Source organism: Mytilus trossulus, chromosome 12 (genome assembly GCF_036588685.1).
Source record: "Mytilus trossulus isolate FHL-02 chromosome 12, PNRI_Mtr1.1.1.hap1, whole genome shotgun sequence".
Classification (NCBI taxonomy): domain Eukaryota; kingdom Metazoa; phylum Mollusca; class Bivalvia; order Mytilida; family Mytilidae; genus Mytilus; species Mytilus trossulus.
In genome coordinates this window covers 33,975,559-34,119,737 of record NC_086384.1, presented here as the reverse complement: position 1 = coordinate 34,119,737, position 144,179 = coordinate 33,975,559, and the positions used below count along the sequence as shown (strand labels likewise).

At 32.2% G+C, this 144,179-nt stretch overlaps 8 protein-coding genes across 10 annotated transcripts in view; 3 read left to right on the top strand and 5 right to left on the bottom strand.

Annotated features, from left to right (window-relative positions):
* LOC134693216 (uncharacterized) overlaps positions 1-5,420 on the bottom strand; it is a 19,719-nt gene extending 14,299 nt beyond the window's left edge. Inside the window, exon 1 of the mRNA XM_063553955.1 lies at positions 5,312-5,420. Coding sequence (XP_063410025.1) covers positions 5,312-5,315 — 4 coding nt within the window. The 5' untranslated portion in view covers positions 5,316-5,420. The remainder of the gene's footprint in view (positions 1-5,311) is intronic.
* Positions 5,421-24,851: 19,431 nt separating this feature from the next.
* On the bottom strand, positions 24,852-29,922 carry LOC134693781 (zinc finger CCCH-type antiviral protein 1-like). The gene is made up of 3 exons (XM_063554690.1): positions 29,698-29,922; positions 27,444-27,634; positions 24,852-25,220 (listed from the first exon to the last, which is right to left on the bottom strand). The coding sequence occupies exons 1-3, from the start codon at positions 29,878-29,880 to the stop codon at positions 25,070-25,072; spliced, it is 525 nt and encodes a 174-aa protein (XP_063410760.1). The 5' UTR covers positions 29,881-29,922; the 3' UTR covers positions 24,852-25,069.
* Positions 29,923-30,626: 704 nt separating this feature from the next.
* LOC134692388 (TPR-containing protein DDB_G0280363-like) lies at positions 30,627-37,824 on the bottom strand. The gene is made up of 4 exons (XM_063552837.1): positions 37,573-37,824; positions 35,434-36,127; positions 34,391-34,495; positions 30,627-32,361 (listed from the first exon to the last, which is right to left on the bottom strand). Exons 1-4 carry the CDS (start codon positions 37,822-37,824, stop codon positions 31,778-31,780), a joined length of 1,635 nt encoding a protein of 544 aa, XP_063408907.1. The 3' UTR covers positions 30,627-31,777.
* Positions 37,825-46,504: 8,680 nt separating this feature from the next.
* Positions 46,505-51,855, bottom strand: LOC134693215 (uncharacterized). Of its 2 annotated transcripts, none has more exons than XM_063553953.1 (3): positions 51,677-51,855; positions 48,744-48,902; positions 46,505-47,728 (listed from the first exon to the last, which is right to left on the bottom strand). In XM_063553953.1, exons 1-3 carry the CDS (start codon positions 51,678-51,680, stop codon positions 46,848-46,850), a joined length of 1,044 nt encoding a protein of 347 aa, XP_063410023.1. In that variant the 5' UTR covers positions 51,681-51,855; the 3' UTR covers positions 46,505-46,847. The 2 variants fall into 2 exon arrangements, with proteins under 2 accessions (XP_063410023.1, XP_063410024.1); XM_063553954.1 differs by having other exon boundaries at positions 48,759-48,902.
* A 2,081-nt stretch (positions 51,856-53,936) lies between these two features.
* On the top strand, positions 53,937-66,466 carry LOC134693214 (BTB/POZ domain-containing protein 3-like). The gene is made up of 3 exons (XM_063553952.1): positions 53,937-54,090; positions 56,388-56,641; positions 65,057-66,466. The coding sequence occupies exons 2-3, from the start codon at positions 56,388-56,390 to the stop codon at positions 66,078-66,080; spliced, it is 1,278 nt and encodes a 425-aa protein (XP_063410022.1). The 5' UTR covers positions 53,937-54,090; the 3' UTR covers positions 66,081-66,466.
* Positions 66,467-68,330: 1,864 nt separating this feature from the next.
* LOC134693869 (uncharacterized) lies at positions 68,331-97,681 on the bottom strand. 2 transcript variants are annotated; one of them, XM_063554807.1, is made up of 17 exons: positions 97,631-97,681; positions 93,128-93,243; positions 90,654-90,706; positions 90,189-90,285; positions 89,349-89,497; positions 87,527-87,577; positions 86,373-86,466; positions 85,574-85,666; positions 83,749-83,913; positions 82,612-82,690; positions 82,105-82,193; positions 81,525-81,608; positions 77,764-80,646; positions 74,739-74,969; positions 73,945-74,141; positions 72,562-72,795; positions 68,331-71,950 (listed from the first exon to the last, which is right to left on the bottom strand). In XM_063554807.1, exons 2-17 carry the CDS (start codon positions 93,182-93,184, stop codon positions 71,176-71,178), a joined length of 5,331 nt encoding a protein of 1,776 aa, XP_063410877.1. In that variant the 5' UTR covers positions 93,185-93,243; positions 97,631-97,681; the 3' UTR covers positions 68,331-71,175. The 2 variants fall into 2 exon arrangements, with proteins under 2 accessions (XP_063410877.1, XP_063410878.1); XM_063554808.1 differs by having other exon boundaries at positions 97,588-97,661.
* A 6,396-nt stretch (positions 97,682-104,077) lies between these two features.
* LOC134692387 (heterogeneous nuclear ribonucleoprotein R-like) lies at positions 104,078-108,583 on the top strand. The gene is made up of 3 exons (XM_063552836.1): positions 104,078-104,177; positions 107,970-108,229; positions 108,542-108,583. The coding sequence occupies exons 1-3, from the start codon at positions 104,102-104,104 to the stop codon at positions 108,581-108,583; spliced, it is 378 nt and encodes a 125-aa protein (XP_063408906.1). The 5' UTR covers positions 104,078-104,101.
* A 2,800-nt stretch (positions 108,584-111,383) lies between these two features.
* Positions 111,384-137,788, top strand: LOC134693867 (uncharacterized). Its single transcript, XM_063554805.1, has 9 exons — positions 111,384-111,468; positions 113,659-113,831; positions 119,243-119,606; positions 120,556-120,648; positions 121,873-124,061; positions 126,512-126,742; positions 132,205-132,401; positions 133,322-133,543; positions 134,017-137,788. Exons 1-9 carry the CDS (start codon positions 111,459-111,461, stop codon positions 134,675-134,677), a joined length of 4,140 nt encoding a protein of 1,379 aa, XP_063410875.1. The 5' UTR covers positions 111,384-111,458; the 3' UTR covers positions 134,678-137,788.
* Positions 137,789-144,179: the final 6,391 nt, after the last annotated feature.

The following is a 144,179-nucleotide window of genomic DNA, read 5'->3' as shown; positions in this document are numbered from 1 at the left end:
AGTTCCGACGCAAAGACCTTATCAGTGACTCAATATTAACGCCAAAATATGCAATCTTTAATGACTTGACAACAGTATCGTAATTATATCCCTTCTTAATCAGTCTATTTAAAGGTTTTGTAAGTTTCTGAGGTGAATACTGACACCGTTGTGCTTTATAAAGAATATTTCCATAAAAAATTGGATGTGAAATACCTGAACGTATAAAAAGTCTGCATGTTGAGCTATATTTACGAATGATGTCTTTATACCGATGATAAAATTTAGTAAAAGTTTTGACTAGTTTGTGATATCGAAAACCCTGGTGTAATAATTTTTCAGTAATACATAAATTTCTCTCGTTAAAATCTTTAACATTGTTACAAACACGAGCGAATAGTACAAGTTGAGATATATAAACACCGTAAGATGGTGACAAGGGAACGTCACCATCTAAAAACGGATAATTAACGATAGGAAATGAAAAATCATCCCTTTTATCATAAATTTTAGTATTCAGCTTTCCGTTAGTGATATAGATATCAAGATCGAGGAAAGGGCAGTGGTCATTATTAGTATTAGCTTTATTTAAAGTAAGTTCAGCAGGATAAATTTCATTAATATACATACTGAAGTCGTCATTATTGAGAGCCAAAATATCATCCAAATATCTAAAAGTATTATTAAATTTGTTTATCAAATGTTGTTTTGATGGGTCTTTGCTTATTTTTGTCATAAATTGTAACTCATAACAATACAAAAAGAGGTCCGCAATAAGTGGTGCACAGTTAGTTCCCATTGGAATTCCGATAATCTGACGATATACGGAATCCCCAAAGCGAACAAAAATGTTATCTAAGAAAAATTCAAGGGCATATATAGTAAAAAAGCATGTCCAATTAACATAGTTTTTTTGTTTATTGCTACTAAAAAATGACCTAAAAGAGTTTGAACATATATATTCACATTCTGATTTTTTGAATGCCCATTTAATTAGGTGTGTGAATTTTTTCTTAATGAGAATGTGAGGCAATGTGGTATACAGGGTAGAAAATCAAAACTTTGAACAGATTCAAAATCACCAATATGAGCATGCAATTTATCAAGTACTTCCAACGAGTTCTTCACACTCCAAAAGTAATTTATTCCACTATTTTCGAAGGCCTTATTTGAACAATTTATTATAAGGTTTTTAATTGTACCAAGTGTGCTGGTAAGAAGAATAGACAATTTAGTAGTTGAACAATGGCTTGAAGACGAAATAAATCTATATTTGTAAGGGGTTTTGTGTAGCTTTGGAAACCAATACATAGTTGGGACTTTCATTGTATTTGGCTCTGCTTGTAAAGCGGTGGCTAAAAGTTTATGTTTGTTACAGATTTCGTTTTCTGAAAATGGAGTCAGTTGGAATGTTGGTGAATTGGTGATTTCCTTTTTCAGAACCTCAATGTAAAATTTACGTCAAACAATAATAATATTATTAGCAGCTTTATCGGCCGGGACAAAAACAAATTCCTTGGCTAGTTCTTTTAGTTTATGTTTGATACGAGAAATAGGTTTATTGTGGTTATTGTTAATAGTAAAATGTTCTTTAAAATGTTGAATACGTAAATCAACTATCTTCATTACTGAATTAAAAAAAGAGTCCAAAGATTGTTTGTCAGCTTTTTCCCGTTTTATCCATTTCATACAGTAAGTATGGAGTGAGTCGTGGATGATATTACGACACTCATTCCAATTAATAATTGACGGGGGACGATATTTAGGTCCTTTACTGAGGAATGATTTAAACTCTCGGTCTTGAACGATGTTAAGATCTCCTGTTATAACATGGGAAATGGGTCCATACATATATGCGGAATTACTGCAATTACATGAAGTAGGTGTATTTTCACTGATATTAACATCTTTACACAATTGACTATAATTAAACAAATTTCCGGGTAGATTTCTTGTAAATATAACAAATAAGAGGTAGCTCAGTATTGTCAAAATAACCAGGAATTTGTTCTTTAACAGAATAATCGTTAAATATACCGGCAATATTTACAAAATCAAAGCCTTTATTGACATACTTAATTTTAATAAAATGTTTTTTATGATCTTCAGGGCGATCAATTTGGGGAAATAATTTAGAATATCAATATGCCATAATAATTTGAACAATTTCATATTTAGGACTGCTATATGAAATTGTGTTGCAATCCTCCAAAATTTTATTTAACTTATTAATCGGTAACGAACAGAGTTTTGTTCACAGATAATGTCTGCCGTTGTTTTTTGAAATAGAAATTAGGTCCGAAATATTGGTATGATTGGCCCGAAATTTTCTTTGATTGCGATTTGTTCTACGACCGTGAGAACGGTTTTTACGAACAGTTTTAGAAACTATATCCAAAATGTTAACGGAATTGGTTCTAGATATATTTACAATTCCCATGATATTATCATTTAGACCGAGAGGGTAAACTGTCTGTATGTTTTAAAAGGGAGACGTGGAGTTTACGTCAACGACACAGCAACAGGACGACAAATACCAAAAGCCTTCTTGAGAACAGTAGAATTGTGCCTGTATAATATGTCATACCTATGATTATCCCACAAATAGAGGGTTGTAACTAATGTTATTGTTAGTACACATAATCCTTAATTGACAAAAAACAAAACAAAAAGAAAGTACAATAAAAAATAGTACCGATCGAATTTTGCAGTGACATAATTCAAGAACATAATTGACTAATGATCAAATCAATGACTTCAGGCGAACCTTGACCTAGGAAAGTAACACTAGACGTGTTCCTCCATTCGCGTCACAAAGCATTGATATTTCGGCAGATCATATGTATTTGAAGTCGTAGAGAGATAAAAATCTCAACGGCCTATCAATTCAATGTATTGTATTATAGAGTGTTGCAAAATTGTTCTTAGCCTACTAATTCGACTATTTTCTTTATTCTGACGAAGAGATTTAATAAGACAGAATACCAAAAATAATTAACTTTTTTTTATGACATTCTTTCATTAAAATTTAAACATTTAAAATCTCGGTTAAAGATCTGGTGGCTTCAATTATCTCACCAATAACGTTTTTTTAACTACACGAAATAAAAAATAATACTTTTTTGTTTATTTATTTGACATACTATTTCCGATCTAATTACAGAAATAGCTTAAGCCAGCCATTACCGGTTATTTATTTAAAAACGACGAATTGAAGTTACAGCATATCCAGAATATATGTTTTATCATAATATGGGTTTAAAGCTCATCTTAGAGATTATTTAGATTAAGAAAAGTTGTTTAGATAATAAAAACGCAATTAAAGTGACCGTTTTTGTTTGTATGAAATGTATGAATTCAGATGTTTAGAAATAAATAATATGATTGTGCATGCTGATATTACAAACTTATAAATTAGGAAGATTTATTACTTTTGTATGTCATTCTAAACTCCAATATTATGACAACTTCATCCATTATATTTTTTTTTATAAAAACAACTCCCCTATGAAAAAGAGGCAATGTCATTTAACCGATGTACAAGTTTCTGTAATCTATTTAACATATACAAATCAAGACTAAACAAAAAAAAATGGTGGAATCGCACACAGCCTTAATGAAGCAATACCGGGTACCTCGACAGAATAATAGAAATAGAGAGATACTGTTATTTGATATTGGAAGATTAAAATTTCATGGCTTTTTTCGACTTATTGTTTTGAATGTTCCTTTAGTATCCTTCGCCCTTCTGTTATGATGAGCATCTGTTCTATTGCATTGCGACCTTACTTTAAAAAGAGTAAAAAAAAATATTTTTTATTCAATACACTTTTATAGCAGGAGAAGAAGATACTCGGATATATGCGTTCACTAAATTATAATTAAAAATAACCTGGTCTAGTATTTTGCTGTTGCTTTTCTTGTAATTTTTTGTTATTCTTATTTTTTTTTGGATAAATTTATATATTTGTATCCTGTTTAATTGTTGAAAAATGTTCGTGTTTTAATTGGTATTTTCGTTATTTACTTTTTTATGTTTTTATTTTATGGTTACATAACAAAAGAAGTGTTTCGTTATTACGACTTCCATGCATTTCAGTGAAAGATTATTTGTAAAGCATTTGTAAAAAAATATTAAATATAAGCCATATCATATGCGATGTTGAATGAATAAGAATTAGTTCATGAATATTGTTTCTGGGCAAATTTTGATTGTTCTTACTTTGATGTAACTTTTGCTTTTCCACTGATCAAGTGGGTTGGATATTAAAAAATTATAGTTGAACCACGCTCCATGTTCATTTGACTGTCCCAAATCAGAGACTCGGTAGCTGTCTTTTGTTTGGCTTTATAAATATTTTGAGCGTCACTGATGAGTCTTAAGTACACGAAACGCGCGTCTGGCGTACTAAATTATAATCCTGGTACCTTCGATAACTATTTACACCACTGGGTCGATGCCACTGCTGGTGGACGTTTCGTCCCTGGGGGTATCACCAGACCAGTAGTCAACACTTCGGTGTTGACATGAATATCAATGATGTGGTCATTTCTATAAATTTCCTGTTTACAAAACTTTGAATTTTTCGAAAAATTAAGAATTTTCTTATCCCAGGCAAAGATGACCTTTACCGTATTTGGCACAACTTTTTTGTAATTTTGGATCCCCATTGCTCTTCAACTTTGTACTTGTAGATGTTATAAAATAATTATTGATAATCTAGACGACAACAAATAGAAGAGAAACGCAGTGTATGCAGTTGAAAAATCAGATTCTCGATTGTGAATTTGTACCAATTGAATAAACTACACCTCCATTTTTAGGAACAACCTAATAGAACTAATATCAATGACTGGTAACTTGTACAGGACAGGGTGAAAATGAATGGTCTGCAACACAAATTTCAGGAAAGATATATGTATACAATTGAATGAAAATTTACTTTCGTGCGGCAAAATAAATATGCGTAGCAAGATATGCTTATAAATGATCAATCAGGAAAAGTTCTTCTGACCCTTCCAGAATATCAAATAGCCGTGTACTTCACATTTTATATCTATACATTTTGATTCAAATGCATTAATTGCTTCGAAGCTCACACTTATAACAAAAATATTGAACTCCGTGGAAAATAAAAAAAACGGAGAGTTTGTAAACAAATTGCGGAATCAAAACCTCAAACACACAACAGAAAAGGATATCAACTGTCATATTCTTGATTTGGCACAGTCGTATTCTTAAGTAGACAATTGCGGATCAAATCGGATTTCATAGCTTAACCTCTCTAATGCATATATTATTCGATATAGTCTCAAGTGTATAACATCTTACCCATTTAAAAGTGAGTCCTATAACAGCAATGAATTAAGAACGTCAATTTTAAACTATGTAAACCTAGCAACAAGGATTTAAAGAAGTATCGTATTACATCAATTTTCCGAAAACCTTTATTTTCGGAAAACTGACGTAACACGATACTTCTATTTATACTTTTATGCTCTGCATAAATATGTTTAAAGGGATATAATTACAGTCATGTAAAGTGTTTTTTAACTCTATTGATGAAACACAATGGACACAGTGTGATTAGTATTATCTAATACGTGTAGTCATTAACGTCCAATGGTGTAGACATCTAAGTGTGGTAATCACGATGAGTGTATTTCAACTCGACTACAAGAGGTGGCATTAAAGATTTGAAAATAGTCAATGATGAAACATACCGATAAAAGGTCAGGTTTTAAACATGACATAAGTTTATTATTACTCAATGCTCGGTTTGTAATGCATACACATTCAGAATATCATTAATGTGAAATAATGGACATTTTGTAAAGGTATAAGTTTTTTCAACATGACATAAGGCTTCAGCATGATAAGTTTATTATTACTCATTGCTCGGTTTGTAATGCATTCACATTAATGTGAAATAGAGGACATTTTGTAAAGGTATAATTTTTTCAACATGACATACCTTCAACTCATTTATTATCATGAACCAAATATATAGTGAAAGAAATATTGTACAAGTAGTTAAACAATGTCAAATTCAACAGTTTAAGTAGACAAACAAAGATAACAAAACACAAAAACAAAAACAAATGAAATGATTGCACTCAATCCAAAATGTCCAGATGCGTTGACAGGTCAATCACGTCATGCTCAAGTCACAGTTTGTAAAAGTAAACCAATATAGGTCAAAGTACTGTCTTCAACACGAAACCTTGGCTCGCAACGAACAACAAGCTATACGGGGCCCAAAATATAACTAGCTGTGTAAAAACCTTTCAATGGAAAAACTAAAGGTCTTCTTCATATAAAAAAAAAATAGAAACGAGAAACACTTATGAAGAAACAAACGACAACTTCCATACATTATATTCCTGACTAAGGACAGATGCAAACAATTGAGCGGGTTTAAACATTTTAATGGTACCAACCCTTTACCCTTATCTCTGAAACAATAATGTTATATCATTACATAGAACAAAATGCCCATATGTTACAAATATGTCAATTCCTAAGTTGTATTAACAATTGGAACGCATATAAAGTTGAACTATACATTCTTTCATCTTCTTTTCGTTTATAAATGAACATTGTCTTCTTACAATTGTTCCTTTTTAAATTGTTATACGATGATGACTGATGTACCCATATTTTGACTATTATATTTATGGTGTCTGTTTATTTAACGCATCAATGTAAATATAATGGAATTTGACGAAAGATTAAAAATTAATCTCAAGATACAAGAAGAGATTGATCTTAATTTAATCGCATATAGAGAAACATCTTTCAAGTTGAATTTTCAGTTTGAATAACTTTTCGATCTAATCCTTTTCAATCTGGAGGATTTAATTATCCTTATTTTGTAAAATTTCAAGCATTATTCCTTTGAATTACACAGCGTATATTCATGTATTTGTAAATATCTACGACGGTAATTATTTTTTATAACCACGTAAGTTTTAGATCCAAGACTGAAAATACTGGATTATCTGCGAATGTAACATGATTTGTTTTTCTCTAATTTTTGTACTTTTTATACATTTCCTGAGCGGTGTGAGAAAAATAATTCTCCTCACTAGTGAAAAATCTGTTCTCGGCAAATGATTAGTCGAAATTTGATTATGACGTCTAATTGTTTTGTTTTCTTCTGAATTTAAATATTGTGACGTCATGAAAAAAGGCGACAATGCCTGATGACGTCGCATATAAAGAACACAAGTTTCTGAAAATCTTTGAACAAGAACGATAAAAAGCATTAGAGAAACAGGTTCCGACACTATAACTCGTGTATTATGATATTTCTCCACTCTCGACAGTTAAATTTAAATATTTAAAGAGTAACATTTAACTGTCTCGAGTGGAGAAATATCGTAATACACTTGTTGCAGTGTAAGAATCTATATTTTTACTTTTTAAAGAAGTTAATAAAAATAACCCTTATCATAGTTGTTGAGTAATATGACTTGTACTACTAATACATTTGTACATCATCAACTACTCGCTCCTACAGTGTATTCTTCTTTATTATAGATTTCAATGGGATTCGTCATATTAATCTTAAAATTATAAATACTCTGTACTGTTTATATTTTGTCTTATTAATTTTGGTTTCCTGGTTAGTCTATGACTCTGATCCTTGAATAGTAAGTTTTCGATACATAATGAGCTTTTGCATTTTTAAGGTAGTTTATGTTATGTATGACGGTAAACTAGACAGCTATTTATAACTAGACTGGTGCTTTTGATAGATCAAGTTTATAAAGCATTATTTACATTAGTCTTTTAACCCTCTTGGAAATTTTTAGGTGTTTTCAAATACTAACGTGTACCAATCGAATAGCCGCAATTAATGTTAAGCGACTTATGTCATAGCGGTATATAAGCTAGGATGTGTCAATTATATAAAAAAAAATCCAAAAGCGGTGACTCTTGTAAACATTTGCAATTTGACCTGTAAGATGTTAAACTAGAGGCTCTCAAGAGCCTCTGTCGCTCACCTTTGGTCTATGTACATATCAAACAATAGTCACATATAAATTCTTGACAAAATTGTGTTTTGCTGATGATGATGTGTTTGTAGATCTTACTTTATTGCACATCATTGCGGCCTACAATTATCTCAATCTATAATGAACTTGGCCCAGTAGTTTCAGTGGAAAATGTTAGTAAAAATTTGCAAAGTTTATGAAAATGGTAACATATTGAATATAAAGGGCAATAACTCCTAAAGGGATCAAAAAGTAAAATCACAAAAATACTGAACTCAGAGGAAAATCAATACGGAAAGTCCATAATCACATGGCAAAATCGAATAACAAAACGCATCAAAAACGAATAGACAATAACTGTCACATTCCTGACTTGGTACAGGCATTTTCAAATGTAGAAAATGGTGGATTAAACCTGGTTCTATAGCGCTAACCCTCTCTCTTTGATAACAGTCTCATCAAATTCCGTTATATTTACATGATGCGTTAAATAAACAGTCACAATAAATAAAATAGTCAAAATATGGGTACATCAGTCATCATCGCATAACAATTATAAAAGGGACAATTTAACAGAACACAAAAACATCTATCTACGAACACAAGGATTGACTTGAGTGTCTGACGTCATAAAATTTGTATACGTCACATAAATTTGTCGTTCAATGTGCATACAAACATTTTTTTTAAATTTACATAGGCAATGTAAGCATACAGAGTTAAAAAATCAAAAGTATGTAAGAACAAATTACAGAAATAGACCGAGATTTAAACTAGTCCAAAAGTTATAGGTAGAATTTATGAGAATCCTAAAATAGTTAATTCCACTACGCGATTGAATGATTTTGACGTTTGTGGTTGAACGTATATAGTAATTCATAATAGAAATATATCATAATGACATATAATAGACCGAAATAATACTGACGGGATCTTTTAAAGTACAGAGTCACGTAATAAGAAATACAAGAAGTCGCATATACAAAACAAACCACCACAAAATGAAAGCCAATACACACACATTGACGAGATGTATAAGTACCGAGCCACGTCAAACGGATATCACATAAAACCATTCAACAGCAAAAGTAATATTAATAATAGAACAAAGACAAATGAAAGAACAGTAAAACAGGTTGTTAAGATGTTAAACAACATCAGTACGCAGAATCTATACATCAAGACCATCGTGTATTATTTGAGAAGTTGATACGGAATATTTATCAACATTTCAAGATCTTGGTACCTTCCGATGATCTATTTTAGAAAAAGGACGAGACGTTCTTTGACATACCCCTGGTTCATCAACTTTCTACTCAGACACAAAGTCTGAGTAGTAGCTGCAAGCTCTTGAATATCGAATAAGTTGGGAAATATATATCCCATATGCAGGTGAAGTTGGTATGTTGCTTCTAAGGTGGGGGAAATTTATAATTTCAAAATTAAAATCGTCTCGTTTTTCATAGATTCTGGTACTGAGATGACTGTGTAAGTCAAATTCGAGATATAAGTCTAAAAATGAGGCGGAGGAAGCGGTGTCTGTTGTTTCTTTAATCTCTACTTCTGGGGGATGTATCAATGGAACCCAATCAGAAAAGTTCGGATTGTTTATGGATAGAACATCATCAATATATCTGAAAGTGAAATTAAATAATCTGGCTTCTTTGATCCTCTTGTTTTTGACAAGTGTCTTGAGGAACTCCGATTCATATGAAAATAAGTCATGTTGACTTATTTGTAAATCTTATTTTGCTGAACATTATTGCAGTTTACAGTTTATCTCTATCTATAATAATATTTGAGATAATAACCAAAAATAGTAAAATTTCCTTAAAATTACCAATTCAAGGGCACCAACTCAACAACGGGTTGTCCGATTCATCTGAAAATTTCAGGGCAAATAGATCTTGACCTAATGAACAATTTCAGTTTTGCTCTAAATGCTTTGGTTTTTTGAGTTATAAGCCAAAAACTTCATTTTACCCCTATGTTCTATTTTTAGCCATGGCTTCAAGGGTCACCGGACACATTATAATACTAGATACCCCAATGATGATTGTGGCCAATTGTGGGTTTAATTTAGCCCAGTAGTTTCAGATGAGAAGATTTTTGTAAAAGTTAACGACAACGGACGACGGACGACGGACGACGGACGCAAAGTGATGGGTAATGCTTACTTGGTCCTTCGGGGCAGGTGAGCTAACAAAATAATTGATAAACTACATGTGTAGATGCCAGTAAATCGAAGAGTATGTGTATGCAATTGAAGCATCAGGTTCTCGTTTCAGAAATTGTTCAATTGAAAAATTGCCGTTACTACACTTACTTTTTTATGGGCAACCTTTTTAATTTTTTGTAGAAAAGATAACAGCAGAAATAAGAAAACGAATATCAATGATTGGTTACTTTATCAGGACAGGGTGAAAATGAATAGTCTGCAACACACATTTCAAGAAAGAAATTCGAAGGAAAATTAACTGTCATGCGACAAAAATAAATATGCGTAGCAAGATATGCATATAAATGACCAAGCAGGAAAAGTTCGTCTGACCCTTCCAGAATATCAAATGGCCGTGCACTTCACATTTTATATATATGTAGGACTCTAAAGTGCGATGGTCTACGCTAAAGTATGATGGTGTCTCACGCTATAGTGTGATGGTTGGTTGTTCGCTAAAGTACGATGGTGTATCACACTAAAGTGTGATGGTTGTTTGTTCGTTAAAGTACGATGGTGTATCACGCTAAATTGTGATGGTTGTTTGTTTGTTAAAGTACGATTGTCTATCACGCTAAAGTGTGATGGTTATTTGTTCCCTAAAGTACGATGGTGTATCACGCTAAAGTATGATGGTTGTTTGTTCGCTAAAGTACGATGGAGTCTCACGCTAAAGTGTGATGGTTGTTTGTTCGTAAAGTACGATGGAGTATCACGCTAAAGTGCGACGGTTGTTTGTTCGTTAAAGTACGATGGAGTATCACGCTAAAGTGCGATGGTTGTTTGTTCGTTAAAGTACGATGGAGTCTCACGCTAAAGTGTGATGGTTGTTTGTTCGCTAAAGTACGATGGAGTCTCACGCTAAAGTGTGATGGTTGTTTGTTCGTTAAAGTACGATGGAGTATCACGCAAAAGTGTGATGGTTGTTTGTTCGTTGAAGTCCGATGGTATATCACGCTAAAGTGTGATGGTTGTTTGTTCGTTAAAGTACGATGGTGTATCACGCGAAAGTGTGATGGTTGTTTGTTCTCTAAAGTACGATGGTGGATCACGCTAAAGTGTGATGGTTGTTTGTTCGCTAAAGTACGATGGAGTCTCACGCTAAAGTGTGATGGTTGTTTGTTCGTTACAATATGATAGTGTATCACGCTAAAGTGCAATAGTTGTTTGTTCGTTAAAGTATGATGGTATATTACCTAAAGTGTGATGGTTGTTTGTTCGTTAAAGTACGATGGTGTATCACGCGAAAGTGTGATGGTTGTTTGTTCGTTACAATATGATAGTGTATCACGCTAAAGTGCAATAGTTGTTTGTTCGTTAAAGCTTAAGTACGATGGTGTATCACGCTAAAGTGTGATGGTTGTTTGTTCTCTAAAGTACGATGCTGTATCACGCTTAAGTGCGATGGTCAAAAGGGTAAGATTTGATGGATTAAAACATCGAGGTTAAAAACGATTTTGGCTAAAGCTATTATGCTAAGGTATAACATATGCGATAGGCTTTACAATTTATCGGTAGGCTGAAGTGATCAGTTCGGACAGTATTGAATATTTAGATAATTGGTGTAGATTTCCGTTTACCCTTATATTACAACCTTCCTTACAGTTGTTATTGAAAATAGAAAAATAAAAAATTCGTTCATAGTCGAACATGCAGTATTTATTTGTACAAGCTTTAATGGAAATGCGAGAGAAATGCAATATTGGCCGAGCTTTCTCTATTTTTCGTAGCGAGTACAAATTCATGTTTTATTTTCCTACAATCTACAGTACAAACTAATGTTTTAGCAGACAATTTATAATTTACGTATGAAAACATGTATCTCTATTTTACCGACGGCATTTTAACGGAGATCACAAAGTAAACTGCCACATAAACAATGATTCAAATGTATCCGTTCGCATCAAAAAGAAGTAGGATAAATATGCGTATTCTGTTTTGTATTTATATAGTAAAATTGTCGACTGTAGGATAAAGTCCTTCTTCCGGCACTCGAAAAAAAACACTAACAAAAACCATTGTGTTTCAGCCGACAAAGAATGGTTAAGTTTAAATCAATTACTAGTAAGTCATGGACATTTGTTATAAAAATTGTTAATCAAATATTCCTAATCTATCTGCCGGTATGTTTATTTTTCGTTTGTATAAACGACTGTTAACGTCATTATCAAACTACGTTTCAAGCGTCTAGATTTTCGCGGACCATCGGACTTTAGCGTATGGAATCATCGCACTTTAGAGTAGACCATCGCACTTTAGCGTGGCCATCGTACTTCAGCGTCCCAATCGCACTTTAGAGTACTATTATATATATATATTTTTTATTTTATTTTATTTTATTTTATATATATATATTCAAATGCATTAATTAGAACCTCACACCTCAAACACATTTAACAGTTAAAGTTTATTTTTCTCTGCTGAAAAAAAGTATATTTCGAGACCCATGAGTTGCATATCGACAAGTTACAACGGTCAGGCAATCCGTATAAGTTCTTTAATGATAGACAATGCCATATTCGTTTATGTAGTGTCGAAAATAAAAACGTTTTTGTTTACACATCAAATTTTATAATCCAATAAAAAACAAAACAACGAAACAAAACAACGAAGAATGTCTTAATTAGGCCTTTCCACTTTTCTGTGGAAAGACCTATTGTTTGTCTTCTGATTTTTTTTTTCTTCCGCCTAATTTTGTTCTCGCGATAAATATTTGTTTCGCAATATGTCGCTTAGATATTTGGTAAATGATATCGAACAGTTTATGCGCTTTTGAAATTGACCCTGAGTAACCGAATACTTTTCTGTGTAGGAGTTATCTCCCCAAACACTGAATTTCTTGTGTCCACTACTCCTTCGCAACCGTAAAAGATTACGACAAATTTATTTTATAAAATTGCTCGTTATATTCCTCGCATGATTTTTCCTATTTTGCCGAAGCGAAACGCACGCTCCATATGAGAGTTATTTCCCCTTATGCATATGATATAAGTGATATGCATTCCTATCTTGTAAACCAGTGATAGAGACCTAGGACCTTTTGATTTGAGGTACTTGGTCGCAAAAAAAATAAATTAGATCAAGGTCAAAAGTCAAGGTCATATTCGAATTTTTGAATTTTGCTTATTTCCACTCATTTCTTGAAACCGTATAAGATATCGACAAATATTTTTTTTCTAAATTGTTAGTTGCGACATGTCTTAACACATAAATGTTTATTACAAGGGCATGTTGAAAATTAAAGGGAGTTTTCTCCCCTCTTGTATTTTAAAATACGTGTATTGTGATATAACTTATTAACCAAATATAATTAAGACCTATGGTCTTTTAATTTTAGGTCCTTGGTTGATGACCTTGAAATTGATCTCAAGGTCATAGCTTAATCTGACATTTTAGATTTTTACCTTTGCTTTTACCTCATATGTATACATAATATAGCCATGAGACTCTTGGCAAAAGGTATCAAACCAATAAACCTTGAAAAAACAACCTGAAGTGACCTTGTGTAAACCGGAAGTAGCTATTTTTTGTACTTTATTAATTTGAAAGTATATAGAACCAGATATTTTTGGAATAAGTGTCAATTTAATAAGCAAATTATATCGCCCTTATCTAAAAAATATTGTATAGAATCCATATATTTTTGGAATCAGCTTACAATAAGCTATCACTTGACGTTTGAAATGACATTTTAAACATAATTTTAAAACTTTTATATTAAAATACATTGTTTTTGGTGGAAAGACCTTCAATTGTTTTCTGAACAATTGGTTTTTAATTATTCTTTATTATACCTCATGTCAAAATGCAAGATTTTGATTGGCTAATACGAGGGTGTCAATTTACTCTATTATCCTTCATGAAGACGCTTGCTCAAGTGTGCGCTTTATTAAATACGACTCTATCCTATGACAAATACTCTATTACCCTTCACGGAGACATTTGATCAAGTGTTCGTTTTATTAAATACGGATGGTTATGTACAAGATGTCATAGTTTATTACTTTGAATTTAAAATTTAATCGACAGTAATAACAGAACATTCAATATAATAAATTAAATAACACATAGCTGAGAGGTTGACAGAGCAGATTGGAACCCCTCGAAAAGGCATTGTCAACCTTGGCTTCGCCGCGGTTAACAATGTTTTCTCGGGGTACCAATCTGCTCTATCACCCTCTCAGCTAAGTGTTATTTATATATCATAGCTTTTCGCAATCGGGGTAATACTAACAATATCTTACCCATTTTGAAGTTATTATCACTTTTCCTGAAATCCAAGAAAAAGTATTTTCCTCGGATATGATCGTATTGTTTTTTACCTTAATGACATCTATTTAAAGGTAGCTTTATTCGACATCGATTTTTCGGAAATTGAAACGCGGTAGTTTTGTGAAATTATTTACATTATGTTCAAATATCGCTTGCATTTGAATAAAATTGTACTAAATCAATATTTTAATCATAGAAAACCGCTTGTGCAAGGCTAATATTATTCAAATTGGACACAGTTTACTAGGCCTGACGAGATATGACACGATACAAGCAAAATGCAATTATTGATTTAATTGACAAGTATGTGCACCATTGGTAGTAATGGATGCACAAGCCGCTCAAAGTTAATTAAAGTCATAAGAAACGAGTGACCGGTGAAAAATAATGTTCTTCCAATTCATAAACCAATGCATACAAGCATCATAAACTTAGTCTTCTGTGCTCGAATTTATCATTTTTTTCGTGTAAACTTCGTATAATGGTCAATTTTTTTTCAATCGGTCAGTGTTGTTGTGAAAATATGGCAGGTAATTAAAGTTCGTGTTTTGAAGCCGAAGTTTAACGATTGTCACCTGTTTGTCAACAGTTGACGAAAAATAAAGAAAAATGCATGGAAATTGAGCACGTGTTGAACATGTAAATTCAGATAATAGTTTATTTTAAGGACATCCATGCGTATTGTGGTCACCGGATTTTTACGAGATGTGTCACACTGAGGTCACCTTGCATACGGAAAATATATCGGGGGAATTGCTTGCTGGAAGGAAGCAATTCAAATAAAGTAAACTTCTTCTAAATATGAATAAATTAAAGAATTTTCTTCAGAAAAAAAGTATATGTACATAAGTTTTACAATGAAAACTATCGATTGAGTTATAAAAAACATATGCATTATTTTTTTTTTATTTGAGATTTCTTATGACTTTAAAGCAAATAAGAATTACAAAAAAGCAATCATCAAAGAGATGATGCACATAAACAATTTGACATTAATTTGATTAGCAATAGATAGTACGTAACAACGCGTAGGATAATATACTTGTTGGTTTGTGATTAGTTCATATACATGAATTGGTGAAAATTAATGGTGATAGTAAATTGGTCAAAGAAAAAAAAACATATTTTATTTAACCAAAATACTATGGCCTTAAGCTATACATTACCTAGATTATTCGCAATTTATGTAATTTAACCAAATATATTAAAATGTATCATAAAGATGAAAGCATTGCAGTTTTTTTATATGATATTTCTTTTCTTACTATTATAAGGCGTTTTCACAGAAAAATTACATGTGAATATGAACAGATTGGCTATTCGAATCACACATCTGCTTACTTATTGGGAATTTTTGAAACAATTGTCCAAATATTTATTTGACAACCTTTGCAGTCATAAAAAAAGAATACAATAAATAAAAAGAATGAAAATAAAAAAAATGAAAAAAAAAGAATACAATAAACAGAATTTAAAAAAAAAACAAGCAGAAAGTGTATTTAAAAAAAAAAAAAGCAGAAAGTGTATTTAAAAAAAAGAAAAATCAGAAGCGAATTCAAATAAAAATCTTATAGTACGTGCTTTTGATAATTGATTTGATTTGAAGCTTTATTTTTATAACAAAGTATTCTAGCTTACTGTTTAACTGGTTAAACTTTTCTATGAACTTTTACAATAAAAATAGAAAATGATACCGTGGATATGCTATCTTCAACTAAATAATTTTTACAGATCTATTCATTTGATTTGATTAATGTCATTTTGTGCTGCTTTGTTAAAGTTATGTTTGTGTGTTTTGCTTTTTAGATTAAAAACAATGTTGAATGCTGTTCTCAACTTTTTGACATTTTAACCTATTATATAAAAAGCAAAATCACAAAAATACTGTTAGAGGAAAATCAATTCGGAAAGTCCATAATCACATGGCAAAATTAAATAACAAAACGCATCAAAAACGAATGGATAAGAACTGTCATATTCTTGACTTGGAACAGGCATTTTCAAATGTCGAAAATGGTGATTTAAACCTGGTTCTATAGCGCTAACCCTCTCACTTACAATAGTCTCATCAAATTCCGTTATATTTCCAATGATGCGTTAAATAAACATAAAATAGTCAAAATATTGGCACATCATTTGGTTTGTTTTGTTCACACATCGTTGTCAATATTATGGAATTTGATGTGACTGTCATACAAGTGAGAGGTTTTATTAGCTAGCTATAAAGCCAGGTTTAATCCACCATTTTCTTCATTGGAAAATGTCTGTACCAAGTCAGGAATATGACAGTTTTTATCCATTAGTTTGATGTGTTTGAGCTGTTGATTTTGCCATTTTATTAGGGACTCTCCTGATTTTGAATTTTAGTATATTTACAGTACGTGTATGTGAGTTTACTCTTTTTTTTTCAGAAACAAGAGGTTATAAAATTAATGTTGTTTTATGTAAATCACAAAAGATACCAGGCTGGTTATTTTGTTCACTGGAAGCGCATTTCGTCTACAAGAGTCTCATGAGTGATGCCCTGATTATAACAGTTAAAAAAAAACTGACTCACATGAAGATGTCGTTTAATTATCAGTGTTAACTGTAATATGGTAAGACACTTTAATCACTAATTTGTATTAAAAGTGGCAATATCTTATCAGCATGTCAACAAAAATTACTCAATAAGGGACAAAATGATAAGACATTGGTGTGATTTTTTTCTGAAACAAGAGAAATTTCTTAAAAATGTTATATTCACCATTTGCTTGCTTCGTTATTCATCTTTGTTATTTATGAAAAAAATAATGTTGCCTTAAAAAGAACGTTATTCTTTTTATTTCATACATTACATATAAGTTTTATTATAATATCTAGATATAATCTTCAATAAAACAATATTTGTTTCTGTATTCATCGGTTGTATAACAGTTATTTCTGCACTTTTGCTCTTGAATCTACTTTTGTATTTCATGAACGTTCTTATTTACATTTTGTACATTTTTTTGTATGGAACATTGGCTATGTTGTGTCAATGTTAATCGCTTTTATACTGCCGATATAAGTCCGTAAAGGGTATTTTTATGATTTCTTAGTGTTTCATTAACTATTTCAAAAACAAATCACGAATTCACGAATGTATACTAAGAAATTTATCCTGGAAAACTTACTTTAAATAAAGCTAATACTAACAATGACCACTGCATTTTCCTCGATCTTGATATCTATATTATTAACGGGAAGCTTAATACAAAAATTTATGATAAAAGAGATGATTTCTCATTTCCTATTGTTAATTATCCAATTTTAGATGGTGACGTTCCCTTGTCACCATCTTATGGTGTTTATATATCTCAACTTGTGCGATTCGCTCGTGTTTGTAAAAGCGTATTAGATTTTAGCGAGAGACATTTATGTATTACTGGAAAATTATTAGACCAGGGTTTTCGATATAACAAACTAGTCAAAACTTTTACTAAATTTTAACATCGGTATAAGAAAATAATTCGTAAATATATCTCAACATGCAGACATCTTAAACGTTAAGGTATTTCCCATCCAATCTTTTATGGTAATATTCTTTACAAATCACAAAAATGTCAGTGTTCACCTTAAAAGCTTACAAAACCTTTAAACAGACTAATTAAGAAGGGATATAGTTACGATACTGTTGTCAGGTCATTAAAGATTGCATATTTTGGCTTTAAAATTGATTCACTTATAGGGTCTTGGCATGACACGGGTTATGTTCTTCTCATATATTTTATGATAGTATGATACTAAACCCAAAACGGGAGTGATTGTACCTGATATTCATATGATAGATACATAATCTTTCAGTTTATTTGAGGTCTGGAGCTGGCATATCAGTTAACTGCTAGTAGTCTGTCCCAAGTCAGGAGCCTATGTCGTTTGTTAGTCTTGTATGATTTTTAATTTTAGTTTCTTGTGTATAATTCGGAGTCTAGTATGACGTCTATTATCACTGTACTAGTAAACATATAAGGGGCAAGCTGTAGGACACCTTCGGATGCGGGAGTTTCTCGCTACATTGAAGACCCATTGGTGGCCTTCTACTACTGTATGCTCTTATATGATCGGGTTGTTGCCGCTTTGGCACATTCCTTATTTCCTTTTTCAATTTTCTTCTTCTTATTTCTGCTTATATCCACGTCTTTCATGTGTTTATGTTCATTCGATTTTGCTGTGGTTGTAGGATCGTATGAATAGGAGAAAGAACACACAAACTAATTAACCAGAAACGTCTTATAAGAAACATTTAAGAAACTTTTATAATGTTATAAAATCAAATTTAAACACGAATAGAAATTAAAAAGAATAGAAAAGAAAGAGAATTCAATGTCCAGTGCTCTTGCGAGTTGAGCAATTGTCTTATTGTTTAACCATTCACTAAGTTATTTCTAGAAGTCATTGTTTAAAGTCGACGTATCCGTTTGATAACGACAAAGCGATAATGACCATGGGAAACATATACCGTACTATAATTTTAATTTATAAGTCATATTCATTTACTAAATTAATATATAGGATTCATTATCTTCTGATAAACCAAGTCAAAATCAAATGATCAAAACTGTATTTGTGTAATACCTTTTCAGTTCAGATGGTCATACACTTAATCCATTGGATGTTGGATGTGTACGGATTGATAGTTTAGTCTTAGATGCATGATTTATTTATTAGTTGTTAGTGGCTTTGAACTAGCTGTCAGATAATTGCGAATACTCTCAGGTGATGTATAAGTACCAGGCCACGTCCACTTGTATATTTGTCCATCTGATGAGTTAAGCCTTTTTCAACTGATTTGTATAGATCGTTCTTATGATGTACTGTTATACCACTGTCGCAGGGATTCCGCTAACATGTTTAACCCCGCCACTTTATTTATGTATGTGCCTGTCCCAAGTCAGGAGACTGTCAATTCAGTGGTTGTCGTTTGTTTATGTGTTACATATTTGTTTTTCGTTCAGTTTAGTTTACATAAATAAGGCCGTTAGGTTTCTCGTTTGAAGAGTTTTACGTTGTCTTATCGGGGCCTTTTATAGCTGACTATGCGGTATGGGCTTTGCTCATTGTTGAAGGCCGGACGGTGACCTATAGTTGTTAATGTCTGTGTGATTTTGGTCTTTTGTGGATAGTTGTCTCATTGGCAATCATACTAAATCTATTTTATATGACATTACGTGGTTAGTTCCTATACTTGTATGGTCCAGAACAGCTACACACTTAAATTATAATCATGTATTGTTATATATTATTGGTATTATACTCTTGTTTGTTTTAGCCTAGACAAAGTAGTCTGATGCTAATAACACCATACAAATGTACACAGAAAGGGTTTTTATAAACTCTTGTATACAATCTTACTTAAATCAAAATGTATAAATGTTAACAATTAACTATACGAAATATGATTTTGTTTGCAAAATCAACAAATGAATGCTTTTTGTAATGTCGCATCTATGAACTTTTATAAGGGAAAGATACCAGAGGGAAAGTTAAACTCATAAAGTGAAAATAAACTGTCAACTCAACGGCTAAAAAGGAAAAAGACAAACAGATTTTTTTTTACATAAGCCACAGCATAGAAAACTTACACTGAGCAACACGAACCCCATCATAAACTTTGGTGATCTAAGGTGCTCCGGAAGGGTAAGCAAACCCTGATCTATATGTTACACCCGTCGTGTTGCTCAGGTTATTACAAACCTTGTAAATACTAGTAGTCTAATTCGGAAGGCCATATTCGTGAAAGGGAAACGGGATTGTAGTTACGACATAAGCAACATATCCAATATCATCTTAACGATATTCCAGTCAACTCGTTATGGCATCCGTAAAACTATAAACAATTTAGAGACACATGTTTTTATTGTGCTGCAGGTTATCAAATAGAGCTATAAAAGTAAATCGCAGTTTTAAACCTTTATTGTAAAATATTATATTTTGAAATATAAAGGTAGAAATCAAGAAATTCCAAATTTATATTCTAAAGACAGTTAAATTCATTAAATTACGACATGAGCAACATATCCAATATCATAAAATAGGTCAACACTTCGTAGTATGGAAAGCAAGATATTTTGCCTATCCAGTCTTTACATGTTATTCATTAATGCAAAAAAAAAAACCCAAAAAAACTGCAAGGGAATGTTTTTTTTTTCTTTCAAATAGATATACAAAGATGTGGTATGAGTGTCAATGAGACAACTTTCCATTCAAGTCACAATTTGAAAGTAAACCATTTTAGGTCAAAGTACGGTCTTCAAATGAGAGCCGTTGCTCACATCACACACCAAACTAAAAAGGACCACAAAATTACTTGCATGAAACCTTTCAAACGGGGAAACCAACAGTCTTATTTATATGAAAAAAGAATAACGAGAAACACTTATGAGTTGCATCAATAAACGACAACTACTGAACAACATATTCCTGACTTAGGACTTAACAAATGCAGCGGTTTCAAACGTTCACACAGGAACCAACTTTTATCCTATATGAAACAATAGTGTAATATCACAACATAAAACTACTTCTAGAAAATTATTTTGGCCTGCATAAACATTTTGAGTGTCAATGTGTGGTATATGCCAGTCCAAAAACAACCAAACAAAACACACTGAAACAACAAATGTTAATCATTTCAATTTTGTATCTATTTACTGATCTAAACCGGCAATTTTCAATAACTTGAAATTTAGTTTTAATCAAAATCATTCAATAGTATTGTGATACTCTAAAATTTGAATGACCAGGTATTTCTAAAACAAAACATTCCTAATATCATTAATAATATACGACAAAATATCATTCTGTTACCATATTAACAAGAAATTCAGTTGTTAACAATCAAATTTTCCATGAGTAATCTCATTTACTCCTGTCAAATAACATACTAAAATATCATGTTTTACTAGACAAGATAAATATGATTTCATGAATGATTCAAGCCAAAATGACGATTTTACTATTTTAAAAAAAAAATTAACAATAAAAAGTATGGGTCACCGTCCTATTTTCTAAGCTACGAGTTGTTGAAAAATGTATAAATTTGGTTAGATCCTCCATGAAAAGACAAATTTGAGTGCATAAAATAAAATATATAAAATAGAATTTGGAAATAAACTGTGAGAAGATAGGTTTTATAAGATGTTTTAAAAAAATGAAAAGACAAAAATGTAACCGAACTTGTTTTCTTACTTCAAGTAGAAATTAAATCTCTATGGGCCTAGGATATGTTTTTTACTAAAAGAGCTAACTCCCCTTAAAAAGCTTACTTGAAAAAAATGATCTAAAAACACAAAAATTAATATGTGTTTAAATATTTTAAGTTATGCAATAAATCACCGAGATTTCTTTATATAACTAAACTGTATAACCAATAAATTGCAATTCTGTCTCTAAAATTGCAGATTTGGGAAAACAACTGAACCAATTTTGTACTGGGATTGTACGATCCCAGATGGCGGTTTACCATGAATCTACCATAACTTCCAATGGGTGTTTTATTTTCAATTTTGTTCACTGTTTAACACACGTATCAGTATTTATACGGGCTTTCAAAGTCTGTTCTACATCAGACGAGTTAAGGAAACTTTGCATTGTGGGAGTAAGTTTCGGAGCATAAAAGGTTTGATCCAAAGAAGGCATATTTTTTCATACATAATCGTGCTCTTTATCCAAACAGGAATAATACAACTTATGTACCTGTTCAGGGATTTCTGGAAGCCCACGAAGAGAAGGATTATCTTTTGTATACTGCCAAACCATGCAACACTTTGGCTCTAAACATGAATTGCGTGTCTGTAGGTGAATCTACTTTTGTATAATTATGACTTAATGTGGCACGCACAGCAATGTAGGAACCTTTTACATAAGCAGCAGCATTGCGACTTCTGGTTCTGAAGTCTAAGTTATTAGTACAAATACCACAACATGTATCCAGCGAATCACTAATATGGAATAAATCTCCCTCGATAATGTTTTGACCCTGAACATCATTATCAGCATCGGTTAAAATGAGCTTCTTTTTCTTATGAATGAAAAGATAACCGTTATTTAGTTTTTATTTAAATGTTTTGTAATGTTTTTTATAATGTTATAGTATTGATTAATTTTTACATGATGTTGGTCGTTTCTGTTTCAAAGTTGCTTGAATGTCTTTGTAGTGTTCTTTTTCGCGTGTTAATGAACAGTTATGTATTTGTAAAGGGTAAGTTACGTGTTTAAATGATAACAGTAACAAAAGAAAACACAAGACAAACACTAAGATCAAATTAAATATTTATTATATATCATCTTACCTCCTATACATTTCTAGGAATATGGGTGTATAAATCGTAAGCTAATAATTGAAAAATTGCAAAGAAAATGACAATTGTCTCTCCTTTAAACCATTGATGTATCTTCATTCAAAAGAAACGATTTTTCATATATAGAAAGTGTTTGATGTTAGACAATTAAAATTCATTGAATAAGGAGAAAGGATTAGACGGGAGTGTGGAATTTGGAAGGCATTTCTTTTCCAAAGAAATGTCGATTCATAGCCCTATGTATTATTACTGAAATCGCATACATTTTACTTATCAACAGCATTATATTTTAAAATAAATATTGAAATATCTGACTGTTCTAAGCATTGTGTAATGTCTATCTTGCAGGTTCCATATGATCATGACGCCATTTTCAATGTATATTGGTCAATGTTTGGTTTTTCGTGTTTTGGTTGATTTAATTGTATGGTGAATAAGTTGTTTGTCTGTCAGGTATCTTCTGACCTTGACCCATTTTTCAAGGTTTATACATTAATGTTAATTTTTTGTGTTTTTGTCTGTTTTTGCCATACCCATAAGCAAATATGTCAACTAAAAACAGTTCGCTTATCGTAAGATGTTTTGTATAAATTCGTCTTATGAAAACTTGTATTATACTGAACGACTATCTGTATATTGTGTAACTTATTATAAAGAGAAAGATCAATATTTATCATATATCATCTTCCCTCCTATACATTTCTAGGAAAATGAGTGGTTAAAAGCAACCGCGTGGATACCGTGTATATTCCGTAAAAGGTTAATAGGGAGGTGGGACTTATTTCAATACGCAGTTTGTATTCGTTTTACGTCCCTATATAAAAACAACACGGTCTTGAGGAAAAATCTTTGAAGGTTTCAACAGATAATGCAATTATGATGATGAAAGATTGAAAATATTTATAAAACACATTCATAGCTTCGTTCCATAAATATCGGGTTATGTCACTTGCACACTATGTAACTAATAATATTCACATAACACTATTAACTAATAAGACAACCTAATAATTATACGACTGCTGTTGTAATAAAACTGTCTATTTTTACATTACGCGTTTACTTTTCTACATTGGCTAGATGAATAGGGGGAGGGTTGAGGTTTCACAAACATGTTTAACACCGCCGCATTTTTGCGCCTGTCTTAAGTCAGGAGTTCTGGCCTTTTTTAGTCTTGTATTATTTTCATTTCAGTTATTTGTGTACAATTTGGAAATTAGTATGGCATTCATCATCACAGAACTAGTATATATTTGTTTAGGGGCAAGCTGAAGGACGCCTCCGGGTGCAGGAATTTCTCGCTACATTGAAGACCTGTTGGTGACCTTCTGTTGTTGTTTTTTCTATGGTCGCGTTGTTGTCTCTTTGACATATTTCCCATTTCCATTCTCAATTTTATCATGTGATAAAAGCATTAAGTTCAGAAACTAAACCAAAAAAATACAATGTTAATGAAAAGATGCAACTAGATAAACACATATGGATGCACGAAGTTACATTTGTTATTAACGTTAACAAAAACCGTGATACAACACATATGGAAAAATAAAAACACTTTATAAAATTGAAAAAGGAAATGGTGAATATGTCAAAGCGACAACCACCCGACCATAGAGCAAACAACAGCCGAAGGCAACCAATTATATGCATAATAGTACAGTGATAATTGACGAAATATCCATATCTTGTATCAGCCTTCATTGGTACTAAACTCTCATATACATGTAAATACTACGAAGCACTTTTTGGATTTATCTTCAACAGGAACACCTAAAACCAAATATTTGAAAGCGAATGATGTATACGCACCACAACAAGTGACCATCTACATGAGCAATACAAAAGAAAAATCAATTATTCGAGTGGTTAAATAGATAATAGATAATAAATCCATGGACAAAAAACAAAATCGGGGTAACAAACTAAAACCGAGGGAAATAGTGTTCTTTGCATTTTGTGCTGTTATGGAACAACTTTTTGATTTTAGATTTATATAGAATATAAAATCAAAAAGTGGTTCCATAACAGCACAACATGCAAAGAACACTGTTTCCCTCGGTTTTAGTTTGTTACCCCGATTTTGTTTTTGTCCATGGATTTATAAGTTTTGAACAGCGGTATACTATTGTTGTCTTTATATTTCACAATATCATCAACACAAATATTATCTTCATCCAAATATCCATATCTTGTATCAGCCTTCATTGGTACAAAACTCTCATATGCATTTAATTCAATAAAACTAGACTCGTCTTTATCCTAGTGTCCATCACTACTATCAGCCTTCAATGGTGCCAATAAAATCGCTTCCTTTGTTTAAATCGTCATCATCGTCGACAATGTGTTTGTAATGGTCTGAGTCACCTTCAGCCTTCGGACAACTGGGCACTCTTTTAGGTGGAACGTAGATATTTTCCAAGATTTTGTCACTATTAAAACAAACACATAAATCAAAAATGAATGCCATAAATGGAGAAGCAGCAAATGATAAATACAATAAAGCCAATGACTTCATACTTGTTCTATTAACAAGCTTTGAATTGCTTACAAAATATTTTTTAATGTAACTATGAACTACTTAAAACTAACTACTAAGTATGTTGAACAAGATGGAATAACTCTTTAACGTACTGAAAATTGGTACTTTGGGTTTCTTGAAATTACTTAGATTTTCATATGCTTTCACAGAATACACAAACTGTCATTTGTTAATTCATGCCATGGTTCTGTTTTAAATAAGCATCGGCTATGTCTTACTAAAATATACAATAATAAGCTTTTTAACAATAAAAAGAATTATTAATCCCAGTTTTTAAGAACTTGTTTTTTTTTGTGTTAGAAAAATTTTGCTAATCAAAATGAAAAATTTCATTCTAATTTTCTAAGCGGGGAAAAAAGGGCATGAAAGTGATTTTAATTAAAAATGTTTGCAATTGTAAACTTCACGAAAGATTTGCACGATGTCGAATTGACATACATACCAAGTATACAGTGCATAAATTCACCAAGAGGACATTGGGAGATGATGGTCACTGTTTGTGTACTATTTGAAACGAATAAAACACATAGCAACAAAATGTAGCTTGGTAGGTAGCCTATGTGGAACATAACATTAAAGAACCCAACAAAAGTAGATATTGAATACTCAATCTTGAAAATTAAGTTTTAGCGTTTGAAAGATATTGTTTTGTTATAAACATATGCAGTATTTTCATAGTGGTCAATACATGATTGATATCCCATAAAAAAATATTTATTTGGACTGCAACTTCAGGCAATATACTTACATCGGATCAACAACACATGTATTGACCGATCTAAAAAGGCTTAATTATATATAACTGTTTTACACACCATGGTGATTTTTTGAAATACTCGCAGTTACGTTTGTTATTTCTTTGAATTACGTTGACTTTTTTCAAATATTTTAGATTGCTTATTTTAATTATTGAATTCAAATGAAATAAAAATTAATTATAAGTATCAAGCAAACATATTTTGCATTTACTTTACCAAACGAATTTTCTTGAAAATATAACTTATAAATAGATGTAGGAAGATGTGGTATGAGTGCCAATTAGACAACTCTCCATCCAAATAAAAATTTATAAAAGTAAACCATCATAGTTCAATGTACGGCATTCAACACGATGCCTTGACTCACACCGAACAACAAGCTATAAAGGGCACCCAAATTACTAGCGTAAAACCATTGAAATGAGAAAAAAATACTGTGATATTATGATAACTCAATATTACTGAAATGAATAACTTAGAATGAACAAGAATTATAAGCACTAAAAATACATTAATACATGTGCTAGTTATAGTTAATAATCACATGAGTTTTTTTCTTGATTTAATAAACTACTTTATTATAGTAATTCAAAGTAATGTGTATCTGAAAGTTTTACTGGAGTTTAAAGTAAACTATTGATAAATTGAAATAAATATTGTCAAAAGTTTGCTGTGGATAACGACTTTTGATCATGATAAAGAAGTATTTCGAATTTACATAAAAAATCCGAATTCGTGGATGCTTTTTAAAAAAGTACATCACATACTTTAACACGAATTTTGACGTGAATCCGACGATAAATTGATATGTCTCACTTCTAAGTGACTCATATCATAGGCCCGACAAAGTTATCTTATATGTTGCATATTTTTAATCTGATATCAATTTTAAACAATGAAAACATATTCAGTATTTTCAATTCATATTCATTAACACATGTCTAATATTTACTCTTTTAACACATACCATTTGTTTTGATATTACAAGTTAATACTAACAAGAGGCTGTCACATAGACAGCAAACCGGATTTATTAACATTTATTTGTGTCCTGGCAAAATCACAAAAACCATTACTAATGAACGGTGAAAGTGAAAATCGTGAATATTAAATTTGACTTCCATTTTGTCATCAGTATAAACATATTAAAATTTGAAAGGCTTAGATTGATTGGTTCATAAGTAATTGCACGAACATGAATAGAAATGCCATTTTTAGATCTTTCAAGAACCATAACTTGTATGCTCTGATATCAGAGTCCATTAAACAAGTTTTAATTGATGCAGAATTAACATGATTAAGTTTGATCCCTGTACGCCAAAACAAAAGTGAAAATAATTCAACTCTCAACTTACATTTTTTTCTCATCAACATCATCTTTCGACACAAACAGTGGACGTCTGATAATATCTTGTTTTCTATCTGTTTCGACGTTAACTTGGATCATCTTCTGGAAATCTATTCTGTACATACTAAGGTTGTTCTCCATGGTATACAAATGAGTCTTCTGTTTAGTCTGATACTTCCTCTCAAGGGTGAAATCATCCTATAAGAATAACAAAATTATATGAAAAGTGATTAAAAACAGGTATATGTCAAAATGTTATTTCACCTCTAGGAACCCAAAGCTAACACCCGAGACACTAAAAAAAATGAAAGTTTTTTTTTCTAAAGGTGCAATGTATTACACACGTATTACAAGTGAATAAGGAACGAATAAGAAACAGGGTACCAATCGAGCCCTTAAACATATACATATACGCCCTTATAGGGTAATGTCACCTCTAAGAATCTACAGCTAACACCAGGGATACGCGAATCAAAAAGATTTTTTTAACAGGTGCCATGTATAACACATGTATTACATACGAATAATGAACGAATATCAGGGAATCAGTTAAGCACTGAAATTGGTACATTCGAGCTACTATGATTATTTCTCTTTTAAGAGCCCATAGCTACCACAAGAGAAAAGACAATAAAAAAGTGTTTTTTATAGGTGCAACGTATTACACACGTATTACAAGTGAATAAGGAACGAATAATAAGAAAACTGGTATTACTCGAACGCTGAAACGGACACATTTAGCGCGTAAAGTGTAATTTTACCTCTACAAACCAAGAACTATTTTAGAGATAAGAAAGTAAAGCAACAAAAGGGGGAGACATACTAAAATCGAATAAGTAACGAGTAAGGAATAGGTAACGAATAATAAAAAAGGAATAAGTAACAAAAAAACCACATAAGGAATAAGGAATGCATAACGAATAGGTAACGAATGAGGAATGGTTATCAAAGGTACCAGGCTTATAATTTAGTACGCCAGACGCGCGTTTCGTCTACACAAGACTTATCAGTGACACACATTTCAAAATATTTATAAAGCCAAACAAGAATAAGTTACGAATAAGGAATAAGGGATAAGTTACCAATTTGACGACCCTTGCTATTTCTATTTTTATATGAATTACATCAACACAAATTAGCAGGGAGTCCTTGCGAGACATTAAAAATCAAGGATTAAAAATATTTCGATACCCCTAGCTAGTCAACCCTGATAGTAACCCCTTGTGCTGTCGGTTTTTTCTTTATATTTTATTTGTATAAAATGTGACGGCAATGATGACAAATCAGTGTTAAAAAAAACTTTAAAAACTAGTGGTTATATTACATACATAAATCAGGTCTAAAACGTTTTTATTTGCTAACCGTTTTGACATTATAAAACACGTGAGATCACTCCTAGCTTTTGATGAGGTTCATGATGCTCATTCTTTAGTTGTCGATGTCGTGTTTAGTGTACTGTTTTGGGGGGTATTTTCCTTGTTCAACTTAGGCGTTGTCAGTATATTTTGACTTATGAGTTTGAATGTCCTTTTAGTATCGTTTGTCTCTTTTTCATGTGATATGAAATTCAATTCTGGTTCGTCATGCTGTGCAGAACTTTTAACATCTTTTTTTAACATGCTTGTTCACAAGGTAACGGTTCACACAAAGACCTTTCATCATAAAGGTCTCCAATATGACCAGTCTTTGCTGTAACTCTTACACGTTAGGTTAAGAATCGCTTTCATAGCTTCTTGCACTAAGACGACCAAGCTACTTTAAAACCACTTCCGCAGTAAACATAGACTTGAAGTGTGACAAAAATATAAGTTGGACACCCTAGTATCAAGCTTTATGCAAACTAAAAACATAATGAATGCATTTTAAAGTACATGTGACTTATTTAGTGTTCCAAATATCAATTATAACGTATCTCTACCATCTGAATATGTTATATATGTGTCAAAGCTGGATTGTTTTTTTAACATTGCAATGACTATGTGAATTTCAACATATCTTACAATTTGTTTGTTAAAGGATGAAAAGCACATTTTTATCAATCAATAAGATACAAATGTGTATAAACATCTGCAATTATGTATAAAAAAAATTCTCCAAATGTGTATTAAGCATCTACAAATGTGTATAAAACATCTCCAAATGTGTATAAAACATCTCCAAATGTGTATAAAACATCTACAAATGTGTATAAAATATCTACAAATGTGTATAAAACATCTCCAAATGTGTATAAAACATCTAAACATGTATACCGTTCTCACCTTATTGTGCATGTTCCATTTGTTACTGTCATCTTTCCAGTACCATCTCCACTGTGTTGGATAACTAGCACCCCTCATTTCCCTCTCAGTGAGAGAGGGGGTACTCAGACGCCTGACTTTACAGCACTGGGCATGCTGATTGTCGCCAACGGCTGGTTGACCATCATAAATTATGGCCTGCATCTTTGAGAACCGAATATTATAACTGTATTTGATACCATTGTATTTCACCTAGAATTCATTTAGAATGTTTGTTAAAAGAAATTGACATTTATGTAGTTACTAGAGTATGTCGTTACATTTTGTAAGTTTTTTCTTCTTTGAAATACAGTTGTCATAAACAGTATGTTCACAAAACCATCACATGAACAACTTTTGACTCACAAACCATAATGCATACTGTTTTTGACTAATTATGAATACTATATTTCAAATATATAATAACTTACATGTATATATCCTAAGACTTGTATTATAACGTATTTAGATATGATATACCATGCAATTGATAGATTAATAATACTATTGAATTTATACAACTATTTCTCTCTCGGGCCACAATTAAGAGATATGTTGACCTTTGTTTCTACTACTATACCACACAACAACGTAGTAATGTTTTCTCAATGGTTAAACCATGCATGATCTTATTAGTTCCGGTATCATACCTTTATAACGAAGGATCAATTGCTGACCAAAAAATAACACAATATTAGTTTATGACTAAAATTACATGAAATCATTTAAGAATATTACTAACGGTTAAAAATGTCGGAATATTTTTTTGTAATTCTTCTGTCTTCAAAAAACAATATATTACCTAAGTAACCTTTGTAACTTTTAAATACTTACTTCAGTCCTCCAAAAAAATATAATACCAAATTAACCATTGTAACTTCTATATACTTACTTCAGTTGATTCATCATCTAGTAAATAGCAGTAAACTTTCTCTATTTTCTCGTTCTCTACTAATGTTAGAGAAACCCATTTGCCAATTATTTTTATCTGCCACAAGTAAGGAACACCACTGGGCAGATGCAGATTTTCACATGATGTGAAAGGACATTTTTCCTTGGACACAAAAAAGCAGATTTTGAAATTTTCTGTTTCATCCTTTAACAAATTAGGGTTTCTTTCCTGATAATCTGGATCAGATGGAGTCAGTTTTGAAGGCTTTGGTGGGGGTTTTGGCTTTACAACTTTTCCAGAAGTGGCTCCCTGTTTTTCCTGTTTGTTCTTTTTTATCATTATCCTATCTTTTGTGATGTTATCATCAGCATTGTATTTTTGTTGTAGTAAAACTACCCTAGGAAGACACTGGTCGTCTTTTCCTACAATTCCACAAATGCTATCTTCTGATGATTTGAATCTTTCACTGCGTACAGGTTTCAACTTTCTCCTATCATTTACATCTTCTATACTACGATTTTCACCAGAAGTGATCAGCTTTCTGAATTTTGGATCACATGATGCAATACTTGAAAGACCTTCACTACTGGTACTGACATTACTATAACATGGAACACTGGTATCTACTGCATCGTCTGAGTGTTGTTTGAGGTCAGTACCGTCAGATTTATCAGCAATTTCTTTTCTTTGTCTCGGTGGTACACTTATATACTTGAATATTCGTGTCTCTGGCCATCTACTCATATTCCATGCTCCCAAAACCCATTTGTTGTGAAACTGAGTGAGAGAGTGAGTTTTCTTGAATTTGCATTGGCCTTCGCAAGTTCCAAATACTTTTTGCTCACATAAATGTAAGTGTGGGCATCTTTTTTCTCCATTTTCCACCTTACAACCATTGTTGTAAACATAATCTGCACAAACTGAAAGAGAATTACAATTCAGGATAACTCTGATATCAACATCACTATAATCACTGAAGCCAAATTTATTCTTTATATGCTGATTATGTGGATTTCTTAAACTATGCGACAATAGACAACTGCTTTCTTTACAATTACCTCTAATGAAACGCCTACAGATATGGAAAAAATCACACTGAGTATTCTGACATTGACCAGGATTTTGTTTATCGTTCCATTGGATGCAGATTTTGGCCTCTTGATAAAATGGTTAAATATAAACAATATCATTTTCGTCCCAGAAAATATGAAATCTTCTACTATGCTTTTTGAACCACGAACATATATTAGAGCCCTTAGGAAAAAGATCACAACGCCTTAAAAAGTCTTCGAAAGTACATCCTCCATCAAAAGATTTGATCAAGAATTTAAATACATCAATGTCATCTACATCATTTATTTCTCCATCTTCCTGTTCATCTGTTCTCTCCAGTTGACGTTTACCACCTTTTCCACGACCCATATCTCTACCATTACCCCTCCTTTTTTGATTCTCAAGAACATTCTCGTCTTCCGTTTTTTCATGTTTATTTTCATTATAGCCATGTCCACCTCTCCCTTTTTTATGACATCTACCCCTTTCTCTATCTTCTTGGTGTTTAATTTGTGTTTCTTCTTCAGACATTAATAATTCAGATAGTTTCGTCTGTTCTGATCTTTGAGGATTCTGTTTTTTATTCTCCCCTGGTTTATTTTTGTCTTTTTTGCCTTTTTTCTTTTTAAGTTGTTTTTCTCTGTCTGGAGTTTGTTGGTCTCTCTGTGGACTATCTTGATGTTCAATTATATTCAAATTTCCTGCCAAGATATTAAATATGTTGTGTTATGTTCATTTGAATTATTGATCTAATGGAGACATATGTGCATGCTTGTGTTAAGCTTTATTTATTGTAATACTTTTGATGATTTTAACACACAACTTTTAGTGTTGAAAGTTCAAATTTTCGAAACATAATAACATAGTTATTTTTTATTTACCCGTATATATGTTGAAAGTTAAGTGTTTATTGTCGAAGGGTTATATATTTCGCAGTGGTGTCTTGCCATGGCTTTATTTGAACATGTTTGTTTGCTTTGTGGCCTTGAATTTGTGTCCCTTATATTTTATTAACTATGCATTTGTATTCAGGTATCGCAGATCAAATTTATTCGTTCTTAGTGTGTTAATTTACATTTTTGGATTGAGTTAAGACTTTCTATTGATATTTTATCGTGTGTTTTTCTATGTTGTGATATTATGCTATTGTTTCAGAAAAAGGGAGAAGGTTTGGTACCTTTAAAACGTTTAATCCCGCTTTAAATTTTTGCACCTGTCCAAAGTTAGTAATCTAATGTACAATTCATGTGTAGTTGTCGTTTGTTTATGTAATTTATATGTGCTTTTCGTTTCTCGTTTTTTATATAGATTAGACCGTTGGTTTTCCCGTGTGAACAGTTTTACACTAGTAATGTTGAGCCCCTTTATAGCTTGATGTTCGGTGTGAGCAAATGCTCCGTGTTGAAGGCCGTACATTAACTTATAATGGTTTACTCACACCACATCTTCGTATATCTATCTATGAAGTTGTCCTAAGTGAAATCTGCTATTTAACACTAGAAACCTTATTCATAGGTTATCGTACAACCTTCAACAATGATTAAATTCCAAACCGCATAGTCTGCTATAAAAAAGCGCGAAATGACAATGTAAAACCGTTGAAATGAAAACACTAACGGTCTATTTTTTGTACAAAATATTGAACGAAAAAAAGTAATTGAAATACAGCAACACACGACAACATTACCTCAGTATTCACCTCAGAAACTAAAAAAAACCTTTGAATAGACTTATTAAGAAGGGATATAGTTATGCCTTATGTTATTAAAGATTGCATATTTTGGCGTTAATATTGATTCACTATCGGAACTAAACCCATTTATTCAAAAACCAGTTGTTTGCATGACACGGGTTAGGTTCTTCTCATATATGTTATGATGGTATTCCATTGTATACTAAACCCCTAACGAGAAGGATTCTGCCTGATGTTCAAATGATGAAATCGCAATCTTTCAGTCAGTTTACTTGAAGTCTTGAGCTGGCATGTCAGTTAACTGCTAGTAGTCTGTAGGTATTTATGTGTTATTGTCATTTTGTTTATTTTCTTTGATTACATCTTCTGACATCAAACTCGGACTTCTCTTGAACTGAATTTTAATGTGCGTATTGTTATGCGTTTACTTTTCTACATTGGCTAGAGGTATAGGGGGAGGGTTGAGATCTCAAAAACATGTTTAACCCCGCCGCATTTTTGCGCCTGTCCCAAGTCAGGAGCCTCTGGCCTTTGTTAGTCTTGTATTATTTTGATTTTAATTTCTTGTGTACAATTTGGAAATTAGTATCGCGTTCATTATTACTGAACTAGTATATATTTGATTAGGGGCCAGCTGAAGAATGCCTCCGGGTGCGGGAATTTCTCGCTACATTGAAGACCTGTTGGTGACCTTCTGCTGTTTTTTATTCTATGGTCGGGTTATTGTCTCTTTGAAACATTCCCCATTTTCATTCTCAATTATATTGAAAAAAAGCTCTAGGCTGACTAGGGAGAGGCACATACAGAATATGCCGGAGTTAATCCAAGACCTATATTTGCAAGTATATGCCTGCACGCTGCGTTAACGTCTAGTTGCATGTTTATTTCAGTCCAAGATTGCTCTGATATATAACATCATTTTAGGTCTGATTGAGATAATTATGCAATATTGTGTTATTCGAAACCAGTGTTTTGGTGAATAAAAATAATTGAATAAATAAAATGAAAATGTGTTTTGAAAATATAGATGTATTTACCTTGAGGCGAAATTGTCGGAGTGTATGGTGACATCATTAGAGGCTTAGGTGGCAGTCCTTGACCTGACGGTGATCCAGAGGGAACATGAATCGGTAGCACGAAAACTGCATAAAAAACACCTTATTAAGAATTAATGTTTATCATAAAAGTTATTCATAGATGGACAATTATAAATAGAATTGTATACTGTTTCATTTAATTTATTTTGTGTAATACTTTTATCCTGGTATTTATGATGTTTATTAGAACCACTGGGTCGATGCCACTGCTGGTGGATATTTATCTCCCCGAGGGTATCACAAGCCCAGCAGACAGCACTTCTTGTGCTGACATTAATTATCATTGATATGGTTATATTTATAAATTAACTGTTTAGAAAATTTTGAACTTTTTGAAATACTAAGGCTTTTCAATCTTGGTCCTCAATGCTCTTCTACTTCGTACTTTTTTGGATTCGAGTGTCACTGATGAGTCTTTTGTAGACGAAACGCGCGTCTGACGTATATACAAAATTTAGTCCTGGTATTTATGATGAGTTTATTTATTATCAAATAAAGTCATTGTAAGACATAAACTTAATTTAATATAGCAGAGTGGTTACCAGAATGTTATTTAAGTCTGTACGGAACATGTCGGGCCATGTTGCATACTAGTCATTTTGGGGCCTTTTTAGCTTGCTTTTTAGTTTGAACCAAGGCTCCGTATTGAAGACCAAAATTTTACCTAACATGGTTTACTTTTACAAATTGAAACTTGACTTGAAAGTTGTCTCATTGGCACATACCGCATCTTTTTATATCTATATGTTGATAGGCAGACACAATTTTCAAACATGTTTTTAAAACTAAGAACTTTAGGTGTTTTTGTTTTATTTCGTTGTTGCCTTATTGACATATACTCTATAATCACTTCTTTTCGTTATTATTTTTTCTTTCATATTATTATTATTATTTTCATTATCAGGTTATTCTTCACTGATTCTTTAACAGTCATTAATAAAAACGCGATAACATATTAATCGTCTTTAAATCATTTAACTTACCAGTGACACTCTGTTGAGGCGGGTTTATATGCTGTGCCGGTAATAATGGTGGTGGCATCAGTCCTTCTAAATCCTGACTATATAGTTGTGGTTGATGTGGTTGGTTGTATCCATCAAACTGGTTTTTGGGTTGGTTGTAACCTTGATGCTGGTTTCGTTGTGGGTTATATCCTTGATGCTGATTTGGTTGTTGGTTATATCCTTGATGCTGGTTTGGTTGTTGATTATATCCTTGATGCTGGTTTGGTTGTTGGTTATACCCACGATTGGCACACATTCCTTTGGGTCTTCCTTGATACTGGTTTGGTTGTTGGTTATATCCTTGAAACTGATGTTGTTGCTGGTTATACCCTGGATCGGTATACATTCCTTGAATTCTTCCTGGATACTGGTTCGGTGGTCGGGTAAATCCTTGATCTGCATGCATTCCTTGAGGTCTTCCTGGATATTGGTTTGGGGTTTGGTTAAATCCTTGCTCTGGTTGTTGGTTATACCCTTGATTGGCATGCATTCCTTGAGATCTTCCTTGATATTGGTTTTGAAGTGGGTTTAATTCTTGATACTGGTTTGATTGTTGGTTATCTCCTACATTTTTGTACATTTCTGTTGATCGTTCTTGATGCTGATTGGTATACGACTGCCACCCTTTTCCTTTTGGATGATTATCAAGTGGTCTCTCTGGAGAACATTCTTTCTACTCAAAAGAGACAATTTAACCATGTAAGCCTATATAAAACAAGAATGTGTCCCAAGTACACGAATGCCCCATTAGCACTATCATTTTCTATGTTCAGTGGCCCGTGAATTTGGATAAAATCTCCAATTTGGCATTAAAATTAGAGAGGTCATATCATCGGGAACATGTATACTAAGTTTTCAACTTCATAAAAAACTACCTCGACCAAAAACTTTAACCTCAAACGGGACAGACAAATGAACGAAATAACGGACAAACGAACGGACGAACGGACTGACGGACGCACAGACTAGAAAACATACTGTCGATATATGCATAAATAGGGCATAGAAATAATCGGAAAAATGCAATTTCTTAGCTGCACGTTTCTTTATTAAAACCATGAAAATATCATATATGTATTTTGTCTGTCATAGAATCAATTTTTGTAAGCATCTTGTATCTTCTTTTATAGTTATTTGTATGAATGTTATATACTATCAATGCAGTGATTAACAGTTTTCCAGGTCCTGCGCGTACATGGTGGGGCATCAGATATAGAAAAATGTTATACTACTATGACTAGGAAAGTCATTTCTGAAGATGAACTCACAATTTGATAAATTGTTTAAATAGAATGGATTTGTAAAAGCAATTGTCAAATCTGAAATAAAAGTAAAATTGTTGTAGACTGTATTATATTTTCTTAGCAAGGACAACACACATATCTGTTTTTTTGTTGTTTAACATTTAAACAACTCCAGCTACGTATGTCCTCTTCACACTTACCCCGTTGGAGGTGTACTGCTTGAATTTTAAGTCTGGTTTATTTATGAGTTGGCATTTAACTTTAAACTAGTACTCAATAACTGCTAGTAATGAGATATTTGCACTTTGTATATTCTTATTTCTGATGTTTTGTTGTACTTAATACTGACAATCCCTATCCAGATGGTTTCACAGTGTGTTCCTTATTTTGGGAGGTGGCTCATTGTTGAATGCTGTATGGTTACAGTTACTGTTTACACCTGTACTTGGTCGTTAACCTTTATGGAAATTCATCTCATTGGCAATCGTACGTCATCTCCCTATACTTTTGTTTATTAAGTTTGACAGGAAAACTATTCTGTGGAATGAGATATTAAGTTGCTAAATATAATGTGCAATTGAAATGACTGAACAATATAATGTTTGACACCGGATAAGATTTGACAAAAATAGTTACACGTCTAGATAGGATTTCATGAACAAGGTACAGTGGAATAGATACTGGTTAAAGTCTGACAACCAAAGAATCGCCATCTGTGATGAATAATATATTACACATCATTACTGCCGATGAAGAGATTAAATACTTCAGATCGGTCTCGTCTGCACTGCATGAAAAGAGTGTAGGAAACATTAAATTTAAAAACTTAAATTAAACATAGTTTACTAAAACAATGGCAGTAACTAACTTGTACCTGATTTCTAGATATTACTGGATCTTGATAATCTTGTTTTGGTCTATCTTCATTACCATCTAAGTTACCATTTTCGTTTTTGACGTTAGTTCTCTCTGAATTCAAAATCTTTTTTATCACTCCTATTGGTTCATTCAAGTTACATTCTTTCCGGGCATTTAATTCTCTTCTATCTGATTCTTTAGGAGATACTATTGCTGCAGTAGAGAATACTATAAACAATATATATTTCCGTAAAGAATGACCAGACATTTTACTTTCACCTGCAACTGAACTTGGAAATTCATATGATATTAACACAGTGAAACACATTGTATTCATTATCATGATTGATATAATAATGCTTGTCCAGAAGAAGACCACTCTTCTCAGAATATATATTGTATGATAATTCCATACAACGGACTATTGATATTTGTAAATCACATTAACCTGACCTAAACCTTTTATGCAATTTCATGAATTTATCCTATTCTCACAATTTTAAGTCACCCTACAAGGACTGTAGAGGCTATAAAACGACCGTATCCCTCAATTAGGTATGTGTGCACCCTAAACTGTTGAGACTCTTAAAAATTGAAGACTAAAAATATCCTTTGTTAGACTTGTGTTGTTGATATTTCTCTCTTTGCAGTTTCTCTCGATATTCTCTGTTTTCTGTCCAACACAAACATTGACAAAGAGCAAAACCGTGTTCATTTAATGATACCAACTCTTATACAAATATAACTCCCAATTTCATCTATGCTAACATATTTACCATGTTTACAGATCTTGTTTTGCTGTTTTAAGTTTTTATCTATCTCTCATATGTATTCAAGATTATTGTTCAAGGAAAAATAGAGGGTAACATTAATCGTTTAAGAACAAGAACTGATCTGGCAGTTTGATAGACAGTAGGTAAATACCATCATTCAATTCATCCTTTATCTGTAAGATTATCTCTATGAATATCTGTATTCAAGATTTGAGGCAAAACTTCATTGCGTACTAAATTCTGTATTTTACATGTTTTAAGTCTTTTCTATTTTTCATCATTTCGTCCATGTTGAATGGCAGTCTAGGACAGATTTTAAAAAAAACTAAATACACAAATAAATGTAGTAAACGGACGACGATGGACAACGACGGCGCTCAATGTTTTATGGGCTAGATTAGATAATAACATATCAAAGCATTTTATACACGGATTCCAACACTAGTTCTGAAGTTGCATATATGCATAAATCTATATTTTTATGTATGAATAATGTTGACACATTTTTACACAACCTATATAGAAAACTAAAAAATAAGCAATACCGATCGTGTATTATATAAAAAAAGAAGATGTGGTATGATTGCCAATGAGACAACTCTCCACGAGAGACCAAAATGTCACAGAAATAAACAGTTATAGGTCACCGTACGGTTTTCAACAATGAGCAAAGTCGATACCGCATAGTCAGCTATAAATTAAAAGGCCCCGAAATGACAATGTAAAACAATTCAAACGAGAAAACTAACGGTCTTTTGCATGTACAAGAAATGAAAGAAAAACAAATATGTAACACATAAACGAACTACAACCACTGAAAAACAGGCTCCTGACTTGGGACAGAAACGTACATACATAATGTGGCGGAGTTAAACATGTTAGCGGGATCCTTACCCTATGTTTACATTTATACATAGTTGATGTTTTCGATTAAAAAAATACAATTATGATATGAATTTTGGTATGTTTCCAATCGAATAAGAGATTTTTGATAATTAATTATGGTAGATATGATACTAGCATATTAGGCTCTGTACAATCAAATTTGATAATGATGCATGCACATTTGAGTTATTGTGTAGTTAACATACATTGTACATTGTATCACGTATTTCGTATAATGCATACCACAAAAAAACTACATGCCATGTTTAGTTTCAAAGTATTACTCTTGTTAATTTTTTCAGGTACGGGTACTTCTAAGATAAGACACAAGGATGCATTGTTTGACAACGAAGGAAGACATCACAAAGATAGTGTACATGTAACAGAACAATTCATGAAAGATCGTGATAATCACTCCGGGGAACTATCTTCGCCTATTAATAAGACGCCAGGTAAGATTGTCATCAATGGATCGATGATCTACTGTCTTTCGTGCTTTCGTGCTTTAATCAGACGAACGTGTATATTGATGATTTCAATTTAACTCAAATGTCGAATAAATGTTGGTGGTTTGTGTTGTTGCTTTTTTATTTTAATTTTGCTTCAGTTTGTCATTAGTTGTTGTTTTCTTTTTCTTTTTTCTAATTTTTCTTCTGTAATCACATGGCGAATGGAATTTAGTATCGCATATCCTATTATATATACTAATTATATAAAAGCCTAAGAAATATTACTAAATATAGCAAAGTGTACATTGAGAACGATTTACCCCAAGAAACACGCAACTTTCAAGCAAGCGTCCGGACTGTACTGAAAGAAATTGGAAGTGAGAAAAGTTACAGATTTTCGGGTAACCGACTTATAAAAAAGCACTAGAATGTATTGCGGCTTGGGGTCTGGAACTGCAGGGGATGGTCAGTAAAGAACAACGATAACTCGCAATTCAGAAATGGTGTATTGGATTATTCTCAGTGCGATGTTCTTGCGCTAACAGAAACATTTTTGCGTGGCGACGAAAGATTAAACATCCCCGGATACACATTCTTCGGTCATAACAGGAAAGTTTTACATAGAAATGCTACCAGAGGGTTTGCAGGAGTAGGTTTTCTCGTGAACAATGAAATTTTTAACTTTTACGATGTTGACATACTAGATATTGAAATAGAAGGAATACAATGGATTAAATTTAAAACAAAATCTACCGATATCTCGGTTATCATAGCAGTGTGTTATTTGCCTCCAGCTGATTCAAGCAGAGCCATGGACTCAGATTTATATTTTCAAAATTTGCTTCAACAAGTTTATAGTTACCAGAACTATCCACAAAAAAACAAAAATGAAACAAACATTAACAACTATAGGTCACCGTACGGCCTTCAACAATGAGCACAGCCCATACCGCATAGTCAGCTATAAAAGGCCCTGATAAGAAAATGTAAAAAAATTCAAAAGAGAAAACTAACGGCCTTATTAATGTAAAGAATTAACCTATAAAACTGAGAACGGAAATGTGGAATGTTTCAAAGAGACAACAACCCGACCGTAAAAAAAAAACAACAGCAGAAGGTCACCAACATGTCTTTAATGTAGCGTGAAATTCCCACACCCGGAGGCGTCCTATATATGTTTTTTTACTCTTTTTTTTATGGAACTATTACCTCACATATGCTGTTATTCTTTTTGATTTTTAACTTACAATGCGGAATGTATCTTTTTTCACCTAACCTCGTCGGTCGACTATTGTTTTTGCAAATCTCAAAAGTTTTTCTATCAACCTTAATATATTTACCTTCCAAAACGTAATAAAATTAGAAAAAAGGGGAGAAAAGATACCAGAGGGACAGTCAAACTCATTGATCGAAAATAAACTGACAACGCAATATCTAATCTGGCCCATAAAACATTTAGCGCCGTCGTTGTCCATCGTCGTCCGTTTACTACATTTATTTGTGTATTTAGTTTTTTTGAAATGTGTCTGGATGACCCAGACTGCCATTCAACATGGACGAAATGACTTAAAATAGTACAGACTTAAAACATGTAAAATACAGAATTTAGTACGCAATGAAGTTTTACCTCAAATCTTGAATACAGATATTGGCTAGAAAGATAAAAGACAAACAGCCAATCATAATACACCAGGCACAACATAGAAAACTAAGAACTAAGCAACACGAACCCAACCAAAATAAGGGGGATCACAGGTCAACATGTGACACACGTCTAGTTGCCCATGTTATTACAAACACGGTTAATAATCTAGTTCGGTATTAAGGTATTTTATCACTTAAACATTTTTAATATCATACCCTTTGCGCATCTTGACTGTGGTCGTGCTGTATCGCATTTTGAACAACTGTCATTCTCCACACTGTTTTCCATATAACATTTTGAGCATAACCACATTTTACTACTTTTTTCCCTATGAGTGTTAAAATTATTTAATCATTTAACAACTGTCATGAAAAAAAATGCGATTAACAAATGATTATGTATGAAAAATTAAAAAAAACACATACCATTGCTCTATCAATTCAAATATGTTGTTTGCGTTTTTTCAGTGGTCATCCGTTTTGTATATATGCATGCGCTGGTTCAATATATTCTTAACGTTATAAAAACCAGAAACTCGTTTCATAGGAATTGAAAAAGAGGTAAGCGAACACATTTTGGTCAATGACCTTTATAAGTTATAAAAGTCTTATATGGAACAATGGCGCCAATTATCTATAGATTAGTTTTTTTTATTTGTGGTTAACATTACAAAAAGTATTCACCATTTTTATAAAGACGTCAATTCGTAAATATAACGGAATTGGATGAGACTGTCAACAAAGTGAGAGGTTTCGCGTTATAAAACCCGGTTTAGTCTGTCCATTTATTACATTTGAAAATACCTGTACCATGTCAGGAATATAACTGTTCTTGTCTATTAGTTTTTGATGTGTTTTGTCATTTGATTTTGACATGTGAATATGGACTTTCTGGTTAGATTGCTCTCTGAGTTAAGTATTTTTGTGATTTCACTTTTTTTCGCTCATTTACTAATAAAAAATAATTTAAAAAAAATCGACATCAATTTTTTTCTGTTTAAAAAATGTCCTTCAAATTCACAAATTTGGACACACTGTCATAATTACTGAAATGTATTGTTTGCACTGTTTAGATGATTCGCAGATTTATTTAACCATAATACACAATAACCTGTCAAGCAAAGAGATTCAATAATGATAAAGTATAGGGAGAGTTTGTTTAAAAAACCACAGATGAATATCAATGTATATGCAAAGTTGTATAACAAAACATAAAAGTGACATGACCCATATACTTGTTTACCGTAACAATGAACCTAACTAATGACGTCAGTTTTGATCTTTTGAGAATATTTATTTTGTCAGAACACTATCTTACAATCAATGTTTTTCAACTTCGAACTTTATCCGGCCTTTTTAACTTTTTTATTTAGAGCCTCACTGATGAGTTTTAAATTTACAAAACGCACGTTTGACGTCCAAATCTTTGCTTGTTATGGTTTGACTTCTCCTGATATAATTGCATTATTGTTAAGATATACTAAATGGACTTGCACGTCAACACATTAACTTTTTTGAACCAGTATTTATGGGATATCAATTGTATCCCCTTAGCTAGAGATGACGTATGCCTGTACGAGGCGTATTCAGCTATCAAAAGGCAAAACAAAATGTCAACATTGAAAGTGAAACGAGGCTGAACTATTTGGTTCGGGGATACGTTGTCTATGCATTCAAAATTGTGTTAGTTAAGAATGTTTTTGAAATTTGAAAATACTTTCACTATATCATAAATCATATTTGATAATTTAAGTAAAATGGGTGAATTGCTAATGCCTCACTAAGAACCAGTTGTAATTAACAAAAGCTGTTTTCTGGACACGATTTGAATTGAGCTCACTGTGATGTAGGGAAAATTCAGTGATTCAATTAAATATAAGAAAAGAAAAACAAAATTTGTTCTTTAAATGCCATATTATCAACATTTTTCACAAGTTTAAAAGGTAAATTATAAATTAAAGTTACAAGGAGTTTCATATAATGAACTGATTCAAATTTACACAAACTAACTTGATAAAAAGTCTGCCTTACCTGCGAAAGGTGTGTGTTAAAAGCTTTATAAAACACACAGATGTAATTCGAGATACCAAAATTAAAACTATAAAAAACTTATTTTTGTACACAAAAGTATACGTGATAAAATCCAAACACTACATGAGAAAATGATGTGTTTTGGAGATGTTTAAAAATGAACGAAAGAGATTGAATAGTACCTCTCTCACAAAAAAAAACCTTGAGTTAATTAATGGTTCAGCAAAAGTATGTTTTAAGAAAAAATGAAGTGCATTAACTGTTGTTCATTCAATATAACGGAATAGACCACTCTTGCCAAAACATTATTTTTTTGAAAATCTCAATCACTTGATTTATAGACATGACTTAGCTTTCTTTTATTTATACTGCTTGTTAGTCTGTTATTGGATGGTCATACATATAGAGTCTAAATTGAGAAGTACATTCAAACCTATGATTGCGTTGGATAAAAACCGCAATTTTTATACGTAAGCATGTAAAAACCTTTCGTTGTAGAAGCGTCTAAAAACAGCGCAAACAACATTTTCCAAAGGACCAAAAAAGTGGAAAAGTATATTTAAACAAAACGCATTTGACTAACAGGTCGAACAATCCTCTTTAACCCTGCTGACTGCCATTTGCGATTGCCAAATAAAATTGATCACAAGATGTAACAAAATGGATCTTAATATGAATTTAATACTAAACAGATAAAAATTAACTTGTGGCCATGATGTTATGCCACAAACATACGGTGTCAATATGTTTTTAGTACACCAGATCCGGATTTCGACAATAAATGTCTGTTCAGTGATGTTAGGGATCAAAACGGTATGTGGAAGGCCATAATAAAAAGTACCCTCATGTTTAGAAAAAAGAACCCTCATTTTTTTTAGATAGACTCTTGAATTTTAAGAGTCAATATAGGATGAACCGGAGGGAAAATATGATACAAGCCCAAACGAAAAAATATAAACGAGTCTTAATTGAAAACTACGTTCAAACCTATGAATGCGTTGGATAAAAACCGCAATTTTTATACGTGTGCATGTAAAACAAATGTCGTTGTAGAAGGGTCTAAAACAGCACAAGCCACATTTTCCAAAGGACCAAAAAAGTGAAAAAGTATATTTAAACAAAACGCATTTGACTAACAAGTCGAACAATGTTCTTTAACCCTTTATATATATAACAAATATGTCTAAGACCATTAGATTATATTCACAGACTATAGCATTTTATATTTTCACAATAAATAGTGCTTGAAATAGAACTTTTGTAGACTTGCTACGATGTTTGCCTGACTTCTCTCCTATTTGGATTCTTTCAGAAAATTGAAAACTTGATGTGTTTGTGCTTAAATGTTCATAGATATGTAATGACAATGACTTTTTACCCAACTAATTAATTACCAGTTCTATCCCGAGTTCATGTGTTTGGTTTTGATGTTATGCTTGTTATTCGCATCGGATTTTGTCTAATGCGTATTTCGTTTCTGTGTGTGTAACATTTTAATGTCGTCATTTCCTTGTATTTAATGCGTTTCCCCCAGTTTTGGTTTATGACCCGGATTTGTTGTTGTCTACCGATTTATGAGTTTTGAACATCGGTATACTACTGTTGCCTTTATTTTCACTCAGAAAAACTGTATAAATATATTTTAATCGGCATTACGCTTTCCTGTGTAAAATTTCACTCTAATAGATGTAATCAAATTATTAATATTGTTTTATTGTTTTTATGTATATATTAATGTATTTTTATCTAATTTGCTTTCAATAATCTTAAATTCAGGCATGTTAACATGCTTATAATTAACTGAAATGTTTTGTTGACATAAAACGAAACCATTAGTGACTATAAGCAGTCAACCATAATAATAAATCAATCTAATATCGGGTCAATGAAATCTTAACTGATCGATCAGTTTCCAGTATCAATCATGGCATAGCTGCAGGATGAATGGATAATTATTTTCTGTTTCAGTTTAAGTGGAACATATCATAAATTTTAAAAATACTTGTTCATGCAAAATTTGAAACAAGAATAACCCATTGACCGGTCGTGAGTGTTTAGTGTATCATTTTTTCTTTTGTTGTTGGCAGCATACATTAAAGTGTGTTTTAGAACTCAAATTTAAAATCATAGTTTTGACCCTTCTTGAAAGATTGCTTTATTTTACCTGTTGCATATATATCAACAACAATCTGGTTAATTCTATTTCAATCAGTAAAGGACACGTTAAAACTGTATAGATTGACATAGATATTTAACGTTAAACATTTCGTGATGATTTTCAGAAAATCATGACAGACTTTGTTTCACTATGGAAAGCACTTTATTTGCTTTTTAAAAAATGATATCCGTGAAGTAGGTTACAAGGTTACAAGGTCACTAGAAGTGGAAGTTTAAATATAAATGCAAGAGTTACTAACTATAAATAAACAGCTGCATGATTGAAGCTTAACAAATATTAGTGACTCGACAATTCAACCATTCAAAAAATGTAAATACTGAGAACTATTTAAATTTAAAAAAACCCCATTCATTTACTGATAGTTTTTATCATCTGAAAATAGCTGAATTTGTAAAGAAAGAAAAAAAAAACAAGGTGTTTTGCGAAATCAATATCGTTTTATTCCTTCATTTTTAATCCTGATATGCTTTTCCTTTTTAAATTGTGTTTCAGTTATTGTAAAAAAAAATATTTATAGGACTAAGCACTACACGCTATGACAGTAGAACATTGCACTTTTTCAATTGGCTTAGTATGGATACTTTATACATTTTGAGTAAAGAGTTTAGAAAATAGACATTGATTATACCCTTTTAATTATCAAATTCATTACCATATACTAATGATGATTTGCACGTTGATATTCGTGTTTCTATACTTTTGATTTAGGTCCATTTTTTTTTATGCGACTGTCATACAATCGAGAGAGGTTTATCTAGCTATAAACCAGGTTTAACCCACCGTTTTCTACATAAGAAAATGTTTGTTCCAAGTCAGAAATATTAAGGTTGTTATGTATTCGTTTGATGTGTTCAGCTTTTGATTTTGTCATTTGAATAGGGGCGATCTTTTTTTTAATTTCAACAGTGCGTTATATCAATACTACAAGCTTCCGGTATGTACCTAGCTAGAATTAATAACAAGCAGTAATGTTGAATTATTTCACACACTTCTTCTTTATTGTCTAAACACATTACTGTGGATTCGTTTATTTTCGTGGGTACCAATTTTCGTGGATTGAGGAAAACTTGCATTTATAACTATATATAATAATATTTGATTTCGTGGTTTTCCAAAAGTCTGCATTTAATCATGCAGAAAATTTGAAATTCATTGAACATTAAAATCAAATACGGTATTTAAAGAAATATAATGAATTCACAGTATTTCGTTTACTTTTTATAAAATAAATGTTGGTATTGTCTTTGTCTCTTACAGATCTATCTTCAATGTAAGTGCCATTTTTTTTTTAAATTTTGGGAATCCGATTTACCATTAAAATGTCAATAATTTATTCTACAAAATCACTTCCATTTTGAAGGTCATCGTCATCTGAATCTAAGGTATCGATTACACCAACATCTCTTCCATTGCGAGGCTTTGTAGTGGAACTGTTGCTATCAAAATCTTGACTTGTCTTTGGTGGTACATACACTTTTTTCATTATAGCTTCCTCTGGCCAGTTACGCATTTCGAATGCGTCAAGCACCCATCCATTATGTTCAGTTTTCAGATTATGACTCAAGTTGAGTGTACAAGGTTCTTTACATTTTCCAAATTTGTGTAATCCACATAAATGCAAGTAAGGACATTTCAAACTTAACTTGCAATGCCCTTGTCCAGAATAATATTTCTGGCAAATAGCAGGATAACGACCATTTAAAACCTTTTTTATTTGTTTATTTTGTAAACTATCCACTCCAAGTTGCTTTTTAAGTTGTAAATTGTGTTCATTTGTAAAATCATGGGCTAATGTACACTTTTTATATGTACAAGCGTTATTTTTAACAGACCGTTGGCAGATGTGAAAATGCGAACAATTTGCTTCTTTACAGCCCCCTGGTTCATGAACATCATTATAATGGAAGCAAACACTAGTGTTCCCAAGATACGGAAAAATATAAAGGATCTTGCCCATATCTTTATAAAGACGAAATTTTGAAGTATGCTTTTCAAACCACAGAGAAATATTGGCTTTTTCAGGAAATATCTTGCACCGCATACAAAACTTTTCAAAGTTGCAGCCTCCACCAAATGTAGTGACGATATATTTAAAAATATCATTTGCATTGATTCCCTTTATTTCGTATTGACAAATGACAGCAACTTGGCTCTGCATGTTATCTGTGCTATCTTGAGATTGCTGTTGCGTTTCTTTTTGGATGTTAACATCTGAAAAGTACCAAATGAATTGTTTATCAAAGGTTTCAGTAAAATCATACATATACATATCTTATAAAAATATACGTGCAATGTTTATACCAAAATACAATATATCATAACTAGAATACGATAAATAGATTACACTACATAAGATGTCTTAATTCGCAAACTATTAAAATATACACCTTATTGCATTTATAAGATATAACAACACATTTATCATGAATCTTTTGAACCTTATCATGCTTATGATAAATCGTCAAAATGGAATTAGCGTAAAAACGTTATACCCTTTACAATATAAAAGGGCTATCTGACAACTCTTTATATCATCTAGGGATTTTTCAACTAATAAAGTAAAGATTTCTAGGGATTTTGAGTATAATAAATTACTAAGTAGCAACATTCCAGCAGCACCTGCATACGGGGTATATATCTCCCAATTGATACGATATTCCCGTGCTTGCATTTCCTATCATGATTTTCTTGATAGAGGGTTACTGCTTACAAGGAAGCTTTTAAACCAAGAGTTCCAAATGGTGAAGTTGAAATCATCCCTTCGTAAATTTCACGGACGCCATCACGAGTTGGTTGACCGTTATGGAATAACCGTTTCACAAATGATATCGGATATGTTCCTTACGTCCCCTTCCCTTTCATGAATTTGACCTACCGAATTAGACTATTTACCGGATGTGTAATCACATAAGCAACACGACGGGTGCAGCATGTGGAGCAGGATCTGCTTACCCTTCCGGAGCACCTGAGATCACCCCTAGTTTTTGGTGGGGTTCGTGTTGTTTATTCTTTAGTTTTCTATATTGTGTCATGTGTACTATTGTTTTTCTGTTTGTCTTTTTCATTTTCAGTCATGGCGTTTGTTTTAGGTTTACGAGTTTGACTGTCCCTTTGGTATCTTTCGTCCCTCTTTTACACCAAGTAAAAGTATGATAATGTTCACTAGAGATGATCCAGGGGTACATAGTTATTGTTTGGATTGAAACACTTTAAGGTACTCTATTACCGTTATGTGAATTACTTTGTGTCTTTTGAGTAGGAAACATATCCACTTTGGTACAATGATCAGGAGCTGATGAAACGTCATCTGTGTCATTATCGTAAACCATCGGTGTTTGTGTTCCTTGGCTTTGAGAAGTCTTTTTCATTTTAGAGTTACCCGAACCTGTAATACAGTTATAGTTTATATAATAAGAACGCCTCAACAATTAACAACAGATCAAAGATCAGATCGTTTTATTGGATCACCAGCTGTGAAGGTGACACACGGCTGAAAACACTTATGTTTTTAATTACTTTAAATATCAGCTCAACAATGTTAAATCTGCATATTTGCAATCTGATTCATAACATCAATTATAAATACGATATAGATCTATTCTAAAATTATAAAAATATATATAAATCAGATTTTTATGTAATTTATGTTCGTACAGTGTCAATGTAACACCTCTCAATATATATTTTGTCCTGTGTTCTGATTACCTTGAAATCAGTAAAGCATATTTTATTAGAACGTTTATAATGATTTTAACGAAAAAACACGGTTTCTATAATTATCATTATTCTTTATGAAACATTTTTTTCTACAAACTAAATTTAATCGGCGAACATGAAAGGCATGTTTATACTGTAACCACACCTAGGTTGAACGTTAAATTTTTATTCAGTGTTATTTAAATGTTGTAACGTATTAATAAAATCAACGGTACCAATTTTGTTGCACCAGATGCGCATTTCGACAATACATGTCTCTTCAGTGATGCTCGTGGCCAAAATAATTGAAATCCAAACCATATATAAAAGATGAGGAGCTATAATCCAAAAGGTCCAAAAAGTATAGCCAAATTCGTGAAAGGAATCAGAGCTTTGCATGAGGGAGATACATTCCTTAATTTATAATAATTTCTAATATTTTGTAACAGCAAATTTTAATAACACAAAAAATCCGTATTTTCATGCCAGTACCGAAGTACTGGCTACTGGGCTGGTGATACCCTCGGGGACTAATAGTCCACCAGCAGAGGCATCGACCCAGTGGTAGTAATAAAATCAACGGTACCAATTTTGTTGCACCAGATGCGCATTTCGACAATACATGTCTCTTCAGTGATGCTCGTGGCCAAAATAATTGAAATCCAAACCATATATAAAAGATGAGGAGCTATAATCCAAAAGGTCCAAAAAGTATAGCCAAATTCGTGAAAGGAATCAGAGCTTTGCATGAGGGAGATACATTCCTTAATTTATAATAATTTCTAATATTTTGTAACAGCAAATTTTAATAACACAAAAAATCCGTATTTTCATGCCAGTACCGAAGTACTGGCAACTGGGCTGGTGATACCCTCGGGGACTAATAGTCCACCAGCAGAGGCATCGACCCAGTGGTAGTAATAAAATCAACGGTACCAATTTTGTTGCACCAGATGCGCATTTCGACAATACATGTCTCTTCAGTGATGCTCGTGGCCAAAATAATTGAAATCCAAACCATATATAAAAGATGAGGAGCTATAATCATCATAGTTTAGCACACATAAATGCTAAACAATTATAGGTAACATACTTAAAAAAATAGTTGTGAGGATATAACTTAATAAGTTCATGTATTTAAAACTATTGATAAACTTTAGCAGGTTTTTTTTTTATATGAACTGGATTTTTAATAAAAAAAAAAACATATTCACCTGCGGAAAAAGTATTCTCACCGCATAAAACGGCGCGTGCTTTTAAGTGTATATATATATTAAATGTTGGTGAAAAATACGTATTTACAATTTACAATTGGTTTTGGTAAATAATTTTCATTACATACATTTTTCTCGGAAGATGACATTCTTGTGAAAAAAAAACAACGTTTAATGACATGCGGAGAAATAACTTGATGTTGAGATTGATAAGAATAAGAGAATTCAATTTGTGAATTGTTATCTTAAATTTATGTTGCCGCTGGGTATTTTTATAATATTTTCAAATTAGTTTTTAAGGGTATTTTCAGTACAATATAAAAAAAAATACAAGCAATCTATCAAATCCCAGAGTAAAAAAAATGTATAGAAGTTTTGTTATAAAAATCCATTTTATTAGCAAAAAAAGAACAAGCTTTAAATTATATTCAGACCTTTTCCTGTTGTACATGGCAACAGGAATGACAAATATTGCACCACCTATCAATTAGATGTTTCATTATAGTCTTATGTGAGATTGTTTTTATTCTGCATTATTATAATATGTATTATCAAATTATTCATTGATATGAATTGCTTATCAAGAGGCGATTTAATCTAGAGGTGTGTTCCAGATGAAATATGCATACAATATGGAAACAGGAATATATAATATATATTCTATTCTAGTAGACATTGTAAAATTTGGTATATTTTTTGTTATCTATATTATATTTATTATGAGATATGCATGCATCCAAACATAATTTTTACATTTTTAACGTTTCATTGAATGATTTGTCTTACATATCAAAGTAAGATACGAGAAAAATGTATTAGTACAAATACGATATTTAGATAAAAATAATCTGTGTGCCCCGTTCCAGAACATTAAATGGTCGTCTATTTGTCATGAGGTTTTAAGAGTACTTCAATATTTTAGGAGGAGTTGCTTCTATGCTCCAACTCCTAACAAACATTTATTTTCCATACTGCAAGTGATTTCATCTATATTCCAAACGCATGTGTTATATATCAGAATCAACTTCAAACTAAAAAAATCAATGGTTTTCGTCATCATGGGCATGGAATCACAAACATGAAAACCGTCTATTTTTTGTGATGCAGTGCATAAAACAGTAAAATATTGCTTTTTGATATAAAAAATCTGTGTTATACACGACAATTTTGATTATTTAAAAAAGAAAAAAATATGTCTTCATTATTCTTTGCACCTTTTACATTCATTGCAATGCTAAAAATATCTTACCCATTTTATGTTATTATCTATGTTCCGGTAATGCAGAATGAAATATGAATACAATTTTGAACGTAAAAAAGAATTTCGATATTTCCATCGGTTATACAGCTAGCCGTTTTGCATAATGATGCAGGTTATGTTTGTTGTTTCCTAGGATATGATCGTTATTTTTAACGTCATAACGTGTATGTAAAGGTACTACATTTGACATTGATTTTTCGGAAATTGACGTAATGCGACACTTGTTTAATTATCTATGCTCTGTTCATTGATCGATTGCATTTGAAAAAGATATTTCTAATAGATTGTAAGGTGTTTAAAGGGTTGAAATAAAATTAATAGTTTTGTTCTACAATGAATGTACTGGATGCATGTCAAGACATAAGAGTCTTTTTGTCGAGCCTACGACTTTTGTTGCAAAAGCGAGAAACAGCGACCTTACATTCCGTCGTCGTCGTCGGCGGCTGCGGCGACCACAAATAATAACTATGTGGTGAAGTTTTTGAAATCTAAATAACTTTCTTAAACTATATTGGATTTCTATCAAACTTGGACAGAAGCTGGTAATGATTACAAAACAGTCTTAAAAAGTAACTTTTGGAAAATATCCAGTGTATCTTCTGGTTTTTTTAAATTTAAAAATGAACTAAGTTGTTTGTTTACAACTTACATCTCTAGCATCATTAGACATAAGTACACGATTCAATAGAATTTCCCCACCTACATATGACAAAACAAAGAGGTTGTGAATTTATTAAACACTGTTAAAGATCTCTTTTCAAGTTCCTTAATGACACTCTGACATTTAAGACAAGAACTACTGACTTAGAATAAGCTATTGAGAAAAAAAAATAATTTAGTCGTGAATGTTGAATTAATTAATTTCTGATGAAACTTATTTTCTGCTTAAAAATGGACAGTAAAATATGAAGTTGTGCATAGTAACATAAAGTATGATGTCGGGTAGACCTACTAAAAGGCTAGATCAAAATAAAATGAAAAACGAAGAAAAAAATATTATTTAAAAACAAGTTTGTATTTATCGTTGATACTTGTAAATAAAAGCTGACCCGAAGTTAAGATGTATTATGTGTATCTACAAAATCGAAATACATTACATATAATAATGATATACAGAGTATACATTAAGGAACTAGGTACATTGGTGATTTTTCGGGCAAATAAGATCAGTCAACATCATTTGAAATTGACCTAAGACTGGTTTCTAATTTACATAATAATATAAAGATCTTGACAGTTTTAACTGTAGGTTTATTCGATGACTAACACAGATGAGATTGAATGATGATGGAAAGCTTATATTTAAGTTCTGAAGGGAGAGAATTGTTTCAAAATATATATAGACAATTGCAGAGAAGGCATGGATTTAGTGAAAAAGAAAAAAGAAAATCTTTTTGTGTGTTATGTACTTAAGCACATCAATCACATTCGTTTGATGTGATTAAGCTTTTGATTTTGCCATTTAATTAGGGACTTTCTGTTTTGAATTTTCCCGGGAGTTCAGAATAAATTGGGATTTTACTTTCCATTGACAAAATTCTTGCATACGACTCGTCTCTGTTTTTTTGTTAATCTTTTTTTAGAAGTTATTATGTATTATGTCATACATGTATTACATCTATGATCATGTGTATGTTACTTTAAGATTGATATGTGTTTTGTGTATACTGAAACTTATGAAAATCTCATGATTTTACTTTTTATAGACAAAGGTTAGAAAATATATATATATTAAATTCTATTGGAAGTATTGAAATTTCACAACTTTAAATGCAAGACATATAATTTAGATTTCAAATTTGAAATGATTGATTGATTTGTTTGATCTTATTTAATATACTTTCGATGATCATCAGAAAATATTTCATCATTGTATATACTAAAGCTAATCTATATATTTAATGAAAGACGAAATTACTTATTACTGTATATTACATCCCATTGTCTGTCTCAAATAACTCCTATTCTAAAATAAACGTAATTGTTTACACTTATGCGCGTTCGGCATTATTAAGTGGGACAAGAAACGTGCAATTTATATTGTGGGAATAGCCAGAAAATGAGTGTACAGAAGAAATAAGTATTATCAAAACACGAAACAAATACGAACGGTACTGGGAAATGTAAGTCCTTCAGAAAAACTATTTGCAATAAAACATGTAAAACGCAATATTTAAATTTCGTTATTTTTATATTTATTTATTTCATTTGACTTTATTTAACTTTCATTATCTAGCATACATTTTTCCAAAACATGACAGTGATCGACAGTGCAAGAGTTGACGAGCACTATCGGGGGCCTCCAGTTTATTAAAGTTGATCACATGATATTCAGATTTCAGTTGTTGATCACGTGGCACTGTTAGGATATATAAGGATTTGAAATTGAAAGTAGAAAAAAGGTAAAAACTAGTAATTCAGTTTCAACTTTTAAAGAATGCTATTGTGTATGGTTTTTATGAAGCTGTTACGTTTTTGTTTATAAACAATGATAATTTGATGTTTTTCTATCAAATTATTATTGTAATTTTCACCAATGTAGAAAATAACTCCAGTTACTCCCCTTAAATTGTTTTACAAGTAAGAGCTTTCTAAAAAGCTGTAAACTGCTTCACTATATATCTTAACTAAAGGTTATGTTGTTGAATTAGGGACTTTTCATTTTTTATCTGGGAGGGGGACTGGTCAAAGTACAGGAGGGATCGAGTATTTTTCTGTATGTGGAGAAGGGGGGGTTCAAATCTTTTTTATTAATTCAAAGTGGGGGGATCAAGTTTTTATACACATGAAAATAAGTATTTTACATACTTCAAGAGACAAAATGTGTAGAACATTACAACAGTCAAATCAAAATATATTTTTAACACCATTTACATACAATGATTAAAGTAAGACATCACAAGACTTTGGTGATGTGGGAAGCTGCAGCTTCATTATCCAAATAATTCAGTCGTTATACATGTATTTCACTCACTTTATCACTAAATATAAAAGCCTCACAACCAAACTTTATTTTAATTATCTTATTAGTTTGAGAGAAATTAAGTATAAATCAAAACGAAATCTACAGCAATTTGTGCCAAATTTTGTCCAACATACAAACCACGCAACATTATGAAAAAACATATGATAGAGCAATAAACTCTGGCAATAAATGCTCCTATAAATGATTAAATATTTATCTACTCTGCATTTGAATATTGATTTACATTGATAATGATTCTGAGACGAAGACGACCACAATGTATTGTTTTGTTTTCATAACAAGATCCCAATGTGTCCATTTATACCTCTAACTCCCTCAAAATGTGTACAATTAAAGGTTACTTACCGTTACTATCACACATTTGTGAATGAAATGTGACAATAAATGAGTTATTGAATTGTTCAAGCTGAAAGCATGAACTATCCAGATAAAAGGTTAGTGACTCAAATGATGTTTCAATAAGGCCTTACGTAAAGTTTAAGTTTAAGCAGCGTTCATATACTAGATTCATCTTAATAAATAATGTGTTGTTAATGTTGTTTCTGTTTCAAAAAGTTATTTTTTGAGATACTTAGGATAAAGTTTTCTTTTAAAGCACAATATAGGAAATTGGAAAAAATAATTAGAAAACAATCCTAAAAGCACTGGCTTGCTCTACCTACTTATATTCATGAAAAAGGCCTTATGGAAGAGCACTATTTCAAGACAATTTTCCCTCAAATATGTTTTCATTATCAGTTTTCGTGAAATTACATGTGTTTTTTATGTTAACATTTTCGTATGTAAATAGATGGGGGATCAAATTTTTTAAATGTTTTTTCTGGGGGGATCAAATAAAAAAAGCGAAATATTATGGGGGGATCAAGAAATTTTATATTTTTGATTTCGAAATGACTAGCTCCCCCTCCCAGGTAAATAAAGATAAGTCCCTAAATAATGAAATAGATTTATTTTTAGACGTAGATTAATTGACAATGGATGTTTTAGACTTGAAATAACAATTTTTGTGTGTATCTAAAGATGATTTTCCAAACAAAAACCAGGCTTTTGTTAAAATAATGAGAAAATACAAAATATTGGAAAACAAGTAACCAAATTAAAAGAATGGGAACACAGAAAGATCATACCATATGCAACACAACAATACCCACACTCTAATGTGTTCGTTGCTTATGCACCAGAATCAGCTGTATATCTATTATGAAAATAAGCTTGGCTGATTCATTTGGACAAATACTATGATTATAAAAATGCAGGAATCACCCAGGACAGGTGTTTAAAGAACACTGAAGCTATTATATATGTATATTTTTCTAGTTTATCAAATCGTCCAGAAAGTTTTCCCCGAGAATAATACACTGTCAATATTTTTTTTCAAGGAATCCTAATCGAAATAAATATTTATATACATTGTATATACTTTTTAATCCGAGATTACTCTAACGTCCAATGCCTGTTTTACCAGGCAGTTTTAAAAAGTAATGTAATAATGTTATTTTGATGCAATGATTTTTATATGGTTAAACAATGTTTTTCTTAAAAGCTGGAGACGAATTGAACAAAATCGAGGATCGAAATAATCACATATATAAAAATCTCTAATTCCAGTTTATTTTTTACATTAGTGTACTGCATGAATGTATCATAATTGTATTATATTAGTTATGCCAATAAACTGCATTATGAAATTACACCCACAATGTCTTTTCATAGATGGCTGTTCAAAAGACAGATCTTTCCGAATGGATGGAAAATAAAACATTACCCGAATGTATGATGTATATGTTGAAGAATGAAATTTTATGTGATGTGACGTTTCTTGTTGGTGAAGATTGCAAACCCATCAAAGCACATAGATACATGTTGTGTAGCCGCAGCCAGGTTTTCCATACAATGTTCCAGGGGTCAATGCCGGACGATATAAATGTTCCTGATCTTGATGAGAATACATTCGATTTGGTATTGAAGTAAGTCATTCAAAACTTTTTAATGCTGATGAACAAAAACGACTGAGATAGATGTGATATATACTATAAACTTCAGAATTTGTTTTTGTTTGAAATTGTATGTTTTATTTTTGCGATAATTGTAAAAGATGAAGAAAACTTTACATAGAAATAATAATCAACATAACCAAAATCTTAGTCAATTCTTTCTAGAGGTTTTAACTTTATGTGACGCTTTTACATGTTCGGTCAGTATTTGAATTTGAGATCTTGCACATGTGAGTTCAAACGAAATGTATGTTTAACTTAGCAATTATATGAAAGCGTATGGCCTTTGACAATGTCAACAATAGTACGGAAAACACAGCAAAGAAATCTTACTACTAAGAAACATGAAACCAAACACAAAATTGGAAGTATTCTCAGGTTCACATGAAGGGTAAGCAGATCCCGCTCCACATATGGCACCCGTCATGATGCCAATGTTAGTAAATATAACTTATTGGTGCAAAACCGTTTAGTTATTAAGTCTGAAAGACTCCATAACCTTGTAGACCTTGTATATACAAACCAATAAGGTTTTGAAAATGTGGAGGTCCAAAGGGTATGATAATCGACTTGTTGCAAGGACCGGCATAGTTTTGATTTTGCAACAGAAATAATAACTAAGACCAGCAGATTTTCTCCAAAGGCTGTAAAGATACCCCCTCCCCAAATATTAGGAAAACAATGTTGGAAAAGGAAATGATGGGACTTACCGAAACAAACAAAATTAAGGAACAAACTATGGCTACAAATGATAAACAAATCGTATGATTTCTTTGTGATTAGAAAGTGATAAAATTTAACATGCATATGAGCTTACAAATCATAATAACAAATCACGAACGCATTGCTTACAATTCACAAGAAAATCATTAACAAATTGTCAAGAAATTGTTTTGAAATCATTAACAAATCAGAAGTAATTGCTTTCCTTCTTCAAGCAAATCACAAACAAATTGTTTTCAAATCGTAAAGAAATTGTAAAGAAATTTTAATCAAATTTTTAACAAATTAGAATTAAATCATATATTCATACCCCAAGCTGTCACAACCAAATCGTTATTCAATTGGCATTCTTCATCAATTCACATATATAATAATAATTTACATCCAAATCAAAAATAAACACCCAAACTCTGAAGCGAAATTGTCTTCATTTTACCTTTAATAGCTTCTCCTCTAATTGTAAAAAGGAATACTATATTTTGTAACAATGAGGGACGAACTTTGAATATGGTGAAGGTTTCTCTTGCTTTTCTCCCGAATTTGAATATAACGAAATTTGAAGAAAAAAAACATAGGCAGCCACGTGTACCTAGTAGAATAATGTCAAATAGGTCCACATCTGCTACATTGTAATAAAGCTTTATCCATTTTGCCCGGAACCTGGTCAGTAAAAAACAATTAAAACTGTAAACTTGCCGATGATTTTTGTCCGCTGGATCGGTGAGCTATTCTTGAAATGAATGTTTTGATCTGTTTACACATTTTTCACACATTTCCATTTTGAAACCTAATCCTTACAGCACAAAATTATCCTGATTATATCGAGATACTGAAATGCACAGTTTCTGGATTATCTAAAGGTTAACGTTTGAATAGTATTAGATGAATATGTGAAATTATAAATAAATAACTGAGATTCCTTACGACCGTCAGATACTGAATAAAACTCTTCATCTTGCTACCTTCTTTGTTCAGTTAATATAGAACAGTATTCGAAATATGAATTTGGGTTCGCACTGAAACCCGGACCGGACCGGACTCCGGACCCGGACTTGGGTATGAAACGCGGACCCGGACCCGGACTGGTCGCCGGACCCGGACTGAATGCCGGACCCGGACTGTGTTTTTTTTTACCACTTTCAGAAATATTTTTTTAAGATTTATACTGTCATATAATAAATAATAGTATAGTTTAAAAAAATCCACATTCCGAGCGCAAAATTGACCAAAAAGATTAAAGTAAAGTAAGGAAGAGATAAAATAATTCCCTTGTCGTTATTGTTTTATGGAAATTAATAAAATCTTTTTATTATCAATGAAAGCAAATTAAATTTTTATTCAAAGGAAGAGTGAAGCGCAACAGTTTGAAACATTCGAGGATTATATTTCTTTGTTTGTTTTTTTCTTCTAGACATAAAGGGAAAAATAGAATTCCTGCTTTTCTAAATAATGCGCCCGTGTGTTTATATTTCTCTAAGAAACTGTATAAATAAATTTTGAGTTATTACGACTTTTTTGTCTTATGACTCAATGTTTTACTTCTATAAATGATATATGACGGTTATTTTCTCCCTCTTCATAAACATTTATCGAAATTTACGAATTTAGCCTTAACTTGTGCTTTACATGCAATTGGACAAGAAATTAGATCTTTCTTGTTTTGGCAGTCTTAATTAATCACTTTTAATATTAGTTCACTTTCATGAGAACATTAATATTAAGCGTTGTTATGTCACTGTGTAATGAAAGTCTCGTGTTTTATTGGGTGTTTGACATTTACGCCGATTTTTAAAAGTTTCGATCTTTCATTTGCGCCGATTGTGCACAGGTAAATTGCAGGTGAATATCACTTTCTATTCATCAATATAAACCTCTTTCGTTAGCGAGTTGTACATATCAGAATTGTCAACTAGTATCATAAGAATTCCTATGATCTCTTATTGTTCCTCCGAATGTTTATGATATCTTATTGTTCTTCCAAATTCTTATAATATCTTATTGTTCCTCATAATTCTTATGACTTTTTATTGTTCGCCGAATTCTTATGACTTGATTTTTCCTCCGAATTCTTATGACCTCTTGCTGTTCCTCAGAAGCCTTGTGACTTTTTATTGTTCATCCGAGTTATTATAATCTCTAAGACTTATAGTTCCTACGAATTTGTATGCCTTTTAATTGTTCCTCTTAATTCTTATGATCTTTTACTGTTCCTCATATTGTATTATTGACAAAGTTTTACACAGACTCGCTTTAGGATATTGAGTTAATTGAAAGAAAACGAAAAAAGAAGACACAACCAGGAATTACTTACAAGATAAGTTAAGGCTGTTGGTAATTCAGTGTTTTTAAAAATAACCAAAATATAAACCATGATGGATTGCTTTATACCTTTAGTTGTTGGCCATGTACTAGCTGTGATCAGTAACTGCGAGCATTCTCATATTTGTAGTTGGTGTCGTTATGTTGTGTGGCTGTATAAGTTGTATAAGTACCCATCCAAGTATTAGTACCAACCCAAGTATACTCTGTTTTTGTAAATCTATTTGTATCCATCTGATGAGTTAATATTTTTTTCAACTGATTTTAATAGTTTGTTCTTATTTTACAGCACTGCCCCAAGTTAAGGGGGGGCTGTCGCCTTCAAACGAGTTAAAACTGGCAACATTAAGTATGTGCCTGTCCCAAGTCAGGAGCCTGCAATTTAGTGGTTGTCGTTTGTTGATGTGTAATACATTTGTATATATCTTTCATTATAGCGATTTCTTTTCCTTTTGTCATTATTAGGGCCTTCTATAGCTGATTTTCTTGTATGTAATTTGCTCAGTTTTGAAGGTCGTACTGTGACCTATAGTTGTATATGTCTGTGTCATTTGGTCTTCTTTGTCAGCTCTCATTTGCAATCACATCACATCACATCATTCTTATTCTTATATCAACATCTCAAATAACGCTTCACTGGTCAATAACTATAGTATTTTAATTACTCCATTTTTTTCTACAGTAAAATAAAAAAAAAAAGATATACTTGCTTATTTCGGATTGTCATCACAAAGTCTATAAAAATAATTGAACAATCAGATGTGAAAAGGTGTCAAAGACTACACTATCAATCATAATCAAGCATGTATAGAAGTTAGATTTAAAGGGGCATAAGCTACGAGATATAATGAAATAATAAATAATGTTCAATATAGTGAAATAATTTTATTTGACAATCCATTGTCAAAATGAACTGAGATACCTCGCTTAAGAATTATTCACTCTTAATCTCCGTATCAGTAGTATTCCTTTGGTAAGAAATACAGAAATAATCTTGTGTTATATACAATGAGTGGCATATTACAAAGGCCGTATCCATTAACCGGGATATTTTTTACCCCAAGATGGTACTCTGAATAAAATATTATGCAGCTCCTGATTGGATGATACAAAGTTTAAATTGCTCCAATAAAATTTAAGCAACGATCGATCATCCATGTAATACACAATGTTGAACAGGTGAGTCCGGACTGTGACCTGACATAACCCCGGACTAGTTTGAAGTTTACTATACCTGCGTGTATTGCATTTCGACGACTAACTGTATGTACACTGTTTATTGTCGTAAAGTATATTGACGGGACCTTTGATCAAGCATGTAATACAGAAAACAATTATAAGTTATTTATCCGACATTTAACGAAACAATTACATGTACTAGCCGAGTCCGGATGGTGACCTGAAGTAACCCCGGACTAGGTGTATTCGCAAACTATAGACATCGATAGAGATATAAAACTTCACAAATTATTTGATGAAACGAACTTTATCATTTTTATTCATTCATTTTCTTGCTTACTGGATTATCGTCTGAAACATTAATAAAAGACGTTTACCCGAGAATCAACAAAATAATACTAGGCGAGTCCGGACCGTGACCTTAAATAACCCCGGACTGGGAGTATACAGATTGTATATAAATATACCAAATTATTAGTTAAATTGAAAGATTTTTTTCCCCGTTTTTCTTTTGGCTTTTCCTTTATTCATTTTTCTATTTCTTAAATTATTCGATAGTCATCGGAAAAATCAATAAACGACATTTAAGCAGCGATCACCCATGTAATACACAATGTTGAACAGGTGAGTCCGGACTGTGACCTGACATAACCCCGGACTAGTTTGAAGTTTACTATACCTGCGTGTATTGCATTTCGACGACTAACTGTATGTACACTGTTTATTGTCGTAAAGTATATTGACGGGACCTTTGATCAAGCATGTAATACAGAAAACAATTATAAGTTATTTATCCGACATTTAACGAAACAATTACATGTACTAGCCGAGTCCGGATGGTGACCTGAAGTAACCCCGGACTAGGTGTATTCGCAAACTATAGACATCGATAGAGATATAAAACTTCACAAATTATTTGATGAAACGAACTTTATCATTTTTATTCATTCATTTTCTTGCTTACTGGATTATCGTCTGAAACATTAATAAAAGACGTTTACCCGAGAATCAACAAAATAATACTAGGCGAGTCCGGACCGTGACCTTAAATAACCCCGGACTGGGAGTATAACACATATTTTGTTGTATTGTTCAAATACGTAAATATATATTTTTTTTTGAATTAATGGAAAATAATAAATTAAGTAAACTTCACTATGCTTATCCTTCAAGAGCATACAGCCACCTTTCGGTTTATATAAATTTTTTTTTTTATTTTGTACGAGGATTATTTACATTTTAGTAATTTCTTTACATTTGCACTGTACCTTTATTTTGTCTTGTATACTTGTTGTACGTTCTGTTCCCACACTGTGTATACACAAATCTTAATAATATTACCACAAAACACAGACAAGTTTAATTTTTTTAAGTGTCATTTAAACCACTCTAAAGTAAAATTCCTTTACAAATGGAAAAAAATGCTGAGATTTTCGTTTCCGTTCTCTAACATACACGAAGGTTTGACTTTACCAAATGTTAGGAAACTTCTACACAACAAAGAGATCAAGTTCGAATGTTGGTAATGTCAATGAAACCTTTCTGGAGTTGTTATACTACGTAAAAAATAAAAGAAATAAATGATATATGATATGCAAGCGGGTACATTGTCTGTGTCCCATGGACACATTCCCCATTTACTCTGAAACATGTTATGTTCATACTGCTGCTGAGTTTCACAATTTTTAATATATGTAGTAGTTTGTCGCTTGCCTATTTTGTAAACGGAACCTACAAATATTGAAGGATGGGATCCATAAACAGTTCAACGTTTTTATTGAAAATACCTCTACTCCATTTATAGTTGTACATCTTGCGGTAAGGATACCATTGAAAAACATTAACTGGCACAAAAGGACGTCTGCCAACTATAGTCGTTTTTAAAATATTTTTTCCTACGTTTATGAAACAAATAAATGTCTGAGAATATAAATAAGATTATTGCTTAAATCATTACATAGTTCAAAGTCAAACTAGCGGTGTTCCGTGTAAAAACAGTTTTCAAAATATCATTTTGGTCATAACACTTTTTACATTTGTTTATAATTCGGTCCTTCCCTAATTTATCAGCATGACTAATGGTATTATTGCCAGAGTTATTGTGAGGTGACATGACTAGGTATTCTTGCCATTTCCTATCGGACTTTTATACACTCATTACACAATTACGTAATGCAGGTTCATGCATCGCGTCACTAATGCCCATATAAACTACTGTCACGGTATGTATCAGGTCTGGTTATACAGGTCTGATTCATTTTCATAATTATTATAGATGTAATGCATCTTGTATATTTCTGCCAAAATAAACTTCCTTCTGGATAGTTTCAGAAACATAATAATTGTATTATATGTCTCTGATAGATGAACAAAAAAAGGAAAAAATAATTTTAAGAAAATCAACTTTCTCCCTATAATTTATAAAAAAAATATTTCTATGGCTTTTTTTTAAAGTCATTTGTAAACCTTGATACACATATATATATATATATATTTAAACTCATTTGTAAACATTGATACATATATATATATATATTTAAAGTAGTTGCACAACTGTAAATTGAAGATTCAGAATCATTGCAAGTCTAACTTGCATGCTAGACTATACAAGAGTAAGAGCAAAATTTGATGATCTCATAATTAATATAATGTGTTACGGTTCTCCAAAAATTATCTTCCTTCCACTTAATTAAAAAAGAAAAGGTATTTATAAGAAAATTCATAATTTTTGACAGTCCGGGTCCGGCATTCAGTCCGGGTCCGGCGTTCAGTCCGGGTCCGGGTCCGGGTTTCATACCCAAGTCCGGGTCCGGAGTCCGGTCCGGTCCGGGTTTCAGTGCGTACCATGAATTTGACCTCAACCGGAAGTCAGAGAAATAGAAAAAGAAAGAAAATTTAAATGAATTAACTTTTTATTCATTGTAGCAAATCATCAATAAATCACACCAAGATAGCTTATAAATTTAACAAATCATTTTCAAATCATTTTTTTTTATATTCAAAGTTAACAAATCATAACAAAATCACACCATTCTAGCTTATAAAGATAACAAATCTCTTTCAAATCATTTCATATGATATTCTAGGTAAACCAATCTTAAAGAAATCACAAAAAAACAGAAAACAAATTACTTTATACAAATCATGCAATAGAAAGAAATCAGTTTTAATGAATTTTGATAATTTTGTTTGTTTATGATTTGTTTAATGAATCGCAAGCAAATGGTACTAACAAATCGCAAACTCTCGATTTGAAAGAAATTTTGTTCATTTATTTTTTTAGTAAGTGTTTTTTTTTGTATAAAAACGGTACAAATATGTTTTTACATTCTTAATATGCTTAAGTCAACTATCATTAAAATTGGGAACATGGACCAGTGTTTATGGTATTAATAACAAGAATGTGTTCAAAGTACACGGATGCCATACTGAATCATTTCCAATGTTCCATGGACCGTGAAATAGGGTAAAAATCTAATTTGGCATTAAAATCAGACAGATTATACGATAGGGAACATGGGTATTAAGTTTCAAGTTGATTTGACTTCAATTTCATCAATAACTACCTTGACCAAAAACTTTAACCTGAAACTCACACTTTCATTTTCTATGTTCAATAAACCGTGAAATAGGGGACAAAAGTCTAATTTGGCTTTAAAATTAGAAAGATCATATCATAAGCAACAAGTGTACTAAGTTTCATGTTGATTGGACTTCAGTTTCATCAACAACTACCTTGACCAAAAACTTAAACCTGAAACTACCACTTTCATTTTCTATGTTCAATGGTCCGTGAAATTGGGGTCAAAAGTCTTATTTGCCTGTAAAATTTGAAAGATCATGTCATAAGCAACAATTGTATAAAGTTTAAAGTTGATTGGAGTTCAGCTTCATCAAAAACTACCTTGAACAAAAACTTTAAGCTGAAGCGGGACGAACGAACGGAGCCACAGACCAGAAAACATAATGCCCCTCTACTATCGTAGGTCAAAATCAGTCAAAAAGGTGAGATTGACCTCTCCTATTAATGTGAATAAGAGCTATAAGTTATGAGGGGAATATGAGGTTATATATTAACTCTTCGAACTCACAACACAATTGTGTGTATTTTCTTTTTTATTTACTACATGTATATATATTGACATAATGTTCTTTATTATTGTACAGATACATTTACAGTGACGAAATTGAGATAACATGGGAAAATTTAAGTGATGTATTGTATGCAGCCGACAAGTACATGCTTTCAAGAGTTAAACAGAAGTGTTCAGATCTTTTAAAAACGACTGCACATTCGTCTGATGCAGTTGTTGCCCTTTCAATTGCTGCACAATTCCATCTTGAAGGGCTTCAACGAGAAAGTTTGCAGTTTATCGAAAATAACACGAGCGCATGTCTAGCATCTGTCCATGCAAACAACCTCTCGAAAGAATGTGTAGAAATTATAATACAGTCCGACTATTTAACGTGTACGGAGACGGATATCTGTAAGTTTTTCTTAACTTGGACTGACAAATGCATTGAAACAGCACACTTAGAAAGAAATCCCGAAAATCTAAGAAGCGTCGTAGGTAATCTCTTATATCTAGTTCGGTTTCCATTAGTGGACAAAAAATATTTTTCTCAGTTTGTGTCTCATACTGGTATCTTAACTCTTCCAGAAATTGTGAATGTTTTTCGATCGCACTATGGAGAAAAAAGTGATTTGTTTGTAGAAAAAACAAGGGTGCCACTGTCAAAAAGGGTGACACATACTTTTACTCGACATGCAACTCGCCGTCACGGTTGGACTGCACGAGGTGTAGATGCTCTTAGTATTGAGTCGGATAAAAACATACGGATAAATGAAGTCACTATTTTTGGACCAACAGCAGAAATATTATCCAATCTTCGGTCATTTGAGTTTGAGATTTTAAACGAGAAGAACATACGTATTTATTCTTCGAGCCTCAACCTACCATTAGAAGCTACAACAAGCAAGAAATATACTTTTGGACCAGTACTAATAGAGGCAAACAAATCACACACTCTGCTGTTAAAGGACATCAAAGTAAAAACATATTATGGAGTCAAATGCAAGACTTCCTTTACAGCAAACAGTACAACAGTTACAGTGAAAAATTCAACAATGTGTACCACTGGAACAAACACAGAACAAGGACAATTTGCAGGAATTTTCTTCATTTCCTAATTTACAATCATGACATTTAAGGTGGTACCTAACACTACAGGGAGATAACTCTGTAAAATCAGCTAAACGTTTTAATTACGTTGTGTTGTATAGGGAATATTAAGCTACTCAATGATCAAAATTGGTGTTTGTCAAAACTGCTATATAACCAGTGTATTTTTTCTGACAAAACGGTTGGTTCAAATTTTTTGATTCTTTTTATATTTTTGTCAAAGGGTCAAAGTAAATACTTTGTCAAAATTTTAAGAAAATTAAACGAGCCAAATTAATTTTAGTTAAAGTGTTAGGTACTACCTTAATTTACAATCATGACATTTAAATTTAGATACCAAAATATATCACGATTTCCTACAAGAGAAAGTAGTTATAAGGAGGAATTCGAAATGGCAAATAAATTGCAATGCCATACGATATACAATTATAATTATCTATTAGTACAATGCAGTTTATATTTGTTTTACCTAGTTTGTATCGCAGTCAATCACCTATTGCATCAGTTTTTGTAACTCAGTCAATTTTATCAATATGACAAAAAATATTTGTCTTACATTTGGAAGGTTAAGCTAGCTATATGGTCAGGTTTAACCAACTTTTGTCTCCAGAAAATGCCTGTAACAATTCAGGAATATGACATTTGTTTTTAACTCCTTCTGTTGATTGATTGCGGTGGATTTTGTCAGTTGTTATGCAGTTTCCCTATTTGAATTAAATGCCTTGGAGTTCAGTATTTCTATTATACTTTTGTATTGTTTAACACCTTGAAACAAAAATATATTTTGACGGATCTCAATATATGATATTTAACGTATAAAGACGTCTTTCATATCTTAAACATTTTGAGGAAATGTTTTTCAACAATCAATGTCATCACTCGACATTCCTCTTTAAACCAACTGTGCACTATATGTTGCGACTTCTTGTTAACTTGTATGAGGCTGACATAAACAAAAGCTCTGTATTAAGTACAGGTATCAGAGCATTATCCTTGAACATCACATTTATGATATAATGATGACAAACATATAATACATATATATATATATAATACATATAATACATATATATATAATACATATAATACATATATATATATAATTGTATTATATGTCTCTGATGCATATGTCCTCTCACTCATTAATTCAACATTTCTATCCTACCGAAATGGGAATAAATGTCACAAAAGATACAGTTAAGTCTGCCTCATATCATACATTTATAATCTGACAAAGAGCGTCAGTTGAGGCGACCGTTTTCGCAAAAGCTTCCAAATAGAGAACTTTTTTTTAAGCCGCAATATTCTAGCAGCACCTGAAAATGGAGTATATATCTTTCAGTTGATACATTATTCCAGAGCTTGGCTGCGTTACCTTTTATGATTTCCTTTTGCAAGTGATTTCGATTAGCCCAATGAGACTTATCACCGGATGTTTAAATTCATGAGCAACAAAACAAATGTAACATATGAAAAAGGAGCTGCTCACCCTTCCTGAGCACAACCCCGGTTTTTGGTGGGATATGTGTTAGTCAGTTTTTAGTTGGTTTTTTTTCCGTTTTGGGAGGTGTTTCGTAATTTTCGTCCCTTAATTGTCATTGTCAGTTTGTTTTCGACGTACCAGTTTGAATGAGCCTTTTATCTACTTGTATTTCTAAATTCCAAATACATATACATTTGTGTGTTTACAGTTTCTGTTTTCGCCATTCAGATATATACCCTTAAAGATTATATTTAAATAAATATGGTGCAAATTAAGTGAGGCTAACTTAATTATTCGCAATTTGACATTTTGCAAACATTATAAAAAGTTTGAAGGAATATGGTTGAAAACTGTAAAAGAGTGATGCAAGATACCAGAGGGACAGTTAGACTTATAGATAAAAAAAATATAAACTGACAACGTAATGTCTAAAAAAAGAAAGAAAAAAGACAAACAAACAAATAAAAATACACAAGACACAACTTAGAAAACTACAGACTAAGCAACATGAACCCCACCTATAAGTTAAACATGTATAACTTTGGGTCATCTGAGATGCTACAGAAGGGTAAGCAGATGATTATAAAACAGTACCTTCTTTCCTCTGCCTGGCCTATAGACTTTTTGAATACTCATTAGTGCAAGCCAAATGCATTATACTATCAATTGGATATGCATGTCATGCTAACTGTCTATAAAACGGAATAAAAAAGCAGATGAATAGTTTCAGTTTTAATAATTGTTTAACAAAAATGACAACTGCTTTATCCTTTAAAATTTTAATTATATGATAAAAGTAACAATTATACTTGTAATCTTATTTCTCCATCAATTTCAATATAAAATGAAAGACATATAAACAAATATTTGGACTTTGTAACAATACAGAGATCTAAATACAGGTCAAACTATAGTATCAATACGAAATACTTGATAACTGATGAATAGAATATCTTAACAAACTTTTAAAAAGACTATTGTCCCATCCCCAATAGAAAAAAAATGATCACAAAAAAGCCCTGAACAAACTAACTGCATTTCTGGCTCAGTTTTCAAAGCTATTGTTAATTGTTTTGTGTTTCTTACAAACAAAAATAACTGAGATTTGTTTCTGCAGCTAGTTGAAGTTTAAAGGTCCTCCTGACATTGATTAAGGTAAATAACAAAAGGGGGGACTCCTTTATTAAAATCCATAATTATTTTTAAATAATTGTCATATTGTTAATAAAACACGCTTTTTCCTATATATCAGATGTGGGCTACCCAACTTTTTAGGCCTAACGAAATTGTTAGATTTTGAATAGTTTCTTCATGGAAAATCAAATTTTGTGTGGAAAAAAAACACTACAACCAATGATACAGTATTCGAAAAAGAAAACAATTATTCTACAGCACCCATGTTAAACAAATTATACAATCATAAAAATAAAGACAAACTTGTAGTTTTAAAGTAAACCAGTTGCACCAAACTAAGCCAAACGATAAACAAAAAATTAAACAAAACAACATGAGCAAACATAAATATGAAAAAATTAATGTCACTGTTTGGGATAAGAATGGATTACCTCTATTGAAAAGAGTAGGACTTTAATCAAACTTAAACAGTGTTAAATGCTTCCAAATTTTCATTTGATACTGCACTGAATTGAGTCAGAAATTATGATTTAATGCATTTTAAGGGTCTTTTTTCTTCTTGGAACCATATCATCCTTAATAATAATGAATAATTTTAATTGAAATATGCATTTTGGATAACATAAATAAAAAAAAACATGTCGCTCTATATATGTCATCAATGTGTTCCGACAAACTTGAGGCGGGCTTAATTACAATGTTTTAATGCAAATTGTGCAATCACTTATTACATATATAAAAGTTTAATTGGATTTGAATTTGCAAACTACTTTTATGTATATTTTCAACAAATGTTCATTAGGATTACTATACTAAACTTTTCAGTATTTCAGCATTTGAAGGCAAATATATCGCCTTTGCAAACAGTCTCTGAACTGATTATAAAAATACTGATTGCTCAGAAGAAACATCTTCTTCAATAATACTAGATCTATCCGAGTTTCAATGAAGTACTTTCTTATAAATTTAAAATTAGCTTTTGTATATATTCAGAAATTTGTGCCAGAATTAATAGTTGCATATATTTTAAACAAGTTACAACAATAAAATTGAGAATGGAAATGGAAATAATGCTTGTTTAATTATCAAAATTATAAGAAAGATAATTTAGATGAATTTTAATTGCTATAATAATTTGAAATTACTAGGTTTTTACTTGTGTACAACCTTTATCCTATCACAATTTTTGAAAATATGAAAAATTATGATTCTTTCCATCTTTTTCTTTAATTTGAATAGAACAGCATCCCTTCAATCATTTGTGTAAAAAAAGACATAAAAAGGGTAACCAAATATGAAACAATGGATATATTGGAAGAAAAATGATACATATATCAAATGTAATGTATGTATTGTCCAGTCGTTTTTTGATGTGTTTCGTCATTAGATTTTGCCATGTGATTATGGACTTTCTGATTGGATTTTCTTCTGAGTTTAGTATTTTTGTGATTTTACTTTTTGTTTTATTTAATGATGCAAGAAATGCTTGTGTGTTATATCTTATATCATGGTAACAATGTCATAAAATATATATCTGAGATCATTACACTTTCTGTATTCACTGTTAAAAAAACATTTATTTATCCAACAAATACAATTATTATTGATTAGCAAATACCTTAATGCTTTAGAAAAACATGTTTTAAAAATGTGCATACAAGATAACCTTTAACATGTAATCTACATAATAAAACAAAAATTACAGAAATTATGGCACAACCTTTTATCATTTAAAAAATCACATAACAGTAAAGCTTTCATGACTTATTATATATAACCAATAAACAAAATCTTAACATAGAAATCAAAATAATATAAATGGAAAATGTAAAAATCTGAAATAAAAAAATAATAAAATTGAGAATGGAAATGGGGAATGTGTCAAAGAGACAATGAACCGATCATAGAAAAAAACCAGCAGAAGGTCACCAACAGGTATTAATTAAAGAATACTTAATGCAACACATCAACAAGGACAAATAAATCAGCTCAACTAATGTCTAGTCTAGTACATCTTCACACAAGTACGCTGATGGCTACCAGAAATATATATTTTCTATATATAGTACTCAACTAGTTATATCTTTCATGTTTATAAAAAAATATTGGCAACTTTCCAGTATTCCAATTATTGCAAGTTAGGTGTAAACTTGAGCATTATACTTGTGGTCTTTCTTTAAAAATGATAGTCCATGTAAACATGTCATCATGGTAATAAGCAGAAAATATGTAGGTATAAAAAAATGTTCTACACCATGTAAAACAGAAAAAAACAATTTCCATTTTATAACTTGTTACCTTACAATTGATTAATACCATTTTCATTCATGATTTTAAATTCCTTTACAAATGAACATAAATTAAATTCCTTCTCTTAAGGGATCAAATCATTACTTAGAGTTCTATTGAGCTAATTGAAGCATGTATCTTTTATTTTTTCACAGAAAATTAGTGTTTTCATACAGTATGTACTGTGTATAAAATCATTACAAGATAACACAATCTTTATCATGTTTTCTACTATTGTTTGTGTAGTTCTGTGATAAGGATGGTTGGTTACCAGATGAACTTGAGCTATTCCTCATACTTGATGCTGAATTAGAAACAGGATTATATATTGATGAAGTCCTTGTACTGCTTCCACTTGGTGCGTTTGATGCCGAATTAGAGTTAGAATTGAATCTAGTTGCAGTCCCAAAACTGTTTCCTCCTGAAGAGTAGGCAGAACTTACTGGAGGCACTCTTTGATGTAATGGTTGGTGAGAAGTTGGATAGGACGGTACTGAACTATGTGTTGTCCCCAAGGAAACTCTCTGACCATAATCGTTTTCTCTGTAGTTGATAAGGTATTCTGGGTAACTTTGACTCCTGTCAAAAATGACAAAAATGTTTGGATCTACTGGATGGTCAACACAGGAATCATACAGTTTATGACTCTGCCCTGGAATTTCTGGTGGTCTTCGATACGTTGAGCTACCTTGTGTAAATTTCCCAACTAAAACTTTGGCCCTAAACATGTATCTATCACCAAAATCAGAGGAAGCTTTTGTATAATTATGACTATACTTTGCATCCCTGGCAAAATATGATCCCTCCCCAAAAACTGTTGCGTTTTTACCACTTTTTCGAAAATCAAAATTGTTTATGCATATGCCTCTGCAAACATCTAGAGAATCTGTGCCATGAAAAAGAGTTCTCTCATCTATTGATGAAAATGTGGGATTATCTTTCTCTGCATCAGCATGCATGTGTTTCTTCTTGCTGTAAAAAATGAAAAGCGAAAAAGCAAACATTTTCCTGGTAAGACATGCATCAATAAGATAGATGTTTTTGATTATATCCTGAACATATTCTCTTGATGAAATTGCCTTATTATAAAAAACAATCAAAATTACAATTCCTTTAGCACTACTACATTTGTGGTGGGATGCCTAATACTTAAAGAGTCATACATGTAGCTGAATATAATATATGCATTCTATAAAGGTTTTTTTCAGATGATTAAATATTGTGATTAAGAATAAAGTTCTATATGTCTAGTGAATTAATAAAATAGAACCCAAAACAGTCATTTTCCTTTTTAAAGAAACTTTATAAATATCAAAATTAGACACACAGAAATATAGTTGTACTGTGGATTCATTATTATTCGTTGGATACCAATTTTCGTGGGTACAGGAGAACCACGAATTCAAATGTTCAACGAAATACAAATTTTGTAAAGAAATGAGTGTAGACTTTGCAAAAACCACGAAATAAAATATCCACGAATATGTAAGTTTTCCTCAAATCACGAAAATAAATGAATCCACAGTATATAAAATATTTAAAACCCAGATATAACTACAACTTATATTTTTATAAGGACTTACGTCTCAAACTCTGACCACAGTTTCCTGCTCTGGACTCTATAAATAGATCTGACTTCATGTTTTCCCCTAGTCATAGTTTTCTGGAATGAACTCAGGACATCGTTATATTCACCAGTAAATGAAGAGACTATTTCAACCAATTCAAACTCATTAGCAAGATCCCATGGATAAAAATGTGCTGGCTTAGAATCTTCCCCATAGAGTTCAATTGCTTTACTCACAATTTTCTTTGGACTGTAAAAGAAAATGATCAGAATTTTAAATTACTGGCACAGCAACCTTTTAACCTGACTGTGCTCCCTCAAGTAAAAATTTTCAAAGTCTTCATTTCAAACATTTTCCACTCTTAAACTCTAAATTGTCTTGTGCCTTTACCAAGTCATGAACATTATCAATAGTTGTTAGCATTTCATTTCAATAAGTGGTAAGGATTTTGGTTTCCATGGCATATCTTTGAAAGTCATGTTTTTATTATTACTTTTGAATGTATTTTGTTTTTGTTTATTTGTAGTGCTGAGGCATGGTTGCCATCTCAATGACATATACACGGATGCCCCATCCGCACTATCATGTTATATGTTCAGTGGACATTGAAAATAATGTATAATCTCTTATTTAGCATAGAGAAAGATCATGTCATAAAGAACACGTGTACTAAGTTTGATTAAACTTCATCAAAAACTTCATCCACCAAAAACCTTAACCTGAAGTGGGACAGACAGACAAATGGACTAACAGAAGAATGAAACTAACAGAAGTACGGATGAAGTACAGTCCAGAAAACATAATGCCCATAAATGGGCCATAATAATTAGAGTGTTTACCAAATGGAAACCATTTTCAAATTGATTTGAAACTCTTTTGTTATGATTGTGAAATTAACAAATTGCTACTGGAAGCAGATAAAGGGTTTGAAAGTAGACACCTAATGTGATTTAGATGTTTAGATTAAAAGTCTGCAATAACTATAAGTTTAAAACCCCTGAGGTTTAAATTTCAATCTCTCAATGAACTCAACACTCAGATGGAATTTCTACACCTCTCTTTTATTTTGAAAATATTTTGGCCTATGTATACATTAGGAATTTGAAAATAAGTTTGTAACCAAGACATTTCATGCAATGAAGGTGGATGTTTCACATTTATTCTCTGAATAGCTAAAAAGGCATGTTCTTTTGTAATTTTTTTACAGTCAAGTACAGCTTTAAGCCATTTCAGACTTTTTCAGGTTTGTAGTGGGTCTAAGGAATGATTCATTTAGTTTTTTAAAAGAAATTTGTTCAAAAATTGATAGCAATGGGTTTGTCTTCTTCAGAAATTCCCTTTCACCTTGAAGTTTTTGATTACTTTTGCTAATTGTTATTTTGCGCAGATGACACTTACTAATTTTTCTGTTGAAGATCTTCTTTTGAAACAAATAATGGACGTCTAATGAGCACTCTAGTTGTTCCATATTCCAAGTTGACCTGTTCCATTGAGGTGAAGGATAAACGATACTTTTGTTTATAGTTTTCTCTTGAAAATAAATATGTCTTCTGTTGTTTTAGAAATTTCACCTCTAATGTGTAAGTCTGTAAATCCTACAATAAAGAAATAAGTATACTTGAATTATTTTAGATATATAACAAAAGAAAGAATACAATTTAAATCATCATCCAGATACTTAGTGTATATAAAATATGGATTAAAAAAAAATTGTATCTCTGAAGGTTTTTGTCTCATTTGCATGACCTTGACTTCTGACCTCTTATCTTTATATTCTTTATGTCCAAACAAGGCAACAATTACCACACAGAGACTGAGAAGGGTTTTTCCAAATAACTCTTTATAATGAAGCTTCACATCTGACTTAATAGAATGAAAAGAGCAATAATTTCACAAACAGGGCTATGTTTACTGGTAGATTGATGAATACAGACTTAATAAAAGTTGACTGAATTCATTTTTTAAAGGACTGAAAATTATTTGAGATTCAGCTCACTGTTTGAGAACCGAAGCAACAGCCAAGGAAAGAAAGAGAAAACAATGTATTTCACATTTTTCAGTTTTCTCCTTTACAGAAACTTAACTGTATTTAAACGATAAACCTGATTGCCTATAGCTAATCAAAGAGGGAAAATAAAACAGATTATTTTCTAGAAATCAGGTCTACTTTGTGGTAGGGTTTAAATACTTACTGTATCATAACACAACCATACACCATGGTCATTTTTCCAATACCATCTCCATTGTGTCAGATAACAATCTACGGGCAGATATCTCTCACCAAATGATGGAGTACTAAGACGTCTAACAATAACCCTATTAGAACTACTACCACTAGCATCAAATACAATCCCATACATATTTTCATCTACAATCTCAAAGCTTATATGAACTGTACATATGTTTCCAGAATAGACAATATCCTGTGAAGAAAAAACAATTGAATTACAAACTAATAAATTAAGTTGCAAACTACAATAATTTAATTTAGGATGTAACATGTCTTCTGATTGGCTGACGTCATTTTGATATGAGCCCATAGACATAATTTAGTCATGTGACCGTGACGTCATCAACGAAGTATCGAAATAACATAAAAAATTTGGTGCACACTGTTAAATAACCCGCTACGCACATTATTCAGTGTGCACCAAGTTTTTTATGTTATTTCTACATAGACAGAAAAAAATATTACAGTCATTCCTTAAATCGATAAAAAAATTATCTGATAGCAATGAAAGAGCTGCAACACTGAAAGCCAATCACAGGCAAACCCTGATAATATTGTAAAGACTGATTTTTTATTTTATGAAAAAGAATAACAAGAGGCTCTCAAGAGCCTGAATTGCTCACCTTAATTTTTTGGGTTAAATCTCTCATCAATGATTATTTTGGCTTTTCTATTTATTTAAATGTTCTTTGAATCGTCCTATTTTCTTCAAAAGCAAAAAAAAAATCATTTTCTCCTATGTTCTATTTTAGCCATAGGAGCTATGTTTCTGACATACAAGGAAATAAAATTTATACTAGATACTCTGAAACTCATTTAGCCTAAGTTTGGCTGAAATTGATACAGCAGTTTCAAAGGAGAAGATTTTTTAAAGTAAGTCAACATGATGAACAAATTGTGAAAAAAGTCTTTAAAGGGCAATAACTCCTTAAGGGGTCAATTGACAATTTTGGTCAAATTGACTTATTTGTAGATCTTACTTTGCTTGACATTTTTGCTATGAACAGTTTATCTGTATCTATAATAATATTCAAGATAATAACCAAAAACTGCAAAATTTCTTTAAAATCATCAATTCAGGGGCATTATACCTGAAAAATCAGTTACCCAATTCGGCTGAAAATTTCAGGACAGGTAGACCTTGACCTAATAAATACTTTAACTTCTTGTCTTATTTGCTCTAAATACTGAAGTTTTTGAGATATAAGCCAAAAACTGCATTTTACCCTGTGTTCTATTTTTAGCCATGACGGCCATGTTTTTTGTCGAAATAAAAAAAAAAAGCACAAACTTTATTTTATACACCCTACTGATCATTCAGTTGAAGTTTAGTTGAATTTGGTTGAGTAGTTTTAGAGGAGAAGATTTTTTAAAGTTAGCAAATATGATGAGCAAATTGTGAAAAATTGTCATTAAAGGACAATAACCCCTTAAGGGGTCAATTGACAATTTTGGTCATATTAACTTATTTGTAGATCTTACTTTGGTGATCATTTTTGCTGTTTACAGTTTATCTTTATCTATAATAATATTCAAGATAATGACCAAAAACTGCAAAATTTCCTTAAAATTACCAATTAAGTGGCAGCAACCCAACAATTGGTTGTTTGATTCATCTGAAAATTTCAGGGCTGATAGATATTGACCTAATTAACATTTTTACCCATCACAGATTTGCTCTAAATGCTTTTGTTTTTGAGATATAAGCCAAAAACTGCATTTAACCCCTATGTTCTATTTTAAGTAACGGCGGGCATGTTTTTTGATGGATCAAAAATCAAAGCGCACACTTTGTGCAGGATAATCTAAGGAACAATCATGCTAAGTTTCATCCAAATCCATTCAGTAGTTTCAGAGGAGAAGATTTTTTAAAGTTAGCAAATATGATGAACAAATTGTGAAAAATTGTCATTAAAGGACAATAACCCCTTAAGGGGTCAATTGACAATTTTGGTCATATTAACTTATTTGTAGATCTTACTTTGCTGATCATTTTTGCTGTTTATAGTTGATCTTTATCTATAATAATATTCAAGATAATGACCAAAAACTGCAAAATTTCCTTAAAATTACCAATTAAGTGGCAGCAACCCAACAATGGGTTGTTTGATTCATCTGAAAATTTCAGGGCTGATAGATATTGACCTAATGAACAATGTTCCCCATCTCAGATTTGCTCTAAATGCTTTCGTTTTTGAGATATAAGCCAAAAACTGCATTTGACCCCTATGTTCTATTTTAAGTAACGGCGGCCATGTTTTTTGACGGATCAAAAATCAAAGCGCACACTTTGTGCAGGATAATCTAAGGAACAATCATGCCAAGTTTCATCCAAATCCATTCAGTAGTTTCAGAGGAGAAGATGTTTGAAAAACTGTTAACGACGACAGACGACGCCGACGACAATGCCGACGGAGGCCAAGTGATGAGAAAAGCTCACATGGCCTTTTAGGCCAGGTGAGCTAAAAAAGGTACATATATAAAAATCAAAAGCTCAGCGAATCCATAACACTGTGGATTTATTAATATTCATTGGATACAATTTTTTTGTGGTTACAGGGGAACCACAAATTTAAATGTTTAATGAAACACAAAAAATTCAAAAGGAATGTATGCAGTCTTTTCCAAAACCTTAACATCACATATCCACAAATATACAAGTTTTCCTTCAATCCATGAAAATCGGTACCCTAAAAATAAATGCATCCACAGTACTGTGCATGTTTTCAAGATAAGTATGGCAGAATGATTAAACATGTACAAATAAAAATGTCTACTGTATGATAAATGTCATGTCAGAATGTCAAAGGTTCCATGTTGCCGACTTACGTACTTTGACCAGTAATAGTTTAGTTTTTTCAAATTAAGATTTTGATAGAGAGTTGTCTCATTGACACTCATACCACATCATCTTATATAGGTCTATAAAGTAATTAATATAACTGCATAAGTATGATAAAAGTATGTACAGCATATCAAGGACTAACCTTAATCTGTACATTCTGTTCAAGTGAGCAATAGGCATTTTCAATTTTAAAGTTGTCCTTTGGTAGACATGACACCCAGTCTCCATCTATCTTTACCTGCCATAAGTATGGGACACCATTCTGTAAGTGTAAATCTGAACATACAGAGCTTGGACAATCTTTCTTCGTCAATGCTAAACAGATGTGTTTTTTCCCAGCAGCCTCTGCCAGCAGACTATCATCTGATTCTGGAGTATCTTCAGTGACTGTATTTTCACTGGACAATGCATATCTTATCCCTATTTTTTCTTGTATTGTTGTTTGAGTTACACTAAACTTGAACGTTGAAGGATGTTTAAATCTTCTTCTTCCATCTGTCTGTTGTTCATTGGCTGTAGATTTAATGCTTCCTTCCCTTGAAATGTCATCCAATGAAAATTCTTCTGTATCTTCCTGTTCCTTGGGGTTCTCTAAATTAGGAGGCACATAAATCATTTTTTTTAAATTATCTTCATTCTGATTGGCTAGATGACAAGATATTAACACCCATTTATTATGAGAGTCTGAAAATGAGTGGTTATACCTACAACCATCACCCCTGTCACATTTCCCAAAGAAATAATTTTTACAGTAATGCAGATAAGGACATTCTTCCTCTTTTTTATCAGTTTCCTTACAACCACCATGTTTATATATATAATGAGGGCATAATCTTGGAAATTTCCAGTTCAGTAGGACAATTATGTCAGAGTCTGTAAAATCTTTAAGTCCATATTTTTCTTTCATTTTAACATTCTGAGTCAAATCAAAGTCATGAGGAAAGCAGCAATGTTGTCTTCTACAATTTCCTCTTACAAAATTCCTACATACATGGAAAAAAATACAGTTCTGATTGTCACAAAATGTTGGCTTGGAAGGGTTGAAAAAGTGCTTGCAAATATTCAGTTCTTTGAAATAAGGACCAATATAAACAATTTCTGGGCCATCTCTATAAATATGAAACTTTCTTGATCTTGTATTAAACCATTCCTTCATTCCATCACTGCCTGGAAATAATGCATAAGCTATACAACCAAAACTACCAAAGCTACAACCACCTACAAATCTTTGAACTAGGCGTTTGAGAATCTCCATTTCATTTATTTTATCTAGCGCTTCTTCTTTAAGTCTTTTCTCTTTCATTGCCTTACTTTCTATCTGAATTTTAGGTTTTGGTTTATCTTCTAGTAAGGCATTAAATTTTGCTAATGATTTTGTAACATCTTCATCTGTTGAAAACTTGTCATTACAACCACTGGATAAGCTGATGTACTCGTATTCAAGTATTTCTACGTCTGAATTTGTATTCTCATCTGAATCATCTTTCATTAGATGTTTCTGTTGATGATGAGTTCTCTGTTCCAATCCTTCTCTAGGCCTACTTACTTTCCTTTCTCTTACACCAATTCCTCTGATTGAAGAACCTGAATCTCTTCTTGTTCTGTCGGTATAAGTTTTCTCAGATTGTATATTAGAATTTTCACAAGAGTGAGAAAGAATATCCCCATTAACCTGTATCCATTTATCACTATCCTCAAAACATCCCCATTGACCTTGGTGCTGTTTATTATTTCTAACTTCACTATATTTTGGAATAGATGCTTCCTCTGACTTCATTCCAGTATCTTTGGATCTAGGTTTATTCCTTGTATCTTTATGTCTCACTCCAGCACTATTTTGTTCATAAGAAGTATTTCCAACATTATCATCTAACTCTAATTGTTTAGACTGAGAAGTTTCAGGGATTAAATCATCTTGTTTTCCCCACCCACCCTCTTTTTCTTGATTTCCTCTATCTAGCTGGTGACTTTGAGAATCATTTGGCTGATTATCTACACTATTCCGCCCTCGTCTAATTCTTCTTCCATTCCCAACTAAACCTCTTCTGGATGGTTTATAATCAATCCTTCTTCTAGGTCTTTCTGGTGACTCAATGTCAACTGGATTGTGTTGTTCACTATTGACAGAAGCACATGATTTTGTGTCATCTAATGAATTTTCATGATCTGCAATTATCTCTTGAGTTTCAAAATCATTATTTCTCACATTAGTTCTGACATCAGGCTGAATGACATCCAATATCTTATCTGTTTGAGTTTGTGTGTTTTCCACTTGTTGACTTATTCTTCCCCTAAAAAATCTTCTTCCTCTCCCTCCCCTGCTACCTCTTTCTGTTCTATCACCATCTAATCTACGTCTATATGGTGGTCGATCTTCATCTGAAGACTGCTCAGAATCTGATGGCAATTCTTTGGATAAAGACTCACTTATATAGTCATCATTTGTTTTAAAAGGTTGAGCATCTTCATGAATGACATTTGATCTATTGTGATTTTGTGTGTTTACCACATGTTGGTTATTATTTCTCCCCCTGTTACCCCCATTAAACCTACTTTCTCTTCCTCTCCTGCCTCTTCTTCCTGCTCTGTTACCATTCCATCTACCTCTATTTGGTTGTCCACAAATTGGATTGTGCTTTTCACTATTGATGGAAAAAGATGAAGACTCGTCAGAATCTGATTCTTGAGATAATGAATCACCATTTGCAACATATGTATCATTTCTTTCAGTAGTAATTATGTTAGCATCTTCCTGAATGACATTGGGTCTCATATCATTTTGATTTACTGTGTTTTCTGCTTGTTGGTGATTATTTCTTCCCCTTTGACCTCCCCTCAATCTACTCCCTCTCCCTCCCCTGCCCCCTCTTCCTGCTCTGTTTCCTCTCCCTCTATTTGATGAGTCCAGTTGATTACAAATTTTCTCTTTTTGTTCAAGGCTGATAAAATCAGAAGAATTTTCATCATCTGATAAAACTTCACTCCTTTCAGTATCTTTAACATCTGTTTTGCTACTGAAAGTGTTCTAAAAAAAAAAGAAAACTATATAGTATTACATTTCTTTGGAATTCTATAGTCAGATTTTGTAATGGTGAATAAATCATTTGGGTAAAGACTAAGACAACAAATGGCAATATTTCTGTTAAAGTTAAGTACATCTACATGTGCTTTGCTTAAACTAGTTTTGAAAGTTCTCAACCAAGCTCACATGAATTACATAGTATTCCTGATTCAATCAAAACATTACACTTTACATAGAAAATAAGTTTATAACTTTTATGTTTTCCTGAGATAGGTTGCACTGGCTATCTTAGGCTTCACTCGGTGGCTGATTGTTTTAATCAGTTACTATTGAATCACTAGTCGGTCAACACTGAGTGTGATTTTGAACACTGCTTGTGCGTGTGCACTCGACTCCAATCTTAATTGACTAGGTCCATGATTTCTCCAGGCTTCCTCCACCAATAAATAGTTATTAAAAGTACCAGGATTATAATTTGAAACGCCAGACGTGCGTTTGGTCTACATAAGACTCATCAGTGATGCTCATGTCAAAATATTTATAAAGCCAAAGAAGTACAAAGTTGAAGAGCAATGCGGATCCAAAATTCTAAAAAGTTGTGCCAAAAAATTAAAACAGGCCATCTCAAAATAGCCCAAATGCGGTGCTTAAGAGGCATTAAAACATCAAAATTCAAATTTCAAATTATCATAGGCCTCATCATGACTTTGAAGTGAAGAACAGTAATAAGAGCACTGTTTGTTCCTTTGATTTTTATTGTTTTATGTGCAACTAGTGATTCTGTGTCATGAATTCATAGACCATATCCTTTATTCACTTTACCACATTTTTGCATATTATAAGGCACAGTGAAGAAGACAGTTTCTACATGATTTATTTACCTTCAGAGCATCCAACTTGAAATTCAGTAAAATTTTGGCCTTTTCTACAGATTCTGGTGTACCTATTATATTGAAAACAACACCCTAAAAGAAATAAAAGATTTTTTTTTAATATGTAATTCAATGATCTATTAGGGATATGTCTTAAAATGAAAGAATTATTTCAGCCTTCAACTTCATTCAGCTGATTGTTATATAGGTTATAGTAAAAATTTAACATCATTTTGGTTTTTATATTGACAATTGAATTATTACGTATACATGGTAATTTATGCAGTCTTGATTTTTTTGGCTTATTTTCTTACCAGCATAACTATGAAATGAAAGCATAATTTAAGCCTTCAATTCTCAGTTTTGAATTTTAAGGATATATTTACTATTTGTTTTATCATCAGTGTAATAAGTTCAATCACCAAAAACTTACAATCCATGTATTTGTGACCATCATGTTCAAGTTACTGCTTGGCTTACACTTAAGCTGTTGGTTTTATCTTTTGCCATAAAAAAAACACCAAAAGACAAAAAACGGCCTTTAATCCTCATAACAAATAAATAAAATGATAATACTTGTTCAACTTACATCAGATCTATTTCTTCTATTAATTTTGATAACCATAGATTTATTTATGATCTCATCTATTGCTTTCCCAGCCTTGCCAATTATACGTCCTAAAATTTTAAACACTACTTTCAAATGGGGATATTTTATAAAGTGTCTTGAAACAACTTAAATAAGTGTACCAGTGAAACAGCAAACTTATTGTAATACAGTAAACAAAAAGATTATATATAAAAGTAAAATTTCCATTGTACTGGCTAATACTGTGGTAGATATCTCCTTTTGAACAGGTTTGTACTAACATGAGCAACATAATGGGTGCCACATGTAGAGCAAGATTTTTTTTTCTATGTTATATTTTATGTACTGATATTTGTCTTTTAGTCTATTTCTTTTTGCCATGGCATTGGCATTTGTGTTTTTGTATCATATGCTTCTGTTTTGAAGTTTGAAGGTTATCATTTTTACAATCATTTTCAACTGCAAAACATTGGTGTCTATGAATTCTTTTTTTTTAAAACAACTTACCTGCAAAATGGTGTGGTACTGTAAGCTGCTCTTTTTTAAACTCCAACAACTCTCTTGCTTGTTTAACTGCTTCTGGAGACTAAAATCAAAGCAATAGACAATTGAAATTTCTGTATTGATTTTGTAGTTTGTAACACAGATTTTTCAGTTTGTAACCCAGATTCCTTTCCCCTCAATTGATCTATGACTTTCATACCAACTTTCACTATTTGTGGGGAATTTCCCCCATGAAGGCTCCAAAACAATAATTTTGAAATATCAATTTTGTTCATAATTTTTAACAAAACAATTGATTTTAAAATGGCCATAGGCTTGTTAATTATAAAGTAAGGAGAAGAAAAAAACAACTTTAAAATGTATTTGAAGGCTCCATTGAAGGTTTTGTAGGACTACAATAGCTATCTTACATGTAAAACCCCCATGGGCATTTTGAAAAGTTAGCAGGTACTTTTGAACAAGGATATACTACTGTTCGAATTCCCTTTCTTTATATCACACACTGCTAGACTTACAAAGATCTATCTACATACAAAATTTTAAATCTGTAATTAATCTTTTTCTTAGATCTGACTTAATATGGCTTATCATGATCAGGCAGAAAACAACGATGAGATCACAAGAAAACATGCAGAGGGTACATCAATAGTCCCACTTTACTTTGTACAGAAATACTAGTATGTTCTATGGGAATGAAAGTGCAGGTTAACCGCTCCTCTTGTTAATAATATTAAAAAGATGGAATTCAAAGGTATAAATTTTAACTTTGTGTTTTGCAATCAATCTGCATTTGATTTTTTAATGCCATTCAAAATCTCTGTACAGGAATACTAGAATAATTTCAGTGTTGTAACTTACTTTCAATCATTACTGTATAGCGGGTTATTTTTGCGGATGTGAAATTTCATGATTTTCACTGATTAAGGTATATGAAATATTTTGGCAGAGATTTTTTGACAAATTTGTTCTCACCACGAACATAATCAAAATTTTACACCCTGCAAAATTAACCTGTTATACCGTATTTGTACCAGAAAGTGATTTTAGGGGCACTATCTTACTGACTGGGTAAAAAAAAGTATAATTTAGCAAATATCCCCAAATGAGATAAAAATAAACGCCAAAAACAATAAACTTTACCTCACCACTAATTTTAAACAGACATTCATCATCACCTTCCACTTTATTTACAGACTCAATGCCTTTTATGCCTGCAGCTTTCTTGATGTTAGAACCTTTGGTACCAATGGAAAATCTCATTAAATCTGATGTGACCATGAAAGTTTCTGTATGCTTTTTCTTTTCCTGCAAAAACAATTAAATAAACTGTTATTACAAAGATATGTCTCGCTTTTTTATAACTTCGATAATGCAAATATTGAAAATTAAAATAGCAACACTTTAACATGCAACTTTTGCAAAAATATTCAAAGTCAATGAACCATGACTGAAGGTACATGGCTTAACAATTTCCTAACCCGAATAATTCAGTCTTTATATTCCGCTGATCTATGAAGGCTTCATTAACGCCTGAACGTCTTCCTCGATAAAGACTGTCAACTGGAAAATTCACACCGCTATGCAATATGGGAATTTTGATTTAAGTTGGCAGCTTAAAAAGGAGGAGTTCCAGATGTTAATTGATGTTAAATGATGTAAACTGATGTTAATTGATGTTAATTAATTATCATCGAATTTGTGTTAATTGAACACACATGTTTGGAAAGACAATTACAAGACAGTTGCGCAGACTCATTATCCTGATCGCTGCTAATTGGCTCTCTCTCTCAGAGAGCAGGCGAGGCGGCCAATGATCATAAGGAGTTCAAGCCTTCCTGTTGGAGAAAATCTGACACAGAAAGGGCTTGAGTTATTCGAGTTAACAATCTCCATGGAAATGAAATGTGCAAATACCATTGACTAATCATAAGTAGTTTCCTTTAAACAAATATTAACACAAACTAATACATGTAAACTAAGCAATTTCAAAGTCAATAAACCATAACTTAGGGGGAGGGGCGGGGTAAAATTATCTCCATGGTAATGAGATGTTTAGTTATTTATAGTGGATTGGGAAACAAATTTTGCAATTTATATAGATTCCTTTCCACTTTGCGGGTGCGAGTGCTGCCTTGTAGCGGCATTAGCCTACTCTTTTTTTCGAAATCTACAAGGGTGTCTTTAACATGCAAGAGATATGGCTCTCTCTTAACACGGGTCAGACAATTATCGTCCCTTCCAACGGACTATCATCTTTTCCTCAAGACCATACTCGCGAATGGTGTCAAGGGAGAGCCAAAAATTGAGTTCCTGAAATTTTCATCCCGAATGGGAATCGAACCAGGAACCTTTGTGTTAGTAGTCTGATGCACTAACCACTACACCACGGCTATCTGAGATGTGCCAATGCTAATACAACTGCATACCAAATATCATTGACCTTCCATTTACGGTTCCCCATAAACTAACCGAATCACAAACAAATACATGAAAACTTTCAAAGTCAAAAGACCATGATTGAGTGGCTGGACCAAATAATCTCTATGGTAATGAGATGTGCCAATACTTATACAACTGCAAACAAAATATCTTTGACATACAACTAGTGTTTCACCATACACTAGACCTAATCACAAAATAATACATTGTTACTGCCGCCACCTCTGTCGGTAACAGCTTACCTATGTCTTGCTTTTTGACTCAAGTCAAGCGAGACAAAAATTGTGCATTTCCAATTTTACTGCAAAAGTCACCCTAAATGCTTTGAACAAGAATTGAAGATTGCAATTGTCGACATTGTAAAATGCAGGAAAATATCCTTAGTGGTAATAATTTGTTTAAATCAATGATGATTGAATTAAAACAGGTATAAAAATGTTATGAATTGAAATCACAAATTTGACAACCTGCAACAATATCCCTGTTTACTGTTCATCTTATGTTAATCTATTTGTATATAACTTACCCGATATTGTCTCTGTTGTAACTTTTCTTTTAGTGCCTTTACATGTAAATCTGTTAGAAGTTCAGCTTTCTTGTTTAAATCTTCACTTGTAGACTGTTCATGATATTAAATGTATATATGATAATATAAGATGTAGAATGTCAATTGAGACAACTCTTTACCAATGAACAAATGAAGTAAAGATTAACCATTCATATATAACGGTATATAATATAAACACATGTTGAAGATTGATACTCAAGATTCATAGTGCCTTAGAAAAATGTCAGAAATTAATAACTTCAAAAATGGTGTGAGCCAAGGCTCCGTGTTGAAGGCCGTACTTTAACCTATAATGGTTTAATTTTCAAATTGTTATTTGGATGGAGAGTTGTCTCATTGGCACTCACACCACATCTTCCTATATCTATAAAGTATATGTAAATATCAAGAAATGGAAAGTAATGCATCTGACATATACGAAAACACAATGAAATAGTATAGCATGCTCATGCACATGAAACTTTCGTGCTTTCAACAAGCTTTCGTATGTAATTACTGAGAAAAATTTAACTGTATTGAAGATAGTAAACACCTAATCACTATTTTGATATTTGTCTCGCTTGACCATAGAATCTGTTCCACCTGAACTTTTGAAGTTAAACAACAATCACTTTTGCATTGTGGCACATCAGATATTATCTAGTTTCTTGTCAAAATTTTACGTAAATTTTGTACTGTCCAGTAATGGCGGACAAATAGCGATAAGGTGTATTGAAAAAAAGCGTATCTAGTATAGACATGTTTTGATTAAACTTACTACAAAAATCAAGGATGATGATGCTCTACTGTATATTACTGCCAGTACACCTGAATGTTTGATGAATTCTGAATGTATTCCAGCTTCTTCACAACTAAAAAATCATCAATTAAGTGTTAAAAACATTCCTTTGAAAGTGACTGCATTCTTCAAAGTTTCAAGAGCCATTGTGTTTAATTTTATTTAGTTATACATGCAGAAGTATTTATGGTTTTGGTATTTAGTGGAGTTTTTTCTCAGGATAAACATAGCCTCCGATGTCAAACAACAATCACCATGCATATAATTATGATGTCAAATATTTCAAATAATTATTGTCATGCAATATTTTGCAGAAACTTGTGTAATTTTATTTTTTAATTAAATGGCAGAAAAAATGCATGAAAGTGTAAATACTTCTATTAAAGATAAATTTATTATTCAAGTTGAATATTTCATTTGTACAATATGGTGTGTATTTATAACTTGATATTTACAAGGCAAAAGTGTTTTTTTTAAATATATACAGCAGATGTGTTCAGGAAGTTGAAAATACAAGTTTATAAAAAAATAATTTATTGATAAATAATTAATGTCATCTTGCAAATATTAACATGCATAATAAAGACAACATATAAGAGAAATTATCACAATAAACCTTGTTTTCTATCAAATAGACATTCAGAGGCTTTATTTAACAAGAATGTGTCAAAAGTACACGAATGCCCCACTCGCACTATCATTTTCCATGTTCAATGGACCATGAAATTGGATAAAAAATATAATAAGGCATTAAAATTAGAAAGATAATATCATAAGGAACATGTGTACTAAATTTCAAGTTGTCGGATTGGACTTCAACTTCATCAAAAACTACCTTGACCAAACACTTTAACCTGAAGCGGGACAGACGGACGAACGAACGGACAGACAGACAGATGGACGGACAAACAGACAGACAGACGAACGGACACACAGACCAGAAAACATAATGCCCCTCTACAATCGTAGGTGGGGCATAAAAAATAGTTCAAAAGTTTAAAGATTATAGGAATTAAGGGATGTCATCATACCAAAACACATTTTTTAACTTCAAGTTAACTGATCTTTGCTATTACACATACTTGTAATAACAATTTTGTGAATTAATGAATCAAATCTTCAAATAAACTTACATGGCTTTGAGATTTTTTGGTACTTTCACTACAAGCTTTTTAAAACATTCACTAAAAAAAAGAAATATTTTTAGTCATTAAATGTTTTTTTAGTTAAAACAAAACCTAAAAACTGACTTACAAAATTGTGATACACTTCCTTTGACATGTATTTCAACTTACGAAAATGATAATGAAACAGAAATTCCTATAAAAAATAAAATGAATTTCCTCCTGATTTCGACATTGATTAAGAAAGGACTTGGTTACCCAATGAGTTCTTCTCACATAGAAATCTTCTTGCAATTGTTGTCTGTCCTTATGCTTATGACAGTGTTCTCCCAAACTGGCATAATAACGTTATAATGCCATGGTGATTAATCCAATGCTATAGTCCTAGCAAAACAGTGCTGTTTGAAATTTCATGATGCTATTAGGAAATGCTAGGAATATCACTGAATGATTCTTCTTAGTTCTTACTCAAGTGAGCCAAAACAAATACAATCTTTTACTCAATCAGAAAGGCAAAAATAAATTCTAGAATTTTTTTTTTTACCATGATAGTTTTCTTTTTAAAAATTGACTATAAAGGGCAATAACTCCTGAAGGGGTCAACTGACCATTTTAGACATGCAGACTTATTTGTAAATCTTACTTTGCTGAACATTATTGCTGTTTACAGTTTATCTCTATCTTTAATAATATTCAAGATAATAACCAAAAACATAAAAATTTCCTTAAAATTACAAATTCAGGGGCAGCAAACCAACAACAGGTTTTTCGATTCGTCTGAAAATTTCAGGGCAGATAGATCTTGACCTTATAAACAATTTTACTCCATGTCAGATTTGCTCTAAATGCTTTGGTTTTTGAGTTATAAGCCAAAAACTGCATTTTACCCCTATGTTCTATTTTTAGCCATGGCGGCCATCTTAAATGGTTGACCGGGTCACGCCACACATTTTTTAAACAAGATACCCCAATGATGATTGTGGCCAAGTTTGGTTTAATTTGGCCCAGTAGTTTCAGAGGAGAAGATTTTTGTAAAAGATAACTAAGATTTACCACAAATAGATAAAAAATGACTATAAAGGGCAATAACTCCTGAAGGGGTCAATTGACCATTTTGGACATGTTGACTTATTTGTAAATCTTACTTTGCTGAACATTATTGCTGTTTACAGTTTATTTCTATCTATAATAATATTCAAGATAATAACCAAAAACATCAAAATTTCCTTAAAATTACAAATTCAGGGGCAGCAACCCAACAACAGGTTGTTCGATTTGTCTGAAAATTTCAGGGCAGATAGATCTTGACTTATAAACAATTTTACCCCATGTCAGATTTGCTCTAAATGCTTTGGATTTTGAGTTATAAGCCAAAAACTGCATTTTACCCCTATGTTCTATTTTTAGCAGTGGCAGCTATCTTGGATGGTTGACCGGGTCAAGCCACACATTTTTTAAACTAGATACCCAAATGCTGATTGTGGCCAAGTTTGGTTTAATTTGGCCCAGTAATTTCAGAGGAGAAGATTTTTCTAAAAGCTAACGACGACGGACGACGATGACGGACGACGGCGGACGCCAAGTGATGGGAAAAGCTCACTTGGCCGTTTGGGCCAGGTTAGCTAAAAATGGTATAAATTATGACAGGTGTTATAGATCCATTTATTAGATGTGTTTGAGCTTTTGATTTTCGCATTTGATAAGGGACATTCCGCTTTGAATTATCCTCAGAATTTAGTATTTTTGTGATTCTACTTTTTTCTTAATATTTTTCGATCTACCGTAATTCTTTAATAATTTTTTTCTTTCAATACTGTGCTCTAGAACAAACCCCTGATTTACTGGTCGAATGTTGTCTCTCTTCACTAAATCCATGCTGTCCCTGTCTATATATTCTATATAACAGTTATCTCCCTTTAAAACTTGAATCTTAGCTTTCCACCATCCTTCAATCTGATCTGCATCAGCTTTTGAATTAACCTATGATTAATACAATAAATAAAATTGAGAAAAGAAATTGAAAATATATCAAATAGACAACAACCTGATTAAAGAGGGGAAAAATCTGTCTGAATCTTACACTAGGAAAACCATGTAGAGACCTGCCTTTAAAACATTACCAGACTTTAATCAGGTAAAACATTGCACACTACTGTGGTTTCATTTATTTTCGTGAGTACCAATTAATTTATGTTGATTGAGGAAATTTATTATCTTGCATTTTCATGGATATCTAATTTTATACAACGAATTTCATTGAATCCACAGTATTCTTTAGTCATTGAACTAGTGGTGATAAACTCTTGCATTTCCTTTGTGAAAATATGTTCTGTGCAGCAGTTAAGTTTGTTTAGGAATTGGATAAGTTACTTTTAAATGAGTTGGTCATCTTTTGGTGTGGACATCTGTCATTGTGTTTCCTACCATCTTTTGAAGAATCAGATGTTTATCATTAATTTTCTTCTTTCTTTCATACAGCATGATTACATAACCGTAAACACAGGTGAATATTGTGAAAAAAAATACTTTCAAAGTAAAATGTAATTCAATTCTAAAATCATGGAAATGTCTAACAAAATGTCTACCTTAATTCTATCTAAGTGGAAACTATGAAGATTTACCCTCATTTACCGGTATGTCTTTTTCTCTTTTTGACACCATTTAAACAAACCTGAATAATGTCCCCTTGTTTAAAATCAAAGCTCTCTTCATCTTGATGTGGAAGTAGTTTTACTTTTTCAAATTTTGCACGGGTTTCTGGCTTCAAGCTGAAAAAAAGAATGAATGATCAATGAATGATTAATGAAAACAAGGTGATCGTATCTTAGAACTCTTGCTTGTCTTAATAACTGGTGAAGCCTGCCTCTGGGTGTTGGATTTGGGGATTTTCTTGTTTGGTGACTGTTATCTGCTTATTACTCTGTGTCTCAAACATATTCAAGATTGAATGTGTAGAACATCTTAATGAATTATAGATGCATGCATATGCATGGAGAAATTGTTCTGGATAAAAAAAAAATCCTTCTGTCCCAATTCAACTGTTCCTTACAATGATTAATATACCAGATAAAGTTTTGTTCTCCTTTCATTTATTTCCATGCAAATCTCTTCAAAATTACAGTATTCATGTACTTACTCATCTTTGAAAACAACCAGAACTCCAGATTCTGTTATATCTTTTATTGAAGCCTAAAATATCAATGTTTGCCTTAAATAAGTACATTTTGTAGAATAACTATAAATGCAATGACAATGATTTAAAAACTTAAACTAGAGGCTCTAAAGAGCCTGTGTCGCTCACCTTGGTCTATGTGAATATTAAACAAAGGAAGCAGATGGATTCATGACAAAAATGTGTTTTGGTGATGGTGATGTGTTTGTACATCTCACTTTACTGATCATTCTTGCTGCTTACAATTATCACTATCTATAATGAACTTTGCACAGTAGTTTCTGTGGAAAATGTTACTGGTAGTAAAAATTTACAAATTTTATGAAAATTGTTTAAAATTGGCAATAAAGGACAATAACTCCGTAGGGGGGCAATTGACCATTTTGGTCATGTTGACTTATTTGTAAATCTTACTTTGCTGAACATTATTGCTGTTTACAGTTTATCTCTTTCTATAATAATATTCAAGATAATAACCAAAATCAGAAAAATTTCCTTAAAATGACCAATTCAGGGGCAGCAACCAAACAACGGGTTCTCTCATTCATCTGAAAATTTCAGGGAAGATAGAGCTTGACCTGATTCACAATTTTACTCCCTGTCAGATTTGCTCTAAATGCTTTGGTTTTTGAGTTTTAAACCAAAAGCTGCATTTCACCCTGATGTTCTATTTTTAACCATGGCGGCCATCTTGGTTGGTTTGGCGGATCACGTCACATAATTTTCAAACTAGATACCCCAGAGATGATTGTGGCCAAGTTTGGATTAATTTGGCCCAGCAGTTTCAGAGGAGAAGATTTTTGTAAAAGATATATAAAATTTACGAAAAATGGTTAAAAATTTACTTTAAAGGGCAATAACTACTAAAGGGGTCAAATGACCATTTTGGTCATGTTGACTTATTTGTAAATCTTACTTTGCTGAACATTATTGCTGTTTACATTTTATCTCTATCTATAATAATATTCAAGATAATAACCAAAAACAGCAAAATTTCCCTAAAATTACCAATTCAGGGGCAGCAACCCAACAACGGGTTGTCCAATTCATCTGAAAATTTCAGGGCAGATAGATCTTGACCTGATAAACAATTTTACCCCCATGTCAGATTTGCTTTAAATGCTTTGGTTTTTTAGTTATAAGCCAAAAACTGCATTTTACCCCTATGTTCTATTTTTAGCCATGGTGGCCATCTTGGTTGGTTTGGCAGATCACGCCACACATTTTTTAAACTAGATACCCCAATGATACTTGTGGCCAAGTTTGGATTAATTTGGCCCAGTAGTTTCAGAGGAGAAGATTTTTGTAAAAGTTAACGACGCCGACGCCGGACGCCATTAAGTAATGAGAAAAGCTCAATTGGCCCTTCGGGCCAGGTGAGCTAAAAATGAATTATCTCCCCTTAGGCAATACCTCATTATTTTCTTTGTGCTTTTTTTAAGTCGATCATTGTAATATATATTCTATGGATAATAATATTGGGTCATCTTTTGTCTATTTCTTGCTGATTAAGAATTCTTACCTTTAATATGCAAGATTTAAAGATATATTAATACTGGCATGACTGTTAATTTAACAAACATATTTTTTCAGACAATTTATTCAATTTTTTGCCCTTTAGCATGTTAAGGTAGACTCTAAAGCTTGGCTGCCTCTGCAGTAATTAAATAAAATTTTATCTTTGTGCATGATTATAATAAGCTCCTTCATTATTTATGTTACAATATTAAAGCATAACATGTGAAGATTCACGTTTTGTATGCTTGCTTTGAAAATAGATTTATAGTTAATGGGACACAATACTCTTCTATGTGTAAAAGTTGTGAAAGTGAATTGCCTGCCATTAACAATTGTTGCTCAAATTACAGTAGTCTGAAAGTATTTGTAACTAATCCTTCTTCTGGTGTTAAACTCAAAGAAAGCGGATCAGGGGGCTACATCATGTAAATGTAAAGAAGAACATTTAAAGGTCAGTTTAAAGGTAGATATAATAGTTTGATCTATTGCAAAGAATAAAAAGTCTACTTTCTTTAGGAGGATGGACGATTCTGGCTAAAGAGAAATAACCCCTATAATCAGTAATATATTATGTTTGATATATAATGTCATCTTTGTCAATGCTTTTTCCATAAAAATGTTAGAGTTCACATCAAACGGTTTTATAGAAATTATCTTGTTTATTAATTGTACTTATAGAGGCTATGCATATACTGGGTCCGCTACGTAAGGTTTGCATCATCAACCATTGCTAGATATATATATTTAAGAGACTGTGATTGATCCTTGATCAGATAATATACTACAGTGGCGGATCCAGCCATTTTTAAAAGGGAGTTCCCAATCCAGGATAAAAGGGGGAGGGTTGTAACAACCATATGTTCCCTTTCAAATGCATTGATCGTTCAAAAAAAAGGACGCCAATGTATATTATGACTCACCTGATAACATGCACCATTTGGCATATCGACTTCTACTTCTGTATTTCTCCATTCCATGCTTGTAATTTAAGTACTTTTCATCTGAACTTAAAGCTTCCATGTCATGCCATCCTCAACTTGAATATTAAAATTACTTAATATATTTGTGATCTATTTAACTTATAGTCAAATAAATGATCGAGGCATAATAATTCTGCTTAAGTATTTTCAGTTTATTTTGTTCCTCAACTAATGCTCTTCCTACTGAAGATATCAATATTATATTCTAGGTTTAATCATTTAATCATTTTTAAAATTCTATCAAAGTCATTGTAAGGACATCCTTCAAGTGGGTCTCATTTGGGGTCTAAACATGATGTGGGATTGCCGCTTTTTTCTAGCCTGACAAGTGGAAGTCAAATTATTGTGCCGTGAAAACGGGAAATGAAGTCTAGCATGCAGATCACAGGAATTTACCAAAAAATAGAATTACATACATAGTGTAAGCAGGATAAGGGAATCTGACAAAACACTAAGTGGGATCCCGGATTTAGAACCCCCCAATGAGATCCCCCTTAAACCAGATTTGTAGATTATATGCATCAACCATCTTAACTTAATTTTAACTTACAACTCAACTTTTTTTACTTGTAATTTGACTTTTGAAACTTATGTTGCAACTCAACTTTTATAACTCACATCTTGATTTTATAAACTCATAATTAAGACTTCACTCACCAATCAAATTTTGTAACGTACATACTTTATGCAAATTTAAAAAAATTTATATCTAACTCACTTTACTCAACTTTTGTAACATGATCCACAGCCTTACCGCTTTTTGTAAGACAAAACTCTATTTTTATAACATTATAAACACATGGCCAGTGTGATGATTTTGTATTAACTATTTCATGTTAGATCGTTTATACTAGTTACTGACTTCGACAGAAGCCTTATTTTATGCATTTATACAAAGTTGAATAAACATAGAAAAGAATAAGATGTTTCGCAGGTAAATATAGGGTCAGGTCAAATGTGAAGGGGTGTTCTACATATTACAATTTCCTTTGAAACACCCCTTCACATTTGACATGACCCAATACTTACCTGCGAAACATCTTATTCTTTTTTATGTTTATTCAAGACACTTCAGTAGAACACCCCTCATTCAAGAATAGTATCATATGTAGTATTTACATTAAGGATTAACGAACGATTGATAGTGGTACAGGCAATACTTTTACATTCATTATATTGTGATGCATGGTTAGATCGCAAATTAAGGTACAAACATGTCTTTTGATGATACACTCGCAGTGGCGTAGCTGGGTTATTTTAACGTGTACGCCCGAATCTTGGCGAGGGACATGAGAGGTGCCAACCGCTCAATGATAAAGCACCTGCTGGTAGTGTGTTCGAATAGGACGAAGCCCCCGAAAGCTATCGAGAATGAGATATACCGTAATGATTCCTGTTAGTAAAAAATCATTGATAGCCACATGCTTTTGAATCTAAATGGTTTATTGGTTTTGGTTAAATTTTGTAATATGTTAACTTTATATTCGTCGTATTAACCTGGGAGGTAGCCTAATGGTCATTGGTTTTAGAGAAAACGTTCAAACCAATATCACTTTTAAATAAGTTTAAAGGGTGCCGTGAGTGAGCATACACTCGACAAAAGCACCTTTTAATGAACACGAAAACTGAAATATCCGAGAGGGGAAATATAAAAAAAAATATTCTGAAACACCTAGGATTTCTTGACACAAAAAGTGAATCAATTTATCGTTCCTTTCAAGGAATTTTAAAAAAATCTAAAATTTTCGTTTGTCTTTTTTTTTCTTCTTGATTTGGAATATCAAGTTCACGACAATCTATGAAGGTTTATAAATTGAGCATGTAAAACAATTAATTGCGTAAAGAAATTAACTGTAATTGAGAAAATAACAAAATGTAAGCCAAAACAGCGACCATGCACTTATTAATTGCAGAAAGAAATACATTTTGTCCTGAAAATGCGGAAAAAATAAAGATATAATTGCATAATTATATTGCTCTGAATATTCTTTTGAGCACAAACAGTTTCTGTCCATCTTTCGTAAAATTTCACGGAGAGTCATTCAAAAGACTTTATCCACATTCGGAACCTAAATATTGACACCGCTTTGTCTCTTTTTTGGGACATAAATCACAGGCTCGACAAAAATACAAACAGCATATAGAATCTGAGCAGATAGTGAATTGCTTTTTAAAAATACAAGAAAAGTACGTAGAATTCATAGTAGATTCAGACTTTTACAAAAGATTCGAACAAATATATTAAATGATCTATTTGAGTAAATTTAGTCCCTTTTTATTCAAAATTACAATTCATTGAAAAAAGAAGCACAAGGCTGGTGTGCTTTTGACCAGTTTTTCTTATTCTATGTCGATTATTTGTTTTATTTTCAAAATTCAAGTGTACGCCCGGGCGTTTTGACGTAAACGTAGCTACGCGCATGACTCGACGAGTACACAAAGCAAATATATGATATTATGGAAGAAAAAGCAAATATATGATATATGGCATGTATGGAAGAAGGGACAATGTATAGAAATAGTTTTGTTTCATCAACACCAAATTTAAAGATCAAGGTGTTCGTCAAAAAGATGATTTTGTAACAGGAAATGGTTTGGGTCTGGAATCAAGAGCGGGTCCTCATTGTCATGAAAGGGTGATTATAACAAAGGTTACTTACCGGCCAACATTTACCGATACAATTTTTTGTAGTACAGTCAAACTTATTAAACGTTTTAACCTCAAACAAATTGCAACAGAAAATGTTTCAGTTCTTATCTATGGCATTAAGCCTTAATATTATACACAGAAAAAAGTCCCATAAAATCTAACTTGTGGAAAAAAATCAGCATTTTTTATTAACATTGAAAGGGGAGATAACTGCACAGAAATGAATTTTTTTTGGTCAGTTTTTGGTTGACTTTCCTAAAATTCATGTTAAGTATGATACTTTGATGGGATTATAAGTTCATATTTGACTATATTATCTTCTGCTCATGAAATGTACAAAACTGAAGATAAAAAATAGAATGTGAAAATTTGGTATTGTTTACATCAGTATATATATCATAAAATTGAGAATGGAAATGGGGAATGTGTCAAAGAGACAACAACCAGACCATAGAAAAAACAACAACTGAAGGTCACCAAGAAGATCGAGGTCTTCAATTTAGCGAGAAATTCCTGCACCCTCACTAATTTCCAAATTGTACACAAGAAACTAAAATTAAAATAATACAAGACTATAAAAAAGGCTGTGCAGAGGCTCCTGCCTTGGGACAGGCGCAAAAATGCGTCGGGGTTAAACATATGTTTATGAGATCTCAACCCTCCCCCTATCAGTCAGGGGTACTACTTGTACAAGTTAATCTTAAAGGAAACAATATATTATGATTTTCTCGATAGAAATAACTTTGGAGTTATTCCCGTATCCTCATGATCCTGCTAATTACTGTTTGTAGTCTTCACATTTTCACGGCACAATAAATTGACTTTTAGGTGTCAAGCTTACAAAACATCAGTAATCCTGCATCACGCTTAAACCCCAAATGAGACCCGAATGCAGTCATGCTTCACTGAATCAGTAGACCACTTTCGAGTTCATCCGTCACCGGCAAAAACTCGTCAATTATGCACGCCTTTATGACATCATTTACCAGATAGAGGGGGTCGCCTGTATCCCTGCACTATTTACGTTCATCAAGCGTCTTAGTGATCGTCTTTGTGCAGGATAAACTAGAAATAATGGTTGCTCTGTAGGTACTTACTGACAATTCCCTAATGACAGCAGTGATGATTGTCAATTTTGAGAATTCAATTCGCTGAATAATTCGTATAATATAGAATTATAGTTTTCCAACCACTCGCTCAACATTGGAAGGGAAGTGACGACGCCCCTAAACGCACAAATGACGGTGATAAAAGCGCGTATAATTGAAGAGTTTTTTCCGGTGACGGATGAACTCAAAAGTGGTCTATTCACCTAATCGCTATTTGTCCGCCATTGCTGGAAATTACACAGGTTCTCGTAAAATTTTGACGTCATAGAATAAAATATCTGACGCCACAATGGAAAAGTGATTGTTGTTGACGTCAAATGTTCAAGCGGCCGGGTCACCCGGATTAGTGATAAGGTGTAAAATCAACCAAATTTTTCCCACAAAAAGGGGGGCAGCCCCCTGGATATTCATATGCTTACCGAATAAATGGTAATGGGTATTTGTTACACAAGGAACAGGCCTTATAACATGTTAATAAAAGTTTCCAGGGAAGTTCTATTAGAAGTCAAACAAACGTATGACAACATTAAAAACAATCCCCCCTTTTTGTGAGCCAACCTCAACTACTATCAGTATCTGTAAGTATTTGATGTCGTTTTTAAAAAGTCGAATTATTGCAAAGAAGGTCATTGTTATCTTACTCTCAAATGTTTATCAAAGTGTTGTTTATCTATAAATATCAACCTTTGCGATTCTACTTTCACTTCTGTTTCCAATGGGATTGTTTGTTTGTCAACTGAAATCCAGAGTGAACCATAAGATAATAAATACTCGTTAAAACAGTAAGATAATGATCGTAAAATGGTTCAATATTTCATAGATATACTTTTATAGCTTATTGATATTTTCAAATATTTAAACTAGTACAATAAACAAACAATTATATAATTTTGAAACAATATTCAAATGGAAACCAGCGTACTTTTATCATTCAGTTAAGTTCTGCAATCATTTTCTGGAAATCAGATGTCAGAAAATCTCCTCGAAAGTTTTATGAACAGATTACACCATTTAATATTTATGTCACATGGCATTCAGTGAATAAGATTTGACAAGAAATGTTGTTGTTATAATTCTCAACCTGGTAAGTTAAAATGTGAGGCTAAGCACATTGTCTAAACAGTCAAATTAATAAGTGCTAGCCTAAGAATGAAAGTCATGAAAGTTAGGCGAAATATGTCACTGAGAATTCTAAATAGTAATAGCACCTATTGACTTTTTATTTCTTGATTCAATGATTGGATAATCAGGTGTGGATCGAACCATTTTCAAAAGGGGGTGTTTCCCAACCCAGGATAAAAAAGGGAATCCATTTTTACTATTTATCCCCTTTCAAATGCATTGATCATCCAAAAATTGGGTACACGACAACTCGTACTTTCGGCAAGTCGTACTCAACCAACTCGTACCCTATTTTTACCAACTCGTAACCATGTTTTATTTGCCTGTACGAACTGTGACGCCCGTATATGACACGGAAACCAGGCGTAAAAATCACACTTTATCCTGGCGGCATTGCAGTGTTTACAAAATGCATGTCCAGGCGTCAACCAGGCGTCAACCAGGCGTAAATTAGGCGTAACTAAGGCGTAAACCAAGCGTAAAATTAGGCGTAATATTTAAATGAGCACGCCTGGTTCAGAAAAAAATAGGCATAATATGCAAATGAGTACGCCTGGTCAATAAATAAACCAGGCGTAATATCCTTACGTAATACTACACTTATTTTAGTTCAGTGTATTAACCTAGCTGTGTACTTTTGTGTATTTGATACAAACTTCTTTACTGTTGCTTTTATTTCTTATTGTTTGACAAAAAACTTGAAATATTAACCTTTGAAGAAGCTAATATAGAAATAAATACATTTTATGCAGACAGTGGCTCAAATAAGTTTAAGTTTAAATAAAAATTATGACAATCATTTTTTCTTGAAATAAAAGTAGCATTTTAACTAAGCTGTTTTTGAAAATAATTGTCTTTAGAACAATATAAATGATAATACTGCAATTTAACTTAAAGTAAAAGGTTTTAATGTAGTTGTCCAAGGATAAAGGTTTTGGGATTTCAAAAATTCTGATAAAACATAATACTTTATAACTAAGTTATACTCACATTATTATTATCTACCATGTATTACTACTTTCCTTTTATTTCACAACTTTCATTAATTTATTTGATTCAGTATTTCCAATTTCAGATTCTTCCAAAAAGAACAAAACAAGCAAATTATCCCTGAATTTATGAAGCTGCCATGTGTCCAAATCTTGCAAACTAAAAGCAAAGAGCCAAATTTTGAAAAAAAATCCCATGATCCTTTAAACAAAGCATTATGGGTATTTCTATTTACGCCCGTAAGAAAATTTACGCCTTGCTTATTTCAATTTACGCCCGTAAGAAAACTAACGCCTTACTTATTTCAATTTACGCCAGGTTTACTGCTATTTTTTACGCCCGTAAGTACTACAAATTTACGTTTCCTGCTCCCTTACGCTTGGATCTAGACACGTAACTACCACTTACGCCTGGTTTACGCCTTATTTCCAGGCGTAATACGCCTTATAATTTCGTACGGGAGATATTATTTATCAAGTTTATATGCATAGTTATTGTAACTTTCTTTCGTATATCATTATATAGCAAAATACAAATAAAAAACCAACTTTCATTGTTAATAAAATTCAATCATAATAATGTTTTAAATAAGCTTATATTAAAAATGCTAATTGTTATGATCATTAGTATTCCTTAGAATTGATTGTTTGAAATTGTTTGGACGGCAATTTATTTGATATGCACATTAAAATAATTATGAGTACACACTATGCTAATCAGTGGTCATTAGTGGATAACATACCTACAAAAATAGAATGGATTTGTTAAAAGTAGAATAAACGGTGTCTTCTCATTTATCCAACTTTTTAAAATAAGGCATTCTCATTTAGCCAACTTTTTATTTTTGTTAATTATTGGGTTAAAATTGTTTGTTTAGTAATAATAAGGTGTTTTTCTAAAATTTAACAGTGAATTTGTTCCTGTATGTTTTTATATTATCTGCAAAATATTATATAAAAATAGGCGATAGTAAACTTGTTACATTTTATTTTTTAATAAAACTTCGTATACATTAAATAATGCCAATAATGAATAAATGTTTCATCAATTATACTAACTCGAATAATTCAAGCCCTTTCCGTGTCCGATTTTCTCCCACATGAGGGCTTGAACTCCTTGTGATCATTGGCCGCGTCGCCTGCTCTCTGTTAGAGAGAGTCAATCGGCGGCGATCAGGATAATGAGTCTGCGCAACTGTCTTGTAATTGTCTTACGAAACACGTGTGTTCAATTAACACAAATCCGATAATAATTAATTAACATCAATTAACATTAGTTTACATCAGCCAGGGTATGTGTTTTGAGATTCATACTTATATTGGAGAAGTAAAATGTCATATGATGATGATTGCTTCCCTTGAATAGTAGATACATTTACTTTGGGGACGACCGTTTGATATTCTGGGGGGGGGGGGTGCAGGAGGATTTTGAAAATAAATAACTCAGCCTTGATAATCACAAAAATAAATGGTTTGTTCTGTGGTAGTTTGAAAATAAATTACCTGACTTGCAATGTATTGAAAATAAATAACTCAGCAGGATATAGCTTATTGGGCCTTCAGCGGTTCCAAAACCGGCTTCAAAAAAATTTTGCATCGCTACGCTCTGCAAAATATGTTTGACAATACTTTGCATTTTAAGAGGCTAGGTAAAACAAAACTAAATTAACTTTAATAATATGTATGTATGCAATATGTGTATATTGCTTGGGAATATAAATGGTTCAGTTCGTTTAGAAAATTATAAAATACTTAATCTAATTATACTAATTGTCTTTTATAATATACTTATTACTATGTATTTGTGTTTCGTTTGTCCTTTCTCGCTATGTATTATCTTAAAATGTTTGTATATATTGTCCTTTTGTACACAAGTATGTGTCTGAGGTTATGAATGAAATCTTGAATCTTAAAATTTCTGAAGGGGATAATGATCTACTAGTATTCTGATTAGATGGTACACAATGACTTGACTATACATGTATTAAAGGTTTACCTTTTTTTAAATGCATGTTATTTGGATGCAAAGTTGTCTGACATTGGCACTCACACCACATCTTCCTATATCTTATTATTCATAATTAACAAATATTTAAAAAATTGTATGTTTTCGAATATCGCAAATCAGGGACGTATATATCTATATAAGTCCTTGCTTAAATATAGTGGTAAAAAATTAATAATCAGTCCCTTGTTTTAATGAAAATGAAAAATCTTGCTTAAATAGTGCAGAAAATGAATAATCTGTCCTCTCAGTTTACAAAAATAATTAAATAACCGATCAAAAACAAATCCTCCTGGCCTCCCCCAGAATATCAAATGGTCGTCCCCTTAGCCATAAAACATGTAAAAAGATTGTTCTAAGAAATTACTTCTTGTGCTCAGTTAGTGTGCTCCCTAATAGCACAGACTACAAGTGTTTTGAGTCCCTCTTAACAGAAAGTGATTTTGTATACCTGCAGAATCCATTGTGGCCAAACGAGCCAATGGGAGCAATGGGAGGTAACTCTCATTGTTCCTTATTGATTGCTTACAACTTATAACATGTATAATCATCATTGTGAAATATCTAGAAATTGAAAATTTTGTAGTGTGAAATGGATGGTCTCCTTTGAAAATAATTAAAACCTCAAATCAAGTAATAATTAAGTCAATTGTTAAAATATTTAATTTAATTCTAAAAACGGGTACATACCCAAAATCATGGAAGGACTCATATATAATTGCACTTCATAAGAAGGGAGACAAATCTGATCACAATAATTACAGAGGTATATCTTTAATCAGAAATCTTCCTAAAATATTCAATGCTGTACTCAATAATAGATTAATCACAGTTGTGGATAAACAGTTGAATAACTGTCAATTTGGCTTCAGAGAAAACCACAGAACTGCTGACAGTATTTTCATATTAAAATCTTTAATTAATAAATATATACACAAAAATAACAAAAAAATATATGCATGCTTGATTGACTTAAGAAAGGCATTTGACTCTGTATGGAGGACAGCCCTTCTGTATAAATTATGCAAAATGGGAGTAGGAAAGTCTTTTTACAGAGTAACAAAACAACAATATTTAAATACAAAATCCTCTTTAAAACATAAAGATCACATTTCTGACTATTTTGACATTACTAGAGGTGTGAAACAAGGGGATTCATTAAGTCCTACTTTGTTCAATATTTTTATAAATGATATCACTAAAGGTTTGGAAGATGACAACTCAAGTCCACTGGAGCTTATAAATAGTAAACTAGGCTCCCTCCTGTTTGCTGATGATCTGCTTTTACTATCAGAATCTAAGGAGGGTCTCCAAAATAGTCTAAATAAAGTTTCCATGTTTTGTGAAAATTGGCAGCTTTCTCTAAACATAAATAAAACAAAAAGTATGGTCTTTTCAACAACAAAGCAAAAGCCTGAAACATCTATACTTGTATATAAAAACAAAAAAATAGAGAATGTTTCAGAATATCCTTACTTGGGTCTGCTGATTAAATCAAATGGTAATCTTAGTAATAGTACAGCTGAATTAACAAAAAAGGCAAAAAAGGTTTTGTTCTCTATTAAAACATATACTAATTCTCTTGGCAGCCTTCCTATCAGAGTGTCAAATAACTTATTTGACACCTTAGTGAGACCTATATTGACTTATAATTCTGAAATAACATATTTGGACTCATATATATAACATATTTCAAAGCTAAAAAAAGAGCTTTGGTTTCTGGAAAAATTGTGGACCCATTTAATTTTATTGACAAGACTCCAATAGAAAACTTGCATCTTGGGTATTGCAAGTTTACCCTTGGCACTAACAAGAGTGCCTCAAATTTTGGTACAAGGAATGAATTGGGAAGACTGCCTATTGAATGTCATATAAAAACCCAAACTATTATGTATTTAGCAAGGCTTTTCACCTCAAATTTGAATCCCTTATTACATGAATCTTTTCAATTAACTAAAACTTTGGATTCTAGTGGCACCTATTCATGGTTCACTTTTGCAAAAGATATTCTTTCTGAATCTAACATTGATATAGATAGACTAAAAACCTGTGATAATTTAAAACAATTAAAAAATATTAAAAGCTATATTAAACCCCAAATAAACTCATACTACAACAACCTGTTGATAAATAAGTTAACATCTATTGATGATTAAAGTAAATTAAATTTTTATAAAGCACTTGAGCCAAATCTATTGATCAAACCTTACCTCTCTAACCCAAACTTTGAATTTAGAAAATTAATTACAAAACTTAGAATCAGTGACCATTCATTATTAATTGAAAAAGGGAGGCATTTTAAAATTCCTCGCGAAGAGAGACTTTGCAAAAAATGTAAAGTACTAGATGATGAGAAACATTTCCTAATAAATTGTTCTCATAATTCAAATATTAGATTAACATATTTTGAGTGCATTAATAGAGAAAGTAATTTATTTGCTAATCTCACTGACAATGACAAAGTTATATATATACTTAACCCATCAACACCAACACAAGTGAATAAACTAGGATCCTTTATAAAAAAGTCAATGGAACTGAGGACAGGGGACCCTTTAATATTTACCTGAATTTGTGTATATATATTGAGTTACTTAGTTATTGTCTTTATTTGTTTTTGTTGTTGTTATATGTCACAAACTGTAAAGTTTATATGGCAATAAAACTTTGAATTGAAAAATTGAATTGATAATGCTACTGAAAATATACTAAGTTTTACTATCATTGAATAGTTGGTTTGTGATGTTGAACCTACATACCTATACTTTCAACTATTTCATCATGTTCATTGCACCCATATTTTATTGATAGAGTAAACCAGGGTGCCTAGAGAGAACCACAGAACCATGATTCTTGAAACTTAAATTATTACAAATTTTCTAGACATTGAATAAAAGTCATCCATCAAGTCAAAGAACTGAAATCATTTATTATCATTATTATGCAATTAGTTTTGATGTTCATGATGTTTATTGTTTTGTGATGTTAAATAAGATATTTCTACTTTTTTCTAGATTGCACATTAAATAGATTGCTGCAATGGAGAATAGAAAATTAGTTGATTATGGATTAAATCCTAAAGTGGCAAAAGAACTTTGTGTGCTGTTTGAATCAGGTTTGTGTTCATGTGTATTTATTTCCTGTCTGACTAGTTGAAGTTTAATCGTGTTTATATTTCATAACTTAAAAATATTTACACTTGGAAAAGTCACTACCACATGCTACATTTCTTATGTCACAATTTATATTGTATGTACAGTGTAGGACAGTTTCGGCTGGCCCAAAATTTTTTTTTGGGGCCAGTATAAAAATTACTTCACAGGCCCAAAATGCCAATTGGTAGTCCAATTATTTTACTCAAATTTTTTTCCGTTTTGAGTCATAAAAAATGAAAAAAAAACACATGAAACCACACTTTCCAGTGCCTATAAAATAGATCAATATAGGGTTTTGAAGAGGAAAAGGTGACCTCTCATTCCACGAGAGTAGCGAGAAGTGAGGTTCCGTTACTGGTTTCGGTTGCATAGTGATGTAGTGCTCATCACTGAAGATTTTGTCGTTGCGTTTAAAATTAAACATGTACAGTTTTCTGAGAATTGATCATGTGTTGATGTATTAAACTTAGTACTGAGAATTTCCGTGATATTCTATCAGGTCAGTCATTTCAAAAGTTTGTATTTCAGTACAAAATGTCAGTGCAAAACAAAATCAAAAGACATTTTATAAACGTAATATTTGATTATCACTTGTTTCTGTCCTTGGGGGTTCCGTGAAAAATATTTTGACAGCTTCTCATTTGTGTCCGTGATTTGAGTTCTTTTCATAATTCCCTTGTCCTTATTTGGTTTAGTGGGTCAGACGAGATTTTACTGTCAATGACTGTCGTTTTCAATTTGTTTAGCGATCACCATTGCCAGTAAAGCCTTGTTTGACCCATGCATCCAACAAGCAATATCACGCACGAGTTTCTCATCCGCCATGTTAATATTCTATTGCACTTATTCTTCTTATATATGTATATCCTTCCAGTTATGGAACACCTCCTCAACTTATCCGTTTCAACGATGTGACCAGAGGATATCTGAAAATGATTGTTCCGAAGTTGGGGTGTGTTATTAATAGGAGTAATTACGATTTTGAGAATAATAATGCACTCTCCCAATGATTTATTTTTGGGTCAGTAACTATCTGTGTTTTTACAGTTTCTAATCGCCCAATCAAGGGTTTGGTCGCATTTGGCGACCAGGTGACCGGCTGTGTCCTACACTGTATGTATAAATGTTAATAGATATATATGTGGAAGATGTGGTATGTCAGTGCATATATTTATCTGATGATCATAATGCATAGAAGTAGGTTATTACAAAAATTTAAGCTCACCTGGCCCGAAGTAAATTTTTAACCATTTTTCGTAAACATGGTAAATCTTCGTAATTTTTTACAAAAATCTTCTCCTCTGAAACTGCTGGTCCAAATTCATCCAAACTTGGCCACAATCATCTTTGGGGTATCTAGTTTAAAAAATGTGTCCTGTGACCCCGCCATCCAAGCAAGATGGCCGCCACGGCTCAATTAGAACATAGGGGTAAAATGCAGTTTTTGCCTCATAACTCAAAAACCAAATATTTAGAGCAAATCGCAGGTAAAATTGTTTATCAGGTCAAGATCTATCTGCCCTGAAATTTTCAGATGAATCAGGCAACCCGTTGTTGGGTTGCTGCCCCTAAATTGGTAATTTTAAGGAAATTTTACTATTTTGGGTTATTATCTTGAATATTATTATAGATAGAGATAAACTGCAAAAAGCAATAATGTTCAGCAAAGTAAGATTTACAAATAAGTCAATATGAACAAAATGGTCAATTGACCCTCTAAGGAGTTATTGTCCTTTATAGTCAATTTTTAACAATTTTCATAAAATTTGTAAATTTTTACTAACATTTTCCACTGAAACTACTGGGCCAAGTACATTATAGAAAGAGATAATTGTAAGCAGCAAGAATGTTCAGTTAAGTAAGATGTACAAACGCATCACCATCACCAAAACACAATTTTGTCATGAATCCATCTGCTTCTTTTGTTTAATATTCACATAGACCAAGGTGAGCGACACAGGCTCTAAAGCCTCTAGTTTTTATCATATATACTTAGTATATATAAGTATATATATCATCTTTATCACTTTTATAGGAAAAATCTAATTGCCACTAGATTGACAACAACACTTAAGTTATCTGCAATTTTTATTAAGTCGACATGTTTCACCGATCAGATCGGCGTCATCAGGACATAGTATACATAAAAATAAGCTCTGAAGTACTAAAATGCGGCATCAAATCAGTTAGGGGACTTACTTAAACAAGTGTTTTCTAAATCACTGATTCAAGTAACATTATTTCCATAAAGGTTGGAAGTTAGAGTTGTCTTTCTTTAATAATCACCTATTTAAGTAGTACAATTTAATCACTAGAAGAAGTGATTTAATATAAGTGTAGCTTTAAATATAGAATACTAATGATCCAGGGACTAATTATGTTTCTAAACTTATCAGAGCCAACATCTGTGTTGTCTAGGATGACCAGGTCATTTCAGGTTATGACCTTGTACTGAATCTAGGATAATGACATAAAAATCACTTGTTTAAGTATCAGACCTCAATTTCCTTCCCAAAAATCACTTCTTTAAGTATCATTCTTTTAATAACCCCCACTAATTTCAACACCCCCAGCATCAAAGGCATAAACCTTGCTACTTAAAAGAAGCAAAAAGTTCATATATTTTTTATTTTACTAATTAAAAGATGTTATTTAAACTTATGTGTTTAAAATATTGAAAAATATACAAAATCCCCATTTGTGACAAAACCTTGAATTTGTTACTCAAATAAGTGATTTAAAAATCACTTATTTCAGTATTAAGTCCCCTGACTGCAAATATTTGACGTCATAGTGTTCCATTATTGTCCATGTTATATCGGTTACATGTATCGAATGTATTTAGTGAAAGAGAATGAAATATGTAAATAAAGTCATACAGTTTTTGAGAATAAAATAAAATAAAATATAATAAAATGTTTTAAAATTGAAATGTTCTTATCTAATGTTTGTCACTGGTAAAAATGTTGTATATATTCCTCGGACTTTCACTTGGTTCATCCAGTTGTTTTCTGTGGGTTCATCACTACATATAGTTTGTTGGCTTGAACTCTGAGTTGGTCCCTTGTATGTTTTGTAGCAATTTGTAGTTTGGTAAGTTGGTATTTCTTCAACCAGATATCCGTAGCTGTTTGTGGTATATTTTAGCGGTCCTGTTGTTTTAACGTATATAACATCATCATCTGAATTTTCTGAATCACTGAGTTGTAGATCTTCTTTAAGTATGTCCATAGATGGCATCTCGGATGTCTCTTGAATTTTGAGTGGAGTTGGAGCTGTATATTTTGGTGGCGCTGCCACGATCCTATATTTTGGGGTTTGGGCTTCTACTGGTGGAACCCATTTGGCAATTGGGTCAGCTGTGGCTTTTGATGTTGCTGTTTTCTCATTAAAATCTGTATTTGCTTTCTGCTGGTACTCAGTTGTGACGTGTTTCTTCCCTCCATGTTTCCTAGTGAATGAAGCTGGGCAATGAAGGCATTCAAAAATTGTAACAATCGGTTCATGAAAAGTCTTGTGGTGTCTGCGGAGTGTACTGATGCTGGGGACTTTTTTATCACATTTTAAACATTTGATTCGTGTCTTTAAATTTTTTCCTCCTGAATTTCCAAAGCATTCAACTTTTCTCGGAGTTGTTTTCGTTTTGGCCATATTATCTTCTTCTATTTAAACCCCAAGGTTCGGCAGTTCCTTAAGTTTGTGTATTAAGCTTTCTTCTGTGCATAGTCTAATGTTTACATCGTTTTTTATAGGAAAAGTATCTCCTCAAGAATTAGATAACAAAGCTCTAGATGCCCTGAAAGAATGTAATGTGAATGAAGCTGTCACAATAATTAAGAAATATTCAGAGTCATTTGACAGAACTGATGTCAAAAACAAAAGTGGTTACTTATGTGGTATGATTAAATCACAGAAACAAAGACAGAAACAAGCTTCTCAAGGTCAAGCAATGCCTAGAAATCAAGGTCCAGCAATGCCCAGAAATCAAGGTCCAGCAATGCCTAGAAATCAGGTACAGCTTAATTTTATTGTTTTTTATAATTTGGTTACAATATATATTTAAAAATCAGAAGATGTGGTATAATTGCTAATTAGACAACTCTGCACCTTACATTAAATTAGATAGAAGAAATAATAGATGAGTATTGAAAACTATAGGTCACCATATGGCCTTCAATAATGAGCCAAACCAATATCACATGGTAAGCTATAAAAGATCTAGACCTAAAATAACAAATGTTTACAATTCAAACTTGAAAATTAGTGGCCTGATTTAATGTACAAAATGATATAAAACAATAAACTTACAACCACTGAATTTCAGGCACCTGTCTATGAACAGTCACATACAGAACAGGTGGATTGAAACAAAAATTGTTTGCTCGCCCAAACCCTCTTTGAACATGGGACAATGATTTAACAGTATGAATTTAAAAGACAATATAAAAATTAATTTGAAAGATCATAACTTTCCAGATTGACCCAAAAAACCATTAAGTTCAATTCTGTGAGTACTTGCAGTTACTGAAAATCAAAGTTTTATGCCATTAATTACCAATAAAAAAATTGTTTACGGTATCTTTAAATAGAATATATGTTAAATTTTTATACAACTGCCAAAAAAAAATTTGCGTCGTATAAAGGTATCATGTTGTTGTCATCTGCGTCGTCATCCGAACATGCAACGTTTTAACACAATGTTTATAACCACAAAAGGAAGGTTGGGATGAATTTTGTGGGTTAAGGTCTCAATGGTTTACAAATTAGGGGCAAAAAAGGGGCCCAAATAAGCATTTTTGTAGTTTTCAGTCAATATCTTGTGATTAAGTGTGTAAATCTCATTGAAATTATACCATAAGTTTCCATACTACAAAGGGATGGTTATTTGGTGGATATAACTCAAATCTTTTAGCAAATAGAGACATACAAGGGGGGAAAACAAGGTTTTTTTTTCTGGAAAAAGGACAATGTTGACAATTTGAAAGCAGTGTAAGGGAGGTAACTCCATTCCATTTTAAGGATACTGCTATATAAAATGAATATGTTTTATTACCTCCCTTTCACTGCTTGAAACTTATAAATTAAGAAATGATGATTGTCTTGCAATGATTAGCTGTAAAATTATTTTTAAAAGTTACTACATGTATAAATTGATATTGATTTTTTCCATGAATGTATGTCATTTTATATTTTAATATTTAATGATGTATTTAAATGAGAAGTATTTGTTGAAAACACCATGTGAAATTTGAATTGAGATTATTGTTGGAATAAAGAAAAAGGGGGAGGTGAAAAAAATTTGAAAAGTGGGGGGTACAATTTTTCTCATTTCAGATTTCAGAAGTTAAAATGAAAATTTCTTTATCAATTTTATTTTTGAGGGGATTAATCATGTTAATAAAAACGCTGAAAATTCAAAAAAATCAAAAAAAATCATTAGCAAATAATCAAGCTATGTCAGAAACCTATGCTGTTTCAATTATTTAACCCTTTCCTCCATAATGACGCCTTTTGACGCCACCCCCTTTACTCCATAATGACGCCTTTTGACGCCTGCTTAGTCTCTCACTTGAAACGTCTCACCTACGAAAAAACTTCATCAGACTTAATAAAAGTTGTAAATAATAGCAAGAGGATATTCATGAGAATCAATGACTGAAATTTCCTTGATGAAATATTTGTTTTTTTGGCAATGCATTAATAATTTAAACCTGCTGATTTTTTTTTATTGAAAAAATCCTATGCAAATCAAGTTTTTTCATAAAAAGTATCCATGGAGGAAAGGGTTAATCACAATCAAATTCAGAGCTGTATCAAGCTCCAATGTTGTATCCATACTTGCTCCAACTGTTAAGGGTTCGACCTCTGCCGTCATATAAAGCTGCACCCTGCAGAGCATCTGGTTTAAACCTTAAAACCTATGCAAACTTCAAAGAGGTGATCTATCATATGGATTTAATCTATTTTTTCAGGAGTAATGTTGTGTACTTACAATTTTTGTCGCCTGCAACAATAGTTATAGTTGCAGACGGCAAGATAAAGGTGTTGCTTCTCTGGTAGCCCTGGTCAGTGTCATCATCACCAAATTTTCTCATCACTTGGCGTCTGTCTTCCGTTGTTGTCCGCCGTGTGGCGTTATCTTTTACAAAAATCTTCTTCTCTGAAACTACTGGGCCAATTTAAACCAAACTTGGCCACAATCATTATTAGGGTATTTAGTTTAAAAAATGTGTCCGGTGACCTGGTCAACCAACCAAGATGGCCGCCATGGCTAAAAAAAGAACATAGGGGTAAAATGCAGTTTTTGGCTTATAACTCAAAAACCAAGGCATTTAAAGCAAATTTGAGGAAGGGTAAAATTGTTCATCAGGTCAAGATCTATCTGCCCTGAAATTTTAAGATGAATCGGACAACCTGTTGTTGGGTTGCTGCCCCTAAATTGGTAATTTTAAGGAAATTTTGCTGTTTTTGGTTATTTTGAATACTATTATAGATAGAGATAACCTGTAAACAGCAATAATGTTCAGCAAAGTAAGATTTACAAATAAGTCAACATGACTGAAATGGTCAATTGACCCCCTAAGGAGTAATGGTCCTTTATAGTCAATTTTTAACAATTTTCATAAAATTTGTAAATTTTTACTAACATTTTCCACTGAAACTACTGGGCCAAGTTCATTATAGATAGAGATAATTGTAAGCAGCAAGAATGTTCAGTAAAGTAAGATGTACAAACACATCACCATCACCAAAACACAATTTTGTCATGAATCCATCTGATCTGCTTCTTTTGTTTAATATTCACATTTACCAAGGTGAGCGACACAGGCGCTTTAGAGCCTCTAGTTTTTGTTGAAGTCAATTTGATAGAAACTTTTTGTGAAAGATGAATGAAATCCTTTATAAAGTTTCAATTATTATCAGTTCATATCAGTTTGAAATTTAGAATTGTAACTGCCCATCAGATTATCAATTTCTGAATATTCTGCCAACAGTGAGGCGAGACATATCTCTGTATCAACAGTATAGATGGTTTTTTTTTATCCATATGTAGGGCACATAATATCTTTAGTTTGAAGGAAAACTTGGATAATACTTGAGCTTTACTTTGAATATTACAATATCACAATATTATACGTACATGTTTAACATAATTGTTACAGGGAGAAAAAGCAGACTTACATCTGTCAAAAGCATTGGCATACGTACTGAGACATGGTGCTGAGAAACTAGGATATATTATGATGCCAGGTAGGTTTATGTTTCACATGTCTCCAGATGAAAGAAATGCGGAAAAAAATAGCATTTTTACATGGATATGAAAATAAGGATATGTGATACCAGTATTACTGCCAATTAGATACCGTTTCACCAAAGTTTAATTGAAGTGAATGTATTAGGCCTAAAATAAAATATTGTTTGTATTCCCAATCCCGACCGACCCTGCAAAAATGGTGCCACTCATAAAATTTTATTGTCAAAACTAAGTCAAATATTATTTTATTCATTTTGGATTTTCAAGCTTGCCATATTGTTCGATTAAGTTCAAAATGTGAAACAATTCAATTGAATTAACTTTTTTGCATCAAACATTGAAGATTCCTTGAGAAAAAAAAGTTATGTACATACATGAATACAATATTTGAATCATTAGAAAAATTGACCTTGACATAAACATCCAAAAACTGCTTTAAATAGTTGATACTCAGTGAAGGTATATAGATGGGTTCTGTTCATTGCTCAAGGTTCTACAAAAATAACAGTAATGATAATTATTTGAGACCTGACTGAGGAATCAATTTAAGGATATTTGATGAAACATGGTAAAATTTTAACCAGTTTGACACTAACAGTAGCCGAAAATGACCGTTGGATGACTGACAGTAAAGGTAATTACTACCCTCATAACTCATAACTGTCATGTCTGTAAATATCAATAATTGATGATTTGTTTATTTCTCCACATTTTTTAGATCAATTTGACAATACCATGAAGAGTCCATGCTTATTATTAGCTCACCTGGCCCAAAGGGCCAAGTGAGCTGTTCCCATCACTTGGCGTCCGGTATCCCGCGTCCGGCATCATCGTTCGTCGTTAACTTTCACGTGAAATCTTCTCCTCTGAAACAGCTTGGCCCAATATAATCAAACTAAGCCACAATCATCATTGGGGTATCTAGTTTAAAAATTGTGTCCAGTGACTCGGCCTATCAACCAAGATGGCCACCATGGCTAAAAATAGAACATAGGGGTAAAATGTAGTTTTTGGCTTATAACTCAAAAACCAAATTTGATGAGTTTGAATTGTTTATCAGGTCAAGATCTATCTGCTGTAAAATTTTCAGATGAATTGGACAACTGGTTAGTAGGTTGCTGCCCCTGAATTGGTAATTTTATTGAAATTTTGCTGTTTTTTGTTGTTTTCTTGAATATTATTATAGATAGAGATAAACTGTAAACAGCAATAATTTACAGCAAAGTAAGACCTAAAAATAAGTCAACATGACCAAAATGGTCTATTGACCCCCTAAGGAGTTATTGCCCTTTATAGTAAATTTTAAACAATTTTCATTAAATTTGTCAATTTTAACTGACATTTTCCACTGAAAACTACTGGGCTAATCCTTATAGATAGAGATAATTGTACACAGCAAGAATGTTTAGTAAAGTAAGATCTACAAACACATCACCATCACCAAAACACAATTTTGTCATGAATCCATCTGTGCCCTTTGTTGAATATTCACATAGACCAAGGTGAGCAACACAGGCTCTTTAGAGGGTCTAGTTTATTTGTATAAGAAATAGATGCCTATGATGTATTTTAATTGCTCATTTTAAAAAAAAAAAACTTTTTGTGTACATCCTATAAGATGTTTTTATGAATTTTACTTTTTACCTAGATCTGAGTTTTTACAGATTGTGATTGCTATTTCAACATTTACTATTTTTGTACTTTTTCTAAAGAAAGGATACTTTCACACATTTTCATTTCTACGTATACCTGAAATGATTTTACAGCACTATTGCACTTTGATTTTTGTATTCATGTGTATGTTTTTAGTTACAGGTAATTAACTTCAATTTTTCAGACTTTTGTTTAAAACTGTGGAATTAAGGTGGTACCTAACACTACAGGGAGATAACTCTGTAAAATTAACTAAGCGTTTTAATTACGATGTGTTGTTAAGGGAATATTAAGCTTCTCAATGATCAAAATGAGTGTTTGTCAAACTGCTATATAACCAGTGTAATTTTTCTGATAAAACGGTTGGTTCAAAACTTTAATTTTTTTTATATTTTTGTCAAAGGGTCAAAGTAAATACTTTGTCAAAATTTTAAGAAAATTAAACGAGCCAAATTAATTTTAGTTCAAGTGTTGGGTACCACCTTAAATGAATTAATAGATTAAAATCTGCACTAACAAGTTTTTTTTCTTAGGTGGGTTTCTTTATGTGGAAGACATTCTGCAAAAGCAGCCGAATCTAAGTAATTATGGCCCTGAAGATGTAAGAAGAATTGTAGAAACAAGTGAAAAGCAGAGATTTCATATAGAGTGGGAAAGAGAAACAGGAAAAATGAAAATCAGAGCAAACCACGGACATACTATTGAAGTAAGTCATCAACAAATAATCAACAAACATGCAATGAAAGATTTATCTAAACAAACACAGTGTAAACCTGTTTAAACTGTATTTATTTACATTGAATGTGTAGCTAAATGTAATATCTTTGGTTAGCTTGCTTGTTAGGTGAACCATGAAGTCATTTTTAGGTTAGGTAAACTACACTACTTTAAGAATAGAATATTCCGACAGAAAACCAATCTACTGTCTGTTGGAATATGCTACTTCGAAAGGAGGGAAGTATACCTGACCCAGTAATGACTTTATGGTTCAGTTAACAAGCAATTGCAAGTTAATTAAAGATATTAACTTTGGCTACACACTCAATGGAATCCGCTGTAAATGTCAACACTAAATTGATGTTAACGAATCCCTCATGTGGCAGGATCACTTGACTCCAATCGATGAATTGACTAGGACAGTAAATTTTCTACAATTTTTTTACTGAAGGTCGGTGGTTCTATCAGGACACTCCAGCTTCCTCCACCAATAAAACTGCCTGCCATGAAAGCAAAATTGTGCTTAAAGGCTTATTATATAAATATCATAAATCAATCAACCAATTAATTTATTCCAAATGGATTTGGTATCACATTTACTAGGCTCTAAATAAGATATTAATGGTAGAATCTGCAGATCTAGGATGATTAAAGAATGAGTATTACACAGAAAATTATGGGTTTTGTTACCTCCTTCTTTTGCATGTCATCATCAGACAAGTTATTATTTCTATGATGTCATAATTAATGTTTGTAAAAAAAATTGATGTACCGTCTTTTGGGTTGTATAGTGTGCATTCATATGTATTGCACACCCCCATTATGTTCCAAGAAACTAGAGAAAAAATGTTCATTGGTCGTTTAATACGCTTTTGTGGAAAAGTTACAACCCCAAAATCAACAAACAGGAAGTCTACTATTAAAACAGAAAGTTTTTGGGATACGATTGCTGTCAAGCAATCTGTAGACTTTTACCATTGACCCTATGATACACTCCCTCAGGTCATTCGTTTTATTCTAAACATTCAGCAACATCTCAGATTCTTATGATTGTCTTGCTTTAAAAGGTAAAAACAAGCAAAACAATTGAACATTAACAACTTTCCTGTAATGTTTTACTGATAATCTTCATGTGTGATATTTTCCTTGACTTATATGCGTGTTTTTAACAATACGGAAAATCAGAATTAAACAGTATTTATATTTAGTGTTTTTATAAATTTAGAAACGCGTCAGAGGGAATTCCCAAATTTTGATAACTTGCGAGAGTTCTCTGAAAGCCGATCGATAATTCTATTTCTGTCACAAGAACTGAAGTGGAGTATTTCTATATTTTACCGTTATGAAACTGATATTTGATACTGTACTCTCATAAAGAAATGGAGAACCATTCATCATATCATTTAATAAACGTTCTTGTTCCAAATCGCAAGTCGCGGTTTGTTTATGTATTAATGTCCATGCGTGGTCTCACTAATTAGAGACAAAAAGAATTGTAGAGACAAAAAGCGTCAAGAAGCGACAAGAAAAATAATATTAGCAACAAGAAACTATTTAGCGACAAAAAAACATTTTTTTATTTATATTACTTATTCGAAATAAATATTCAAAAAAATATTCAAAAGAAAACAATTTCAACGACAGGAAAGTTAATTTTGATAGGGGAAAAAATGAAACTTGTAAATCTAATTCAGTTGCTACATTTATTTACATGATATTTTATAAGGTATCACAGGAAATATTACCTTTACCCTGTCGTTTTATGGTATTACTTTTACTTGTGTTTTAGAACAATAATATATTTTGTCTTTTTATTTGTTTTTAAAACCATTTTTGTACAATATATAATTAACTTGCAAAAATGCATTATTTGTGCATAATTGTCCAGAAAATACATACACAAATTGTGAAATACAAATTAAGAACTGAAATCAAACAAGAGGAAAACATAATTAAAATGTGAATATTTTTCATCATTTTATTTAGTGTATTGTCTCATTTAACGATATTTATCATGTTTATGCATATAGATTGAAGATTAAAGGAAACTGATGACAATCTTGAGTTTTCAACAGGTGTTCACTATTCGGTACAATAATTTTATATTCTGGTGCGTGTAATTGATAAAGGTGTTAATGGATGTTATTGTTGCAATAAAACAAAGGACACGCACCTAGTCAATCTCATTTGTTGCTCTTAATTGTGTATTACCTTAGAGTGAAGCCACAGCTAATGTTGGTCCTATCAGGAAAAATTATTGAACAGTTAGGAAGGAAATAATATTTCATGTTTTTGTTTTATTAAATCCTTCAAAAGGAAGGTGACAAATCTTTGTTTTTATTTTCATTTTATAGCGTTTACATTTCCTTTGCTCTTACACATGTTTAATTTCTACATCTATCAATATGATAATAAAAAGTACACAATCTCTTCATCAAATTTTTTTTATTTCTTCATCTTTCAATATAATCCTAAAAAAATATTTTAATGTATGTGATAACAAAATGTATTCTTGTCGCTGAATAGCTTCTTGTTGCTTTTTGTCACTTATTATTTTTCTTCTTGTCGCTTCTTGACGCTTTTTGTCGCTAATTAGTGATACCCCACATGCGTGTAGTTTTCCTGATTTCAAGGGGTATCAGATTGAGTGATTCCCCGCTTCATTGATTCATTTGAAACTCATGGGATTCTTTCTATGTCTGTCTGCATATGGAGGGCTATTGTTGTTGCATAATTTTAAATCACATGCATAATTTAAATTAAAATAAATGTTTCATCGTAAAAATTACCTATAACACCCCTTCAGCAGAAATGGAATCTTCCATGTTATCGTTTCGAGTTGTCTCCCTTTTCGAAGTATTCGTCAAGAAGAATCAACTCGTTAATGCCGGTAAACGTCGTATTATATTAAGAACGATCTCAATGTAAACAGAGGAGTGTGTACGGAAAGGAGTCATGCCCTCTGACCCAAAGGAACTTCAATAATTAAAGAGTAAGAAATGGGTTTCCTCCTAAACTGGTCCGCCGTTCTATATATAGCTTCGCACCGAAGGTCAGTGTAGCGATAAGTGAACACAACAGGGGTCCAGTTTAGGGTTCCTCCTAGAATTACGGTGATAAGATACGGTAGCAATTTAACTCGTACCACGACATTGGAACCACTGGGAAGTCGTAACATTCAGAAAAATATATAAAAAATATGATGTTTTATGGGTTTCTGTTTGTAAACTTAATAGAAATAAAGTTGAATTACTTGAATTTTACACAGGAGTTAAATGAAAACTTAAACAAAAATAAAGAATGTTTTAAAGCATTAATGTTTTAACTGATCTTTCAAACTAGAACATAGGCGGATCCAGCCCCCCCTTTTTTTGTGGAAAAAATTTGGTTGATTATAAAGGGAATCATTGAAGCATGACTGGAGCGGGCACCCTCCTAGGTCAGTCAGCGGGCTCCCCCCTTAGGAAAAGTTCTGGATCCGCCACTGTAGAACTTAATCCAGAGGAAAGTTAAAACATTGCTTTAACTGTACCTTATTAAAATTGAACATGTTGAATATGTATATATCCAATTTAAGTTAATTAAAGCTGTAATCCATGATCACACATTGAATGCTATGTTTACAATTGTTGAAAGCCATGTGCTTTTTTTGCGGGGAAAATGCGGACCCCCTTAACAGGAATCAGTTAAATTTCATTGTTACATTTATTTATAGACAGTAAAAATAATTTTGGCAATCATTTTGACTAACTGCTAAGATTTAATTATTCATGAAAAATTTTCTTCGGGTGAAACTGTATATACCTTAATTATCTACATCTGCCACAGTATTTTCGATCCAATATACAAGAAACATAAGCTACAAATTGGTCATTGTACTTTCAAATTATATACATTTTACAGACTTAAGAGGTATTGGGTGAAAGTAACGTATATCATGTATATTTATCATTTAACACCATTTGAATGCATTTAAATAAGTTGGTACGAGTTAGCAATGGTACGAGTTTGCATTGGTACAAGTTTTTTTTTAGTGGTACGAGTTTACAATGGTACAGGATAACTATAATTCGATAAAACACAATAAGTACATGGCTCATACACTTGTAAAGGGGATTGGCTATTCTTTAAGTTGAGTGACTATTCAGATTGTTACATTTTGCATGTGCAGTTGAATTAGTTTAGAGAATAATACTATCCAGCTGTACCAGGGTTACCCGCCAAAAATGCTTGAGACTCACGCATGTTCATGCTTTTTTTGCAACAGTATTCTTGGATCTATTTTTTTCCTCTTTGATCTTTTCAATTTTGGCCAAATCTCATGCATTTGTTTAATGAAAATTTGGCAGAACTGCTATACATGTGTCAATGAAAACTATGGCAATGGTATCCCTCAGAGCATTCTGCTCTTTGATTTAAATAGACACAGATGTCAGAGAATTTTGTACAGATCACACAGTAAAAATGCAAATTGCAAATATTCTGACAATTTTCATACACTTTTCTTCTACTCGCCATGATGAACACATATGAAAACAGTAAGTTATAATAACAAAGAACACAGTAAAAATGCAAATTGCAAATATTCTGACAATTTTCATACACTTTTCTTCTACTCGCCATGATGAACACATATGAAAACAGTAAGTTATAATAACAAAGAACACAGAGGCTAGTTGAAATGACAAAAGCCATGATGAACACATATGAAAACAGTAAGTTATAATAACAAAGAACACAGAGGCTAGTTGAACCGACAACAAAAGCTTTATTGTGTCTTTATTAAGACAGGGCAAATTTCTGAATTGCAAACCAGTTCACAGTGGCTTCCAAAATAACAGAATGTTTTGTTAGTAATTATATTACTTGGTTTAAATTTGTATGCTTGTTTTTTGTCATAATCATTCTTATCATTCTAATCATTTAGTGTACTTTATTTGTGTAGTTCATTTGATATTATAGTTCTAATTTTGGACACCATGATTGGAAAACAAAATTTTCTTATCTCTCAATTTTAATGACATGTTAAATAGCAAAATTTACAGTTATTCCCCTTTAATAATGTTTTTTTTCCCAACCTTTTGAAGTTGCAGGTGAGCGACAAAGAGCCTCTAGTTTTCATATTCCAATGTTGTTAAATTTCATTTTATTTATATAATATACTGCGGATTCATTATTTTTCGTTGGAATTAGTAGGTACAAATGAGCCACTAATATAAATGTTCAACAAATTAAAAGTTCCCATATATGCAAATTTTTAAAAAACAAGGAAATTATATATCCATGAAAGTGTAAATTTTCCTCAATCCAGGAAAATTGGTATCCATGAAAAAAATGAATCCACAGTAGACAGGATGTTTCCCAGATTTGACAAAAAATACACATTCAATTATGTTTCAGCCTAATACCATGAATCCTAATCAGTACCAAGGAGGACCTCAAGGAATGTATGCCAATCAAGGGTATAACCAACCACCAAACCAGTTTCAAGGTTATAACCAGAAACCAAACCAGTTTCAAGGTTATAACCAACCACTAAACCAGTTTCAAGGATATAACCAACCACCAAACCAGTATCAAGGAAGACCTCAAGGAATGTATGCCAATCAGGGGTATAACCAACAACCAAACCAGCAGCAACGGTATAACCAACCTCGAAACCAGTTTCAAGGAAACAACCAACCACGGCATCCACAAAATTATGGTCCAGGAATGATGTCAACACCATTATCACCAGCTCAAAATATGAACCCACCCCAACAATGTAAGTTAAATGATTTAATTACAGCCCATTGCATTGAGCATGTAGACAAAGGTAGTATCTTTGGTTAGCTTGCTTACTAACTGAACCCTGAAGTCATATTTAGGTAAGGTAATTTAACCTTCTTTTAAGAAAAGACTAGTCAGACAGATAACCAATGTATCTGTCTGTAAGACTTCACTACTTTGAAGGGAGGGTAGTATTCCTTACCTAATAATGATTTCAGGCAAGCAAGCTAAATAAAGCATTAACCTTTTCCTTCACACTCGATGCAATCAACTGTAAGGAAGATTTAGATTTGTTAGTTAACCGTTGATTCTTACATCAGAGACACATGAAGGAAACATCCGATTGTGAATAGAAGGTGATATGGGGTACATGTCTATGAGACAGCAACAAAACAACACAAAATCTCCAAAAGATGTACACAATGATCCTTGTGGTATTTAGTTTATTTAAATGAAATATCATCCTGTCTGCTTAACTGAACATGTAAAGGTCGGATAAGCAGTACATGCCCCTTGAAGCCTCCAATAATATTCTTTTAACTTCATATTGAATGAATGTTATAGGTGATATACACATAATACTAGACTTTTTTTTTGTAGATTTTCAGGTTTTCTACACATTGTATGGGAAAATATTCTTGGAACTTTTTTAAAAATATTTGACAATACCAGAACAACAAATGTCCCATTTCAAGTTTTTTAGATATTTGACCCTATTTATTTTGTGTCAGAAACCTATATTATGTCAAAAATGTTCATACAGTATTAAACTTGAATATTGTGTCCAAACTTGAATATTGTGTCCAAACTTGAATATTGTGTCCAAACTTGAATATTGTGTCCAAACTTGCACCAACTGTTCAAAGTATAAACTCTGCAGTCGTATCAGGCTGGCTTGGTGAAGCATTTTATTTTAATGTTTATATTTGATGTTTTCTTCACAGATTTCATGAGTCCTGGTGGAGCACCTCCTGGACAAGGACCACCACCTTATGCTCCACCATTGATGGGACAATACAACCCAAATTTGCCTCCAGGTAGACACATTTATATATTTAAAACATCTTTCTTTTTTATATAAAAAAAGAAGATGTGGTATGATTGCCCATGAGAAAACTCTCCACAAGACAAAATTACACAGAAATTAACAACTATAGGTCACTGTACGGCCTTCAACGTTGAGAAAAGCCCATACAGCATAGTCATTTATAAAAGGCTCCAAAATGACAATGCAAAAAAATCAAATGAGAAAACTATCAGCCTTATTTAAGTACAAAAAATGAATGAAAAACAAATATGTAACACGTAAACAAGTGACAACCACTGAATTACATGCTCCTGACCTGAGACAGGCACTAACATACATAATGTGGCGAGATTAAACATGTTAGCTGGATGCCAACCTCCCCATAACCTGGGACAGTGGTATGACAGTACAACATAAGAACAAACTATACAAATCATGTATAATATGAAAATAAGGATATGATTGCCAATGAGACAACTATTCAACAAAGTTCAAATGAAGTGGGTGTAAGGAATTCTTAGCAACTGGTCAGCCTTCAACAAGAAGAAAAAAACTATACCATATAGTCAGTAGGCAGGTTTGATTTTGTTGCTTAAAATCAGGTATAGAAATGTAACTTGAAGCTGTAGTAGATGCATTTGTATACTTACAATTATTAAAAAAAATACCGACTTCTATACTAATTGAGTCCTACAAAAATTGACAGATTAAGTTTATTCTGTTACCACTTTTAATCTCCAGCTTTTCGAAATTAATGTACATGTACCATTCTAAATCAAGAAAATTACGCTGGTTGTACTGGAAATCAAGAGAATAAGTTCCCCACAAATAATAACAAATCTATAGTTAATAGCATGCATGGCCAATTAAAAACCAACATTTTAAAATAATGAATGAATTCCTTATACATATCATATATAGGTATGATTGCTGTTCCAGTTACATTACATAGTCTTCAGATAAAGTTTTAAAACATTTATTAGATTCTTAAACCATCCAGGACTTTTACAAAACTTATAAACAAAAGATATTATCTAGAGTAAAATTTAAAAAAACAAATTTCCACATTTTTGTTGAGACTAAAAACATAGACAACAGCAAAAGTAGGAAAGACACTGGGTTCCACGGAACCATTACAATTTTTTTTTTATAATCGACTGCATACAGTTATTTCTTGCATAGAGCATTTTGGTGACATAAACATTTCTCAGAAATGATATATACTACTTTTCAGGAAATTTGAATATAATTGATCAAGGTAGTGCACAGATGAATCAACAGACTCCAGACAGAGAAAAACAACCCAAGAAGAAAAGAGCCAAAAAGAACAAACAAAACAATGAGGAGAATGAAACACAAGATCACACCAAATCAGAAGATGGCTTCTCAAAACTAAAATCTTTATTGTCTGAAGAACCAAGAGAACACTACAGAGTTGAAACTGGGGTTGAAGGTGAAGGTATAGACAATGGTAGTAAAAGAGGAGGTGGTAAAAAGCGTAGGCCAAGAGGTGGTCGTAATCGCAAAGGTCGTGGAGGGCAAAATAATCAGAAAGACGACAAGCAAGATTCAGAAGATTCAGATTCTTCTGAATCTTCAGAATCTGAGGATGAAATGGATAAATACTTGGGATCTAGAGATGATCTCCTTGGTCAAAGGTCAAACAGAGGAAGTCGAGGAAATCTGACTAAAGTTTTCGGAAGTGTTGACAGTATTGGTAGTCAAGGTTCTCGACAGAACAGAAGAGGGAGAGGAGGTTATAATAGAGGCAGAGGTGCCCAAACCAGTCATATGAATGAAGGAGAATCAAATCATAATGAGGAAAGTGGCCAAAGTAACCGTGGTCATCAAGGAGTTAGAGGGAGAGGTCAAGGTCGAGGTCAACAGAGAGGAAGAGGAGGACGTGGACAGAATGAAGATAGAAATGAAAGAAGGGAAAACGAAGGAGAAGACAATAATGGAAATCAAAGAGGGAGGGGAAAAGGTCGAGATAGAGGACGTGGAAGAGGTGGTAGACAGCAGAATGAGAGAACAAATGAATTGGAAGATGGAGACATACCTGATGTTGATGATAATGATGTTTTTAAATTCCTTATCAAATCTTTTGGCGGAGGCTGTACTTTTGAAGACTTTTTAAGGCGTTGTGATCTTTTTCCTATGCACTCTAATATTCCACTGTGGTTTAAAAAGCATAGTAGAAGATTTCATGTATTCTGGAAAGGAAATGATATTATTTATCTCCAACCCTTTTTTCAAGATGCCAGAATATGTAACAAATGGAACAACAAGCAAAATCCAGGTCAATGTCAGAATGCTGAGTGTGATTTTTTCCACATCTGTCGCCGCTTCATTAGAGGCAACTGTAGAGACAGCAGTTGTCAACTGTCTCATAGTTTTAGAAATCCACACAATAGGCATTTAAAAGAGAAACTTGGAATCAGTGATTTTAGTGATAATGACATTAAGATTGTTCTTAATTGTAATTCTCCGTCAGTTTGTGCAGATTATGTTTACAACAATGGATGCAAGGTACCAAATGGAGAAACAAATTGTCCACACTTACACTTGTGTGAGAGAAAAGTATTTGGAAAATGCAATGAACCCTGTAAGTTTAAGAAAACTCACTCTATCACTCAGTTTCACAACAAATGGGTTCTGACTTCATGTCATATGAAGGGATGGGCAGAGTTAAGAGTAATGAGGTCTATATATGTACCACCCAGACAAAGAAAAGTAAGCGAGGATTATTCCGATGATTCTGACCTCAGTCACGATGAAGATGAGGCTGATGATGCTAGTGTTCGTTACGACAGCGATGTAAATGTCAGCAGTGAAAGCTTATCAAGTACTGCATCTGGTCCAGCCAGAAAATTCAATAGGTTGATCAACTCTGTTGAAAATCTTAGTATAGACGATGTAAGAGAAAGAGGACAGACAAAGCTTGGCCGCAAAGGAAGATTCAAATCATCAGAAGATATCATTTGTGGAATTGTGGGTAAAGATGACTATGGTCTTCCTAAAATGTCTCTACCACAACAAAAGTATGATGATGATGATAATGACATAAAAGAAAAGGAGAGGATAATGATGGAAAAGTACAAACAGGAGAAGCAGGGAACCAGTTCTGGTAAAGTGGGCAAGCCAAAGCCCCCACCAAGACCATCAAAAGTGAGTCCTTCTGATCCAGATTATCAGGAAAGAAACCCAGCTGTGTTAAAGGACGATATAGATATTTCCAAAATCTGTATTTTTGTGTCGAAGGATAAATGTCCGTCTGCATCATGTAAAAATCTACATCTGCCCAGCGGTATTCCATACTTGTGGCAAATAAAAATGTTTGGCAAATGGTTTTCTCTGACATTGGCAGAAAACGAGAAAATAGAGAAGGGTTACTGTGATCTATTGGATGTTGAATCAACCGAAGTAAGTTTATACAGTTTAATAATGATGAAAAAATTGTGTTCCCATTTTCCTTTCTCTATTATATTTAACCATAAAATAAGGAGATTTGGTATGATTGCCAATGGCAATGAATAAGACAACTATACACTGAAGTTCAAAGGATGTGGATGTAAGCAATTATACGAATATGTCCAGTCTTCAAAAACGAGCAAAAGCTTTACGGTATGGTCAACTTTAAAACATTCTGACATAAAAGATATGAAACAATTCAATTGAGAAAATTAAATGCCTATTATCTATAACAAAATTGTTTATGAAAAACAAATATGACAGACATGAACCAACAACAACCACTGAACTGCAGGCCCCTGACTTGGGACAGGCACATAGAGAATGTGGCAGGGTAAAACCTGTTTGTGACTGATCAACCCTCCCCTAACCTGTGACAGTGATGTGTTAAAGTACAACATGTACATGTATTTATAATTATACATAAGTGATGGATCATATCAGGATGGTCATCTGTTTAAGACATCCTTCATCCTAGTTTTAATGTGAGAACAGAATATGTGACAGATTCAACATTTTTATACCCCCGCTTTCAAAAAAGGGGGGGTATACTGTTTTACCTCTGTCTGTCAGTCCGTCTGTCCATCAGTCAGTCAGTCCATCCCATGAAACTTTTTCGTCGCATTTTTCTCAGGAACTACAATACAAGGATTTCTGAAAATTTGGTTTCAGGGTTTATCTAAGTCAGCTATACAGTGTGATGTGTTTTCAAATTGATCACTTGACAACTTCCTGTTTACCGAACACTTGTATGATTTTACACATGATAGCCAAGTTGAAAATTTTCGTCACATTTTTCTCAGAAACTACAATACAAGGATTTCTGTAATTTGGTTTTAGGATTTATATAAGTCAGCTATACAGTGTGATGCGTTTTCAGATTCATCACTCAACAAATTCCTGTTTACCGAACACTTGCATATTTTTACACTATTAATATTATCCACTTGCGGCGGGGGTATCATCAGTGAGCAGTAGCTTGCAGTTTCACTTGTTATCAATATTTCCAGAAACACAAGAAATTTGATAGACTGAAAGCAATCCTAACTGAAAATGGTATCTATTTATATAAGTTGGAAATGGCTTAGAACTAGCTTTCAGTAACTATCAGACTATGAGTTCTTCTAGATAGCGCACGTTATGTTTTGTATACCATAGTGCATCGTTCGATCAGCATGTCAACATTTTAATGAATAGGTCTAATGCACCATTTGGCGCCTTGCATTTGAAAATTTAAATGTATTATGTATTGACTGAAGAAAAATAATCATTTGTCCATGAATTAAAAAATATTAAAGTTGCATTTTCATATTGAAAATTTTCTGATTTATTAAACCAGACTTTAAGATGGGCAATTTTAGGTAATTTTTCACTAGCATGACTACCTCTGGCATGTCTATATCAAATTACTGCAAAATTTGTGTTCGAATTTGTGAATATAAGCTATGTTTATATATATATGTAAAAATTTCTAATCTTTTGTTTTTGTCTTATGTTGACAAAGTAAGCTAGCATACATATATGGGTATATATAGTTGTACATGGTAGTCAGACAATAGTTAAGAAGTGTATTTAATACATAGTTAAAACAGTTGGCATGGTATAGATCTCTTAGTTTTGGAACAAATATGAAGGTATAAAATACTAATGATAAAATTCAATACTTTTATAACATGAATCATTTTGAAATTAAAAACAAAAATTGTGCTCTTATCTAAGACGTGTAACTTATGTTGTTGACAAAACAGTTGTGATAAAAAGATAACTGTTGTGGCAATTTTAATTGTGACGTTAATCAGGTGCAGCCCATGTTTTATTGGAATTTCTTTACATGGCTATGTCTCTAATGAGAAAAAAGAGCCACAAATCCTACATATTAAAAAGTAATGCTATATTTAAGTCAAAGTTGACTGTCTGTCTGTCTCATTTTAGATATCTGTTCTTCTGTCAGTCAGGCAAATCAGTTTTCCACATTTTTTTCCATATTTTTTGAAGATATTGATTTGATAATTTAATGATATAGTTTTATCATTACAAGTTACAGCTAAAGTTTGAAATTTATCTGGTCTGATGAGTATGTGCAGAGGTAGGGTCGGTCCTTGGACTTGCACAATTCACTTAAACAATCAGTTTTCAACACTTTTTTTATAATTTTTGAAGATATTGACTTGATATTTGTAATATAGTTTACACCATGAAAAGTTATAGACCAAGTTAGAATTTTGATCCAATTCACTGAGTGTCCATCCAATACTCACAGAATGCGCTGTGTTACTCTTGCTTTTAGGTAAATATAGGAAGATGTGGTATAAGTACCAATGAGACAACTCTCCATCTAAATAACAATTTATAAAAGTTCATGACTGTACTCTCAAATATTAAACATTTTAAATCAATTTCAGGTGAAGTACAGTGGTAGTAAATACAGTTTTCATATTAGGTTCTCAAATATGCAGGCCGTAATCTATGATGTTGATGGTCAACCTGCAGCTATTGCTGACGATACTTGTTGTGATGTCAGACGTCTAAGTACTCCATCTTTCGCTGAGAAGAAAATGATGGTTGATAGTTATCTTACACAATGGAGATGGTATTGGCAAGATGATGTTAGGACATGGAATATGTACAATAAGGTGAGATGCTTTATTTTCATTTGTACCATTATGTTATATTTAAAACCCTGCGGAAAAATTGTTACATAGATATAGGAAGATGTGGTGTGAGTGCCAATGAGACAACTCTCCATCCAAGTAACAATTTAAAAGTACGTGTTTCTTATAATTCTTAGAACAGTACGTTCTGTTCAGATATCTGGTACTGTGGACTTATTTATTTTCATGGGTACGAATTTTCTTGGATGGAGGAAATCTTGCATCTTGGTGGATATTTGATTTTTGTCGAGCCTGCAACTTTTGTTGCAGAAAGCTCGACATAAGAATAGTGACCTGGCGGCAATTATGGCGGCGGTGGCAGCAGCGGTGTTAGCTGACTTCTTTAAAGCTTTATATTTTAGAAGGTGGAAGACCTGGATGCTTCAAACTTCGTGTGTTACGAAGTTTCCGTCGGTCACATGCCCAATGTCCTTGATCTCATTTTCATGGTTCTGTGACCACTTGAAAAAAAAGTTCAAATATTTTGTAATGTTAAATTCTCTCTTATAGTGGAAGATATTAGCAGGCAAAATCGAGGGAATTGTGCAAATGATGATACAAGCATGAAAATTACCACAAAGCATCATTATTATATACTTTTAAAGAACCAACTGCTGGCCATTAAAAAAAATCATTTTTTCAAGATGGCCACCGCCGTTTTCTAAAATGGCTGTTTTTTTTAATTTGAAAATACTAATTTTTTTCTGGAAAACTTTTAGTTTACCTTCTTTTAGTGAAAAACAGCTATCAGGTTTGGTAGATACCTTCTTTACATGTGAATAATTCACTAGACATGAGTATTTGACACATACAGGGTTTGCGCATGCGCGAAAATGTAACAAAATAAAAAAAAATATTTAAACTATTTACTATAAAATGAATGATTTGGGATTTTCAATGATATTATGATTTGGTTTGATAACATTGTTCAAGGTTATGACACACATGATTTAACAATTTTGCGCATGCGCAAACTATTCATAGACATAATGAGTGATTTGTATACACTACCAGGGCAAACTGGTATAAATCGTAGTTCATCTCATTACTCTAAAAAGCAAGTAAGTGTAAAATCTGTGATGCCAGTGTTTAAAAACAAGCTAATTCAGTTGCAATGATCAGGTATTTGATGAATAAGACGGAAAATGTGGTAAAACCGAGAAAAACATCAATAGTAACGGCAGATCAGCCACTTTTGGTAATGGATATTCAGTGGGAATTGCCTGATTTGTACAGAGAAGATAAGTTTATCGTCATGTAAGGTGGATTTCACATTGAAATGACTTGTTATAAAACTCTGGGTGATATATTACGTGAAGGTAGATGGACAAATGTGTCATGTGTCCTCACTAAAACCATTATTGCAACACATAGAACGGCATATTCTTGTATGTGTGTTCAAATGTACCTAGGACTAGACACGCGCATCAGATAACTCTATGTGTTTTAGCTTGAAAAGTATATATCGGCTTAAGAAAGCTAAACACAGAAATTATAGTCATGTCATGACTCTGTGACGTTCAATGATTTGATAGACTGAAAATAAAGTCATCTCTACCACAGTTCAATTCCTGGCGTTCAATTATAAGATAAGAACTTCTTGTGAATTTTGTAGTATGCTTATTTCATGAGTCAGATTGTGTATAAACAGTCCATATAAAGCATGATACTGCATTCATTTAGGTCTTGATCGTGTAACATATTCCCGATCGCGACCGACCTTCTCCGAGATATGGCTTCCCTTCTCTTAAGTCACCCATAGGTGGCAATTGATTTTTAAAATGATAATTTTACTGTACGTAAGACCAGAAAATATTTTTCTTATAACACAATTGATCAGACAAAAACAGAATAATGCAATTGTAAAGGGCGATGTATTGTCATAGGTTTAACCGAAGATCTCATTTAGACGTATTGATGGTAGCTAGACCAGAAGTCAGTAGACTATCAGATAAATTTGCAAGATCTTGTGGTTTGCGGCATTCTATAATAGATGAACGACTTAATGAACACACAAGGGTTTCTTTAAAAAGATCAAAGGCAAATGATTTGAAGATCGTTTGAAGCAAATACAAAACGAAGGAGAACCGGTTTCTTATAACCAGATTAAAAAGGACAACTCCTATTATGTCGGTAAAATAAAACTGTAAACGTTTTTGTAAAAAACAAAGCTAGAGCTCTTAGATATCTTTTTTAGACTCCTATTTTTTGTCGCAGTGGACAAATTGATTTGGAATATTTCTTAATCCATAAAGACAAACTGCTACCCCGTTATTGTCTTCGGATGTCATTTAAAACAGTGGCATTACATCGGTGCAAATGGATAAACTTGAAACATTTTGTAATTTGCAGATCCAAATTCTAACGCATTTATCGTTGATAGAGCAGCAATGGTTAATTCCAGGCCACCTTGTAGGATATCAATATTGGATGATTTTGCAATTGTGTTATACGGTCTTAAATAAAATCTTGCATCGATAAGTATTCAAAAGTAGATATTGTGTCAGATTTACTAAATGAATCATTGAAAGGCTAGATATGAGAAGACAAAAGTTGGGTTCTAGAGTTGTTTTCTCTATGAAGATGACAACGAAACGAAATGTTTCAAGTGTCTGGCCGACAGAAATGCTTCTGTAGAGACTAATAAGGATACTTTCCAGCTACCCCTTGTAAGCATGGAGAAGCAGATATACGAATGTTTGTCCATGTTCGGCCTGATTATGAAAATTGCTGTAGGACGGTAATTTAAGGTAGCACCGACACAGATGTAGTAGTATTAAGAATTGCAGCACTCCAAAAATATGGTGGAACAAACTGAATAGGTTTTGGCAGGAATGAAGACTTTTGATGACTTCCTGTACGTTTGGTCCTCGTGTAGCTACTCTTCCTTTCATTCATACATGCAGTGCATGTGACACTAAGGAAATAGGTCAGTTTGGATGACATAGGAAGTATTTCAACATGTAAGGGAAGTACTTATTTCTTTGCTGAAGTATAAAGACACATACAAGGACATAAAAGAAGCATTTGTTTGCATCATGTATGACAGAACAACATCACTATTTGCTGTTAACATGGCACGATGTACATTTTTACCCAGGAAACAGCGGCATTGTGATGTAGTTCCGCCTACAAATTTTTTTTTCAGAGCACATCCAAAGAGCAGCGTATCAAGGAGGATAAGTTTGGGCTCAGCCTGATTTATGTACCAATTCATGAACACTGGGGTTAGATGAAAGAAAAAGAATCGAGGACTTCTTCGGCTACCGTTAAAGTTGCATCCTCCTGTCGGGAACTTTTGAGATGAGGAGGCGAAAAATCCAGTTGTGTTGGTGACTGTAAATGCTACCGTTCTGTCCTTCCTTGCACGAGTATTGTTATTGGCTACTGTCCGATAATTTTAAGATAACGAACCTGTCTTTCTAATAAAACTAGGCATTTGATCTTAACAAAGAATGTGATATCACTTGTTAAGTTGATGAAAATTATAAAAAAAAATACATTTTCAAAAATTTTACCGCCATTTTGAAACCGGAAATCACTTTTTTTGTCATTTATGTGTTGTTTTTTTACCGTACTTTAGGAACTGTAATTTACGCTTAATAAAACCTTACATTGGATTATACCTATAACACAACTTTCAAAGATTTACAACTGGATATGACGCCATATGCAAAATGATCGGTGGCCATCTTGAAAAAATGGAAAATTTTGATGGCCAGCACCTGATTTCTTATAATTATCGTTTAGTCCACCTGTATACCAAATTTCATGCTTGTATTTCATGCTTGTGTTATTACTTGTTAAGTTGATGAAAATTATTAAAATATTTGTTACGTATTTGCATCTAATTTGGAACCGGAAACCACTATTTTTTTTCAGTTATGTGTTGTTTTGTCGTACTAAGAAACTGTTTTATCATATCTTACATTGAATTATTATACATAACACATATTTCAAGGATTAAAATCCCTTGTAAAATTTCTTGAAAGTAAAAAAAAATCAAAATTTTTGACTCGTTAGCCGACATTTTGAAACTGGAAGTCACCTTATGTTTCATTAATGTATTGTCTAGTCGTTATTTATGAACTGTCATTTTCTTTTTATCATATCTAACAATGGATTTTACATATAACACACCTTTCAAAGGATTAAGAAATATTGGCTAATTTGTTATGACGCCATTTTCAAAATCTGTGGTGGCCATCTTGAAAAAATTATTATTTTTTCTGGCCAGCAGCGGATTTTTTATAAGTATCATTTAGTTAACCTTTATACCAAATTTCATGCTTGTATCACGATTTGCACAATTATTTCCATAATATCTCCCACTATTATTATAAGTAATAGGATAACTATATTTGGTATGCAGTACCTTGCAAGGTCCTCATGCCTGTCAGACAGTTTTCACTTGACCTCAACCTCATTTCATGGATCAGTGAACAAGGTTTAGTTTTGGTGGTCAAGTCCATATCTGAGATACTATAAGCAATATGTCTAGTATATTCGGTGTATGGAAGGACTGTAAGGTGTACATGTCCAACTGGCAGGTGTCATCTGACCTTTACCTCATTTTCATGGTTCAGTGGTTATAGTTAGGTTTTTGTGTTGGTCTGTTTTTCTCATACTTTATGCAATAGGTCTACTATAAGTGTTGTATGGAATGATTGTAAGGTGTACATGTGTCTAGAGGGCAGATGTCATCTGACCTTGACCTCATTTTCATGGTTCACTGGTCAAGGAATTTTTTTTGAGATTTTGTGTTTTTATCTTATACTATATGCCTTAATTAAATCAACTATAGTTGGTGTAAGAACATATTTAATGATCTATATGTCAGTAGCTCAGGTTTTATTTGACCTTGACCTCATTTTCATGGTTCATTGCTCAGTGTTGACTTTTTGTGTTTTGGTTTGTTTTTCTTAAACTTTAAGCAATAGGTCAACTATATTTGTTGTATTGTTTTTAATTTTTGATTGTTAGCTATACATGCCTGCCTGGCATAGTTCATCTGACCTTGATCTCATTTTCATGGTTCATTAGTCAATGGTTAGTTATCTTGGTTCATGTTAAGTTTTTGTTTTAATAAAGCTTTATATTTAGGACTATCAACATAATATTAATTATTAATAAAGAAGGTGAGACATTTCAGCGTCTGCACTCTTGTTTGGTTTTGTCAAAGTCTGCATATAAACCAATCGCAAATCTGCAATGTTCTTGGTTGAACACTTATGTCCTTGGTTCACCTCTTCCATCACAATCCACGAAAATTGGTATCCCACGGAAAATAAAGAATCCACAGTACTATTTAATCAACCAATGTTACCCTTTACAAACTTTATGGTTCATAGCCTTTATTGCCATACATGCTTTAGTGTTGTGTAAAATACAATAATAACAGAGTGATTCTGGTTAAGGTTAATGTTGTTCCTTATATATCCTAGGATGTTTTTCTGTTCACCCTTGAGAGGAAGTATCAGACTAAACAGAAGACTTATATGTATACCAGGGAGAATTACTACTTCATGTACAGGATAGACTTCCCAAAGATGATCCAGATTAACCTTGATACAGATAGAGAAAGAAAAATCATCAGACGTCCTTTGTTTGTTTCGAAAGATGATGTGCAACAGAAGAAATAGTAAGTTAGGAGTTGAATTATTTAACTTTTAATTCTTATGCCCCACCTACGATATTATGCCCCACCTAAGATAGTAGAGAGGCATTATGTTTTCCGGTCTGTGCGTCCATTTGTCCGTCCATCCGTCTGTCCCGCTTCAGGTTAAAGTTTTTGGTCAAGGTAGTTTTTGATGAAGTTGAAGTCCAATCAACTTCAAACTTAATACACATGTTCCCTATGATATGATCTTCCTAATTTTAATGCCAAATTAGAGTTTTAACCCAAATTTCACGGTCCACTGAACATGGAAAATGATAGTGCGAGTGGGGCATTCGTGTACTGAGGAAACATTCATGTTTGATGTACATGTAAAATTGAGAATGGAAATGGGGAATGTGTCAAAGAGACAACAACCCGACCAAATAAAAAAACAACAGCAATGTATATCTTTTAAACCTAATAGCGAAATATTGCATAGAATAGAAATCTGCTTAAATATATAAACTCCTGTATCAGTCAATATCTTTACGATATTTTGCCTGTGTAATTAAAAAAAAAAAATTCTGATTTAATGTGCCTGCTGTTTTGCCCATGTCTGTACATCTTTCAGTGGTGTTGTTCTTGAGTAATGTCCCTTTTCAAATTGAAAGTTGAGGAACTTGCAATGTGATTTACAAGTACAGGCATTTGTGTATTATGGCCACATTCTTCATTTATTTTCTGTTAAATAGACTTTAATTTACAGATTGTGACTTGGATGGAGAGTTGTGTCTCATTGGCAATCATACCACATCTTTTAATATCTACCTGTATTATATTTTGGCAGTGAAAAATACACTTCACATAGCAGAAAAAGCTGACAAGAATTTTTGTTGTTGAAACATGATAAAAAGGGATAATTAAGAATAATTTTGTAATTATTCAGTTTCTTCCTTTTGTAGTCCAGCTAGTATACAGTTCCCAGTTGCCACGAGTACAACCAAACCAATGCATTTCTACCATTGGGACTGTGCACATGATTTCGAACTGGTAGAACTTGACACAAAAGGGAAGGAGTTTATTGATGTTATGCAGTCACTACAGGATACTATGACCCCAACCAGATTTGGGATTAAGTTTATTTATAGAATTCAGAATAGAAAACTTTGGAGTGAATATGACATGTGAGTTTATCTTTATATAATTTGTACTTTGTTTAAACATTCTATGTTAGATATTGTCATTTTACCAGTTTTCACTCCCCATTTTTTATGTCCCCAACCCCCACTCCTTGTAAATAAAACATGATCTTCTTTTTCTATACATCATGAACATTTATAGAGTTGAAAGTACATTATTATTGTAAATTTATTAATTTTTATGCCCCACCTAGGCAATGGGGGCATTAAGTGAAATTTGTTTGCTGTAGCTAGTACGGGGATTTAACAATAATATTTTCCCTATTTAAACATTTCACTGTGCAAAAGCATTAAACATCAGGCTGTGTAACATGAGCAATAAAAACTAAAACGATTTTGACTGCCATTCATAGGGTCAAACGCTAGTAAAAAAAGTCAATAATACAGCATTACAATTATTTCATTTCAGTAACATGTATATAAGTATTAAACAACAGTTATTTTTTTTTATACCTCAGAAAGAAAAAGCTCATGTTAGCTGATGCTGAACAAGATGTTCGTGGTCAAAATATTGATGAGAGAGATTTATTCCATGGCACAGATTCCTTGGATACTGTCCGTGGTATTTGTACCAATAATTTTGACTTTAGAACCAGTGGTCGCAATGCTACACTTTATGGGGAAGGTTCCTACTTTGCTGCACGTGCTAAAATGAGCCATAGTTATACAAAGGCAGAACTACCTACAGATATCCGTTTCATGTTTCGAGCCAAAGTTTTGGTTGGGCAGTATACCAAAGGTAACCCAGCCCTTCGTCGACCTCCAGAAATCCCTGGACAGGTACATAAGTTGTATGATTCCTGCGTTGATAAAAATATAGATCCTCAAATCTTTGTTGTCTTTGACAGAAATCAGTGTTATCCTGAATACCTAATTATGTACACTGACAGAGAGACATTGCCTCCTGTTGATTCAACCATTGCTGCAGGTATCTCTGATCCTTCAATATATGTCAGTGACCCATTAGTTTACCCACATCAAGCAGGAAGTCCTACTACTCCCACAATGCAAAGTTTCTCCCAGGCGTTTGCTGGAAATGTAGAAGAATCAGCAGCAGCATTCAGAGCAAATTTAAATGAGCATAGTAAGAGGAAAGAGGACAAATGTGTTCTTCAGTAAAAAAATGTCTATAAGTAGACATAATTTTGTGAAGGATTTTGTTTTTCATGTTTTATATATAAATTCACTTTTCCTATGCTAATTTAGATACACACATTATATGTCAAATAAACAAGTTAAACACATGTAGATTGAATTACGAATGTCATGTAGAATTATCCCAAATCATTTATGAAATCCTATGTATATTGTCCCGTAAAACACAATTTGAAATTTTTGACAGGAGTAAATATGTTTACTCTTTGTTAAGGTTGATTGTTTTGAAATAATGGAGTTTCATACTATCATGATTACAGCTAAATTTTGTTAGTCATAGATTATTTATTATAACAACAAGAATATTCTATTTCAGACAATGATTTGACATTAAAATTTAGATGAGTAACCTAAGTATTGAACTATATTCTTCTTAAAAAAAACTCATATTAAATTTGAGAGTTCTTGCATATTGTCCACTTAGATCATTTTTCTGTTTAGAATTGAAATGTCTGACATTTGGTGTTTCAATGTCAATCCAAGCAATGACTTTTTCAATAGAATTTGATTTTTAAGATTTGACTGATGAAAATGAATGTTGGACTCGCAAACACAGAGAGACAGGCAAAATATCTAATGATAGAACATTCTTTTCAAGAACACTATATTATATTAATTAATAAAATAAAAATTTGAATTCAATAATAAGTCAAATGGTTTCCAAAAGATTGCTACAAATTATAACTGTTGTATTGAGAAAAAATGCCCAAACCATTCTGTGATTCCTGTGTCACTAATAGAGGGTTATTTTTATGATATTTGAGACACATATTTGTAATTATTCATTCAAGATGATTGACATCAAAGGTATTCAAATAAAATACAGTTTACCATGCATGTTCTAAGGCTGAGATAGTAAAACCTATCTCTTATTTTTAAACATTGTTCACTAAGAATTGAAATGTCAGAGTGCATTAAAGTTTTCACCTGACCTTATTTATGTCAATATTTTTGATCAAATAAGTAAATGTAATATAATTGAATAGATACACCACAAAATTGAATTCATCACCTCTAAAAAGAAAAGAATCTTTTTGTAACTTATGACATCAGAGTATTCATTAAAGAGGGGTGTAAAGGGGGTATCTGCACAGAAGTACGCAATATAAAATTGCCATTTCACATTGAACAAACAATTCAAAATTTCTTGCATGTTGATATTTGTACGGTTTTCATGAAACACAGTGAATAACTAAACTTTTTCACAGCTGCGTGTGAAATAAGAATGGCAAAACTTGTGCATGAAAATAACCCTTTACCACCCTAATTTAAAAGCTTATGGAAAAAAAAGCTTGTGAAATTCCAAGTCATGTGGTTTTAAAAGACAAATAGATTTAAAACAGTTGTTTGAACAAGATGTTTTTATGATTTTGACATTCAAGGTATTATGTTTTACACCCATACAATGAAAAAAATAAAATAAAGGAATTGTTTAAATCTTGGTAGAATTTAAGAATTCTATTCTTGATTCATAAAAATGGATATATTTATAAAAAAAACATAGATAGGCATTTGTTGCAATTTTGATATATGTATATTTTTGGAGTGAATTGTAAATTTGAATGTATGACCATTTGAAAAAAAAAATCTCTGTGCTGGTGACTCATTTGAAAAACAACAAGTACATGAATATCCCATTTTATTTTTGCTTGTCTAAATAATTACAGTGTATAGAAAAGTGCTGTATCAAGCATTTATTTGATAAGTATTATATCCCTCTATAAATGAGGCTATATTGGAAGAAATTATAACAGAAATTCACAGGACAAAAGGTCAACAAATAAAAGATACTGAAAAAAAACATAACAAAATGAAACGATTTAGTTTATTGTAAACAAAAACATCATGATCCAATTATTGTTGAAGCTAGTGTGGTTGAATTTTTGGTGTCATAATGCCGAGAAATTTATTCTTTGCATGGTAAAAATACATATAAAAAGAATTCATTTCAACTAATGTTCTTTTTGCATATACTAATATGGTAGGAAGTAAATGAATGTGACCTTTTTTCTATCAATTTTGTGACTTAATGTCCTGTGACTTTTTTTGTTTGTTTATATAGAATCACCTATATCATTTATATGTAATATATATTTGAAAACTTACAGTGGTCATACATTTATCTTTTAGTTAAGAATTTAAAAGCTTCTTTGAAATCTAGTTTAGATATATAGGCCATTTTGCTAATTGTAATAGCTAGGAATACATGGATTCAAACTTTTCTAGCTTTATAGTTTATCAATTTTTGTCAATTTCAGAAAATTTGTACATATGTTGATTCTTGATTTTAGTTTTTAATGAATTGTACACAAATGCAACTGGGGGTATAGAACCAACAATTTAGATGCAATCAGAAAAAACACAGATAAAGAAGTGCTTGTTTTAAGCACAACGGTTGCTAACTATTGCTGTAAATAATTAAGATATTTTGAAAATTGAGGTATGAAATGAAAGTTTAATGAGTTTAAATCACTGTACAACCTAAGTCAAAAGTGGTTTTTTGATAAAGAGTAGAAATGTGAATTGAACTCGAGGGTTATGTTTTGTCTGTTTCTAAGATCAGGCCTTACAGCCTTGTACTATTTCATGTATGTCAAATATTTATTGTGCTTCATTTTTTGAAACGAAAATAGTTATTTGTCATGCATTTTGTAAGGATGACTTTTGTGTTTTTTGTTTCTATAACCCTCTCGTTCATCCCATCTTCAAATAGTAATTTTTGGCTTCATTTGTTCAGTTGTTACCCATTCTTTAAATGTGTTTGAGCTTTTGATTTTGCCATTAGATTACAGACTTTATGATTTGAATTTTCGTCTAATTTTGGTATTTTTGTTATTGTACTGTTTACAGGATAACTTATGCCTTATATTGTAAGACCTAGTGAGAAAGTGCCATTATATTTGTTATATCTTGCATCTGTTAATTTTAGAAACGAAAGGTTGTGTAATTTCCTAAATTAACATTTTACAAGATAAAATCATAATAGTTGTGCCATATTAAGAAAAGAATAATTTAAAATGTTGAGTTATGTTTGTTAATGTTAAAATTTGCATACACATATTTTTTGTTCTATTTTTATACGACCGCAAATTTTGAAAAAAATTTCGTCGTATATTGCTATCACGTTGGCGTCGTCGTCGTCGTCCGAATACTCTTAGTTTTCGCACTCTAACTTTAGTAAAAGTGAATAGAAATCCATGAAATTTTAACACAAGGTTTATGACCATAAAAGGAAGGCTGGTATTGATTTTGGGAGTTTTGGTCCCAACATTTTAGGAATTAGGGGCCAAAAAGGGCCCAAATAAGCAATTTCTTGGTTTTCGCACTATAACTTTAGTTTAAGTTAATAGAAATCTATGAAATTTTGACACAAGGTTTATGACCACAAAAGAAAGGTTGGGATTGATTTTGGGAGTTTTGGTTTCAACAGTTTAGGAATTAGGGGCCAAAAAAGGGCCCAAATAAGCATTATTCTTGGTTTTCGCACAATAACTTTAGTTAAAGTAAATAGAAATCAATGAAATTTAAACACAATGTTTATGGCCACAAAAGGAAGGTTGGTATTGATTTTGGGAGTTTTGGTCCCAACAGTTAAGGAAAAAGGGGCCCAAAGGGTCCAAATTTAAACTTTGTTTGATTTCATCAAAATTGAATAATTGGGGTTCTTTAATATGCCGAATCTAACTGTGTATGTAGGTTCTTAATTTTTGGTCCCGTTTTCAAATTGGTCTACATTAAGGTCCAAAGGGTCCAAAATTAAACTTAGTTTGATTTTAACAAAAATTGAAACCTTGGGGTTCTTTGATATGCTGAATCTAAAAATGTACTTAGATTTTTGATTACTGGCCCAGTTTTCAAGTTGGCCCAAATCGAGGTCCAAAATTAAACATTGTTTGATTTCATCAAAAATTGAATAATTGGGGTTCTTTGATATGCCAAATCTAACTGTGTATGTAGATTCTTAACTTTTGGTCCAGTTTTAAAATTGGTCTAAATTAAAGTGCAAAGGGTCCAAAATTAAACTAAGTTTGATTTTAACAAAAATTAAATTCTTTGGCCTCTTTGATATGCTGAATCTAAACATGTACTTATATTTTTGATTATGGGCCCAGTTTTCAAGTTGGTCCAAATCAGGATCTAAAATTATTATATTAAGTATTGTGCAATAGCAAGTCTTTTCAATTGCACAGTATTGTGCAATGGCAAGAAATATCTAATTTCAAAATATTGTGAAATTGCAAAATTTTTTTTAATTAAGAGTTATCTTTCTTTGTCCAGTATAGTAAGCAAGAAATATCTGCAAGAATTTTTTTTAATTGGAGTTATCTTTCTTTGTCCAGAATCAACTTAAATCTTTGTTATATACAATATACAATGTATATTCACTTTTTACTACCAACTGATAAATTTAAATAATCTTTACCATTCAGTGATAACAATCAGTTTTTTTACATCTTAATATTTTATGATGTATTTAAATGAGTAGTAATTGTTGCAAACTCCATTAGAATATTTTAATTGAAATTAGTTTTGGAAAAAGGGAAAGGGGGATGTGATTAAAAAATTGGGTTCAATTTTTCTCATTTGAAATTTCATAAATAAAAGAAAATTTCTTCAAACATTTTTTTGAGAGGATTAATATTCAACAGCATAGTGAATTGCTCTAAGAGAAAACAAAAATTTTAAGTTCATTTGAATACATTCATTCTGTGTCAGAAACCTATGCTGTGTCAACTATTTAATCACAATCCAAATTTAGAGCGGAATCCAACTTGAATGTTGTGTCCATACTTGCCCCAACCGTTCAGGGTTCAACCTCTGCGGTCGTATAAAGCTACGCCCTGCGGAGCATCTGGTTGTACTATATTATTCAATAGATGTATTATGAGTAGCTTTAAATACTCTGGATTTTTTGTTTTCTTGTGTTTCAATTTTTTCGTGGATTGAGGAAGTGTTGCATTTTCATGGATAATTAATTTCATGGTTCTGCTAAAGTCTTCAAAAAAACAATATAAAATTTGTAAATCATTCAACATTTAAATTAAAATTTGGTATATCTTTAGGAATGACATCAAAAGATAGATGTAGGATAAAAAACTTAAATCAAATAGTTTGGGTGTGGGGGGGGGGGGGGGGGGGTTAAAATTCTGCAAGTCGATTTTTACATATATCCCTATTGGTAACTCAATTTTTCTCAAGTAAAATTAAGAGGGGATGGGGGATCAGTGAAAAAACTATTTGAATTAAGTTTTTTTTTATCCTACATTGAACTTTTAATTTGATGTTGTCCCTAACTTGTGAAATCCATGAAAATCAGTAATAAGTGAATAATTATGAATCCACAGTGAGATTAATTTTTTTATATCTTTTATAACCAATGTGATTTATCTTCATAACTTGATTGACTGTCCTGTGTAATCAACCATATTATAATAAACAAAAAAAAGTGCATAGATACTGTTAAATCAGAAAAAAATGCAATCTTTATATATTCGCTAAAAAGCAAAAAGGATAAGTTTCACAAAAATATAACCTCACATTTTAATTTTGATAGCAATTATATTTGTATTCCAGCAATATCAAAAATAAGTAATTTATCTCATAATTTTGTCAATTTTTATAGAATTACAATTGCACAAAACAATTTCTGAATTGACAGTACACTTTCACTTTGTTTACTTTGCCATTATCCTCTCGATGATCCTTGTTTCCGTTAGCCAAAATAAGTGTTAAAATATTATTAACCTCATATTATTTTGTTGTCAACTTTACAGTCTGAAGTTTGCAACAATATATATTTGCATTTTTTAGGAACAAAAACAGTGGAGTGAAAGAAAGAAACATTTTACAACTTTTTCAAATTGCAAGATAACTACATTATATAAATATATTGTTGAAAAGAGATAAAATTTGATTTAAGTTTGCTAGAAAACTGTAAAAACAGGCTTCCCTGTTTGATGTGGTATATATTTAATATAATAGACAATGGACTAATGTATTTTGTAAGAATGATATCCGGTTTATCTTTAGAAATCAGTATTTTTGAAATTGCATTATGTTATTGTGAAACTTTGTTATGTGATCACAGTATATGTTTAGTTTTGTTTTGTTTGTATTTTCTTAGTTATTAGTTTATCAATAAAATTGTATCATTTGGTGTGTTCAAATTTATTTGAATGAGAAAAAACATAATACAAATGTATAAGATATTAAGAATCATTAATAGTCGGATGGATAGTTACCTCATGATTGCTTAATAGCAAGTAACATAAATTTCATACATACTCATGTTCTCAATACTTATTGATTAATAGAAGTGGTTGTTTAATGTGTTAAAAATATATTTACACGAATGTCTTAGACACTATAGAACATATTCATGTTCTCAATACTTATTGATTAATAGAAGTGGTTGTTTAATGTGTTAAAAATATATTTACATGAATGTCTTAGACACTATAGAAAATGAATGAATCCTTTTTTCCTTCTCTGTTCCATAGGCCTGACATTTTGTCTGTTTTCCACAAGCTTGGTTACAATTAAAGGTTTCTAAGAATGATTTTTCGGTCAATCCGTGAATATTATTCAATTTCTTAACAGAAAAAAAGTATATGGAGTATCCATGAATGAAACAAAATCAGTAAATGAATAACATCTAATTTAAAACACACAAAAAGCAAAGGAACAGCGCACTTATTACTGTTAAAAGTCCTAATGAGGCCTTTGTTCTTGAAAACTTGTGTACTACGAATGCAGAACACTCCAAGTGGGTTCTTCTGCTCGATCTATATTTTATTTAGTGCTTTGTGTACATGTTTGTCTCTTTGGTGTTGTTCGCTTTGTTTTATGGGAATGGATTGTCTGTTTGTCTTCGACCTGTGAGTTTTGAATATCCGCTGCGTATCTTCCAGTGCTTTGGACGAACCAAAACTATTAAATGTTGTTAAATTAATATTTTAAGATTCGAATTAACTACATGGATGTTAGATGTAATTCTTACTCCTTAAACACCTAAGGTGTATAGTAATTCAGTATATACCGACAAGGAAAACATCTCAATAATCACATGAACTCTAAACAAGTACATATGTTAATGAATGCATCACCTGACATGATCTTCTTATTGGGGAACGTTGGGGAGTATCTTAAAGAACCATCGATCTTCGGTAAGAAAACTAACAGGTCTTGTCAATTAAGATTGGAGTCGAATGCAGGATTCGAACAAGGATATTTCTGAAATAGCTGTCAGTTCTTGGCAAACGTTCATGATCAATGCCAAATGATAAATAACAGGCTGCATTTCTATTCCTAGGATCTTTTAAATGATTTTTTCAGTTCAGATTTCCAGATTTCTAGTTTGAACCATATCTTCGTTTCTTTATAAATCTGAATAAATATTTGCAATCAAAATGTTGATCATTTGATTTGTGCCGTTGTCTTGAATTTTTTGTTTATGATAACCCGTTCTATAAACAAGGATTTAGCAATGTACACCCTTGCAGAACTGAATGTTTGCTACAGATCTACAGTTTTGCCTGCTTACAAATAGTTAACAAGAAGCCTTAATATTAATTCACAGTATTGTTTCGATTAAAACGAACGAAATTTTCAAGAAGACATAAGAAATAATTTATCAACAGAGACTTTCATTCATCATTAAATAGCTATTCCCTTGACTTAATATTCATCTCTTTTCGAATGTGTTCAATTTTAAAGTTAAGATTAGAACATTTTTGCTTTCATCTTAAGACAGACTTGCATACATTAGGATTTATGCCCTGTTCGAATTGTTTTACATTTGCCATTTCGGGGGCCTTTTTAGCTGACTTTTCGGCATCTGCTTTGGTCATTGTTGAAGGGTAAACCATACTTTATGACGGTAATTTTATAATAATGGGGGGTGTGGGCAATAGATTAATTCCTGAATACTAGTATATATGGCTTCAATAATGGTTGTTGTAACATGAATTCAATGGTGGCGGGAGAACAGGATGTATAATTGTATCTTTAAAGAAAAAGTCTCGCAAGAGATGAATTATAGACGATGACGTGACACTTAACTCGTGGCAATTTGTTTACACGTTTCTAGTGAATCCATAATGAGCTTTGAATGGACGAAATAAGAGTATAAAGTGTTATTATAACTTGATGAAACGTGAAAAGACAATATCTGTCGAGGTTCATAAAATGTGTAAATCAAGTGCAGTTTATGCTCATAGATTGTAAGCTGTTATCCAATCCTTTTAATTGCAGTCACCATAGAATTGCAAGCTGTACATAGAAACACGTATGTCAATTAATGTCATCAGCAACTAGACATAACACTCAACAATTCAGGATATAAATAATTTATTGTTATTGTCCATTTGACTTTCATATATTTGCTGAAAAAAAATCTTAAAATTCATTTTTATAAATTGATATTTTTTTCCTTGATGTATGTTAATATATGATATATACAAACTCTGACTTTTAATGTCATAATTTTTGGTCAATAATTAAAAAAGTGTCCCATTAGGTCTCTATCACGGTGGGTATGGTTGTCCTGCGAGAGAACGTACTGTGCTGGTGATTTAGTCCTGACGGGTGCTGGTGGGTCCTGATTCTGTGCTGGTGGGTTTGTTTACATTGTGTCAGAACGGCAATAAAACGACTGTTTTGTTGCTTAATTTTTCTCTGATGTGTCATAAGTACCATGCAAAGTATATTACAACAATATTATATTGCAAAAGTCGTGCAAGTTCGTTAAACGGAATTGTCCTGACGCTGTGCTGGTGATAAGAAAAACGGTCCTGGTTCTGTGCTCATATGTCCTGGTTCTGTGCTTTTATATTTTAGTTAAAAGTGGCATACATTCAAGATCATTGATGCTGTACTGTTATTGACTTATTAGCTGTTGTCTGCTTTCTTGAAATTGACACTGTTGTGAATCTGTTTACTGTTATTATGAGAGAAAAAATACCCCTATTTTTTTTTATTTTTTTTTTAAACTAACTGTAATCTTATTTATTGGCCTGTTAATGGAACCCTTCTTGCCCCCTTTTAAGAAAAGAAAATATGTTTACGATTTTCGGGATTACGATCATTTTGCAAGATCACCAAAATACGTTGTAATTTATACAATACTTATATAAAGTAGATGATGTGGTATGTTTGTTGTCGTTGGACAAATTTCCATAAGAAACCAAAGGAAGTATGTGTTAACAACCATACGTCATCGACCTTCAACAGTAACCCATAAAATAAAAATGTTAAAGGTTTTGCATAAAGATGAAGAGCAAAAATATAGAACAAAGGACTTTCTGAGCGTTCGAATCATTCTTTAGCAGCTTAAAACACATTTGTTTGTGAACAATTGAGTGCTGACTATAAGAATGACAATAGTATTGCGGGTTTGTTTGTTTGATGTTTTTTTTTGGGGGGAGGGATGGGGATAAGTTAGAGCGAGGTTACAGTGAAAGCTTGG

Coding starts and splice junctions, on each gene's coding strand:
- LOC134693781 (XM_063554690.1), bottom strand. CDS start 29,880: ATGCAGGCCATAATTTATGATGGTCAACCAGCCGTTGGCGACAATCAG. Junction 27,635..29,697: donor AATGGAACATGCACAATAAG/GTGAGAACGGTA, acceptor TTATTCTTATAG/GATGATTTCACCCTTGAGAG. Junction 25,221..27,443: donor GATGTTGATGAGAAAAAAAT/GTAAGTTGAGAG, acceptor TTGTTTTAATAG/TGACAAAATCTTGGAAAATA.
- LOC134693869 (XM_063554807.1), bottom strand. CDS start 93,184: ATGGAATGGAGAAATACAGAAGTAGAAGTCGATATGCCAAATGGTGCA. Junction 86,467..87,526: donor CCAAAAAATCTCAAAGCCAT/GTAAGTTTATTT, acceptor ATGATTTTTTAG/TTGTGAAGAAGCTGGAATAC. Junction 85,667..86,372: donor CATCATCCTTGATTTTTGTA/GTAAGTTTAATC, acceptor TATCATGAACAG/TCTACAAGTGAAGATTTAAA.
- LOC134693867 (XM_063554805.1), top strand. Junction 124,062..126,511: donor TGGATGTTGAATCAACCGAA/GTAAGTTTATAC, acceptor AATCAATTTCAG/GTGAAGTACAGTGGTAGTAA. Junction 132,402..133,321: donor GATGTGCAACAGAAGAAATA/GTAAGTTAGGAG, acceptor TTCCTTTTGTAG/TCCAGCTAGTATACAGTTCC.
- LOC134692387 (XM_063552836.1), top strand. CDS start 104,102: ATGGAGAATAGAAAATTAGTTGATTATGGATTAAATCCTAAAGTGGCA. Junction 104,178..107,969: donor TTGTGTGCTGTTTGAATCAG/GTTTGTGTTCAT, acceptor CGTTTTTTATAG/GAAAAGTATCTCCTCAAGAA. Junction 108,230..108,541: donor CAGCAATGCCTAGAAATCAG/GTACAGCTTAAT, acceptor ACTGAATTTCAG/GCACCTGTCTATGAACAGTC.
- LOC134692388 (XM_063552837.1), bottom strand. CDS start 37,824: ATGTCTGGTCATTCTTTACGGAAATATATATTGTTTATAGTATTCTCT. Junction 36,128..37,572: donor CAGTAATATCTAGAAATCAG/GTACAAGTTAGT, acceptor TCTTTTGAGTAG/AAAGAATGTTCTCCAGAGAG. Junction 32,362..34,390: donor TCCGACAATTTCGCCTCAAG/GTAAATACATCT, acceptor ATATCTTGGCAG/GAAATTTGAATATAATTGAA.
- LOC134693215 (XM_063553953.1), bottom strand. Junction 47,729..48,743: donor ACAAAGTAATTCACATAACG/GTAATAGAGTAC, acceptor GGTACTTTTCAG/ATGTTAACATCCAAAAAGAA.
- LOC134693214 (XM_063553952.1), top strand. CDS start 56,388: ATGGCTGTTCAAAAGACAGATCTTTCCGAATGGATGGAAAATAAAACA. Junction 56,642..65,056: donor ACATTCGATTTGGTATTGAA/GTAAGTCATTCA, acceptor ATTATTGTACAG/ATACATTTACAGTGACGAAA.